Source organism: Brachionichthys hirsutus, chromosome 12 (assembly GCF_040956055.1).
Source record: "Brachionichthys hirsutus isolate HB-005 chromosome 12, CSIRO-AGI_Bhir_v1, whole genome shotgun sequence".
Taxonomy (NCBI): domain Eukaryota; kingdom Metazoa; phylum Chordata; class Actinopteri; order Lophiiformes; family Brachionichthyidae; genus Brachionichthys; species Brachionichthys hirsutus.
In genome coordinates this window covers 8890548-9002128 of record NC_090908.1, presented here as the reverse complement: position 1 = coordinate 9002128, position 111581 = coordinate 8890548, and the positions used below count along the sequence as shown (strand labels likewise).

The 111581-nt window shown below is 42.5% G+C and overlaps 7 protein-coding genes across 7 annotated transcripts; 2 read left to right on the top strand and 5 right to left on the bottom strand.

The window, feature by feature from the left end:
• Positions 1 to 19801: 19801 nt before the first annotated feature.
• cdk5r2b (cyclin dependent kinase 5, regulatory subunit 2b (p39)) lies at positions 19802 to 20671 on the top strand. The gene has a single exon (XM_068746659.1). It carries the CDS (start codon positions 19802 to 19804, stop codon positions 20669 to 20671), a length of 870 nt encoding a protein of 289 aa, XP_068602760.1.
• Positions 20672 to 27580: 6909 nt separating this feature from the next.
• On the bottom strand, positions 27581 to 29892 carry fev (FEV transcription factor, ETS family member). Its single transcript, XM_068746670.1, has 3 exons — positions 29844 to 29892; positions 29164 to 29235; positions 27581 to 28110 (listed from the first exon to the last, which is right to left on the bottom strand). Exons 1-3 carry the CDS (start codon positions 29890 to 29892, stop codon positions 27581 to 27583), a joined length of 651 nt encoding a protein of 216 aa, XP_068602771.1.
• A 3883-nt stretch (positions 29893 to 33775) lies between these two features.
• Positions 33776 to 35460, bottom strand: cryba2b (crystallin, beta A2b). The gene is made up of 4 exons (XM_068746109.1): positions 35303 to 35460; positions 34330 to 34471; positions 34106 to 34248; positions 33776 to 33923 (listed from the first exon to the last, which is right to left on the bottom strand). Exons 1-4 carry the CDS (start codon positions 35458 to 35460, stop codon positions 33776 to 33778), a joined length of 591 nt encoding a protein of 196 aa, XP_068602210.1.
• A 7794-nt stretch (positions 35461 to 43254) lies between these two features.
• On the bottom strand, positions 43255 to 47719 carry umps (uridine monophosphate synthetase). The gene is made up of 10 exons (XM_068746387.1): positions 47570 to 47719; positions 47046 to 47199; positions 46781 to 46905; positions 46476 to 46663; positions 46286 to 46383; positions 45968 to 46128; positions 45435 to 45552; positions 45160 to 45335; positions 44967 to 45081; positions 43255 to 44468 (listed from the first exon to the last, which is right to left on the bottom strand). The coding sequence occupies exons 1-10, from the start codon at positions 47717 to 47719 to the stop codon at positions 44290 to 44292; spliced, it is 1464 nt and encodes a 487-aa protein (XP_068602488.1). The 3' UTR covers positions 43255 to 44289.
• Positions 47720 to 49727: 2008 nt separating this feature from the next.
• fn1a (fibronectin 1a) lies at positions 49728 to 75148 on the bottom strand. The gene is made up of 49 exons (XM_068746550.1): positions 75019 to 75148; positions 74039 to 74164; positions 73780 to 73917; positions 73363 to 73494; positions 73041 to 73178; positions 72329 to 72487; positions 71740 to 71937; positions 71442 to 71624; positions 71031 to 71207; positions 68245 to 68400; positions 67829 to 67957; positions 67512 to 67655; positions 64289 to 64410; positions 63954 to 64122; positions 63312 to 63497; positions 63087 to 63215; positions 62872 to 62961; positions 62590 to 62784; positions 60480 to 60758; positions 60090 to 60353; positions 59726 to 59820; positions 59140 to 59308; positions 58940 to 59026; positions 58574 to 58765; positions 58205 to 58477; positions 57520 to 57634; positions 57357 to 57433; positions 57179 to 57268; positions 56803 to 57069; positions 56610 to 56726; positions 56345 to 56509; positions 56100 to 56255; positions 55845 to 55958; positions 55468 to 55737; positions 55122 to 55333; positions 54243 to 54330; positions 53739 to 53924; positions 53468 to 53557; positions 53200 to 53391; positions 53012 to 53101; positions 52650 to 52758; positions 52320 to 52539; positions 52030 to 52200; positions 51790 to 51928; positions 51427 to 51594; positions 50782 to 50907; positions 50565 to 50671; positions 49982 to 50101; positions 49728 to 49799 (listed from the first exon to the last, which is right to left on the bottom strand). Exons 1-49 carry the CDS (start codon positions 75146 to 75148, stop codon positions 49728 to 49730), a joined length of 7521 nt encoding a protein of 2506 aa, XP_068602651.1.
• Positions 75149 to 93548: 18400 nt separating this feature from the next.
• Positions 93549 to 96188, bottom strand: LOC137902461 (melanoregulin-like). Its single transcript, XM_068746549.1, is given in 5 exon segments — positions 93549 to 93629; positions 93702 to 93868; positions 93949 to 94039; positions 95205 to 95401; positions 96095 to 96188. Coding segments are annotated over 5 exon segments (630 nt in total).
• Positions 96189 to 97148: 960 nt separating this feature from the next.
• Positions 97149 to 99579, top strand: LOC137902460 (carboxypeptidase O-like). The gene is made up of 10 exons (XM_068746548.1): positions 97149 to 97235; positions 97402 to 97503; positions 97725 to 97835; positions 97914 to 98030; positions 98132 to 98225; positions 98621 to 98713; positions 98835 to 98944; positions 99058 to 99142; positions 99225 to 99305; positions 99389 to 99579. The coding sequence occupies exons 1-10, from the start codon at positions 97149 to 97151 to the stop codon at positions 99577 to 99579; spliced, it is 1071 nt and encodes a 356-aa protein (XP_068602649.1).
• The last annotated feature ends 12002 nt before the right edge of the window (positions 99580 to 111581 follow it).

Below are 111581 nucleotides of genomic sequence, written 5' to 3'. Positions count from 1 at the left end.
CTTATATAGTTAATTCAGTTGTATTCAGTTTAAAAACAGAAGTACCTCAAAGTTGTGCCCAAGTGCAGTACCAGAGTACTTGCTTACATTCAACACTGTCACACGCAAGATCTTACAGTATCTTACAGTTACACATTTGCTGAACTTGTGTAATTGTTTTCAAAAGTCAAACGTCCAATTTCCCATGTTGCTTAATGTGAATTAAAGTTTGAATAATAAAAGCAGGGAATGGCGAATGTGGAGACTTGACCAGAAATGTTTGCAGCTCTACAAAATCACAATGGATTGGATTTCTTGTGACTCAAGTTGCTGTTTTCTTCAGAGATTTCAGCTGCACCTTAACTATCCCTAACCTTGACCAAATTGAGTAAGTGGTAGAGGGTTCCTAACGGTAATCATATCTTTAAACAAAGTTGTTTTGATTGCTTGAATTGCGTCTTTATACATAATAGAGTGGGAAATGACTGGTCCAATTCAAAAAGTACACATACAGCCTGATCTCATCCTGGAGGGGGAATATAAACATGATATTTTCTGTTTCAGATTGGTGCTTATTTCACAACATTATTTCACAATGTGAGACATAGAATCATGACCTCCCATTTAGTTCTTGCATTGAAAAACACATTTAATACTAACTTGGAATGAGACATCCCAGAAATGAATCAGCAATCCAGTTTGATTTCCATCCTTTTCTTTTTTTTTTTTTTTTTTTACTTTAAATCACTGCACTGGAATAAAAAGGACTGTCCCTGAAATACAGCCTCTGGTTATCAAGATCTTTTTTTTTTTTTTCTTGGGTCTCTGTGAGGGTTGCTATGGATGAAATCAGGGGCATTCATTGCCATAGCAACCATACAAGACAGCGATGCTTATGAAAATGTCTCTGTATGTATGTGTCTACACGTGGTAACATGGGGAGGTTTTATCGAGCGAACTGGCGGTCCAGACTGAGGAGGGAGATGTTGAAAACGTTGTCAGTGTTTCCATTAAGTTAAACGCTGACTTCACTCCACACTAGTCTGACATTTAGCTACCATCAGTCTAGTGTGGCTTTGTTCCTAGAGTGCTGCCAGCTAACACAGACATGTACCTCAATGTATTTCGTAACATATACTGTATATTACAACTTAATGTTTAAATGTATACACAAATATACATACTTGATACTTCATATATAAATGTAGAACATAAAGATTGCTTTCACATGCATGTCAAAAAAAAGTATTCTGCAATTCAAGCTCTGCATTTAGTGCATAACTCCTCATAGCATTCATCTTTTTAAGGCAATAAACCAGCATGTTGTTTCAGGACACTGTCAGAGTCATTTATCTAATATGTGTTTTTGATGGTGAAGCGGGCACCACGATGGATCTCAGACCAATATGGGGTCAACATATTTTCGTGTTGCGAGGCGCTGACCACAACACATAAATAAAATACTCCTGTTTGAATTAAGAGTGTGTCTGCATACATATTCGAAGGTCAAGAGATCCATAGTTGATGCTTTAATCATTCACCATCAAATGACTGGACCATCATTTTTTTGCCATTTAAATAGTCCTTTGACTATATTGTCTTATTGTGTCATAGCACTCTGTTGTAATTCAGTTCATATCTTTTAGATCATTTCTGGAATAAGCAAATATTTTCTTAGAATATATAATCAATGTCATTAATTACATTAAAGTTATTAAAACCGGAGTCAGTGGGATTTGGTAGATTTTAAGTGCCATTCTGAACATGATCCCTCCCCTTCCATTCAGACGACGCCTCCAAAAACAGATGAAGGCACACAACCCTGACTTCTGGAGTGCCTCATAGCTCCACCTGCTCAGCTGTGAGATAATTTTTTAGTTCCCTGTTTTCAGGTGAGATCCATTCATTATCACCATCAATTTCAGCAGAGTAATCTGCCGCTGCCACCACCACTAGTGTCAGGGATTTATCAGGGGACTATTAGTGAGCAATTAACATGTAAAGCCATCTTAGTGTTAATTTAACACAGACGATTTTGCTGTGTAGGCGGATGAAAAAAAATCATGGAAGTTCTCAGATGAGTTATAGTTTGTCTTTTGGCTACATAACTGCAGTATACATAAAGGGTTCCACTTTCTGACATATCGCACCTTTGCGTAGTACTATCAGAAAAATATGATTATCTCTTTAAGAGATCAGTTAACTAACAAAATATCCATTCATACTCTTAATTCAATGTTGGCTTGACACATGACTCCAAAAAAAAAAACTAATTTAATTTTACATATGGTGCTAAATGACAACAAATGGCATGGGACCTTTTATACAGGGGAGGTCTGGAGCACACCAAATGGATATTTAAGAATGAACTATACCTAAAAGTATTTATTATAATTGAACATGTGGTTGAAATCCTTTGTCCACATGACATGCATCTGCTCATTGACAGCACCTGCATGTCATTTGCCCCATCAAGCTACCATTAACACCAAGCTCCCATCAGTAGGTAATTTATTGCTTTAATTACAGACAGAAAGAATCCCAGAAAGATTTTATAACCACTCTAATAGGTATGACCCTTACAGCCCCCCACTCCCCCCTCCTCCTCCTCAGGGTCAAGGAAGGTCACCATCACTCTTCACCAAACGAGTTCAGGGCCTGGGAATCCAAAATGAAGGTAAGTTGGGTACTGAGTAATTATACTCATTTGGTTGATGAGAGTGACTATGACTGGGACATAGAATAAGTTGTGGATAGCTGGATGTTAATTAGAGAATAAATAAAAAATAGAAGTTGTTTAAAATAAATACTTTTTCAGTTGTTTTCATTGTGATGCAGTTCCAATAGGGTTTAGCTGATTAACAAATAAAAGTAAGTTAATAAAAAGAGAATGTAAGAGCAAAAGTTCAAGAATGCTTGTTCAATTTCTTAATTGGTGGCATGTGATAGTTAGTCCAACCCTGGGAGGTTTATGGGTGAAAATAACACTTTGTGGGTCTGTAATAAAAACTGTTAATTACAAGCAGATATGAAAATTAAAAGGGTGGATGGTCACGCGAAGGTCTTAAGGAAGATGCTCAAGCAGGAGGTCTGGACAATCATGCATTTCTTCAACTTCAGCAAAATGCCCTATACCCTAGCATGAGAGGTTGCAGCTAGACAGCATTCATTTACATTACAAAAATGGTACTTAATGTTTGTCTTTGAAGAAAATTCAGAATTTAGCTGCATTGCATTCTCACAGCATTTTTTTTTTAGATGTCCAAAAATTTCTAAGACCCAACCAACCAAAACCACAGGAACATCAAACAGACTCAACCAGCGAAAAATTGTCACTCCAAAAAAAAAAAAAAAAACACATTATCGGTTTGAACCCCTGCATAGTTCCATATGTCTACAGTCAGCCTTCCGCTTGTGTGTCTCTTGATGTGGTTTGTGAATGTACTTCCATTCACAATTGCCTGTAAACGGTGTGTATCCGCGTGTGTGTTTGTGTGCAGTCGATTTGTGAAGGGCCAACGTGGTCATACTGATCGTTGTGCATTTGTGTGTCATGACAGTGGCTGGGAATATTTGCTGCAGACACTAGAAGCAGCTGCCCTGCTAGCCCCCCGATGGTGCACCGCCATCACTATCAATAATTCTGGGAATGTCTCTCTCTTTCACTGCAGGGAAATGAGGTTTATGGGATTTTTTACTGCGCAAAATTTCTCTTTTCATACGGTTTTGTCTTGGCTCTCCAGACAACACAAAAAAGATCAGGGCTGCATGTAATTCAACAGAATAAAAAAGTACAGGCTGGACAAGTGTGGTTCCTTTTCTCCCACACTTGTCCGGCCTGGTAGATTTTGTTTGGTAGTATTTTTCTAATAAATTCATTTTTTTTTACTTTTTGTTTTGCTGTGTTTACTCAAATGTAGCAACAGCGTGACTCCAGTTACAGCTTGTGTTCATTAGGGCAGAGGGTTTAGTGTGACATCCCATGTTATGCTCCCCGGATGACTGCTTTTTATGCCTTCGACCAAACACAGTGTCATTAAATTGACTGGTTTCCATGTTCTTTTAAGTTTGAGCGCTTTAAGCTCTGCGAGCTATTATGCCAACAGTCGCACGCTCAAACATTTTGGTGAGCCTTTTGTAACGCAAATGTGATGTGAATTCTCGCACATTTATGAGTGCAACACACATACGGTCATGTAATTGTAGCCAATAAATACACAGAAAACACTCAGGAGCCACAGAAACAGAAAATACACAGTTGAATATATAACTGTTTCATTGTTGGGAGCAAATGATTAGGATACCAGATGTCAAATCTGTGTTTTGTTAACATGGTATATATTAATATATAATACCAGTGGGACTGATTGATTCTGGGGCATATTATCTTCATGGAGGGAAAACAATAAACACTCACATTTAAAATGGAAGTAAGAAAACATGGCCTACAGTAAAACATTTGATTAACCCAGATGGACAGCATGATACATTACAAATTGGTGGACGAGTGGTGAGGAGTCTAGTGCATATATATATATATTCATTATATGGTAAGAACCTAAGGTGTGAATGTGTGTTATGCAAAAACTGCCTGTGAATGAGAGCTGAGCGCCTACGCTTTAAAGAAAAACTCCACATTGTTCCAGCCATGCTTGTCGTCAGTAGGACAGATATACCGTTTCCAAAATACATTTGTTAAGTGACTCAGTATCATATATCTGTTTCATAACACACAACTCTGTAAACTGTGGCTGAGACACATGTCGAGGTTCTCCACGCGGGTCTATGGCGGTTCCTCGAGCGGTTCCTCCCGTGGTTCTCGTGGCGTTCGCTCTGCAAGCAGCTGCTCAGAATCGGGGGCCAATCCGCTGCTGACCTGACTGTTCTGCTTCCAGCATTCAACCGACCCAGGGAAATGCTTTTCAAGGGATCTCCAGTTCTGAGGATCAAACATTGGTGCTTACAGGCAGCCCCGGCAGGCAGGCAGGCAGGCAGGCAGGCAGCAGTCACCACAGCACCGGCCCCTGGGCCAGAGGGAAACACCCTCCCTGTGGCTTCCCTCTCCTGACAAATATTAAAGACCTGGCCTTCTCCTTTGGCCGTTTTTTCTATCCTTTATTTGTGTGCCATGCTGTGGTGGTGTAAATGAAACTAAATTAAAATAAATTATATTTTGCATCGAAGAATTAGCTAAAATCAAAATGTGTTACCAAAAAAAGAATCACATTCAAACATCTATCAAAAAAAGATTTCTGAGACTTGCTTTTATTTCTTTTGTCCTGCAATGTCTCTCAACTGAGAATTCGTTATTCCAAATCATCAGCTGCAGAAGCTGAGGTCTCTCTTTCCTTTTCCACATTGGGCTTTCTCTTCCCTCTCCTCCCCTCCCTTTTTTTTCTGACAGAGTTACAGGATTAGTAGCTGTGTCTTCAAAGGCCGGCCCATGTGCGTGCGGATTTTCTGCAAATACAAAGGGTAGATAATTGCACCAAGGCCAAAGGATTTACACTCCAACAAGCTGGAATAAGTGATTGCTTCACTAACTTGTTAAATTTGTAGTGTTACAGTTAGCCTTACGGCTGTTGACAGAAACATACAATACTACATCAAATCCATATATGAAGTAATCAAAAGAAATCCTCTGAATTATTCTTCCTCACAAAACGTTTGTTGTGAGATTGATCCGTTCAATTACACATTGCAGCAACAGTGCATTTACCTGCTGAAGGGTATAAAGGAAGCCTTGAAAACAGACTTTCATCATTTTTGTTCATAATGGAGGATTATGAGGATGATCCCTTGTGTCTCTTGCATTTTGACACCAGGTGATGTAAGCAGTTCCATCCCTTCGCCCTTCGCCCCCATAGATCGGGTACAATAAAGGCCAGTGTAAACAATTACTGAATGGATAGAGAGAAAGCGAGAGGTGAGGGAGGAGAGGCGGGGAAAGTTCAGGAAGAAGGTTGCCTTTGTGTGAGCAAGTTTGTGAGGATAGTAAGTGAGGGAGAAAGAGTGAGAAAAAGAGAGGGATGACTGAAAAGAGTGCCACAAAGTTTGAGAGTCAAGCTCATTTTCTCCTCTGGAGAGAGAAGACATGTGGAGGGCAGGTGTTGGAGAAAGCTGCGGGAGCAAGAGGCGATGGCACTGGAGCGTAGGGGACTGCGCTCTCTACAGGTCATTCGGGGACATTACTGTTCAGCGTTGAGGACGGTGGAAAGACGTGCCCAGGCGAGGGCCGTTCAGCGCTGAATGCATGACAGGTGTTTAAATGATCAAACTCTGAATGGAGATGAAAGATCAGGAAGCTGAATACGAACGACAAGGAGCACATTTGGCATTTCTGCAGAGACAGAGCATGACGTACTGCCAGACGGGTCCCAGCTCATTATAGGGAGCCCCCCCCCCCCCCCTCCGTGGTGATAACAAAAGGCCTGCTTCATGTACGCCTTGTTCTTCTAAGCGCTGTAGCACCAATGATCTTCAAAACTGCGGGTTTTTATGTCTTAGGAAAAATAGCTGGGCATGTGGTCTTTCGTTCATGCACATTTAATGCCATTGGAAAATAGAATGAAGCATATTGGGCGTGAAATTAAGTCCTTTTTTCTCATTGTTCGCCAAATTCTGTTTCCTTTATCTCCAAAGTTTCTGGTTGCCGTGGCATCAGTGCTGCGACACAAACAATTCACATTAAAGTCAAAGTAAAAAGCTATATTTGCTGAGTAAAATGCAAGTGGCTGGTGATTTATTCTCTCTTGTAAAGGTTTTCTATCAGTGAGATGGGGGGGTTGTGTAATGTTCCTCTTAGAGAACTCCAGTCATTTTGAAACACTGCAAAAAGGGACATTGCACAGATATATTTTCCATTGTTTTGAGTCCCTGAAACAGAATTCAGAATTATTGGGACAGACAAACCCGGACCCTGAGTGACCCCGCCGAACTGTGGATGTTTTTGGAATGTCGGACCCCCTACTGTCAGCAAACGCCCAACCTCAAATGTCATACATTATGCTAATGCATAATATATTCTTCTCCTGCCAAACGAATTTCATTGAATAGTTTTAAGGAGCTTGTCTTTTTTTTATGGTGGCTGGTTCTCTTTGTCACCGCAGAAAGTCAGTTGAACAGAAGAATAATGAATTGAAGATTTTGACCTTTAATTGAAAGAAGGATACTCACACACAGCAAAAGGGGATGTGATTACCTTCCATGTGTTATTAGTATATCAAATACAAGCTATGAATCCTAACTGAGGTCTGAGCTACACTTTGTCACTGTGCATCACACAGATAATGTCCAGATGAAGATGTCTTTAGTCATTATATTTAATCCCCTTTGCAATAATAAACCTGTGTGTGTGTGTAAATTGGTATCTTTGCACATTCCTAGCCCTCCTTAACCATGAATAATAAGCTTTACTTTGACGTGCCCTAAAGATGAACTCGAGAATCAGCGTCGTTTGACTTCTTAGCTTTTGACATGGCTGCCAGTCATCGTCAGTGGTCGGATGAAACCAGAGCTGCTACCCTCAGAGGATCTTCTCTCACTCATTCTCTGCCTTCCCACCCTCCTTCCCGCCCCCCTCCCCTCGCTACTACCGTTCGGTCTATTTTGCTCTTTCCGTTCGACACCATGCGATTGTCCACTTCCTGCCCAAGCCAGGTAAATCTATTTCATATGGCTTTGCAAGAGAGGCCTTCTTCAAAGGTTTACAACAAACGCGGAACACCGTGCTCTAAGAAAACCGTATCTATACCGTTTGCAAATGCTCCATTCATATCTGATCCAAGATCGAATCTAGAGCAGCACAGTTAAGATAATGCCGCACAAGCACGAAACTGAAACAGAGCTATATCTATATCAGGAGGCATTCAAATCCTTTACTGTCTGGATTTTGCAAATAATTCAAACTGAATTTGGAATTTCTGAAATGATTAATATTTACAATTTAGATGCTTCTTTTATTTTCTGTTTGTAATTATTTTCCTGTGAGCTATATGAACATTATAATATTTTGTCTATATGAAGCTACAGCCATCTCCAGTTGGGTTAGGTTAGTAGAAATGTCTTTGCCCAAAGGGTAAAGGCACTTGTTTTATCAAACAGAACGCGGCATAGCCTGTTAGCCAGAGAGCTTCAAAGGTGCTGGTGGATGTGTTTGTTTAGCGGTGTACAGACACAGGCTAACTGTTTCCCTCTGTCTCCAATATCTGCATCAAGCTGAGCCGACTGCCTGCTGGCTGCAGCTTCCTGTCGTAATGTTCAGGCACGAGGGCGGTATCAATCTCCTCATCTGACTCTCGGCAAGAAAGCAATTTGTGTCTTCCCCTAAACGTCAAATCAGCTATTTCACAAGCAAAAAACTGGAATATCCCACTCTGCATTGGCCAACTTAAAAAAAAAAAAAAAGCTTCATAATCCATCACACAACAAACAGGTTAGTTTTGGAGTTATCTGTTTCCAGAGCTTTGATATATTCCCCAGCTACAAAATGACAAAATGGGAATGTTTCCGAGTTACAAAAGGTGAAAGGTGCTTCATATTTGTAACGTGCTTGTCGTGGCGAGGAATCACACAGCTCTGTCTGTTTTTGCTTTTTTGGATTTTATTGAGGTGCTCTCTAATCTGCCAGTGCTTCTTCATTTCAGGTTGTTCCCCATATCTCCATCTAGCTTTATCTCTGTCTTCACTTTCTCCTCGTAACCTCTTCTCATGTCACTAGTTCAGTTTCTTTAGTGTGCTCAAAGAGATGTCCTGTCCAAAATAGTTTTCTACCATGAGAGAGCCAACAAAACTTTACTTGTCCAAGCGTGCACATGCAGACACGGGTACAGCCACACCAGCCCACAGTGAGGTCAGTAATGAAAACATGATCAGAGAGGTTAATGTGATTTTATTAGGTCTGATGTTCTCAGCGGAGGACAAGGACAAGCTGAGCATGATAAAAAAAAAGCATCAATCTGTCAACCAAGCCAATAATATCCAAGGTCCCTGAGCCAAAAATGATCTTTGGCAGCTTTTTCCTAAGCAGAAAATGACATTTAGTCCCTACTCGGTGTCAGGTATCATCCCGTGATCCCAAAGCTCATCGCTACACCTCACATACAACTTCTTTATGCTACCGGTACTCTTTTTTTATATATCCATTTATCCCATGTGCACACTCTCACAGAGATCCAAGGTTATTATGGCGAGCCATTGAGCCAAAGATGATCAGAGGACACAGGCCAACGTAACCCCAAAACCTCAGAGCGCATGGTAAGCAGCCTTTAACATGATCATATTCATAATGGACAAACAGATCAAAAACCTTGAGTTGTTCCAAAAGGTCATCTTCAGGTTAACAGTGGGTCAACCTAGCCCATGAAAGCGGAGGGTCATGGGAAGTTGCAGTTCTTGGCTCGGCTGCATAGGAACTGCACTGACAGGTTCTCTTGGAGGATGTTTGCAAAATGGCCGACCACTGATACCACAGTAAAGAGCAGAACTCGGCGACTGCGCCGTGCATCCCGGGCCAAGGACATGGCAAGCACATCATGACCAATGATCTGAACCAGGGAGGAGGCACCGTGAAAGGAGTGTGGCCAGGAGAGGATGTGTGTGCATGTGTGCACGTGCACACGCGCATGTGTGCGCCTGTGTTTTAGAGGGTTGAATTGGATTGATTACATTTGGAGATAGCAATCAGCTCCACTCCGCTCGCTTGCTTTATTGTGTTTGATGTCCGATGAGCATCCAGACGAAGCAGCTCCACACGCAAAGCCTGCTCGTGTACACCCAGACATGCACACACACACAGGGTGCTGTTTAACTGGCATGGCCTGATCCAGGTCTTGTGGTTTCTCTCTGCTTCAGCTGCTCTTTGTATTTGACATCAGGATAGGTAAAAATATAATACTTGCCTGACTTAATCTGCCAGCACCTTCTGACGCGATCCCCCCCCCCCCCCCCCTTGCTTTGTGTGTTCCCTGCTGACTTGTCTGCAGCCCTCTCAGGCTTAATAACGCTCATCTTTTGGTGGCAAGTGGTTTCTCTTTGTAAGTAAACACATTTGGAAACGCTCCGTCACTGTTTAGGGTGGGAAAGAAAGAAGAGTCTCTGTGAGTGATTGCGGCGGGGAGGTGCAGCTCACACACACACACATGCAAATGTTTGACTCGATGCCGTGGAAACGGCTGATGTTTGGTCCTGATAGTTTCTCTCTCTCTTTAATTGTGGGGAAATGGGTTTCAGATGTTACTGTGCGACTGATCACTTTGGGCCCCGCTCGGCCCCGTCATGTCCTCCCAAACCACATCAAGGAGCCTGGGTCTGATGTGGGACGATAGCAGACCAGCGAGGGAGGCCCAACTGTGGGGCTGAAACACTCCTCTGGGTGCCCTTTCAGCAGGATCTACATTAGCAGTAGCCATTGGATCTGTCTGCTAAGCGAGGCCATGCACACTGCCTGGTGCCGGCGTGTGACGCTCCCAGGCAAAAGCAAAAAAAAAATACAAATCTGATATAACTGTAGCGCCAGGGAAAAGGACATTTAAACAGGCTAAATAGCAGCAGAGGTTCTGATTAAATATTCACTTTATACAAGTTTATATTTAAAACAATATACACTTAAATAAAAGCAACTATGAAAATACAATAACAGGGTTTTTGAGTATAATTTAAGTAGCAAAAACTGTCCTCCACATGTTGTTAGCACCTGGTGGATCACTGTGGGTGTAACAAACCCACATTCCAGTAATAGAGCCTTTTGGTTGCTTTGGTTTGTTTTCCTTGGATGACTCCTTATCCCTGGGTGAGGACTCTGGTTATTCACATGGGAGAGCATTGGGGCTGATGTCATGTGTTCCAACATGAGAGAAGGAAAAGGAGAGAGACAGGTATGGACACAGAGAGAAATATGGGATGCAATGCTGCGCTCTGCTGTTGGATATGAGAATAGCGTCTTCCTGAGGAAAAGAGAAAGTTGTACCTAATAAATCAGGGTTTGCCAACCTCCAGCGTAAAAAGCACTTTAAACAAATATTGCGAGAAGCCATTAGATTGTCATAGAGAGAAAACGTATACATTTACTCAAGTACTGCACATGAATGAGTAATTTGTTTTGTACATTTGAGGGATGTACTGGACTTTTTTACTGTGCATGTTTTATTATTTATTTCTTTATTTGTTTAATATATTGTGGGAATATTCTGGGAATGAAGCCAGTGGTTCCCAAATATGTTTAACTATATAAAGTAAAGTAGCTATAATAAAATAGCTATAATAAAAGGTCAAAAACATTCAGAAATAAATGACAGTGGCCATGTCACATGACATTTATCAGAAATAATCCACCTCCAACTCTTGGTCTCTCATACTAAATAACACTTAACATAAACATTGATTAATTGTAACTTTCCCACCTTATATAATCTATCTTCACCTCATCCTCAGCATATCAAGCCATTCTTTTTGCTTTGATTGCACACATGTTTGTGTGTGTGTGTGTGTGTGTGTGTGGTAGTGGGATGGAGAGAAACATAGGGGGTTAAGGATGTGGGAGGGAGGGGAAGTTAGATAGCCACCAGTTGATAGAGACGTATCCGCCAGCTGGCCAGCAGCCGCTGGGCTGTGGAGCTCTGCCTGATCTCTGGCTCAGAGAAAATAGCCAGAGGCCACGGGGGCTGAAAGGGGCTGTTTGTATTGAAGCTCACATAATTTTTTTTGCAGTCACAATAGATATTATTATAAGAGATTTGCATTTGCATTTTACAGTGGAGGTGCACGTTTTTCTCAGCTGGACTCACACCTGCAACTTTGCAAGCCTGTTTCTTTAGTGACCCTTTACTGGTTGCTTGATGAACAATAAAATCCAATTGAATGAGAGTTCTTTAAATGTGCTCTATTAGACTTGGACACCTGCCTCTTTTATTCTCCACACTCACAAAGCAAACAAATTGGTTTTCATGTAGAAAAAAAAGGAACGCTCAGTTCATTCCAACATATGGATCGACGTGTCTCTAGCCAGTTTTAGCATTATTAGCTTGCAGCCCAGCAGAAATTTTAAGGATCAGATTTCCCCCTATGTGTTTCTTTATCATAAAAAGCTGGAGGCTATTTAAAATTCTTGCTGGGACCAGCCACCCAGACGGCTGAGGCAACAGATGGTTTGCATAACCAAAGAATCTCAGCACAAACTGTCAGAAACCGTCCCAGAGAGGCTCACCTGCACGCCCGTTGTCTTCAGTGGGGCCATAACCTGACTGCAGTTTATCATTACAACTACCTTCAGAGGGGAAACGCTCATATGGCACCTCGGAGGAGAGTCCGCTTCACAACTAAATCCAAGGGATAAAAAAAATATATATATGTATTTGTGTCTATTCTAGTCAGGACAGTGACATTGTATTCAAAATGTGTCTTCTATTGAGTAGCCGGAAGCAATAATATTTCCATCATAATAAGACAGCCACACCTTTAAAATAAATGAAGAGCATCATCAACATGACCCCCTTTACGGCATTCAGAATTCACCTTCCCAACGGACATTCCTGTTGATCTTTCCCTTCAATCACGGCTCAAAAAGAAGAACAGCAGCAGCTCGGGGAGCAGGGGGGGGGGGGGGGGGGTGGGCTCATCCCACCCAAACTTTTGTCCTGATTTTAACAAACAAAAAGAGTGTTTCTGTTTTATTTGACTCATAAATTCACAGAAACAGAAACAGATCACAGTGTCTGCGCCCGACGGGCACAATAAGCCCAAAGACAAAAACAGAAAACATCTGTTAGCCATATTTTGTAAACCTTCGTAGAGGAGCAATCCAAGGTTACTCCTGGAAGGTCATCATCACTTCAATCTCTGTCTCTCTACTACTGAGCTCTCTCTCTCTCTCTCTCTCTCTCTCTCTTTCAGTAGCTCCTATTGAGCTTCAAAGCCTCGACGCTCTGGTCCGACAGAGCAGGAATCTCCCGACTGCACAAACAGACCTCCAGTCCTTCCCGACTGTGAAGCAGATCTCAACCTGTGTGTGAACCTTAACGTGTATCCTGCTCCACTAAGCAAAGGGAAATTAAGGTTTTGGGCCGAGGTTTATCGTGTTTTGGATCGAATTTGCCGAAGGCACCAAGTAAGCCTGGATGGCGACTGATCACGGTTTTCAGGAGATATTTGAGTCAATCTGAAAATCTCAGCGTAAACGCATGGCTCTGGTACAAATAATTCATCATGCAGATTGAATGGATCATGCAGAGAAAATAATCTTACTTAAATTATATTTGGGTTTTGTTTTAATTAATAATGAGAAAATCCAGATTTATTTTTGTATCCAGACGGGTATCTGGATAGCTCTCAAGTTTGATCAAGACCCATCTTCAGATTTTTTTTTCATCAAGATCCATCCAGCAGCTTCTCCGTAATCCTGCTAACAGACAGACAGAGCGATAAACGCCAGTAAAAACATAACCTCCTGGGCGTAGGTAACAAATCTTGCCATCAAATTCAGTGAGAACAACGACTTTGATTTGGTGAAGTAGCTGCTGTGAAGCTTGTGCATTTTTCTGCAAGGTTGCTGTTGCCCTACAGTAAAGGTTGACGTATCACTGCAACACAGGAAGCTATTATTACTCTGCCGTCCATTTGAATACTTTAATATTATGAGTTTCTGTCCCATGGGGGCGTAACGTCTGATCTTTTCCATTAAACAGGAAGCTGGGGGGAACCTCAGATCAAAGGTGCAGTCCTTCCGACCTCACGTGGGTTAGAGCATCGGTTGAAGCAAATTGGCTCCACCGGCCGCCACACAACCTGGATTATTTAAGGAGAAGAGGAAACCCAGGCCATGCTTTTAGATTATAAAAAGCACATTTGGTGCACATGTGTATCATATCAAGATCTACACGCAAAAAACCTCTCCTGATCCAAACAATCTTCAAATGTATCTAAATGTACATTTGTGAGGACAATCCTGGCTTTATGAAGAATTCAACAGCAATGTCTCTTTTGAAAGATCCTGAACATGCTACATAAGATAACGGTGACACACACTTCACAGAGCATTATAGTGTTTGGGAATGAGGCTAAATCACTAAAGATTAAAGAGCCAGCTAACGTCCCACACAGCCGAGGAGGATGCCATTAATGTTTCAGTCCACACAAGCGTCCACATCTGAACTCTGTGTGTTCGTGTGAGCAGCTTGGCAGAGCTGTGAAGGCCAGAAGAAGAGGATGTGACATGCAGCATCAACTGTGTCATTCAGTGATGTTAACAATCCTGCTTTGTCATGGATGGGAAAGTATTTGAATATCTGGTGTGTGTGTGTGTGTGAGTGCGCATGATTTATCAGCAACTCCATGGCCATGCAGCTGCAGACAAGAGGAAATGCAGCTCATTTACAGACCCACCTGCATCGGCCTGTGTGTGTGTGTGTGTGTGTGTGTGTGTGTGTGTGACACTGAGCGTGTTTGTATGATCCCACCTGCCTTCTCTCGCTCTGTCTTCTCTAGATCTTCTCCACCTGTGTGGTGAGTCATGCTAATCCCTCCCACCAGCTCTGACTGACACATCAGTGATAAGACACGACACCCAATCCCCTTTCCTGCTGTTTGATCTGCACACACACACACACATTGGATTTTGGATAAAGTGGTCAGGAAAAAGAATGAATGAACATTTCCCACATTGCTCTACCCTGAATGAATGTACCTATTTTCCATTTGTGTATAGTTTACTGTAACCCTGTGTACAACTGTAAATACCAGGGGCTTATATAACTACTTTTCCCATCAGCATAGTTCAGTGTTTCTTTCCCCCTGCTCCCACTTTCCTGCTGGCAGACCCCAACTTAGTGGACAGGCAAATTCTGTCACTACAACTAATATTAGTCAGAGGTCTCAGAAAGCTTCACTCCTCTCTCTTCAGTCAATCTGCCTGATATGAAGTTTCACTGGAACTAATTAAATGTTAGGATGAGGCATTGAAGACGTTTGCTGACAGGAAGCATCACCACCAAAGCCTTCATGACAAATATGTCCACTCCCAGCCTGGGTTCCTTGTTGCAGACGGTTGGATGTGACTGCCCTCCAATGGACAACTTGAACCGTGCCCTCAAAATATACAGGCGGATACTTTTTTAGGATATTTATTTTATTATTGTTATTTATTTGCTGTTTGAAAAAGGTATTTGGCCAAAAATGATTCAATAAAAATGACATTCCAAACAATTTAATTTTTAGGCTCTTATTTGAGCGCAAGCGTTTGTTCTGCTTCAAAATAAAATAGATTTTTTTTTTTTTTCTTTTTTTTTTTTTTATGTTTTTAACTTGAAGATTTCTTCTTGACAGAAACAAGTTCAAAACTCTTCTATGGACAAACAAGCTATCTTTTTATTACAAATGTAACACCTGCTTTTTTTTTTAGATGAAGATTATTACATTTGATCCATGCAATGTTGTTGTTTTTTTTGTCCTGTCTGGGGAGCCAAGATGGAATCTTGTCATGAAAATGTTTAAGCCTCTCAAATAAATATGTATTTAACAGGCTCTAATACAAACAAACAAATAGAAATATAACTTTACATATATTGTTAAATATGTATAATTTATAACCAATATAGCAAAAAGGTTTTTGCTATACAGTACAGTGGATTATAGCACTTCTTAGAGATCATACAATGTAATCGGCATTGAGTGGACTGCATCTAAATGTAGCTGCATCCATCCTTAATTCTAATAATGCTTTCCAAGTTAGTGCAAAATCACAATGAACTGTTGCGTCACAATGTTTTTGCTGGATAAGGTTTCATTTCATCTTCCAACTGCTGAAGCTGTAGTTGGATAAAGTACCAGCAGGAGGCAGACTTCCCTTAGGAAAATTGAGGGCTGACTCCTCCAAGTGTTCGATATTGTACCGCAGCATCTGAAATGACTAATGATGCTTCATGTTTTCTACATTTCAGTCAGCAGCATGCTGATAACAGGGTATTGGACCCAAGATCAAACACATGTATAATTTGAAGAAGCACAAATATTGTGCAACATAACAAAAATCAAGGTTCTGCAAAATATGTATTCAAAAGTAACAGCTCTTATTCCCACACCGGATGATAAACTGTCATTTTAATGTATACAAAATGAAATTTTACTTTTGTTATTTTCAGCAGTGAAAATGGCCACTCATTGGCTAAATTGAAAGATTTAAAAATGTCATGGCTACAGGGCGTTAATGTCTGTGGGATTGATTTACACATCAGGGCAATGTGGTGATTCTTTATTTTTCATGCTCTCCATTGAGGATTTTTTTTATATATACATATCCTTTTTTTTTAGTACCTTTTTCATTTGGGACATTGATGCTAAAAGTTATTCCAAATGTGTGCAGTGTGCAAATTCTTCCTTTGTAAGTGGGTTCTCTCCAGGTTCTCTGGGTTCTTTAACAACCAAAATCATACAATACAAGTGAATTGGGGATTCTAACTTCCCCATAGGCAGAACTATGAGTGTGATTGTTTGTCATTTGCGTGGCCCCTGTGATGAACTGATGACTTGACTTAGAATGGGTTCCAGAAGACAATAGCTCGGTTGATTGGAGTGATATTCAGATCACATTTGCACAGAGTTCTGTATATATTAGCTCCTAGCAAATGATTGCGGACAGGTCAGTCAAGAAGGGGCTTCTTTGATACCAAAGTCAAAGTTATTCCGGTACTCTGGTTCTCTGCAAGTGATTGCAGATTTGAGTTTTGTAATGGCTGTATAAATGCTATCCGTGCAGGAAGCTTTACATGCATCGGGCTGTACGGTAAGAATCAGTTTCACTGTCCCCCTTTAAGCACCTTTCATTTCATCCATTTCATCTAATTTTTATTTGTTGATGTTTTAGAATGAGGTAAAAGAGAAAATGAATATTTCATTCTCATTATTATAAATAATATTTCTTTTGTGAGTATTGTTACTAGTTAAAAAAAACAGATGATGTCTGAGGAACCAATACACATAAAACTGAGCTGAGAGTGCATTGCAATCATGATTGCTGTTGGATGACGCAATCATTGTTTAATCATTCATGATTACTATCTGAAATAATCACAGCATTTACTCTGATTTCATTCTAGAATGTGGTTATTTTGCCTCATGTACACGTATATCTTTATCAGGCGGCCTGCAGTCAGTATTAGAATGACGCATTTCCTCACAGGCCCGTTTAGAACGGATTGTCTGTATTTCAATATATTTATGATTAACTCAAGGTGAAGATCTACCTGATTTGTTTAGTTTGGGAGCTGAAGAGACAAATGCCCATTGAGATTGATTGGAAACTAAAGATAGTGGAATGGATGAATTAATAATTAATGAGGGCCATTCAAATAATCAAAATCACTCAGTCTAATGACATTTGCTTTAACACATTTTGAACTTCATGCCCTTTTAATGTTACATTCTGAAATACATATTCTCAAAACACATCGGACATTTAATTACATTCTTACAAAATTGTGACACATGAGGAAATGTGTGCCAAGAAACTCACAAAAATCATATTTTAAAAGAAAAAAAACAAGCAGTAAAACAAATGTTTCCTTAATATCTAAATAGTTATAAATATTTAAAAGAGGAAAAGAATCTTCATGTCTAATGCACTTAAATTATTTCTCTGCTGCATCCTGTTGCATTCTGTTTGATTTACATGAAAGAGTTTCTTGTGATCACCATCTGATTCATGATGCATTGATCAAAGGCTGGAGTGATCAAAGGAGTTTGGGTGAAACGGGTCCCACGTTGCAGTTTGGGGACATTATTGTGTTTCAATCAGAGAGTCTGGTTGAACTGACTTGAACGCTACTTTGAACACGTTGGTTTGACGGCTGTTCCATGCAGAGAGTTTGTGACCAATCCTGTCAGGTTTGATGAGATTGACAATGACGGCTGAGTATAGGGATATGCAAATTATTTGGTTGTTATTTTACGTCAGACCATTGGTTTTCACTTGTGCATTTCATTAAGACAGGACATGTTAATCAATTCTTTTGTGAAATTAGAATAACGTACTCCACACTGATTTGCTGCTCTGACATCACAGTTTCTTTCTAACTGCTATACAAACTGAAAAGAGATTAATTACAGCTAGAGGTTTACAGGATTTCACAAAGGATGATGGGGTCTGAAATTGTAAAAAAAAAAATACATCCCACACAAAACACTGAGGTTGAGTTTATTGAATAAATAGAAAACACAGTGACGGTTTCTGTGAAGTACTTTACATTTCAACAAATTACAACACAGTACATGTAAGTCATTTATTAAGTGACCTGGTACCATTCGGTTGAATGGTAAAGCCCATTTGTACGACTCAGACAGTCAGGGCTATTTGTATCTGGTTCCATTCCGGTCATGTAACTTGGTGGAGGGACGCCAGCTCTCCTGTGGTAATCGGATCACTCATGCAGTTTTCGGAGGCATTCCCTCACTGATATAGTACCTGGGAGTAGGATTAAAGTGGTGACCTACAACATAGTAGATTAAGTCCTGGTCAAATGGGTTATTTTGGTGTCAACATGTGGAGCTTTGTTAAAGCTGTTCTGATTTTACCTGTTTTTCTTCATCATGAGAACTTTTTTTATAGTGACCATACAAGAAATGGATTAAAAAAAAAGTCCTTGGATCTTAAGCATGATGTGGCAGGCGTTGATTTTTCAAAGCCAGGAAGTGGAGTGATTATGTTGGTTGAGGGCTTTCATGTAGGCCAAGTGATGCATAAATACTCTGAATAAGACTGAATACAGTGTGGAAATCCCCATATTGTCTTTGTCTAGTTGATATTTGCTCATGATGCTTATGCTTCACTGACCTCCGCCAAAGGAGCTAATATTTTCACTGACGTGACATCTATTTGTTTTGTTTGTTTATTTGTGAGATGAGACAAAAGCAGAAATGCACAAAACAGGGTACAACGTGTGAGAGTTTGGAGCAGATTCAGATCAAGAGGAGACATTATTTATGGCGCTTCCTTTAACTTTGCGGGAGTTTTTTTTTTTCTTTGCTTCTGGTGGAAGGGTGGGACATATGGAAAAGATGGAGCAGGTACATTTGAAAATATAATCTATTTTTTCATTACTGAACCTTGGGATCAGGTATTTTGGTGATGCATATACCTTAATTCTGGGTCTGAATTCACTAAATAGACTTTTTGGCCTGAGTGCATGGTATCCACTTAATTTAAAGTTTTTTCATCAAGTAAACTTAAAACCATGATGCTTGAATTCCATCCAAGTACTTTATTATTATTATGAGCACACGTATATCAATCACTGGTCAAATAAAGTCCCCGCTACTAAATCAAGAGACTTTTAGGAAATTGTGTTATATTATTATTGATCTGAAATTGTACATTTTGAAAAAGAAATCCCTTCATGCAAAGCCCAGAATGAACTCCTAAATCAACAGCTCCCACTGAGTTAAAAATAGAATACCGGCGATTGGATCGCTTATTGCCTTTCTCATTGGCTGGCTCGTTTGTCAGTCAAGGGTGGCCCGTACCGGTTCGTTTATTCTGCTGATTGGCGCAGGGCGACTTATCGCAGTCTGGGCTGCAGCCATAGGATTGTGTCGCAGCGTCTCCCCGCCGAGGCGCTGACAGCATCTGAACGAGCCCCCGGCTGCTTGATTTGGAATCCAAAGCAGCTCCATCTCCTCCAGTAGCGCCCCAGGAGCAGCCGCGCGGAGTACCTGCACGCGTAAATGGAGCTCCAGTCGTCGTCGTGACTGTTTGTCCGCCTCCTCTCGTTCTGCAGGAGACTGCGCTAAAGCTGCAGCAGCATCCACGACTCACCGCGGCTCTCTCTCCTCCGCAGCCATGGGAACCGTCCTGTCTATATCTCCGGCCACGAAGAAGGCGTCCATCATGGACGCAGAGGCCGCCGCGGGCGATGGCGTCAAAAACGACAAGCGGCTCAAACGGCACTCCATGTTCGTCTCTCTCTCGTGGAAGAAGCTGGTGGCCAATTCGGCCAAAAAGAGTGCGAAGAAAGTGAGCCCGAATCCCGCCCCGTCCGGCCTGCAGGTGGCTCAGCTCAACCACGAGAACATCAGGAAGACGCACCAAACCGACGAGAAGAAACCCAAAGTGCCGATCCCTGTCCCGGTGCCGACCGTCCCCGCGTCTGCGATCCAGAACGGGAGGCTCTCCTCGGTCCAGAAGCAACCCAGCAGCCACTCTCTGGCGTCGCCCCGCAGGATCGTCATCCAGGCGTCAACGGGGGAGCTGCTGCGCTGTTTGGGGGACTTCATGTGCCGCAGGTGTTCTAAGCTGAAAGAGTTAAACAGCGGAGAGGTGATCCTCTGGTTCCGCAACATCGACCGGACTCTTTTGCTCCAGGGCTGGCAGGACCAAGGCTTCATCACACCGGCCAACGTGGTGTTCGTGTACCTGCTGTGCAAAGACGCGCTGGCGGCGGACGGCACCGACAGCCTGGCCGCGCTGCAGGGCACCTTCCAGACGTGCCTCTACCTCGCCTACTCCTACATGGGCAACGAGATCTCCTACCCGCTCAAGCCGTTCATGATCGAGTCGAACAAGGACGTCTTTTGGGAGACGTCGCTGCGGATCATCAACAGGATGAGTGCCAAAATGCTGCAGCTGAACGCAGACCCGCACTTTTTCACCCAGGTCTTCCAGGACCTCAAAAACCAGCGGGAGAGCAGCGAGACAAACCTGGACCGCTGAAGCAAACGAGACATTGTTTTTTTTTTTTTTTTTTTTTTTAATGACGTGAATGTTCAAATTTAATTTGACTGATAATTGGCGACTGTTGTTAAGGCAGGAGATTGTATAAAATGCATGCCAATGGTGTTCTGTCCTTTCATCTTGTGTCTCGGGTGACGCAGGGATTATACTGAGTGACTGCAGTAATCCTCATCTCTGTTTATTTTAGTCTATAAGGGGGGGGGGGGGGTGAACACAACAAAAAAATATTACCACAGGGAAAAAGATTTCTGTTGCGCATTTTCTTTTCAGTCGCGTTAGCCGCCTCCTTGCTGCGTGCGTAAATGTCGCAGTGAGGTGAGTTCACAGACGCGTGTGCAGGAGGCGCTGTCCGAGGTGCTGACCTGTGCGGCCATTTTATTTTTTTCTTCTCCCCCCGCTGCTATTTTGAGTCACTATATCACAACAGAGCCACGCGTGGACCCGTCAGCCCACAGCACCTTTTGGCTAAGCCTTAAGGTGCGCTGCATATATATGCGCTTTTCCCAGATCCAATGCGAGCTGATAGCCAAGCTGCTAAGACGTTCCACAGGGGAGCATGCTTCTTTTGATAGGGCATATTACTGTAGATCTTCATCTTGCAGGCCTAAACGCATCTTGCTGCGTATCTTAGCACCTCAGATTGAATCAAAAATAACGCTTCTGTACTCGCAGTTGGTCCGTGCTGAGGGTAAGGGGCAGAAAAGTAAAAAAAAAAAGGGTGTACATTTTCCCCTTGAATGTATCTGATAAGCTGCACTAAACGGACCCCGAAATATCATTACATCAAGAGCAGCAGTATCTGCATCCAATCAGAAGTCAACATAATGTTGTTGTTTTTTTATCGAATATGTGCCAACTGCTAGAAGCTATAGGCCTGAGGTGATATTGTTTACATGTAAATATCCCACATTTTATTTTTGCTCTTGCACGACATTTGTCTCTTCTTGTTTTTGAAGGCCATACACGACGAACGAATAATCAAACGGAGCTCAATAAATCAAACAATGTGTAAATAAGCTAACATCCAGGAAGGACGAGTGTCCCTGATGTGAATACTGAATATCAAGGTCTCATTATAAAGTGAAGACTTTTATTTGCAAATGGCGTCGCAGTTTCTACGAGCTATGAGTGATGTGGGGATAGCTGACGGTAATTATCCTTCTGAGTCGTACAGTTTTGTCGTGAACTCATCGCTCGGAAGGTGGGCTGTAATGCTGCTATTTTGCACAGCGGAGAACAAACCCTTGGGTGTTTTGCAACGTGGTAACAGTCATGTTTACCTCCTAGTCACTGCGGAAGTGTTTGACATTTCAGTTTGCAGTTCAAGACTCGCTCTAGGATGGCCATCTCACAAATAAATCTTTTGTACAGTTCATTTTTTCCGCATATGTCAGCGATGGAAAGCGATATTTAAAGTGTTTCCAGCAGTGATGTACCACAGTTGCATTCACTTTCTACATGTCAATAAAAAAGTCAATGCAGTACTTAGTTAATGGTGACCATGATGAAATAAATCCAAACTATCTACCAGTCGCTGGTTTTGCTCATTTAACGCGTGCATGATTTTGCTATCACATGCAGCCCCTGTCTTGTGACCGTAGATGATTGCACCAACCTTGCAGCTTCCAGTGGAGTTAATTCATTTGGACAGCTTCTTATCTGCTCACCAGCACCAGCTAACCTTGGAAGACGGTTATGTAATATAAATACATCCATGACAAATATGCTTACTGGGATGATACCATAGGTTGCCATGAGAATAATGCTCATGATATTTCATTGGTTGCCATGAGTTAAAAGAGTTTAGAGAGCCAAAATATAAGAGAAACTAGCCATCCATATATATATATATATATTATGTTGCAGCGCATATACCTGTGCTGTGAAGGGAAGCCAGTAAAGTGAGATGACACACATATAGGATATTTTTGGCATCTTATCCGTACATCCTGGGTATTTTAATTGAGGACGCATGCTGAAATGAGAACACAGAACCTAAACAATAATTAAGTAAATTGTTAAAAGGGCTATATAAAAAGTTTGGCAGGATTTTAAAATACCGGTATGTCCCTCGAGTCTCATTTCACATTATTAAATCGTGCAGATTGTGAGGTTTCAGAGCTTTCCCTAAATTTAGACTGGAATGGATTGTTCTGCTGTATAACAGAATGAATTGATAGGAATTTCCTCCTATTTTTTTTATGAATAAACCACGTGGGCTGCAGGGTCGCTCGTGTGATTGGTTAGAATCTGCTGCAGTCTCGGAACTGTCTGTGACTGTGTGTGTGTGCGTGCGTGTGTGTGTGTGTGTGTGTGTGTGTGTGTGTGTGTGTGTGTCTTACAGGGACATTCACTACCTATTTACAGAGCAAGAATGAAAAAAAAGGTAGACCCAAAAATCTTTGACAGAAAGGGAAAAGCCTGAAATAATTTGTGGGATCAGAGCAGGGGAACAGAGAAATAAAAAAACAAAAACAAATGAATCACATGATGAAGCAGAGATGAAACAGGCAGAAAGGTTCATTCACTCCCTGCCTGGTGATAATAAATAGACTCATTCTTAGAAATGGTATTTTGAAAAGACCACTGCAGACCAAAATCTCTCGCAGCTGTTGTTGCTTTGACATTGTTAGGTATCATATACGTACAGTGTCCAGGTCGTATTGTGTAACAATGTCAGAGTCACCTCTGAAACGTCTTCTTTTCTCTCTAGCCTGCTGGCTTATTGATCATCAGCCCAATTTATAACACAAGTATTGGATCTGTAAAGCATGACATCATCGCTTAATTGATCCATTTCTATTGTTTAAAGCAGAATATGATCAGAACAGGTCGTTTTATCTTCTCTTTTTGTTGTTTTAGCCATTTCCATATGCATTTCTGTATGTTGATTCTGCATCATAGTGACACGTTCAGGGACATTAGGAGGAAACAACGCAGCATGAAGGAGCTTGCATACAGGTTGGCTCCGTGGCAGCATCCTGCAGCAGCGTTATGTAACATCCTTCCAGCGCAGTGCTGCGAGTCTCCTCTCCATTATTAGGATTCAGCCAGGGTCGTCGGCACATCTGTCTCTCCAGCCTGTTTTTCAGCGTTCTTCTCTGCCGTGTCTCTATAGTAACGGGTAGGTAAGTGAATGGCAACTGGACAAAGTGAGCTGTGTGGGGCTGAGCGTGGGCTGAACCACTGCACAACACGCACATGCACACCGCTGTGAGCAACAGAAGACACTCGCTCGAGTGCTGGCGCAAGCATATCTCTGGTTCCTTCGCATCCAGCCGCTTTGTCGTTTTTCAGTTCCTTCCTTGGCATTGCTGAGTTTCCTCTTTCTCTATTTGTCTCTTCTTCATCCCTCCGTCATGTCACAGTTATTCCTCCTTGTCTGCAATGTCACACTGAGTCACAGAGGTCGTTTGCCAATTCATTTTTGTTAAACCTGGATAAGGTGTTTATACAGCACAGAATCAAAACCGCATGAGGATGCTTCATATTTAGGTTTCATCCATTTAGAAGGAGGGTTTTTTTCTGTATTTCTGACCAACAAAACCCCCCAAAAAACATGGTCATCACAAGGATGCTGGTCTCCATGCCAACACGTCCAGTATAAACAACCTGCATTCATATTTTACATTTAATTGTATATTATATGATAAGCCTCCTCACTCTTGTGTTTTGTAAATGACATTCAATCCATGCAAAATATATTATTTATCAGCGGTTTGCAATAAAGAAGTCACACGAGTATGGTTTTAATGGCTCCTTCACCCACGTGGAATGGGACAAGATTCCTTGGGATGCGCTAGCAGGACGTTACAGCAGGTAAAGGCTCTCGATGAAATACAAGAGACACTCAATATTTGGGGAGTGAGCTCATTTCCTTGACTTCACATTCACCAGCTTCAGCTGTGTGGAAGAAGGCCAGAGGAAACTCCCGTCAGGGGATTAAGTCTATTTCGCTGTCGTCTCACTACATAACCGCCCTGCTAATCTCTTTAACTAGATTACTTCAGAGTAGAGTTGCAGGAGGTGGCAGCTGGTGGTCACAGTGTCATTAGTAAAAAATACAAAATACAAAATACAAACTAAATAATTTACCACACCTACTCAGTGATCAATGTTCACTGTTTGCCAGTGAATCGCTTCACACCACATGAATCTGCATGATTATGCATCCATTTACTTTTATGTAACAGCCTAAATCCATCCCTGGATTTTAAAGCGCTGCAGGTACTCCAATCCGAGACCGTTGTCTAAATTATGGAAACATGTCAGAAGTAGAGGATGACCCTTTTTTCCTGTCCTCCGGCTTTAATGTTCACCTTATTTGAGTCTCTTTATCGCTCATTAAATCAAACTAATGCTTTCATAGAATGATGTAACTCGTAAATGGAAACAGCAGCAAATACAGTGTTGGAACACTGATGTGCAAAATCTGCTCCTTTTAAACACTCTGGCTGCAAATAACCCACAAAGTCACGGGGTCATTATAGTTATTGAATGGTCATAACTGTCGAGGTCAAATCTGACTCCAACCAAAATCCCCAATCATTGTTTTTAATTAACTCCCAGGGACATTTCAGTTTGTAACACAATTGCCCCAAACTGCTAAGATATCCTCCTCTTCTTTCTCGCCTCCTCTTTCCCATCCTCCGCATGTTTTTCTCCGTCTTCATTCACAGAGCTAATCTTGCCGCTTGCATGGAAAACACCCACCTATTTTGTTACGCAAGCAGAAGGGAGGATGAGCGCTTCTTGGAATTAACAATAGACACAGCAGATTAGCAGAGAAGATGGCGATAGTTAGGGCAACGCGAAAGTGGCTTAATCCCTGAGGAGTTTCCAGTTATTAGAGGCACAATGTAAACACAGTCCAGAAGGGCTGAGGAACATATTAGGGAGACGAACCTCTCCCAGACATCTCACACAGACAGAGAGGAGGTTCAGTTGTCAATAGAGTGTTTCACATTGATATGCAGAACACGCACAAGCGCTGTGGTGAAGGAATGGCCCACTCTGAGTGCACACAATGCCTCTGCTCCATCTGACGTTTTTCTCTGTAACAATAAGCATTCATGTCCATTACATTGTTTGATCATTCTCAGAGCAGACGTACTTAATCTCTGCAGATTTATGAAATGAGGTTTGGTCTTAATCTCCTAGCTGCAAATGCTTCTGTGTTGCACATTCAAACAAAATGTGCTGTTATTTTTGAAGTGTTATGGCGCCCCCGCGTGGCAGAGTGGCGCATTAACATTATGCTGTGGTTTTATTTACACTTCGCAGTGCAGATTTTGCCGTACGATTAGTTTTTAATCCCCATTTCTAACGATGGCAAAAACAAAACTTTTTTTTAATCTAATTTAAAATGAATTTCCTCCCCTTTTATAACAACAAATCCAGTTCATCTGAGGGCAAAGAAACACAAACAAAGCAGAAGATGCATGAGGCTTGTGCTGCTTTTATGCAGGAATAACCAAATTCCTGTCAAACGGTAAAAATTATTTTTGCAGAGAATCAACTTTATCAAGATAATCAAGGTAGTGACATCAAAGAGTGAAATAAAGGAGATGAACGACGATTTAATCTTGTAGCATCAAGCAGAATTAAAGATGAACACAGTGTCAACACCTGAACTGTACAATGACACCCACACCGAGTACAACTCTGTGTAACTGCCTTGGGACTACACACATACTAAATGTTAATGATCTGGGTCTTGATAAATGTTAATTTAGAATTAGAAGATAATCACTATCGGTTGTCATGGCAATGTGGGATGTGCTTTGTTTTAAAGAGTTTAACCATGAAGCTGTGCACATCGTTGACTTTAAAGGTGTCTCACTGATTACTGGTTTAAAGTAGATCAGATTAGATCAATTACAATATTTTGTTCCTCCATTTCCGTCACTATATATTTTCCCAGAGAAATACTGTGAGGGCCATATAAATTCAAAAACCCTGCAAGATAATTCTGGCATCACCTGCTGCACATTTTGTGCAATGATTTCTCATTTGGACCAGAGCAAAGGAAGCCTTCTTGAACACCTGGATTAAATCCATTATCCAATATTGGTGTTTAATGACAGACCGATGTTCGGTCTGCATAAAGACTGCACCGTTTTCACAGCATTCAAACACACCACAAATAGATTCACTCATATCAGTCTACGTTGATTTATTCTTTTATTTCATTATTACATTTATTTATTTTTAGCTTTGAGCATCATGGGTTTGTGTGAAAGAAGGAAAACTAGTTCCCTTAAAAACTCTGGCATCTTGAGCGCATCTCTACAATCAAGTATTTACATGCAGTTGGCTTCAAAGTAGTCACGTGACCCAAATCACATCCCTGTCCCTCTGGACCGGTTTCACGTTCAATGCAAGTGGGTTTAAGATTCCACGGAGATGATGAAATTAAAGTAAAGAAGCAGTTCATGCCCACAAGGTGGCGCCAGTGATCCAAAGATGAAAGGAAAGGAACGGAAACCGGAAAAAGACGGACCCGAAAAGAGAGACAGCCGAACGGGATTATTGGAGATGTATTGTATGTTGTATTGATTACGGAAACTAATCGTGGATTTGATCTAAAATAACAAATCATATTTATACGAATATTAAAATTGCGTGCGTCAAAGTTCTGAGTGCGTCATTTGACTGAATTAATATGGATTTACTGAATTAATTAAATTTATTTTTTATTATTATCTGATTATATTCTATCACCCCATAGGCCATTATTATATTTCAACATGTCTATCGAAACCTCGTGCGTGTGTGTTTAAAACGGTCCATTCTAATTAACCCGGATCAATCTTTTATTTTTCATATGACCAGATCCGACCTCCGGTGCCGCCGCCGGTCGCCCCTCATCATTGGCGCGTCGGAAAGTCAGTTGTAATGGCTGTTGATGTTAATGTTGTTGACGCAGCTGATGTGGGACGGCGACACGGTGCCAAAGGGCCCCGGCGGCTGGAGGCTGTGGCTGTGATACAGAGCTGCCGGGGGGGATCCGGGCCAGTAGGAGAACCCCGCCGGCCCCACGCCGGGAGCCACGAGGTTCAGTTTGGAAATCCCGGAGAAGGGGATCGGCGAGAAGTTCCCCTGGAACTTGTAGATGGCCTGCTCCGTGGTGGACGGCTGGCACACCTGCGCCAGGCCGTGGAAGTCGAACTTGTAGGCGTACCGCTTGCCGTGGACTTTCGTCATGATGTTTTTGTCATAGTAATAGCGCAGCGCGCGGCTCAGCTTGTCGTAGTTCATGTTGGGTTTGCTTTTGCGCTCCCCCCAGCGCCGCGCCACCTCGTCCGGGTCGATGAGCTTGAACTCGCCGTTGGCGCCCTCCCAGGCGATGCACGACATGTTGGCGCTGTCGGAGAGGAGCTCCAGCAGGAACTGCCACAGCTGGATTTGCCCGCTGCCTGCATGCATGCGTGGAGGAGACGGAAGGGAGGCATGTCCGTGTTACGCGTTAAAGGAAATGTGAAAGGTGAATCTGTGGGAGCGCAAAACGTCTCCTGCAGGCTGGTGGGGAAACACTTTACTGTTAAAATAAATAGATCAACAGGCAGGCTGATTAAAATGTTGTCTGTTCGTCACATTCAACCAGATGTTTCAGGGCAAATATCAACGGGAAACGGAGAAACATCTGGAAGCATTTCACCTGCAGATTTAAGCATTTAGTATGAAAACATGAAGCAGCTCACATCGTTCAATTCAGATTTTCTACTTTATTTTTTTTATAAAAATCATATTCAATTTATAGTAGAACTGTAATATAGAGTTTATTCAAATATATCAGAAATGCCATTAGTCTGTTGTCTTTATCCGTTTTTTATATTTTTATTAATATTATTATAACTGATGTCCTTCCTATTGAGATATTTAGCACAAAATCACAGACAAATTAAGTTAGTGATGACGGACGGCAAATTGATCGTCATTATTATTATTATTATTATTACGCATTCTCCTTTTGGAAACCTTTTGAATGAGATACATTTCGAGACAAAATATATTAGAGAAGCCCAAAATATATAATAATAATTTGGAAATGCAAAAACATAAAACTGTATCCTCACTCCTTGAAATAAAGCTGTAACCAGTAAATATAGTGCAGGTGCAAACCGTGTTTTACAACAACAGGAAGAACACAATGAATTAATAGATCTTTAATCTTTCACCAAGTCGTCAATATTTGAATGTTTAACTTCATAGTTATACATTTTGAAGACAAATGCGTTACTTTAGTCCCAAAAAAAATAATATTTCTCCTTCAAAACCTTTTGTCCAACAGCATCCTATTTTTATTGTTTGCATTTTATTATAATGTCACGGTGGAAATAAAATAAAATAATAAATAAAAATAACTATCAAATCAAACAATGTCTCAATATTGTAAGACTTCTCACAATAAACTCATCAATGAGAAATAACTTCCGGCTGCATCAGCTAAAGACTACTATAACACTTACCTTTTTGCACTCCTGTGTTTATTGGAGCCCAGGTTGTACCTTTGCTTTCTTTCAACAGATTTTCTGTTGGATCTGAAATCAAAACAGAAACATTGTCATCATCCCCATTCTGTTACTGCATGCGCGGACATGCGATCCAGTTCCCATCGAATAAAAATAGATTTATAGGAAGCTTATTATCGGAGGGCAACTCGTATTCTTTTAATTTTTATTTCTGGTATAGCCAGAATTTTCCAGAAAATAACTGTCAAGGAGGAATCAGAAAATATACAACTTGACAGCGGCAAAGGAATATAGGAATTTCATGGACTTTCAATTTGTCATAAAATAGCCTAAATTTATCAGATCAAATAAATAACTTAAATGCAATAAAAATATAAAATAAAATAAAAGAACAAAATCTTAAACATATATATTTTTTGTAATCCTAATTGTGGTTCTCGTCCAGTCGCAGTTTCCTGGAAGATGCGTGTCGTCTCTGCGCGTTCTCCTCCCCGGGAAGCCAGGAAATGCGTCCAGGAAAAAGGATTTCCGATTTCCGACAAAAGAGCAAAGACGGGCGCTTTCAGATTAAAAAAGGCCGAACAAAGCTCTGCCCTGGAAGGCGCAGCGCCAACACCCGGAGCAGAACGTAAAGACGCACAGCAGGTTATTTGTATATAAATCTGCACGGAACCAACCTGAGAGATACATGCTGAACATGAGGTTTCCTCCGCAGTCCCGTCTCATTGTGTTCACTTGTTCAGAAAAGGGTTGGATTTCATTTCGTTGGTGGCGGAGGAAAAGATTTTTTATTAAACTTTATCTCATAACTGTGATCTGGAATAAACGCGGGTGGACAGATTGAAGTTTCCAGGCAACTGTCACTGGCCTCCATCTCTGAGACAATATTCAGACAGCAATTTCCCCTGGTGCATTGCTTTAATTAAAAGAGCAATTTACCTCTGTCAAGCCCGCCTGGTGCCCACAATAAAAAAAAAGAGGCCCGATAGAAATTCGGGCCCTTATCAATCCCCCATCACAGTTTAATAAAGTTTCCGCGTTAAGATCTGAGTTTCTATGGTGAATTGAAGTGTTTGACATGGAAACCAGTTCAGATCCTCCTCACTTTTCCGCCTTTTTACCTCTCGGCAAACAACAGAGACCTATTTCAGGTTGGGGAAAGAATATTTACCTTGAAATACACGGTTCAGTGCGCATGAGAAAACAAGAACATTTTATCCCCTGGACCTCCTGTTTGTAGATTTAAGGTTATATAGCCTCAATCTGAGCCTAATGAGGTTGTAATTTATAAACCATGTGGCTTCTGACGCCCTTTTATCGTGCATGGTTTCTCATTCTTGTGTTTTCTGGAGGCGGTGGCCCCTGCCGCCATCTGGTTGGACCGCGGAGCCGGTTTCTGCGCATTTGTGGCTTTCTCTGATGTGAAATAGGATATATTCTAAATGAGCTGCGTTTATCTTGTGTTAAATCATGAGCATTGGCAACGACATTGACTGTCCATCCAGATAGAATCAACTCTCCGTTCGGTGTATAGACACCGATGATGTCATACGGACACAATATAACACAAGAGGTGGTGGTGGTGGGGGGGGGGGGGGGTAATTATTATATTAATATCAGCTACGTGATGTTAATATAATAATAATAATAATAATCAACGTTGTGGTTTTTGACCTCTCTTAGATGATTATTGGTGTAAAAGCAATTAATATATATTTTTAAAGAGACATTTGTTAATAGTTTTTTATAGGTCTGTCAAAAACTCTATAATTATCTTTAAGAAGGAGACAATAATATCCACATATGTGATGGGCTTGATCAGTAGTTCGGTAGCAAAACAATGTTTCCCTAATCTGGATGTGGCTCAGTAACCTTGAAAGATTAATTTTGACACCAAATCTGCACTGTTTTATCCACAATTTGATATTATTATTATTGTTATTATTATTATTATTATTAATCTCAGCATTGTGAGTGTCAAACTGTCTTGATCCTACATCTTTAAAATATTAAAATGTTTCGACATTATTCTTCACCGCCACTAGATGTCGCTCTACAGAATTCAGCCCGTCAGAGTCCACATTCGCATCCGGACCCGCCTCCAAAAAGTGTCTAGGGTCAATCCTGCTAACATTCAATTCATTTTAAAGTGGAAATTAAAACAATAAAAATGACCTGCAGAGGAACCATCATTTTGCATTAAAAAAAAATCACCAAACACACATTTTTTTAAACTTATAAATGCAACTAGAAACAGATTTAGTACAATGCATTCACAAATACATTTCACGTTACCTTTACCTTATTATTATAATAATTATAATTATAATTTATTCTAGGCATCTGTATTAGCTGCTGCAGTAGTAGACCTGCTCCAATGCATCGCCTGTTCAAACATGCAATGTAAACACAATGTAAAATAACTATAATAGCGTTCTGCATTTAGTTAGTTCATCTTGTGTTGATTTTGGTTATGTGACTACACAGTAGCTTGCAGGAGTGTACATAAAAAAAAAGTTACTTTTACTTTTTTCTCTAAAACTTAAACATAATATCATATAAATTGATCATTTCAGAATCAGTTCCTGATGTATTTCCCCCTGGATTAAAACATCAACAACAAAACAAAAGGATTTTCCGTTTTCCACAACGATTCCTCAGGACGTGGGTCGTAGGTGTGTCTCTGGCGTCCCAGACTTGCTTTAGCTGCCTGTGTCCAATACAAGTCGCAGGCAACTTAAAACAAGCCTCGAAAGCCAGGCTGTATATGCACAGATGGATGCAGAGGTAGAAAAACCAGTGGGTCACGTCGAGTCAGTGAGAAGCACGAGATACCGAATCCACTGACAGGAGATAAAAAAATAATTAAAAAAATGAGATAAAACATACAATTCTATTACCACATCAAGTTGCTTTCACTAGTTGACCTTACAGTTCGGAATCGTACCCAGCAAAGGTGAAGCCAGCATCTGATGGGAGCCTGGAATATGAAACTGAAGCATGTTAACATTTAAAGCATGCAGTTTATGAAATGAATGCCCTACGATGGCTTCTGTTGTCTTTTCTTGACAATATTGACAGAAACATTCAGGCTAAATAGCATAAATGTACTCTAAAAGCCAAATGTAGTTCATCATGTAAATTAAAGCGCCCTCGTTACATGACAGCTGTCGACAAAAGCTGCTGCAAAGTTCCTCTGTGAAACTTGTACTCACCTCGATGTTCCGAACTGTGTCGCCTGAGTTAGCAGCTTACCAACCCACTCCTCTGTGTGCCACTGAGCAGCCGCTTTAACCAGTCTGCAGAGGAATGTATATTTGAGAAAGGTGTGTGTGCATGGTTACACATTTATTAAAAGATCCTGTTTTTTTTGGGCGTGGGGACTGTGAGCCGGCGAAGGCTTGTGGGTGTGTAACACGGAATCCCACGTCCTGGACCAACGGGAGGAGTGTGTGGAGGCAAACACGCACCAGGATCCCAGCATGTGACTGCAAGGTAAACACGGTGGTGTCACATTGATGAACTAACAAATGTCATGACGCTACCTGAAGATTAGGCGTGTGCAAGTTTCTACGGGGAAGTAAAAACCATTTAACTCCGCATTTAATCAGATAATAATATAAATACACTTCCTGCTTTTATTCACTGACATTCTGGGGCTTGTGTCACCATCACAGGTTGGCGACTGACCATCCATAACTGTCCAGTGTGACTAAATGCATTAGAACAGGAAGAGAGCTCAGAACTGTCCAATAGAGCATCCGAGCAGCTCAAGAAGATTCATGGGCATGAACTGAAACCGTTGCTTTTTAGCAGAACGCTATCAGGCTGGGCCGTGGGTGCATGCTACTCCGTAATGCCGTGTCTTTACAGTAGTTTGCCTCGCCGCGCCCGGCTGAGCTTTGTCTAAGCAAGAGCAGGAGAACTTGAATTTGGATTAAAGCCATTATCCAATCTTGATTTGTATCTAATTGGCTTTCGTCTTGCAGCTCCTCACTTCACAGGCCCATTGTGATGGAATAAATAATAGAAAGGAATGCATTCATGTGCTTTTGTTTATTGGAAATGAGATTACAGTCTGACAAGAAAAAAATGACACATCCGAAAGCTTAAAAAACGAGATTTTTGAGTCAAATATTTCCTTTAAGCCTATGTGCTCAATGTGTTCTATAAATGATCACAACGCTAAATCTCCTATAACATCCTGATCTATGAAGCTCAAAGAGAATAAGAGGCATAATGCTCAACCTGCTCAAATGCTATAGATGAGCGGAATGATCGACAGCTCAGTGTAGCCAATGCTTTTCTGAGGTTTTATTTTTTTTTATATATATATATATTCTCATCAAGGCAATAAATGTAAAAAATCAAAACAACAAAAAATAAAACAAGGGATCTCTAGTTTTCAAGAAAAGCCTTTATTCCCTATCAAGAACATGCTAGAAGACGCTTCGATGTCCGTGCATGCAAAGCAGTGAGTGATAGAAAGAGTTTGTCGACTGTCGTGTGACGGCGCCGGTTCGGTGGGTCGGGTTGAGAAAGGGATTCGAGGGGAGTGGGCGTGTTCCAGGTTGGGCCAGGCAGGCGGGGGCGGGGGGGGGGGGGAGGCCTAGTGCTGGATCCTACGGATGGACTGCACCTGGTTGGTGTGAGCCTGGGTGCTGAACTCATTGTAGTGTCTGTACTCGCCTTGGTGTCTGTCTCTCTCCAGGATGTACTGGTAGCCACGGTAACCAGGGAACTGGTAGGCCACCCAGCTGCAAACAGAGAGAGGGGGGGGGGGGGGGGTAAAGTATAGATCATTTCAGCAGATATGAGTGTGAGAGATTTAAAATGCATCTACTGATTATTTTTGTTGACACCAGTGCATTGTGGGGGGCGCCGACTGTTGCCGACAACAGAATGCCTCACTAAAGGGAGAAGAAGATGGAAAACTTACGCTCCTGAGTTCACTTTGATGGAGGGCACCTCCTTGCTGCACCAGCCCATGGCCTGTAGGGAGGGGTAGTCGTCGCACATCTCAAACTTACGGCCCTGGAAGTCCTCACACTCGTACAGGGTCACCTTGCTGTCGCTGTGGTTCTGCAGAGAGACGAGGAAGAAGGTGATTGGCTCAGGACGTTAAGGAGAGAGAGGGAGGAGCGGAAGGCCGTGGGGACGTACGGCGCACTTGATGGGTCTGAAGGAAAGCATGTGCTCGGTTCTGTAGCTGCTGTTTCCGCTCCAGGCCTCGTAGCGAGGGTAGTCTCCCTTTTCCAGGATGAACTGCTGTCCCTGGAACTCTGGGTACTCGTACCCCACCCAGCTGGGAGAGAAGGAAAATGCATTCAACAGGGAATAAATACAATGACAAAAACGCTTTCAACGCGAAGCCTTGACTAACAAAAGACACCAACGCCTGCAGTGCTGCCTCGAGCCACAACAGCACCAAGCCTCTTTTGTTCCCGGGAGCACAAAGCAAACATTAAACTCTGCTGCTCCTGCCTCCACTGATGCCGCCGCCATCACCGCAGTGACTGTGGCTGCACCCAGGACCTTTTTTTTTATTTTTTTTATCTGATTTCCAGTCAGTCAGGCAGCCTTTCTGGCTCGCAGCCGGCAGCTGCACACAGCCAACTCCTATCGCAAGCAGGGTTACACATGGATGCACGAGCACCCACACACACGCACACACACGCGCACACGAGAAAGATACCTGCCAACCAGAAATGCAATAAGCTGTACTGTGAGATGTAATTTTGGTTTTTTTTTCTACTCATTGATTCGAGCTTTGTGGGCTTTTCAAGCATATAAAATTGCAAAAAAAAAACAAAACAAAAAAAACAATATGATTTTATTAGATAATGCTATGCTGTTTTTCACTCACATTCAATATTGGTAATTCACTATTTATGCCATTCAGTATTTTAAAAAGAAATCTGGATATATTTTTTTTACAAGTTGTTGTTTATCAGACATCCCAGATTAGAATTTTAAGTAGATTTCTAAGTCAGAACAAAAAAGTCTCTGAGACTTGAAGTGGGCTCTGTGATATGTGGCGAATGTAAACCTTCTACATAGATGCAGGGGCTACATGGGGGGGGGGGGGGTCAGAGGAAGGAAGAGATCCAAAAGAACACATACAATGTGGACTTACGGTCCATTTTCAACCTTGAAGGAACGGATCTTGTTGAAGCCCCTCTCCATGATGTTCTGGCACTCTAGCATGAACTCACAGCGCTTTCCCTGGAAGTTCTCCTCCTCCCAGACCGTGATCTTGAACTGGCCCATCTGCTCCATCTGTTGAGTGTTCATGGCTGCTGCTTCTCCCTTTGGAGGTTTACTCTCTGACCGAGGCAAAGGCGTGGAAAGAAATGTGCTTTGTTAGCTTCCAGAGTAAGTGTGATAAGGAAAGGGATACTGAGAAACAAAGACAAAAATCCCATGAAATGATTAAACCCAAACGTAAGAAACGTTTATCCTTATGATCAGACGCTGGAATTTAACTCAATCATCAATTGAAAAATGCTCTCTTTTGGTTTTAACTTGATGAAAAAGCGTTTTTACACATGGTATATTACTACTCCAAGAATCTGGCATGAAATGCCCAGATCTCTGTCTGCCGGCACCACACAGAGACGGTAAGCTAAGACGATAACGTTCTGCTCATTCATCATTTTTCCTTCTCCGCTCGGTCTAGATTTGTCTCTGTGCACGCTGGGTAGATTCAATCATGAAACGCAGACACGCCTCCAGCCCATAGATTGTGCTGCGAACGATAACTGTTACAATAAGCTCATGTCACAACAGCACATTTTTTTTCTGTGCGCCTAATAGTGCCTGCTGCCTCCAGCAGACTCTGAGGTTTCCTACAGAAACAATAAAGATCCACAATTTATGTCATTTAAACGAAAAAAAAAAAAAAGAATCTATAATAATTATCAAATACACAACATGGGCAGCATCTTGACGGAAGTCTGATTCCACTCGGCACTCAAAGCTGCCCCCCTGAGTCTGAGGCAATGGGTTCATATACTTACAGACAATACCGAGGTGGGGACAGATCCAGTATAATCAATGTCGGGGGAGCGATCCCCGCTTGTGATTTTATAGGGCCGGGCCCCCTGGACTCACTCCATGTACCCAACAGCCTTGCACACTCAGCAGCTGAGCAGGTCTGCTGAAAGGGGGAGCATTAGCTCTGTGCTTTGTGGAAGCTCCACGGCACCATTGTCCTCAGAGCCCCAAACTAACTTAGTCATCAATATGGCAGCCATGGTCCAAGGGAACCTGACCCAGGACCACACAATAGTAACGCACTGACACAACAGTTTGATTGGTGAGGAAGGATAATAGACACATTCTGGAGCTGATCCCTGCGCTCTCTCTCTCTCTCTCTCTCTCTCTCGCTTTCTGGAGCCAGAAATAAAAGTTGAAGGTATGATATGTGGCGCAAGTTAATCTTTGGTGTAAATCATTTTGATCGATTTGATTGTACTAACTGTTACAGTACGATGTCCAACGGCTCTTTGACAGGATTGAAATCTGAACTTTAGCCCTCTTCATGTTCATATTTATGGATTTCATTTATGCTTTTGAGTGTAAACAAGATGAAAATCATCCCCCTGGTCCACCACGCGGCGTGAGGCTCCGGTCCATGGATGGGAGCATTACACAACACAGTCCCTGTGGTGGACACATTTACGCCACAGCGACAACAGTATTTATAGGTCATTGTTGTGAAAACAATACAACACAGGTTGTGTGTGAATTGTTGTCCTAATGATAAAAATAAATGCTGTACAGTGTGAATATATAGGAGCCTGTGGTTTAAAATACTGATGCTACAGGGTTTACTTGTGTTATTGTTACACCTGCTGTAAATTAATGATGGTGATCTGAAACATATATATGACACTCTGATTTTTATATTATGATTAGTGTTGCTTTGTCCTCTTGAATGCAGATTCTAATGTTTGTTGTGCAGGTAACACAGAAAAACAAACCGTTGATCCGAACGGCACTGGTCTGAAATCAGACACTGAGTTGTTGTTTTGTGATAGCTTTATTTTATTTTGCACCTTTAGTAGTAATTTAACGCGTCAGTGTTACAACGTTATGTGGAAGCCGGTGTCCCTTGGAGGCCTTTTTCTTCAACATTGGTGACATCTAGTGGCGGAGAGATGTATTACATCCAGACGCATCAGGATCTGTTCAGTTAAAGGGCTCATTTTGATGCTAATCATAATTAAAAATATATGCATATTATTGAATATGCAACAAAAAATGGATGTGTGTGTGTCTCTGAATGTGTGTGTGTGTGTGTGTGTGTGTGTGTTCGCCCTCTGGCCATGTGTGGGTTCTTTACTTGTATGAACAGCTTTCTCATTGTCTTATTTTTAACCCTTTCATTGTTCTTCTCTTCTCTGTATCACTGCTATCATGTGACAGGCAGGTGATGGAACAATTAGACACAGATGTTGTGTGTGTGTGTGTGTGTGTGTGTGTGTGTGTGTGTGTGTGTGCATGTGTGTGTGTGATGCGTGATGAAGGTCTGATAAGATGGACCAGCTGTACCTTACCCCACCACCACCACCACCACCACCCACCCACACACACACACTCAAGCGCACGCGCACGCACATATCCCAATTTCCCTGTTAAATACAGATGGGTGATTTGCATGTGTCAGGAAAAGTGCATGTCCACTAGATCTAGATCGAGTCCAGTTCTACTTTGAATATCTTGCAAGAGACATGTGACATTTCTACTGGTCACCAGTGGAAGCAAATATACGTCATCTATTATTCTGGACCAAATGAAAACGCACACCTTGAGCCAAATATAATAAGAATGCAGGTAATTAAAAAACAAACATTATTATCATTATTCGAGCCTGTATAAACGCAAATGCCCGGATGCCACGTGCACGGACACGTTGTGACATTCGGGGTATTTGTTTGTCCTAACGCTGCTGCTGTTGTTTTCTGGGTCAGTGAGAATCGGACCTATTTGAATCGTCAGTGAACGCACCTGGGCAGACACACAAACGTGTTTGCATGCGAGCGCGCGTGTGCGCAAACACTCGTGGCTGTTGGCGTATCCGCGCACCGGCACGCGCAAACACACACACACACACACACACAGTGGCACACAGGTTGCACTGAATAAAAGCCCTCCTTCAGGTGGAAGGTTACTATGGAGACTAATCCAGGTAAGGATGACGGGAGCGGGACATCTGCTCGCGCAGACTCCACTTGACTCCGCTGATCTCTGCAGCGGAAAACAAGCAGCTGTATTTACCAGTTGCGCCCCCCCCCTAGATTAGGACCATTTATTTAATTGCCTCCGAAAATGATCACTGCTGAGTCAGAGAGACCAACAGAAAGACAACAAGTGTTGAACAGTGATGAGAAACACGTTTTTCAGAGTTAGTAAGGGAGGTCTAAAATAATAATAATAATAATAATAATAATAATAACAATAAAACAGATTGCCTTCATTGTTATTATCATCAGACTCTTATTTGTGTTTATAATGTACAGGACATGATTCAAAAAGCACAATTCCTCATCACTTTAATGGCATAAAGTTGACTTTCATCAGAAAAGGGGAGGGAACCAGCCTCGGGCATTTGCATGACTCTTCATCAGCAATAACTGTCACATGAGAGAGGACACACATCCCACAGTCAGCACACACACACACACACACAGAGAGAGAGAGAGAGAGAGAGAGAGAGTCTTTGGGAAGCACTTGCTGCACCATTCACAGATAGCAGCAGCAAACACTTTGTCAGGGTCCACAAATGTAATCATGCTCCACTGAGTTGTTCTAATGGGACTGATAAAGCGCGGCCTGCAGAGCCGTGGGGTTGTCGGGTCGCAGCGAGGGCAGCAGGAGGGGAGCAGGTCCATGCGTGTTTGTATCCCCCAATGGAAGATATGTTTTAGAGGGTTTTTTAAAATGGGAGGAACGTCCTGCAGGTCAGACAATTCTGAACCAGCAGCAGAGGAAGAGGATGATGAGATTAAATTTACGATGTAACGTCCAAGCCCTCCTGAACCGTATTGGTGTATGCATGTGCTAAATATGTCTTGTTTTGAGTTGTGCCTCCATGAATGCTAACCAGTTGTGTGCATGATGATGATGATGATGATGATGATGATGATGCTCGACTGAGATTTCACATTACCAAACTTCTTAGCCTTAGCATTCAACTTAAAAGCTTCATGTTGAGCCCTGTAAAAAGGAGCTGCAAGCTAACACAGCCCACAGGGTGCAGCAGCAGCAGCAGTAGGACCAGTCGGGACAGTCATTTAAATTGTACTCCGGTAACCAGGATACTGAGGAGTGTGAGAGTTCCCTTCATCTGGCTTCGAACAAATATTGACAAGAGCTCCAAGCAGATGCAAGGAGGCGCTGAGAGAACAACACCCTGGACTGGCTTTCATACAATGTAATGGTTCAGACATGAGATGACTTCTCAGACCCCCCCCCCCCCAAACAAATGACTAGCGGGCATTTACAAGGGGAAAGATAAGGGAATTATATAAATCAACTTTGGTCGTTTTATTGCAGGAAGTAGATGCTGTGTTGTTTATCTGTATTTCCAGCCCAGTTGTAAAACCATGTGTTTGAGTATTGCTGATTTATCATTTTTAAAAGAAAAACACACGGGCATTTTGTTTTTACTTACGTCGTTCTTGGCTTACATGTACCTCGATAAAACTTTTAATGTTTAATGCTTTTCCGTTTAATACTTGGAAGGTTGTATCATTTCTAACAATGTGGTGCATTTATGCAAATGCCACTTAATATTTCTCTACTAGGTGAAATGTGAATGCAAAAAGGTTTATTTACTCCTGAGGTGGAAAATTTTAGTTGCAAAACTGGCTTCATCATTTTACTGTTTTGCTTGGCTTTTTCTTCACAGCTGTTTTTTTTAAATTTTATTTAAAAAGTCTACATTATATTACACACTAAATCACTGACAGGCACATATGAGGAACAATAAACAAAACAAATGATCGAAATACGACCGCGAATGCTGCAGCCAAATGACAGATGTGCCCATAACAGATGTCTGCTAGCAGTTAATGTTTAGTTAATGATTAACATAAGCTCTCATTAGGCCCTTCTCCCTGTTCCCTGCAGCCTCAGTTCGTGACGCAGGAGATGGATGGTAATGAATGGGCCCCTGGCGGAAAATACAGGCTGTCATCATGAATGTGCCAATGGGAGAATGATTATATCAAAAAAAAAAAAAACACCCAAGGAAGAGATGGAGATTATCATCTCTGTCGTTGTAAATGTCAGCCTTTACAGTTCATATAATATGATACTATCCAGAGACAACCCGACGCTAGAGACAAAAAAATAAACAGAGAGTTTCCATTACGTGGACTTTTTCCACAATGCCGGGGAGTAGCCTGAGACAACAGGTGTGTCTCCTCGAAGCAGGTTTTACGTGAGCATACGGACGTGCCGCGCTTCAAAATGAAGAGCAGAACATATGCAGGGTCTAAAATGTCATTTTTGGTATCAGTGACAACCAGAAATGCTCAAACAGGCAACCGAGTTCTCAGCTTTGCATTACTCGACACAGACAAACTTGCAAAAAGGACCTTTAATTGTGTCAAATGGGCCAACAATACAGCTCGACAGTTTCTTCAGTTCACCTGTAGATAAGTGAGTGTGGCTTCGGTTGTGGTCGTCCAACGCTGGCAGCTGTATGCAAATAAGGTCGTCTAGCCAAATAGTCAGGGACTCGGTACACCTGGCGCTTCACTTCCTGACACTCTGTTCTGAAACTCAATGGCCCTGACAGGATGGTGGTTTATTTTCTGACAGGCATACATCTTTTGAAGGTTTTCACGATATCAGATTGTCTCTCTCTCTTGTGTTGCCAGTTCAACTGTGTTAACAGAGGCGATTGCAACAGTGATGCTCCCGGGGATCAGAAGGGGAACTTTTGTGCCTTTCCCAGTTGCACACCTGTACCTGCCTAACGCGAGCCGAACGAACAAAACTTCACCTTCAGGTATTGTGCGTGAGGCTCAACGTAAAGCAAGTACAGACATGGACGTGTCAATCGAGCTGATCCGACGATCCAGAGATGGAAAGGTGGCACATGCCTAACAGCTGGCCGCCTCGCTGTGCTGTTGGGTAACCTTCGGAGGAACGTTCATAAAAGTTAGAACACCAGGAACAATTGTATGAATGGTAAACTCTGAAGGAAATGTGAGCGGGACAAAAAAACTATCCCAGCTTACCTTGAGATGAAGCGAAGCGACAAAAAAAAAGGTCACAGTGCACAAGCTCGGACAGGTCGGGCTCACTTTAGCGTTCACTCAGTGTGCTGCTTGTAACAGGTATACACCTTTTATACCTCTACGTGCTCCCTTCCTAGCTCTCTCTCTCTCTCTCTCTCTCACTCTCCACCCCTCATGGGTCACTCCACCCATCGTGGATGAAAAACGACAGCGAGGATCCTCAGGGCGAGCGAAGACACCTGTCATACGTTGATTTGCTCCGATACAATATTGACATAAAGGGGGGAGGGTTGCATGTGTGCTGGACACGCATGCACACACACACACACACACACACACAGAGGGAATTATATTACCAGCCTTTCACCCTCCCCACACAGAGTCTGACCTTTGTGTCTGCGTTGATCTGCAGAAAGGCACATGGAAGCGAAGCCACGGCCCAACGGACTCGTCCCACTCGGAGCCGGCATGAGCATCATTTCCATATCTTATGCCTTGCAAATGATTTCCTGCTGATGGGGGGGGGTGTGGCTCACCTTGTCTGACAACTTTTGGAAAAAGCGCGTTGTGGAATTCTCCCGTTGTTGTGGAAAGAAAATGTTTGACTTTCAAACAAGATCCATCACTTAAGGGAAAATACACGTCCAGACCGAAGGAAACATTGATGTTGTTAACTCCTCCCCCGAGAGGAAATAAGAAAAGCAACAATGGAGTAACTAAAGTAACTAGTAATAAGTAATATATTACTACGGTAATCTTGAGTAACTTACCCAACACTGGTGCTGAGTAGAGAAAAGGGTTTGTCATTTAAAACAACAGAAGCTGATCTGTTCGACATGGACAATGGCAGCAGGCTAATCACGTTTACCGTTGCTGCTCTTTGGGTTTGGGCATCTTCAGTTGTTGCTTTACTGTTTGTATTTCAATTACCGGGACACCCCTCCAATTTGAATCAGAAGTAACCGAAGGCGGTAGCTGTCACAAACTGCAGGCACAGTGTTCAGAATATTATTTTAAAATATCAAAAAGGAAAAAAAGATCACATTCAAGGATGCTGAATTTGTTTGGAGTGGACGAGGAAGACGGAGCAACTGGAGGCAGGACGATTCCTATGGAGATCATACGGACCACATTCCGGTCAGTCGCCGGAAAACCAGCCATTCCAGAAAAAAAAGAAAAACATGAAACATGAATAAATAATGAAGACTTAATCAGTATAAGCTTCCATTTCTCTGGAGAGTAGTGATTATTGATTTGGATAGACGCTAGGGAGACAACCAACTTTCAGTCCTCATAAATTCATCTTTACAAAGTGAACCTCAAAATTCAGATTTGTAGGAGGAACATTTTAAGAGGCACAACTGCTTATCATAGTGAATACATGACTAGTTCAAACCCGTTTCTATAGAAACTCCACAAAATAGGATTAAAAGCATAAAAAGGCCCAAGTATGTTGGCATTTGTGTAATTTAGCAATTACGTTCCAGACATGACCACCTATTTAGACGTACAATGTTTCCATGGAAACAAATACAAATTTGTAAGCAATTCTAAATAATAGGTAACTCATCACGGTTAATATATAGAGAAACTTACGTTAAACAAAGAATACAGTTTAGACAGACATACGGATGGCTTTTATAGCCCCATCATGGCACTATAGTTAGAGTAACACCATCAGCGGACCCGATTCAAAATAGAAAACTCAATGATTTTCAAAATAAAGGACATATACATGGTCTCTTTAGTAAAAATAAAATAATCACTTTAGTTGTTAAAAAAAACCAGAGATGGAACATTTCGTCTCCTCATTAAATCAAGAAAGAGTCTGGGGTCATTTCAATGCCTTTACTTCAAGTAGAAACAGCACAACAGTCATTGCTTCAGGACACAGAATTCAACTGCAGTCTACTTTCAGAGGGAGTTGCCACAAACTGAACTATTATTTCCTATTTAAACAAAAGTTATTTGTCGAGCCGGTTTCTGGATTGAAAGTTGATAAGAGGGAGAACTTGTGTAGCGAGATCAAGGCTCACATTTGAACAGAATTCCTTTTCCTGTCAAAATTATTTCCATTGGCGTTAGTACTCTGTCATTTTAAATGGACGGCAGACATTGGACACCACGGAGACAAACCTGGACAAGCATCCAAAAAAATAAATAAAACGTGTGCAGCTCGAACTAAAATTAGGGCAGATTAGCGGCTCCAATTTTCTCATGTTATCCTCAGTCAGTAGCCGCCATTATGTTAAAGACGTGAACTTCACACATCAGAAAAAAAATAATCATTTCCCTTTTAAAAATTCAACCAAGCTTGGATCGCAGTCAAAGTATCACCATCCATTACTGAATTGTAGCAGCTGAAACTCATCCGTTATATTGAGCATTTGTCCGAACTGGCAGAATTTGTGATTCCTTTATGTACAGATCTGACTGGACTTACGATGGTTCAAAGGAAAAAAACAAAAGGCGATTTGTTTCTTTGTTTCTGATCGCCAAGAGACAAACATCAATGACCACAATCATCCGTATCTGATTCTGACGCTCAAGATCTAGAGTGGACGAAGCGAAGTACGAAAGTCGAGCCAACTCGTGGGACAGAAGCACGAGTTGCAGTAACGCCCCTGAAATGCAGCACGGTTTGATCTGGACAGGATCAGACCGAATCATAAACACAAACTGAAACTTTGCCCCAACTCGTCGGTGGGACCTCAACGGAAGGAGCTCTGGAAGAGAATCCTCTTCCAGATGGCAGAGTTGTGTGTCCGTAAATGACGACCCCCCCCCACAGGTGTTCCTCGCAAGCCAAATGTAAAAAGCAGATCCTGAAATGTGACACTGTGACGCAATGAAGCCCCTTCTTGAGCTCCTATTGGCCAGTCCGGTCCAGTCTTCTCATGTAAGCCTCCCAGCCTGAAGTTCTGTAGGCCTCTGCAGCTTTCAGCCTATCGGGCGCCTCCAGGATCCCCCGACCGACGATGATGACGTCAGAGCCTTTGGTGAGCAGGACTTCCTCTGGGCTGCTGTACTGCTGGCCCAAATTATCAGCTGCAAGAGAAGGATGGGAGGAGTGAGTGAGTGAGACAGGAAGAAGAGGAGGCTGTGGAAGCCCACGCTTCATTTGGTGTACTCCAGCCCCTCCGTGTGGTGAAGATGAGTCAGAGCCACTATTTTTAAATAAAGTTTATAGCTCCTGCTTCATATGAGGCCTGGTTTTAAAATGAAACAGTGCCATCGTCGTCAGCAGCCGCCTGTCTTCAAAGGTTCCTTTTTTATTGACAACATATATTGGAAATACAAATTCAAACTAGAATAGAACAGAGTGGGGACCGGTCCCCCCGTCCCCCCCCGCCCCCCCCCGTCCCCCCAGAGAAGATTAACAGAAATCAGTCCAGTCCTTTTAGCATAATTTGAATTTGAAGATAAACATCTACTGGACTCTATAACAAGGTTTTGTCATAAGTCATCCAGTGGATTTTGCACAGTCGTGGAAACCAACGCCAGGATGAAGGCGTAACCTCCTTGGAGACGCCAAGTCCGACTTACCACCAGCCTGCATCTGCACCCCCGGTGTCATGTGAATGAACTCTGGCCTTTTGCTGATCTTAGAGCCACAGATGAAGCCAATCACAAAGTCTGACTGTTCCGCCGCCATCTGCAGCTGTCAAGACAGGAGAGCGATAGACGCCCGTGAAACGGCTACCGGCAACATTGGCTCGCAGACGAGTAAAACGCTTACCACAGCGTTCGTGTATTCTCCAGTGGCCAGGGACCCCTGGGAGCTCATCTGCGCAATGAGCAAACAGCCTCGACCCAGAGGCTTCCCCACAGCGCTCAGACCTTTGACGACCCCTGGCCCCGGCACGGCGTGGGCGTTCACTATGTGGGACCAAGAGGAGATCTGGTACAAGCCACCTTGGACAAAAGGAGGGACGGAAACACAGTCATTATGGTCACTTGGAATGCAACGGAACGGGTTCCACGAGCTAAGTCAACATTCCGCAGAGTTCTCACCTTCGTACTGACGCTTCACCGTGTTCCCGATGTCAGCAAACTTGCGATCTTCAAAGACGAGAAAGTTGTGCTTCTCAGCCAAAGCCTGCAGTTCCTTGTTGAAGGCCGCGGTGTAGTCCTGATCGCAGATAAATGGCACACGAGATTATCCGTTAGGACAATCCGAGCTGTGAGATACGAGCAAAATCTGCCGACACGGCAGAAATAAAATGCAAACACATCAGTTTCTGCAAATATAATAGCAAGGCTTATGTCTTGTTATGAATTATATACACTATGAAAGTAAGGCATTTCGAGGATTTGATTACTTTTCTAATTGTATCTTTGCGCAATAAAGAAAAACATAATTCCAAACCCTTCTCAAAAGAGTGTCGGGAGGTCGTGCGATTGCCCGTGTTTGTCTGTTTTTAAGACATCTTGAAATATTGTAAACATATATAAATTTTTATATCGTTAAACAATAGATGTCATCAAATCCCACAGCTATATGGGCTATATTCCCTGGGAAAAATGTAGGCCGGCGTCATGACAACCTTTAGGATGTCGACGTGGGTCTTCAGCAGGCAGATGCTCGGACCCAGAGAGCCTGCCAACGCAAGAAGCTCCTCGCTGCTCGTCACGTCGGCGGCCACGCACAGGTTCGACTGCTTTTCCTCCATGATGTTCAGCAGCCTCGATGCCAGAGGGTGAACGTCTGCGAAGACGAGGGAGGAGAGACTGCGTGAGCTTCAATCACGAAAACCGTGCCGCAAGTGGGAAATGTCTGGGTGAAGAGCGCCACACGATGAGATCAGCAATAAACCAGGAAAGGCCACAATGCTATTCATCCATCTCGTGTGAAAACCACGTACTTGGTAGTTTGGCTCTGTCTGCGTAGCTCAGCTCCGCCTTCTGCTCCACGCACAGCTTCTTGGTCGCAGGAACGTCACCGCCATCGCCTCCTTTTGGGCTGAAGAGAGATCAAGCCGTGAAGCGTGCGCTCAAACCCCGCGGGACACCTCTCTAGAGTCCGACGACGCTCTGCTCTGCGCCGTCTCCTACTTGAAGGTGTTGTTATCCTGGATGAATTTGCGGATGCCCTCGGCGGTCGCCTCGTCGATGCGTCCGGCTGCCAGCAGCACGTCGAGCAGACGGAACATGGAGATGATGGGGTGGAGCTTGATTCCTTGCGACGCCAACATCTCGATGCCGCCCTGCTCCCTGTCCATTAGGACGACGGCATCCGTCACCTTGAACAAATAAAGAAGTCGGAAGACTAATGTAAACCCAGAGGAGGCCATTTCCATCCAAATGCTCTCAGTCCATTCCTGCGAGAGTTCTCAATCTAATGCTTCTGGCGGCTGCACCTTCAGTCCTCCTTCGTAGAGGACTTCGGCCGTCTCCAGGATGCTCGTCCCACTGGTCACCGTGTCCTCAATGATCAGGCACGTATCCCCCTCACGAAACGTGCCCTCCACCATGCGTTTAGTTCCTAGCAGGGTCGCATAAAAGGAGCCGAATCAGTCTTTAGGTCAAGTCACATTCCAGAGGAGCAAATGTATCTCGGACCGCTTCTGTCATCAAATAAAACAGCAACCCCCCCCCCCCCCCCCCCATAAAGCTCCCCCCCACCATAGTCCTTGGCCTCCTTCCTCCTGATCAGCATCGGCAGTTCATGTCTGGAGCAGATGATCGTAGCCAATGGCAGGGCCGTGTAGGGCACGCCGCACACGGAGTCAAACTGCAGCCCTCCTTCCTGCATCCGCTGGTAGATCAGGCCGGACACCTGGGGGGCGTAAAAACAACGGAATCAGATTCCCCCCCATCTCCAAGGGTCTGCGTTTTATTTTCCCGAATATGTCTGACACCTTATCCCTCATACCCTTGATTCTTAAAATGACCCCCCCCCCCCCCCCCCACACACACACACACACACACAGCTGTTTGTACTGAAATCCATACGGGTGACGGTGTTCATTAATAATAATAATAATGTTCACCACTTGGACTAAAGGACCTTTCCCTGCTGACAGAAGGAACCACGTGGGCCACCATCTTACTTTCAGCACGTGGCAGCAGGATCGATTTCAGGTAACTCGCTCTAACAGACTATCGGTAAAGCTCGCCCTGCATCGCGGCACGTGTTCTGCCGGTACCTCGTTCATGAGCACCGGGTGAGAGACGAGGACCCTCAGGTCGATGTAAATGGGGGCCACCAAGCCGCTCTTCAGCGTGTACGAGCCGAACTTCACCGCGTCCACGTCGTGGAGCTTCAGGACTAAACCGTCCACCGAGTCGTCCTTCATCTTGCCTGAGTGTTAAACTCGGAGACGAACTTCACTTGTTTTCTCCTCCCCTCTGCTTGCCCGGAAGCGGATAGGACACATGTACAATGCTGCTTCCGCTGTGATTGTTTTTCACAATAAAAGGCATCGTATCTACGGACAGGTCGCCTGAATCGTTGCGCTTTATCGCATATATTTGTGTAGATGTGCTAACCTCCAGAAATTGGAGTAGCAACATCGGAGAAAAGGTGACGTCAATCTTGACAACCAATAACACTTTATAACATGAATGATCGCAAAAGCAAAATTAGCAACAATACAGCATGACGTTGATAAGACGACACGCCATCTTTCTGGACAATTATCAACCTATAAATTAATCTAACCTTTAAACTTGTAAAAAACAAATATATAAATTAATTTGAACAGTTTTTGCTAATTTAATTGTGGACGGAAACACAAATATGACGTCTTTCCTGTGCTGACGACAGGGTTGCAGTATTAGCCAATCACAGCACAGTATGGTGGTCTGCAGCTCAGATGTATTGCTTTTAAAACTAAAAGAAATAGAAGAATCCTTTTATTTACCCTGGAAAGGGGAGATTATTTTTACACTTAAACATAAATGCTGCTTTTCATTGGACCATTGTGTCTGTAATAAAGATTTGATTGATTGATAAAAGCAAAAGCGCAGATTTGCCAACCTTTTCTCTTCCCTCAAACTTGGAAGATATAAATCATCAATTCAAACAAAACGAACGAACTAACAAACACATACTGGCATCAAAGGGCTTGAAATATATACTTTTGTTTATTAAAAAGATTCAGTCCACAGTAGTTCAGATTTTGACACCAACAATATTTAAAACAAGTTAATCAAAAATAAAGTGTACACCCCAAAAAGCATTAAACAAAATGCATGGATAAAAAAGGGATAAATAAAAGAAAAAATACAAACATTTTGAAATCAATGTTTCTTGTATGCAAGTATTTCACTTGGATACAAGTGTGTGTTCTTTTTCCAATACATTTTTGAAGTAGTTTAACTGTTGGTAAATCAGCTTTTGATCTATGGATTTTATTGGCTTTATCTCCTGTGAACTCCTAAAAATATCCACATAACAGATCACATAATCTTATCCAGTTGATGACCTGAAGGACCTATGTCATAATAACTAGGCAACCGCTTTAACAGAAACCTGTAAGTAACTGCTTAACTTTTTCATGAGATTTGCTTTGAATTGCATGTAGCTAATAATAATAATAATAATAAAATTCTTATCAAATCAGTGCTCATCAAAATAGAGGGACACTGACCATGGACAGACAGACATGACTCTTACAGTTATGTATGGCTTATACAACATCAATCATCTCCTTTTCAAATCTGAGTTCCACAATTATGTCTGAAGCCGCAACAGAAATACTGCACGGCTTTGAAATGACTTTGCAATAAACCCACATTCTCCTGATTTAGAAATGGCATGGAAGGATGCTGTCATTGACTAAAGGTTTCCTAAATATATTCGTCACAGTCAGCCTCAGAATCATGACAAATGAAACAAGTGACTAAAGTTATTAGCAGGGAACATAGAGTAAATATATAAAAAGTGGTCTGTTTTAAATCAAAGACAGATGGAATGATTCAAAAATATTCCAATGCTAAAGCAAAAAATACACAACAGTATTGCATCTGGCGTGTCTGTGTGTGTGTGTGTGTGTGTGTCCACAGTAGGTCTGGGTGAAAAAGCAGCAGGATTTGGGCTCTGACAAGTTGATGTCAAAATAGAAATCCTTGTTCCGACTGAAGAAAAAAGGATCACAACAGACAGGGAAAGCTGGATCGTGATTGGTAACAGTGAGGTTGGTGTAGCAAATAGTCTTCTTAAGGTGTGGAAAAAAACCTTTAAGGCATAGATCAGATGGAATTGTCATCTTTTACAGAAAGCAGCAGGAAGCTTCTTTCTTGAAGTGGTAGCGACACTGTAAGAGGGCTTCTCGTCTTCATCCTTTGTTCACACTCCCCTCTTCACGACTCTGAGGGGCTGATGGCGTCTGCAAGCAGCTCTGGCCTCAAGCATTCAATAGGACACTGGATGTTCTGGAGAGAAAGAAAAAAAGAGCGAGCACAGCGAGAAAATCAGATTTGATTGTATTTACGGAAGTATATAGCATTTGCTATTATGTAATAATTAGGAATAAATGGATGAGTGGTGATGAATGAAACATTAAAAAACAACAACTTGAAGTTAAAAGTAGATAAAGTCATAGTGACACACTGACCAGTTTACGTAGAGCGTTGTCTCTGTACCGGTTGAAGTCATCTGAATGTACGGGATGGACGAGATCAGCATCTACATAAGTCTGTCCTCCGGGCCTCTTGCACATCTCACAGCGCCAGCCCTAATGTGAAGGAGGGAGGAGTTATGTTACGCAAAAGCACAGTCTCACAATCTGGTCACTTGACTTTACAACGTTGCTCTGAGATTAAAATGTGTCTGGATAGAGCCAAGATATCTCCATCTTCATTTTCCCCATAGCTAATGTTTTTTCTGATTATGCTTTTTATTACCGTATAATGTCTTAGCAGGACACAATGTATCTTAAAAATTACAAACTAACAACACAATGTAATGAAAATTCTAAATATAAAAAGACACAACTTCGTTGTTGGGTCATGAAAAACTATTGAGGAGTTTCTGATTTCATTTAAATTCTCAAGATAACAAAAGGAACATTTTCAGGACATGGCTGATGTTTTTGCAAGATTACAAGACATAATATTGATTTTTTTAAAATATATTAAATATCCATCCATCAATCCATTTCCTCTTTGATGAGACACTTGCAATCCACGGTTACACACCTGTTGGCCTCCATAGCATGTACAGGTACAGAGAGCTCCCAGATATTCCTTCTGCCACTGGTTTCCAACCTGGTACATTTTCCCATGGTCATAACATGTCGACTCGTCTGGAGAATGACAAGTAAAATACAAAAGACAAACATTTGTTCATATCGTCATTCATCTAAAATGAATCCCATAACAGACATGAATGGGTTAATAACTATTCTATACTTACGAGGTTCACACTTGAATTCTCCTTTACCATTGCCCAGACAGGTGCAGCTCATCATGTGACCATTCTCGGCATGGCGATCCCACTTCTCGCCAATGCGGTAGTTATTACCGTTGTCATGGCACCATTCTGATCAAGGGAGGAGAGGTAGAAAAAAAGAGCATGTGAGGCAGAGGAGAAATGCATGAGACTCATATACTCAGAAATGGTAAGGGAAGGATGATCTCAGTTTCTGGTATTGCTGGATGGACAATACAAATAACTGAGACTGAGTTAGCTTAGGTTAGAAAACATCAAAGGCAGCCAACAGGCAGATATGATCATTCTTTAAGTCAACTTATGTATGCAAATAGCATGTAGCTATGATATATTTGAGAAAGGTCTTCGGTTATTGATGTTGTTATAGATTTTATAGCATTTTCTGACAGATAATTTTATGCAAGTTGCTGCACACAGAATATTAACTTTACAATGCAATTGTTTTTGAACTGTCGATGAGGAATTTATAAAGTGTACAATTGTACATTGCAATATTAAAAAAAAATCTTCTGATAAAGTCCTCTTGAGTAAATCACATAGAATTATTTGATTTTTAATTCCATGGTGTCTTTGCAAAGCATGCTGGGAGGGGATTAATAAGCCACTCACTGGATGAATCACACCTAAAGTGACCGCTGCCCAGCCCCAGGCAGCTGCACCACAGCTTGAAGCCCGTCTCTGACATTCGCTCCCACTCAGAGCCCACCTCGTGGTACGTTTGTGTGAACGTGTCATAACAAACGTCCTGATTGGTTGTAATGGGCATGTCACTTCGAACTAAAGGAAGGAAATAAAAAATGCAGTCAGAGTATGCAGTGTAATAATAAGGATTAAAAAAAGATCAGTTATTGCTACTCAAATTCAATCATGTTACATTTTCTATGAGCTACATAGAATCAGCTATTTATGTTAAAGAGTGTCAAATAATATTATTGTAGTACGAGCATGCTTTTCCGGTGTGGTCTACTGTACCAGTGTTGCCAACGGTTACAACTTCCTCCAAAACCTTTTCTTTAGCCCCGCCCCTCATGGCCTCTACCACAACATTATAGGAAGCTCCGGATGTCAATCCAATCAGTGTGGCACTGTTGGAGGTGCCGGGAAGACGCATCTATATGGAGAGACAGAAGAGATCCTTAAATATCAAGCGGCGATGTGAGCAGTAACTATGTATGTGATCCCTGTTCTGAGACACAGATCATGTTTGCATACCTGGAAGCCCCTCTCCTCCAGGTGCGTGATGGGGTTACAGGACACCTCATACTCTGAGGTCTGAGGAATGGGCTGCCAGGAGATGGTTGTGATTGTCTGTGCTTCTTGGGGTAACTCTGTTTCATTGTCAGGGAAACCAAATGCAAGGCCTGGAAGAGGACCGTCGCTCACCTGCAGGATCAAGCACATATGACTTGTGGTCAAAAAAAGCAAACATAAATGATGTTGGAAATACATTATTATAGCAATAACAAAGCAGTTTTAAAACAGAGCATTTAAACTTCACCAACCTTGACCAGGGGTACTCTATTTCCATCAGGGCCCGCTACAGGAATATAGACCAATGGCTCTCTGAGAGTCGGTCTCTGGCCTTCTTTTGGTCCAGCAAATGGACCATGAAGTCCATTATTAGGGCCCAGGTTTTGGTACTCTGTGTAAATATGCTGACCCTGCTGGCCTGGTTGGCTTTGGCCACTAGTACTAGCCAAGTGAACATTATTGGAGTCAAAACTGGACACAGAGAGAGAAAGCATGAAGAATTCCTACACATGGAGAAAAGCATGGACAATATAATATAAAACATAATATGATGTTTGTAGTATGAAAATGAAGATTTTTACATCTTGTAATTGAAGGACTCTGGAACATCCAGGATATCAGTGCTGGGTCTGTGATGAACAGGAAGCTGTGGAAGCTCAGGGATCAATAGCTGATGATCTGTATCTGGTTCTGATTGGACACGAGACACAACAGGAACCTATTCATTTGCATGTCTAACCAATACTAATACCAATACAAAGGACACTGGTCGAAGGAAAATCCACTTTAACAGCAGTTACAGTAAGAAGCCATCAGAGGGCAGCAGAGCCTACCTCTCATGCACAGAATTTCAAGTATTTAGTCGTATCTATTTATATATTACTCTTAAAAAGAAATAACTTGTAGCACCATGGTTTTAATTTGTCTTAATGCGTATACTTACGGGTTCTAGCTTTGCCCACTAGAGATGTACTTCTCAAAGCGTTCTGCAGGGCGACAATCTTTATGACATACTCAGTTCCCGGTTTCAGGCCTGTAACCAAAGAAGGAAAGAAAAAAAGGAAAGAAAACTTGTCATTTATTAGCAAATTAGCATGGATTTCCCACACGTCTTCACAACTCCACACCCACCATTGATAATAGCGAAGCTTTGACTTGCATGGGGTCTCGGGGTAAGTTCCCGCGGCAAACCTCCAGCCTCCTCATAAGTGACATAATACCCAGTCACCCCGGGGCTGCGTGACGGCTCCCACGTAAAAGAGATGCTTTTCGGGTTCAGGGAGGTGAAACGGATACTGGTGGGGGGGATGACCACTGGTTTGGCTGAAAGAGACAGAAGCAAGTTGACTAAAAGTTTCTTCTCGCCATACGCGTCCGTGCGATGAAGATTAATGGCCACCTGTGGTTGCAGTGAGAGTGAGCGGTAAGCTGCGACCATTCCCCTTCAGAGTGTAAATGTTGATCTTGTAATTGGTGCCGGGCTCCAGGCCTGAAGTGGAGACACAATGATAGGTGAGTGACGGACTGTTTGTGGCTCTGAGCAGAAACATTAACAAACGGATGTAAGGAATATTGATTATTTTAGATGACTTTTTATTACTTTACTTGTTATTACGGGGGTTTCCGCGTCTCTTATGTTTTTATAAGGCACATTGCAATTATCTATGTACCTGTAATAGCGTACGAACGTGACTCGGGTGGGATGGTCTTTTGAATGGGTATGTATCCTGAAGAGGAGGAAGTGGGTGTGGCCTCAACCAGGAAGCCTGAGATGGCATCACTCTTGGAGCGCCAGGTGAGAGCGATGGAGGAGTCGTTCACGTCAGAGATTCGAACACGACGAGGAGGGCTGATGTCTTCAGGTGGGGGGAGGAGAAAAAAAGAAAAAGAAAGCGCAAAGTGTGAGAGGACTTTAACAATTAATCATTCAAAGTGCTTTACGAGCAACTGATGAGATAAAGAATAAAATACTAAATACAATGCATAATCCAAAAATACTATAAACAAATGATAAAATACTACAGAAAAACCAGACTGAATAATTGTATTAATAAAAATATCAATATTTTCAGTTACTGTGAGTTATATTTTAATTCCATCTAAAATATTGCTGTAGTATCCCATTTATGAGCTTTATTGGTCTGACTTTTTACATGTGAGAGTTCGAGACTCACTTTCCTGAGTGGTGATCTCTCCTTGGAGGGGTTTGCTGGTCAGCGAGTTTTTCAAGGCGTATACATGGACTTCATAGGCAGTTGCAATCTAAGATGAAGAAAAACCTCAATTTATTGCGATTCCTCCACATGAACGGAAAACAATTGGAATATTTATACTATATCAATAGGTATGTGTTCATATGAGTGGTTTGTGTGCGTTGTGACATAGACCAAAGAGGAGTCAATGAGAGAGTGGCGTATCAGCAAGTTCATTCTCGTACTCATAAAAATGTTCCTGCACTCATTTGAAACCTCTTTTCCAAAGATAAAAACTAGAAAAGCACTTAGAGCGCAAACCTTTGCCAAGCAGCTCATTCCCCTCCTAATTGGATTTATACCGTCCACATGGTGATCTGGATCATCACCGAAAGGTTATAAATTGTTCTTGGTATCTTTATACACCAACCATGAAAAGTAAAAGTGAATCAGAGTTGATGCGTATTTTTAATAGATTTTTTAATCCGTAAATGGGGTTTTCAATGTTAAAATGTAATAGTTTTTCCTGACCTCATTCTGGATCAGATCCAGAAGACATTTTGCATGACAGCGCATATCAGACTCCTTTATGATGGTGATTTGTTTTGAAAAAGCCTACATTATAAGTAAATAGGAAAATCGAGATTTATTTTTGTATCCAGACGGGTATCCGGATTGCTCTCAATATTTAATGAGATCTAAATTAGACGCAGCTTCAGATTAATTTTTTTCCATCAAGATCCATCCAGCAGTTTTTCCATAATCCTGCTAAAAAACAGGCAAACAGCATCAAAAACATAGCCTCCTTAGCAGAGGTAACAAATGACAGTCCTTTGTGTTCATTTACAGACTTGAACTCACCATGAGTCCAGAGATGTGTGCTTGTGTGGCATCTGGAGCCAAGTTCATCTCCTTGGTGGGACCGCTCTTGCTCTTTGGGTTCACCACCACACGGTAACCTGTGAGGCCTTTGAGGCCGGTCAGTCGGTTATCCTGACCCGGCACTGCCCAGCGCATAATGAAAGACGTGGGGCCAACTTGGGAGAATTGGAGTTTAGTGGGAGGTGAAATGGCTGGGGGGGTGGAGAGTAGAGCAAAAAAAAAAAAAAAACATTAGAGGGCGACAGCATTGACAGAAAGAGGAGCTTATTGATAAAAAAAAAAAAAGGACATAAACCTTCACCCCCAAAATATATTTCGTCCTTACCTGTAGCTTGTGTCCCGACTAGAGGTGTGCTGGCAGTGTCGTCATGCACAGCAATCACCTTCACCGTGTATTCAGTGCCGGGTTGCAGCCCGTAGATGACGGTAGACTCCGCATCATGACGTGGAGCAGGGCGCAGCTCTCGATCCCCTTCCTCCGAACTGGAATACAACACCCGGTAAGATGTAACAATCCCTTCGGGACTGTCCCAGGAGATTCGCAGAGAGGTGGAGTCAATGTCAGAGAAGGTCAGGTCCTTGGGATGGTCGACATCTAGAAGTCGAAGGACCGAATGGGGGAAAAAACAAGGTGGTTGATGGTTCGAGTTGGGAAATGTTGGAAGAGAATATGTGACAAACATCTCTAAAAAGTGTCCTCACTTGTTAAAGCATTCGTTACCACTGGAGAGCTCTCGCCATCTTGGCCAAGAGCGTACACACTCAGAACATACTCCGCTGTGGGCATCAGTCCTGAGAATGTGATCTCTGTCTGGTCTGGACAACGGGACAAAAAGAAACATGGACAACATAGCTTAAGAGTTTATAACCTTGAGAAGTCAGAAAGAAGACTAAACGCTAAACATGCCTGAAGCTATTGACAAAACCATACATTTCAAGTTCAGTCCAATGCCATACCTGGAGCCACAACCTCAGTAAAAGACGGTCCCTGTCCATTTCTGGGGACCCCAGTCACCCTGTATCCCTTGATTGGGCCCTGAGCAGGACTCCACCTCACTGTGACACTGTTGTCCTTCACGTCCATCACCTCCATTTCACCAGGAGAGTCAACGCCTACAAGAGGAGGATGGAAACATGGAAAGATGGAGGAGAAAGTTGTGTTTGGAAACCTGGTGTGTGTGTGTGTGTGTGTGTGCGTGTACCTGTCCTGTGTGTGACATAGATTGGAATGCTGGACGCAGGGCTGTCTCCTCTGCCAGTCACAGCATAGACGGTGATGACGTAGTCGGTGCCAGGCTTCAGGCTGCTGATCGTGGCAGTGGACCGAGAACCAGGGACTGTGAACTCTTTAGGATTACTGTGACCGCCTGGATTTAAAAAAAATCATTGAAATGTGACAAATGTTAGAAGAAAACGTGTAAATGTGGAAGATAAAAATCATTCCTTAAGCCGTTACTTCATGTTTACCCGTCTCTCCGTGTGTGATCCTGTAATATCGCACAGTTACAGGCGGGGCGTCCCAGCGGATGGTGATGCTGGTGGGGGTGGAGTCTAGCACTTCCAAGTCTGTTGGAGCGTCCGAGACTGGAGGGAGAGAGACGCCAGAGATGAAATGAAACAACCCGATGATTAGTGAAATGAAGAAGTCCGGAGTTCGTACTCGTCTTCTGTTTCCCGCCGAGTGGCAGACTCTCTTCCGTCCGGCTCACTGCGAAGACGTTGACCAAGTAGTCCGTATCCGGAGTGAGTCCAGTCAGGGTGAAGTGGTTCCTGGAGGGGGGCAGTCGCTCGTCCTTGGACCTCCCGCCGCTGACCATCTGATAGCGGATGCGGTAGCCAGAGATTTTGCTCTGGGGAGCGAGCCAGTGGATGGTAAAAGAGTTGGTGAAGATCTCGGAGAAACGCAGGGCAACCGGTGAATCCAGAGCTGGAGATGGTTCAAATAAAAGAAGGGGTTCAGATTCACGCCAAGAGCATCTTTTCCCTTCCGGGATGGATACGTTCCGTCCGTTTGCGTCACATCAGTTAAGACTTACCAGTCTTCTGAGTGCCGACGAGGGGTGAGCTCTCCCTCTGCTCATAAACACAAACCACGCTCACCAGGTACTCGGTGTTGGGCAGCAGGTCTGCAGACAGTGGGAAAGACAAACGCGTAATTCAGCCATTTTTGTGTCTGTGTTTTCCTGGAATGACTTTGTTTTGGCCGAGACTCACTCCTTAGCAGCACTCGGTTGCTCCCGTCCTCTACGCTGGTTTCTGTGATGTCATCGTCATCATCAATGGGATGATATCTGAAAGAAGAGGCGATATGTGGCTCTATTCAAGTCAAAGAAGATCTGCTGCGCAAAAAACAAAACAAAAAACTGAGCTTTCAGACCTGATAAGGAAGCTGTTGATGTCAGCAGCATTGGGGACAAGAGGAGACGCCCAGGTCACCTCCAAACTGTCTTGTCCAACCTTTCCAAAGCCCAAATCAGTGGGGGCCGGTACAGCTATCACAACAAGAGAGCAGCTGGATTCAGAGCGTGCTCAAGTCAGAGTAGAATTATTATTTTTATTTATTGCCCAAATAAAACGGTGGACCGTCAAGACAAATGAGGGCTGAAAATAGACATGAAGAAAGAGAAACAATCTGATGACTCCACTAAAAACAAGAAGAGGTCTGTCGTCCTTTTAAAAGCACGAGTCTGTGTTTTATACGCGTCGGTGTAAATATGTCTGAAGTTTTACGACATCTTTAAACTGAGAGAAGGAGCTGTGTTTGCATTGGGGGGCAAAATGACCCTCGGTATGATTAAAAAAAAAACCTAAACTGAAACCAGATGGTCCACACACACACACACACACAGGATTATTAAAGGGAGCATGCAGCGTAATAACTTCAACAACTTAAACGGTTGTGCTTTGAAGAGCCATAAATTACAGTAAATAACAAGCTTATTTTGTTACGTAACTCCGATCACATTTATCCACAGAATAGACATCGTGATAGGTCGTTGTTTTTTTACTTCCTGTTAATTATATCAAAAAGTAACGCATGTTGGCGGAAGCCTGGATCTTACAGGTCTGCTGCGTGACCTTGGTGGGTTCACTCTCGCCATTCTCCGTCACCGTGATCACGCTGATGTCATAGCCGATGCCCGGCTCCAGTCCGTAGACGGTGTAATGCCCCGTCGACGGCACAACTGTGTCTTCGAAGATGGGTACACTCTCTCCGGCAGCCACAACCGTGATCCTGTAACCAGTGATGGCCGTGGTGTTGAGCGGTGACCAGCGGAGGCTGATGGTGGTGTCGGTAACGTCCTGGAAGGTGAGGTCTGTCAACTGCGGGACATCTGGGTCGCCGGGGGAGACGGTTGAAGGGAAGTTTGTTCATACTTGTCCACTCCCAGAATGTTGAGCATCAGCATTCTTCGGTTGACTTCACTCACCGGGCGTAACGGTAGTCGATACAGGGGCGCTCTCCATGTCGTCTTTAACAGTGACAACACTGATGTTGTACTCCACTCCTGGGCTGAGGCCATCCAGCGTGCAGGAGGTCTCCCCTGCCTCCACAAACTCCTCCACACTGTTTCCTTGCTGCCCATTGGTGGGGGTGCACGTCACTCTGTAGCCTGTGATGTCTTGGAGCGGAGCAAAGTTCAATCAACAAAATCAGATCGTCAACGTCAGCGAGGAAAAAAAGCCTCAATAATGAAACGCAACAGAGGCGTAATATTATGATGTTAGAGTATTTTTGACATTATTGGTGCGTATTAATACTTTCATGCTCATTTTGGGTGTGCATGTGTGCCTACCTGGTGTACTGGCTCCGTTCCATTGGACTACGAGCTCTCCAGTGCCAGGCTTGGACTCCAGGTTGAGATCAGTGGGAGGAGGCAAAGCTGGAGATGAAAAAGCAAAAGAGGAATCAGAAGAGGACAGAAATTAGAGCACATCAGATCATGAATTGAAAAGGCAAGAACCAAAAAGTCATTATTTAGTGGGGCAATCTTACGGGTGACCACACGACGTGTGACCGGGGTTCCCTGCTCATGGCCATTTATGACTGGCTGGACGCTGTAGGTGTACTCCACTCCCGGAGTAAGACCGGAAATGTAAATACTCCCAGAGTCAGAGGTCACATCTCTGGGGGCCTCTCCTCCCTGACTGGGATGCACTGTCAACTGAGAGATAAACGCACACAGTCAGGGAAACAGCAGGGAGAGAGAGAGAGACATGGACTGGAGTAGGAGGTAAAGGTCAGGGGTCACTGTTTTCTCAAGAGGGTGGCAGCCAGTGGAACATTCTGATCCCTGGTGGGATATATTCTGACCAATCAGATGGACACTCTGAGTTCTAAGCTCTATGGTGGCTGTGTTATCTAACTGGGGCCAACATGAGGCCAAAAATAGACGTGCTTTCCACAGCAAACTGAAGGAAAAAATTTGCATTCACGGAAAACTACACATCCCTGCTCAGAGTGTTGCCTCCATGATACGCCCTGGATAAGCGTTAGAATGTGAATGGATGGAAAAGTTCACGATCCAATTGTTGATTTAAACAACAACATTTATCATGATGTGGATTTCTAGCCAGTGTACCTTGTATCCGATGCGAGAAACAGGAGTCCAGGAGATTATAATGGAAGTTTCAGTCACATCAGTGCTGAAATAAGGAGCGTTTCCCATTGGTGAGTCTAAAAAAATAAAACACACAAATGTAAATTACGACGTGTACTGATCAGTTTTTATGAGCCGACACCACAAAGAATTAAGCAAACCCAATTTGTAAATATTGCACCTCTCCTTGCCCATAATGTCCTCTACTCATTTTTAAGTGACCGATCTTGGTACAAGACACTAAAAGTCATTCAATCATCATAAATGTTTTAATTCGTTCCAAACTAACACACGTTGAGCGCGTGCACGACAGCCCACCATGCGGCCTGAGCCGCAAAACACTCACTAGTTGTAAATACAGCAGTCTCTCCTTCGCTCAGTGTATTATCTTGCTCCGCATGGAGCGTAGCCGAGTACTCTGTATCCGGCTTCAGGTTGAGCAGGGTGTATTCGGAAAGGCGGGCAGGCAGGCGCAGCTGCTTGGGGTTGGAATTCTCGTAGGTGAGGAAGAGCCGGTAGCCGGTAATTTTGGCACGGGGGGCAAACCACATCATCACAGCGCTGTCCTCAGTCACGTTGGTGAAATGGATGTCTGTGGGAGCATCGGGCTCTAAAAAGAGGGAGATGTTTAAGCCAAAAATTAGCAAGGTTGGAGACATACTTTACAATATGCATAACCATTTCTTTCATATAATATACGAAGAGTCATACTCCTGACGCCGTGTTTCCAACTCACTTGTAGTTTGCTCCCCACTGAGCGGTAAACTTTCCTCTCCATTATGAATAGTGTAGATGTTGAAGCGGTACTGAATCCCAGGCTCCAGATGTGACACTTCAATGTAAGAGTTTTGACTGAGAGGCAGAGTCAACTCCCTCTGGGGAGATCCGGACTCGTCAACCGGGACGGCCGTAACTCTGTAGCCAGAGACGTCCCCAGCCGGTCCGGTCCAGGTTAGAACAATTTTTTTATCGGACACCTCAAAGAACTGCAGGTCCGTAGGAGAGGACACTTCATCTGCGTGCAGACAAAAATAAATATATATTATAGTTCTACATTATTCATTCATTCTTTAATTGCTGAATGTTTGACCACATTGGTGCTCTCATTCAGCTGCTGCAAATACATTTTAATACATTGTGAAGTTCCTTTATGCAGGGAGAAATCCCATAAATCGTAAACTTTCACAGAGCCCGTTGTTTAAATGTCGAACATAAATATAACTCACAACCTTCACCATGCAAGAAAAAACGTGGTGCCCCTTTTCTAATTTAAAAGCATGCATCACAATCTAAAACTCATCCGATCAATTTTCAAATGTGACCTGCACAACTATAAACTAAATAAAGACCATGTTAAAGTATTCCATTACTTCATGGAAGGGTTTTGATTTTTATGTTATTTCATCTTGCAGCCAATGAAGAACATAATTTAACTCGAAAAGCACTCAGAGAGCATAAACCTCCACCAGAAGTTCATTCTGGATCAGATCCAAAACACATTTTATGTTCATATTGGACCCCTTTATGACTGTGATTTCCGGTGAGTGAATTGAATGCATATTTTACATCATATTTTTTTTTGAAAAGCCTAAAGTAAATAGGAAAATCCAGATCACGACAGTATCCGCAATCTGGATCTGAACCAGATTAAATTCGGCGGCAAGATAGAGATTCTGATTGTGTCAAATTCCTTCAACATCAGTCAATAATCAATCGAGGTATTGAGGAAACAATTTTGAAGCTCCATTGACTGCAATGTTACCGAAAAACTCAAAGTGATCCAGAATCCAGGATCTCTTCTGGATCGTCACCACAATTTAATCGCCTGTTTCATTAAGATCCATCCAGACATTTTTGAGTTATCTTGCCAACGGTCAGACAGACAAACAAACCAACGCCGGCGAAAACATAACCTCCTTGGCGGAGGTAAAAATAAATCACGTTTGCTCCTGAGAGATGAGATGAGACAACAATGAATTAGGGAGGAAGATAGAAAAAGATGATCCTTTTATTACATGATGAAGCATTTCATGAAGAGGGGAAGCACTTCGTGACCAGTCTCGTGGCGTGTGCAACATCGATTCCTTATTATGTGTCATCTTAGGCCACTTGTAGCAGAGTGCATCTGCCACAGAGGAGGGGGCTTTTAGGAGCACACTCTCTCAACTAGGTCATGGATCTTCATTCCATTACTGTCCAAACAAGCACACACTTCCAGCATTTGGTCGACTGGCCTAGCAGTATGTTGGCGCTGGCGGCCTTGGACATTTTAAACAACTCCAGTCCAGCAGAATTAAAGCACAACAGCTGTGAACCCAATGACTTAACGTTCCACTGGAGAACTCCTCACTGCGAGGGAATCTTCCACATAAATCAAGCAATAAGTCACAGAGTGACTTACGGGAACGTGATGGATGTCGGCATTAGAAGAACAAGGGGGGGATTTTATGGACATATAGCAGAGTGAGGGCTAAAGTCAGAGGTCTTAAAGGATCAAATTATGATATTTAAGATTTGAAATCAGCAAATAAGCAGATTTGGTCACTGGTGCCATAAAATAATGAACAGAAAATCTGTATTTCTATTATTTCTAGAGCAAAACAATTGCAAATATTAACTTATTTCCTATAACAATTCAACATAAAGTGGTTCTCCAGACTAGCTGCAGGAGGACACGAGCAAATGTTTGGGCAGAGACTGACGAGGCCAAAGCAAAGTGTTTTTAAAGAAGAGCAAATCTAAATGTCCTCCTCATCCAGAAATCCATCGACACGGATTAACTGCGCCGGCTGAACACCCACGAGCCCCATTCTCTCCCTTTGGCTTTGTGTTCTGCAGTCTTTTACCTGGAAGTGGATCTCCAGCAGTGTTAACTTGCAGAAAGATCGGCTCGCTCTCCAAACTGTCCTCTACAGCGTAGATACTGATGTTGTACAACTTCCCGGGACGCAGGTCACCCAGAGTCACGGAGGTTGCCGTGTCGGGGAGGTTCAGCTCGGTGCTTTCGCCTTCGACTGATGGCGTGTAGACGACACGATAGCCTGAAAAGAAAAAGAGATGGCGGAGCTTCTAGTTAATAGACGACTGAAAGATTCCAGATGCAACGCACGAGCATTTCCGTCGCGCACCAGTGATGGGAGCCAGAGGTTTATCCCAGCTGATGACAATGGAAGTTTCCTCCACTTCCTCCACTTCATGATCGACAGGAGCATCAGGTGCTATGGAAAAAAACGGGGGCAAGGAAAACACTATTTAGCTCGCAAAGCTTTACCTTATTGGAAGTTCTATAAGTGGGAGACGAGAGATGGGACTTTGAAGTGAGAGAAAGTGTTTGCCGACTCACTGGTGGTCTGTGAAGTAGTAAGAATCAGGTTGTCTTCTCCAGCATCTGTAACCTCATAGACGTTAACAGTGTATTTCCTCCCTGGGAGAAGCTCATTAATGTTCACTGAGGTAGTCGTACGGGGCAGGTCTGATGGGAAATAAATAAAATAAAAGCCTGTGATCAGCCTAGATTACAAAGTAGCACTCCAATACCAAACTTACTTCCATGCATTTCTCCACTTACCCAGCACCATGGGTTGCCCAGTGCTCTGTCCCTGCTCACTGAGCTCGTACTCCACCCTGAAACCCGAAACCGTGTCGGAGGCAGAAACCCAGGAGATGACGAAGCTGCTGGAGGTGATTTCGGTCACCGACTCGGAGATGTCAAGCACAGGCGGCGGCTGGGTGGTCTCGCCCTGTGATGTAGCCACTACAGGAGAAGCACGAGAGAGGTGGACACTCAGGGCTTTGAGCACAGAAAAGAGGCTTTTAAAGCAACTGCGATTGTGATTTCATGACATTGCAAAGCACCTTTTCAGAGGCCTGTGTCCAATTTTGTAGGATTAAAAATTAAAATGTAGGAAAGACGACAAGGAAATTAAAAAATGTAACTGATTGTTTGCAAATATTGCCAGTTCAAATCCCATGTAGCATATTTAAGGTTGATTGCATGCTTCATGCTGACAAAGTTTTATGCCGTTCCTGCTGCAACCCTCTGCACACATGCGAGTGTCCGGTGTTGAGGAGGAGGATGCAAAGGACAGGGTGAAGTGGAGAAGGTTGCTTTGCTCTGGTGACCCCTGAAGGGACAAGCCGAAAGAAAAAGAAGAAACGCCATGCAGCATCTCAGCAAGACCCAACAGCACATTTACTAAGAACTACTCACATGAGCCATAAGTGGTGGTGAAGTCGAAGCGTGTGACCTCTCGACGCCCTAATCGCAGCACGCTGATCAGCTGACCCTCGTACGTGATGCCAGGCTTCAGAGCAGAGATGGTGTACGAGTTAAGATGACCGGGGATCATCACCTCCCTCCACGGACTTTGGGTGTTTTTCTATGAAATGTGATGAAGAACATTATTTGGTTTACAACTTGGTGTGCAAAACGGCGTTAGATAAAAGTCAAGCAGAGGGTGCCCCTGTCGTCACGCCTAGTTCAGAGACAGGCGAAACAAGGTAACCATTTGTTTGTTCATTCAGAGGCTCGATAAGAAAACTCACCACTTTCCATTTAAGGATGTACTGGGTGATGTGGGCAGACGGCGGGGCATTCCACTGAATAGGGTGCGAGTTGGGTTGGTTTCCAGATTCCGTTATGATCACCTGGACGGGGCGGTGACCACCTGAAAGAAAGCCGGAAAAGACTTAGAAAAAAAACGTTCATGTTCTATTTGAAGAATAAAGATGCAATCATAGATTTAAGAGATCAGCGTGACCCATGGGAACAGCTGAACTTTGACATAACATCTGCTGTTCTACTATAAGATCTATCGCTCATCAAACTAGCTCCTCTACAGCTGGAGACCTTTCAAAAAGCAGCTTCTCGCTACCCGACACGACAGCGAGTGGGCAGTAGTGTGGACAGAACACAAAGAGAGTGAGGAAAAAGTAGCAAAGCCCCGTGAGATTCCAGATTTGAACATTTGGAGGAGAGTTTCTCTAATTGTTCCTCTTCCCTTGGGGAAGGAGAAAAGAAAGATCTCCCGGAAAGAGCTGTGGGGCATGGAAGTATTCATAGCTCCATCATCAGGATGTATAACTCTGTCCTTTCAAAGAACGACAGTCAATGGTTAAAAGAAGATCTCACAGGTTGAGGATTTGATTTGCATTAACCAATCTCAGGCAGGACTTTGTGCTTTTGTTGAACTCCCAGCATCTTGTTTACATCAATGAGCCAGCAGTGGCTTGGGAGGATGCAATGGAGATAAGCAAAAAAAAAAAAAAAAAAAGTTCAGGTACGCCAAACAGCCACCCAGTGAATGCTAACATGGTTTCAAAGTAAAGGTCTGGTTGAAGCAGAAAGTTTGCAGCATCCACAACTAGGTTAGTCTGGGAGATAGGGATATAGGGCATGTAGTCAGAGTAAAAAAAAAAAATACTAGCAGCATTCAGGAAGCAAAGATGATAACTGAAAATTGCTGAATTTATTTATTTTGCTACACGAGGCACCTCGGTCTTAAAATGGTTCTCACCGCTCAACAAAACTCCCAGAGTTTTATTTAAACACCAGCAAACAACACGAGACACCTTTCCACAGTCTGTGCACATCTGTTAGGCGATTATTTGAAAAGCAATGTTTTTATTGTGCAATTATCACATTTTACAACAGTCCAGACTCAAGTCCACCGATGGACCAAGCAATGTAATTTCACAAAGTTTGAATATTGAAGGCTTGGTAGACACAAAAGGTGGGAAAAAATGACATCAGCAGAAGATCAAAGCTGTAGAATCTTCACCGCTTCCACAAATGAGAAAAGGGTGTCAAGTAATCTTTAATGTAAGCAGAAGTCATGTGGTGAGCAGCTGACATTAGCTGGGCTGATAGAAACTGGTAGCTTCAATAAAGCACTGAGGTTTTCTGACCGCTTTTCCAAACATCAGACCTATAATCAAAGGTTCTAAGCAAGTGGCTCGGTTAACCAGAGGCTGCAAGCACATACACAAACCTCAAAAGCAATCTGGGACCAATTACTGCCTATTACAGACTAAGAGGCTATGGGCGAGGGTCAGGGTTACATAGGATCAGATGTGGGATGCAAATGGGTATGGGTGCGCACTTGCAGTGGATATACTGCATGTCCACTCATGCAGAATCTTCCAGCATTGCATAGATACACACATGTATGTGAAACATGCATGCCCACGTCTGCTCGGCTTTCCAAGCATAGACACAACATTTATTCTCGATGTGGACAGATGCACAAGCAACGGTGGCGATAAGGAAGTAGCGCTCAGAGTCATCCTGAATGCCCCGAAAAGATTAAACTACACCGCAGACAGGAGAGATAAAACACAGACAGCGGAAATGAAAGCATGTCTTTTGAAGATCTTATCAATGCAGGGCTAAATCTGATACTTTTTAAAATCTTTGGGGGAAAAAAAAAATCCTTCCCTTGTGTTTTCCCCATTGTTGCCTTTTATGGTGTTTTAACCAGCAAGCCAAAAGTCTGGATATGCCTCTCTTCCCCCCCCCCCCCCCCTTAATTTAGTATTCTGTATGCCTACACACACACACACACACAGCTGGTTGCTATTACAGCCACTTACGGAGGAATAGTGCCCTACATTTTGTGTCTCCCTTCAACCTGCTTCACACACAGAGCAAAAAAAGCAACAGTTCAATTGCTCTTTCCAAACATTGTCTAATCACTCGGAACTGTGGTGACATATTTATGCATCCTGCAAGATATTTTTAAAATATATTGTTCTTCGAAATATGACAACCAATCATTCTGTTCACGTGCATCGCAAATTTTCATGAGGGGGAATGGAGATAGACTTCCTCAGGGATGCCGTACAAGACACAATGCAAAAAAGAAGGGAAGATAAAAGAGATGAAAAAGTCTAGAAAGAAGAGCGACTGAATATCTAAGATTTCCGTGCTGCGGTCAGCAAAACATTGTCAGCTGTAATACGAAAACGGTCAGACATGGCGAACAACACAGCCTGCGAAGAGACAAACCTCTGCAGGAGATCAAGCTTCAGAAAGTCATCAGAAATGAGGTAATTTAACCATCATGCATATATCATTTATAATTTAAAAATCATTAATGAAGATGACCGAATAATCTCAGTTAACTAAAACACATGCAGTTAAAATTTAAAGATTGCTAAAATCCAAAAGAATCGAAGGTTTTTACGGTGTGCATGTGGAGTGTATTTGTGTGCAACAGGGGTCGCAAACACACACACACACACACACACACACACACACACAGGCAGTGTGGCGTTTCGTACAGCTGTGGCAACAACACAGGGGAGCTAGCAAATGCTACCAAGAACAAAGGCTCAGAGTGAGGGGCGCGTTTGAAACAGAGGAAATAACACCCATTCTGTCTGGTTCACATCAGAGTCAAGGGCCTCATTTCTGAGGTGAGTTAAACAAACATCCTGTGAACAGTTTGTCCATCAGGACACGGAACTACACCGTATTCATATTGTTGTCCACCCGTCTTCACTGGTTCAAGACACAAAAGTTTGTTTTATTTAATTTACAGATAGAAATGTGTATTGTGATAAAGCACGTCATTTCCTGTGGAGGCTTCTATGGAAATAACAAACAGTCAATCCAGCAAATTAATAAAAAGTGTAAACTTGCAAAAATAAAGCTCCCATAACATAACACAAATCCAACACTGCCCACTATATGCTGTTACATAAAAGGTTATCACCTGCACAGTATCCCTCATCGTAAACATGCACATTTATATGTTGAACACCTTACCAGGGTAGGACTGCTGAGGCTCGCAGCTGAGCTCACCAATGCCGTTGCCATAGCAATAGCACTTGTACATGATACCATGGATGACTTTGTCCCAAGACTCGCCGATCTGATAGAAGACTCTAGACTCCGGCTCCTGGCACTGGTCTGAGGACAGCGACAGACGGAGAATGAAAGTTAAGCGCTGAACGTCACAATTCTTTTATGTTTTCGCATCCATTCATTCATCCTTCATACAGCCAGTTCTAAAACTGAAGTGCATTTCATCAATCACAATGGCTCAGCCTGCTAGATGTACACCTGTAACAAGGTAAACGCACCAATGGCATCGCACTTCCAGCGGCCCCGCCCCTGCCCAAAGCAGGTGCAGTTCATCGTGTAGCCTTCCTCGTGCTGCTTGGTGAAGGTCTGGTTCACCTCATAGGTCAGGCCATCCACAATGCACTGGTCTGCAGCGGACGCACAAACACAGGCTCTTTTCAAAGTAGCAGAGTACCACAATGTTTGGAGGGTTTGTGCGTGAAGCAGGTGGGATTGAGAGCTTTATTACGCGCAGGTGTGCAGGCTCACTTTTAAACCTCTTGCAGGTGAGCGATTAGATCAGACGTGACCTTTCGCCTTTCAGAGAACTCTACGATCGCGATCGAATTACTACCACAAACAGAAGGGAGGGGGGGGGGGGGGGGGGGCGACCTCTGCCATTGTTTTTTTGTATTAGTTAAATACGCAAGCATACCTTTCAGCTGGGAGTAAGCGACACAACTCCATTCTCCACGGCCGTTGCCGACGCAGGTACATCGCATCATGTGACCCAGGACATCGTGCCGTTTGTCCCACTGGTCTCCAACGCGGTACATCATCCCTTCACTGGTCGTGCACACTTCTTCATGGGCTAGAAAACACAAGGACAAAATTAGTTAAATGTCAAATGCGGGTTTTATTCCAGAAAATATTTGACTTTGGATAGAAATGTCTGATTGCAAGATTTCATCCAAAATCTTCTGAAAACCCAACAAAGAAAAACCACGCCAAATAACAGGAGGAATAAAGGGACGCATCCAGCACATTGCTCACTGGTAAAACAACCGGTTCGTGATGGCATCAAGAGAAAAATAGACGCTCTCTTAATGACAGATCTCCCTTGGAGAGCAAACGATTCCAACCTACAATTAGGCTTTAGAGGGCTCAAATACCACAGAACACCTGGAGGAAAGAAGATTCCCCTGGATTGAAGGCCTGAAACAGCCGTCCTGTGTCCTTGTGTATGAATGACTGGGTGTGTTCAACACATGTTTTCTACTAATTATTGTGAGGAGCTTTTATCGGGAAGAATAGAAAGTTTGTGAAGGTGGCCGGGGCAGGCTGAGACTTGCACCTGTGTGTGTGTGTGTGTGTGTGTGTTTCATATCACTACTTCTGGTACAAATTCCAGCTCTTTTGACTGCAGCAGTCCTTTTTACCATGGCGGCAACATTTCTTGAATTATGAATGGCAGCCTATGCATCTGCGTGGCTGTCTACAAAGTGAAGAGATGTGGAGATTAAAGGCGGATCTGCCGTTTTGGAACACAGCCTGGACGTTTCTATGTAAAGCAGAATCTGGTCCGAGAGGAAGCCGCCATGCCGGCCTCCTTCGGTGGCTCTGGCAGGGAGTAGAAACACTCGGGCTGGTATGTCAAGTGCCAGAGTGTTGGTTTGAGATATGTTGGCTTGGCCTTAGAACCAAGCTAATTTCGGCACCCATCAGAACAAGTCACGCCCCCTTCGGTTTTAGTCACACAGTTTTACACGTGTTACATTTAGCGGCTTTAAACGTTTATTTTAAAACTAAGCTGGGATTTATTTATTTATTTTAAACTTTGCAGCCATTTTCCTCTAGAAAGAAAACATTAGCAATATGAAAAGGTGCCGTTTGCACGATGAAGGTTTTAACCTTAGATGCCGGCTCATGGTCGGGGCAAGTTGCTTCATCATCACGGCAGACACGGGATTCAGCCTTTACAGGGATAGCGCAGGTGGACGAGAATGGGCTCCAGACTATCACCATTCTTTTCAACATCCCAATTAACATCTCAAGCGCCATGTTTGTTTTGACAACCCTGTGTAGTCATTAGCGCCAACCTCAAAGACCTCTCCCCCCCCCCCCCCCCCCACACACACACACACACACACACACACACACACTGCTTTGGCTGCTGACTGAGTTTAACTCAGCTGGCTCATCCCAATCATCCCAAGCATTAAAAGAAATCCAGAAGCAGATGAAAGCTTTCCATCCCTACCTGCACACGCACATACAAAAGTACATGCTTACACTTCTAAGCGTGGACAAGAGTGCACATCTGCTCTCACAGCTGCTCAGAGCACATGCTTGACCGTGAGAGTCAGACACAAATCAAATTTCAAACATCTCCAAAAAATAAAAACATGTTTTATCATACTGTAAAAATACTAACAATTGCTATTCATCAGTTAAATCGTAACATTTTGAGACTGCAGGTCCTGTAGATGGATGATTTGATCAGTCCGGCTATCAGAGTACGGAAGTCTAGTTTAAGGCAGACCGGAAGGAATATTTTGTATAAAAGTGAAACTAGTCTTCTTTCTTTTGGGGGGAAATTTAAATCAAGTATTCTGAATTCAAGCAACATGTGGGATAAACCTTAGTGTTCCTCTATAATCACATGACGAGAAGACAGTATCTTCTCCAAACATTGCGTTTCCTGACGTAAGTATGTTGTTTTTACGGCCATCAAACACACATTAGCCTCTGATATCTACATAAGTTAGTTTGTGTTCTTTGTTTAATGGAATGTTAGCGTCATCATTCCCATTTCATTACTCCTTTGCACTTTAGTGCCACGTCAATGACCCCCTGCCGTTTCACTGGCTTCAGCCTCCTTTTGTCACCCATGGAGACACCTTCACAACACAACACAACACACTTTGCTTGCAAGGCAACTGTGACTTCAATGTGGCTGTGTTTTAAATAAATGGAAAAAAAAAAGCTTAAGAACCGTAAATCAGATTTTCCCTATCACACCCAACTCCCTTTTAACATAAAATAGCTTTTATGTAAATGAAGGTTTCCCCATCAAATGTTTTCATAACCAAAGAACGCTCCGAATACAAAGGCCATGTTGACTCCCTGAATCAGACTGGGTAGAGACACAAACAGGACACTATGGACTGGGAGGGACATTGCAATTAGCTAATTGAATTAGCAGTCTCCGTGGCTAGTAAGATAAAGGCGTGACCTGCCTGTTTGCAAAAAAACTGCCCACAGAGACGCAGATAAACACGTTTTTCCATCTATTTTGACCAAATAAAAAAATTAAATCTGAAAATTGAACTGAAGTTTAACCGATTTCAACAATGTTGCACAGTGAGTGGCTGAAAAGTGATTTTACATTCAGAAAACATTTGTTGGTTCATTGCTTCTGTCCTCCCCCCCCCCCCCCTCTCTCTCTCTCTCTCTCTCTCTCTCTCTCCCTCTCCCTCCATCACTTTTAAGCAGACGTACCAGCCATGGGACAGAAGCCGAAGCGTTGCTCTGCATCGTAGTCTGTTGTGGTTCCGCACCACTTCATGCCATCTCTTCGCCCTTCTGCTGTGCAATCGGTGTAGTTTCTGCCATTATAGAGGAAGGGGAACTGACATATGGCACCATTAGAATTACCGCCTCGAGTCACCACGAATACTGTGGAAAGAAAAATACAGTACCCATTGAAATCATTTCATGATGAGTTATATACACTGGATATTTATCGTGGTAAGAATGTTTGGGGGGCTTTTCAGGGCTGTGTGAACACAAACACAATCTTCTCTTCTCGTATAAGATCTGAGTGATTTCCGTACGAGTTCATAGATCCAACTTGTGGACATGAAGGCAAACTCCCGTGAAGCTTACAGAGGATTACTCTCAAACACTCACCGTTCTTCTCTGTGCAGAAGGAATATTTCTGCTCCGTCTCAAAGTCGGAGGAGGTGGAACACCACAACTGCCCATCACTGCGTCCATCAGAGATACAAGAGTGGTAAGTCTTCCCCTTGTAGACGAAGGGAAACACACAAGGCTGACCTCCAGAGTTACCACCGTATACAGGGGCTGGTCCATCTATACGAAGACAGACACACACACACACAGAGAATAAGACCAAACACGGCAACCTATAGACTCTGTGATTGTTTTGCATTAGGATAGAAAATAAAGTCATAGAATGGTCTCTTACCCCATTGTTCACAGCTGACTCCACTGCCCAGACAGGTACAGATCATTCTCTTGGTCCCCTGGTTCTTAATCCAGCGCTGGCCAATGAAGTACGACAGTCCCGTATCTGACTGGCAGGGTCCATCCCGGGGGGTCTCGGGAACAACGGCAGGCTGGTAGACCGCAGGCTGGATGTTGGTGATGACGCGGGAGCCCGTTCCTGAAATGATACATTGGAAGTGAAATGACTAAAGGCCATGCAGTTAAAACATCTTTTGAACACAGGAAAACAAATCTTTGAATGCTCAGTTCTTTACATGACTAACAACAAACTAATTATTTGTCCGGCATCATATTCCCATGAGAGTGTCTCCCTATCTCTCCCAGTCTCTGTGAACTGTTTGAACACATTCTTCCCACTAAATTTCTCACGTTTCAAATCTCCCTCTCTTATTCCCAGCCCCCCCCCCCCAGGTCACAATCACGAGTTTTGAGATATGCCTTCCTCACTTCACCACATAGTACACTTAGCGCTTCTTATCTCTCCACACAGCATCTGTCTCTGGTATTCATTCTTCTCTCAACACAGGAGGGATGTTATCATTTCTCACCTAGGCCAGTGGTGTGAAGTGAGGCGTGTCGCTCGCACTTCCATTCGCCTCGACCGTTGCCTGTGCAGAGACACTGGAGGATGTGGCCTTGTGCGTCTGGTTTGCTCCAGGTATCTCCAATACGGTAGGAAGACAATGTGTCCTGGTCATTACAGCGATCTGGTAGAGAAATAAAAGAGAAAAAATGTCTTTACGGTTAGGGTTTAGTCCCTTTGGTGCATGCTTCCCAGAGAGAAAACTTCACGTTTACATGCAGAATACATGTGTTAAAGACTACAGCGATCATGTGGGTGATGGCTCCTCCAGGCCACCAGCTGTTGTTGTGATGCTGTTGACTAAAGATAATCATTCATTGAGGACATCCGATACAAAAGCTGGCCGAGGCCACCCTGAAGTCTCCAACATGGCAATAACAGTAAATAAATAACATTTTTGTTTCAGCTGCCAACAGAATTAAGGATGGGAGTAATGGTTCCAGTCAGAAACTCAAAAACATTTATTCCAGAGCCAATTAAAATCCACAGACAAATGTGTTGAAGTAAAACACAATACATTTGACTTTCTGCTTGTGCAGTTTGAAAATGAACTAGCTTTTCAGATTATAAAATACATACAATTTTTATATTAAGAGTTATAATGTTTTTTTTTAAGTTGTATTAAAGTGAAGTTATTTTGTGTGATGGTACCAAGACAGATTTAAAGGGTGTCTTACTCCTGGAGGTGCATGTGATGCGCCCACTTCCCTCTCCCATACAGGTGCAGTCCACTACCATCCACCCCTGGTACGGCTTCTCCCACGTCTCCCCAACAACATAGGACGTTCCAGCCGAGTTGTCATAACAACGCTCCGCTGGGGTAAAAAAAAAGACACCTTTTTTTTTAAATCCTCTAATTCAAACAAACCCAAATAATAATATTAATGCGACATTCTCTAAACCAAAAATAATGAATGAATAATCATGACAATCAATATTGTTTTTATTGGCCAGTTAAGCAGCAATTCGTCCAAAACTTTGCGGTCTGTGACGACTCACCGACGGGTTTGCAGGTCCACTCCCCTTTGCCATTACCAAGACAGACACACTCCAGCATGTAACCATCTGTTTCATGGGGCCTCCTCCAGGTGTCACCTATCTTATATGAAGCCCCGCCCTCATGACAGCGGTCTAGACAGTTGGGGGGGGAGGTGATTAGATAGAAGCATGTTCATCTCTTCACAGAAAGACAAAGACAATAAATAAAAACACACACACACAGTCATCCTCTTTGTAACTATCCAGCTAACAGCTAACAGCTGCACAGCACCAGTTGCTGACAGGATGTAGCGGATACGAAGACCGACCAGTTTACTGGCATCCGTCTGGAAAACCAGGAATATGCACGAGCTGGGATGTGTGGTCTGAGGTTAGACTAGCTAATAGTAACAGGACAGCTTCAACACACAAACTTACTTGCAATGGTGCAGCTGATCTTCCCCCTCCCAGATCCAATGCAGGTACAGTCCCAGATCATGCCCTCCTTGGGTCTCTCATAGGTTTCACCCACGGTGTAGAATAGCTGGTTGATTTTATCGTAACACCTTTCCACAGCTGCAGCGGAAAACGGAAGAAGAAAAAAAAACGAGCTATAAGGAGGGAACAGGAGATGGACAAATATCTGACTTGTTTTTTTTTCTTTTTTTTTCTATGAGATAAATACATGCAAAGTAACCTTCAGGTTTGCTTTTGCACTTGATTCCAGCAACCCCGTGACAGGTACAGACCAGGATGCTACCCAGATACGGCCGATCCCATTGGTCATTAATGCCATACAAGTGGCCATTCTCTAAACAACCATCTGACAGGAGGGGAAAGAGAAAAAAAAGTTGATGAGACAAAGTAGAATCGGCCAGCAGGAGGTTGAATAAAAACGCACATCCTCTTTTTGGGCCGACACCCAAACACATACACTAGGGAAAATGTGAGTGAAAAAACACACTCCATCTGCACACCGCTAACTCTGTACCTGCTTACCATGTGTTTTTTTAGGGTGGAAAGACAAATGCAGCCACTGGAAAATGGTCGAACCCTGACTGAAACTACAAACACATGCACTGGAATAAAAAAGACAAATAAACAAACCCTAAAATGGGATTCATCCCTACTGAGGGTCAAAGCTTCAGCCACATCTGTGAAGCTGTGCCTGGATGTGTTAACTCCACTTCAAAGGGCCCAGTGGTTGCTAATAAATCAGATGCATGGAGAAGAGAGGAATTCCATCTAGGAGGAAACGTCTTTGTTCACATCTAGTGGATTCAATTCCTCCCCCAACGTTAAAAATAAAGCCATCTTTGTATTGTTACTACTCATCCCTGAAGCTTCGAGCACACAGATGAAGTTGAGGAGATGACAGAAGTCATCGGCATTGAGGTTAATCCAGTTACTCTGTGAGTCAATCCAGATCGAGATTGTTTTATCTTACAAAACATTACCCAGACTACCGAAATCCCAAACGATGAAACTGCTGGGAAACAATCCTGTTGGATGTGACATGTTTTTTTTTTTTTTTTTTCTGTCTCTAGAAAGAACATGTTAAAAAACAAAAACGAGTGAGAATCATGTAACCTCTCAAACTCTTGACCTCTGATAGGGTTCAGTTTACCACAAAGACAAATGATCCAAGTGCCAATGAATTAGAAAATGAAAACTTACCCTGAGAGACTGAAGGGACGTGATACTGCTGTCCCTGTCGCCGGCTCCTGTGCGTCCCTTGGGGCATGCAGTTCACTGCGCTCCCGACGCAGAGGGCAACCAGCACCCTGGCTATGTGGCTGCCGGACATTCTCTTAAATAAACGAGCCACTCTTTCAAAGCAGATCGTGCTCACAGGTGCTCCGTGCGCTATAAACCGGTGACGGAGAGCCGTCAGTTTCCTGCGTAAAGTTCCTTTTGTTGCGGCGCGCTCTCTCTCCAACCTCCCCGGATCGGTCGGCTCCTCTCTGCAGTCTGCAGGTTACCAGTTGCGGGGGGGGGGGGGAGTGATTTATCTGTGCATGGCTCAGCCGGGGGAGGGAGGTCCAACGAAGAGACCCGACAGCCCACGCAATTACCCCGCAGAAGAAGAATGTCTTTACGCAAATTTCGGGTCGTGAACGTAATGTCCTGGCCGTGACTTAAAGGATGTTGGTGATTAAAAACGTGTGTTTGTTCATTCACATTATTTTAGCCATGTTTCCCATAAAAGACACATAAATTAATTCCTTTGATGTAATTATTCAGCCTTTCCACACATTCTCATTCCATCAATAACTCTTGTCCTCGTTGCTCGGTGATAATGTCATCACATTTTTGCCTGTTGCACCGTCTTGCTGCTGGAGGCCGATGTTGTGCACTCAGCACCTTGGCCTGTAGGGTTTTACACACATGTCCTGGTAGCGATCTGCAAGAATTAGGTCAATGGCGTCAGGGCCTGGAAAATCTCCAGTCATCTAATGTTTCAATGTCTGGAAAGTGTTTAGATGTCCAGGGTTTCAAATGATTCATCAAACTGTTTGCTCCACAAGCACAACTCAACAGGTCAAACCTTTCACTGGCTCCCGTCGGCTGCTTTGTGCACGTATTCTTTCCTTTCTGTCTGTCTATTATTGATGGAGGGATGAACGATGGGGTTAAAGCCCTTGTCTTGTTGGCTGCTTGCTTGTAAAAATGTGAACATCATTGGGATTTCAGCTGGTTTGAACTGGTGGTTTTCCATTTAAAGTGAGTCATGGAGAATGGTAACAATGAATCACGCAATCATTTCCTTTATGCAACTTAACAAAACCTTATGTTAGAAAAATACGTTCCTATAGGCAAAAACAAACAAACAACTGTACTGATCCTATCTGCTTTAAATCACACAGTACAAGGCCTCACTATAGCAGGCCGTGTCCCGAAGCAAATTCAGTGTATGGCATTTATTTTTAAAATAATTTCCTTTTGTATAAACTTCTTAACTGATTTTCCAGAACGTTAGCAGATACTGGAAGAGATTACACAAGATTTGGCAACATATCCTGAACTGAAAGGGGGGGAGAGAAGATAGAAGGAGTGCAAGAAGGAAAATCAGGAGAAAAGAGTGCTGGAAAGGTGAAAGGACTAGAACAGAAGTCCCAAGAGAGGGTTTCAGTCTATGTGTAAAGGCTGCAGGATGCATGAATAATCCTCAAACAGTGGGAGAGTAGGGCGGAGGAAAAGAGAAGTGAGATGATGAGAGTGTCCAGGGAGGGTTGATTGAAAAATTTGGCCTATTTATTTTCTGATCTGTCGAAATCATAACTGTAAATTTGTGATTGCGTTACACAAGACGTTCACAAAGATTGTCATCATAAAGAGGGCAAGGGTGAGGACAGGGGTCACAGCTGTTATCTCCTTCCACGCAGCTGTTTTCAACCAATGTTTTACATTATACGAATAATCTCCACTCTCCGGTTTAGCATCTCGAAGTGTCCATTCCTAGCATATTATTGCAACATCAAGGAGATGGCGCCAGCTCTTCTCATTTTACACTATTCCCCTACCGTCAACATTTTGGACATTATTTTCCACATTTAAAATGCATTATTTTCCGTTACCTGCATCTTTAATGTTCTAATCTGTTTTCAATACTTGATTAAATGTTTTCTGGTAAAAAAAAATTCGAGTCAAATCATCCTTTAAGCACAAAAATGAAAAAGGTTTCTCTAAGAAGGCTCTCAAAGTTTTTCTAGAATAAAGGATACAGAAGCTCCTTGAGTCTACATTTCAATTCTCAAATGACCAGAATGTGCAAAGCATGGGGACGTCAGGAGCTTTAGTGTGGGTTCATGTACATTTTTATCTGAAGAGGATTTCGTGTAATCCATGATATGTTTTTTTACTTCATAATCCGATGCCAAACCTGCATGTTTCACATCTGTTTTTCATGTCACTCCCAACATTCCTAAGATTTAACACATCTACTGCAGTGGAAAGGTAATTTCCAGGAAGGAAAACTGGATGAGCATTAATAATAATTCATCCATCCGTCTTCTCCCACACATAGCGAGCTGGAGCCTATCCCAGCTTGCTATGGCAGAGAGGTTGGCAACACCCTGACTGTGTTGCCGGCGCATAGCAGGGCCACACAGAGACAGACAACCATTCACACGCACACTACGGACAATTTGGAGTAGCCAATTCACACAAATTGTATATTTTTGGAGGTGGAAGGAAACCGGAGAACCCGGAAAAACCCCACTTGGACACGTGGAAAATACACAAACTCTGTCTGCACATACAGGATTTGAACCCAGTACCTTCTTGCTGTGAGGTGACAGCACTAACCACCACACCACCATGCCGCCACAATCACAACAATAATCATCATGGGTTGAACAAATATGAGCGGCATCTCTGATTCCCTTTAAAAAATGGCACCAGTTATATGCCCCCCCCCACCTACATTATTTAATTGGGGGGGGGGGGGGGGGGGTTGTGGTCCACAGCGGATGATGATCAAAAGGAAGCATTTGTTGCATCAAAACATCAGAAATGTCTCTTCCCTTAACAGAGAAGCTGTTTGCATTTAGGCAAACCATAAAACAGTTTAACGCTATTAAAGCCGCGGCACGCTGTCAGGATTAAAATGTAATCTAATAACAGCCAGGCGGTCAAACAGCTGATGTACAAGACCAAATTCTTCACAAAACGTTTGAATTAGTTTTTATTCTCTGTCAGCATATCTTCTGTGTCCCTCCCCCTTTGCTTTCTCCTCTTTTCCCACCCCCTTCACCCTGCCCCCCTCCCCATGGGAGATGAGGTAACAGTGTGAGGAAAGATGGAGTGACTCCACTCTTTTCTCCGCCAGGTTGGTTCTGGTTATCTTTAAACTGTTGGACCTGGTTAGAATGGCAGAATAGATCATCCTTCACCTCCCTCTGCTTCTCTCCTCATTTGTCTCACTATCACAGGAGCCAATTTTACTGAATGGCTCTGGAGATGAAAGTGCAGTAGCAGTTTTGATGGTAACAAATGTATTAAACGCAGACGCAAGCTTTATGTGGAAGGCTGTAGGTTTCCCATCCTATGCTGCTCCTGAGATTTGGAGATTCGACTCTCTGTGCGATCCATCTTGTTGCCATTTGTTTAGCAGACGTGAAAGACAATCACAAGAGATCACAATAGAGCGTGAGAACAGCATGGCCCACGGCCACCTCCCACTGCCATTAGCTGCAGAACGCCACGGATACGAGTGAATCGGACGTTCGACCGCCGAGAGGCAGGAAACTTCAAACGCGTCATGTACGGTAACGCATGATGTTATTCATGAATATGAAGGCTGACTTGTTCTGTTTGAAGACACATGACAACATAAAGCTGTGCCATGAGGACAGGAGTCTCATTGGTCTCATCTAAATGAAAACATTGACAATTGATCATAAGAATACTATTTCAAACTTTTTTACATCTCATTTTCAAACACTAAATTCACACCATTACATGGCATTTCAGGTAAATACGTTTATCTTAACTTTGTTTTTTTTTCATGTTTGGACTCCCCCCCCTACATATCGTTTTAAATGTCTCAAATGTTTCAAATCTTTTCTTATACGAGCCCTCATGTAGACATCATGAAGATATTTTATTTTAAGTTCAACTTAGTCAATGTTTTTTCTTTTGCACTTATGTTTCCTTTCTATTTCTTTCTATTTTTAATTTCTGATTTTGCAAATGAAATGAACTGTAATTTGGTGCAGACTGAATTTGTGTGCATGAATCACAGTTGTTTAGCATTTTGTTATGCAATGTCAGTGTAATTTCAAAGCTTTATGTTTAGAGAGATCACTCTGGAAAAAACAACACCAAACTTTAGGACTGCTGTCGTCTGTAAGGTTTGAAGAATAAGACTTCATTGAAAAGCTACTAAACAGCTGCATTAAGCAAACAGCCAATGAGAATAAACTGACTGTTTGATCCTTCACTGAATTCACTTTGGTCCAAACAACCTGAAGTGGAAAGGATGCTCACATTTACTTTGGGTTTTATGAATGCATCCTGTTTCTTTCTGCTCCACATTTAGTTTTAGTCTTTTCTCTCTCTGTGTTTCTCTAAAACTCACTTTCCTCAAACGCTTCCTCTGTCCAATTGTCCCCCCTCCTAAACAAACAGATGATGTCATCACTGCAACATTTGGTTTATCTCCTTGTGACAGACCATAATGCACCAGGCTGTCGACCCCCCCCCCCCCCCCCCCGTGGGGAACTCGAGCTGGATGGGAGGAAGTTAGGAGTCAGAAGGGGGTATGGTGGTGCATGTGTGTGTGTGTTTGTGTCTCAGCCAGCAGATCTTGCAGACAGATGTGAATTGTACTGTATCCCCACAGTACCATAAAAGTATATTCTCCGCCCTAGTTTTCTAGTCCCCCCCCCCTTTCAGCGTCATTAACCCCACCTCTACTGACAATCAAATGGATTTGCTGGCTCACATTACACAAATATCAAAATCCAAAGCCAATGAAATCATTCAGATTACCGACACATGTAACTTAATCTCCTCACTTAAATGTCTCGCAACCCTAAAACTTGCACACGACAAGATTTCGTTAAGAGTAATGAAAGATGTTTTTACGCGTTTGCTCCACCTTCTAACAAGGTGGAGGCTCATGGACACAAACATGAAACAAGCCTCTTGTTTTTTGCTGGCAGCCACCTTAAATAGTTGCACCAGGCTGTCCAGGTGTGCCACATCACTGCTGACGACCATCCAGAGAACAACAGTCAGCAACACAAGGTGCATCCACAGGGTCGTCACAGTGTGCATCCCATAATTGGTTCATTTATTCTTGCGTTTTACTCATTTGGACATGATGTGTCTAGTTTGCAGCCGGATCATTAAATTCTGCAGATCTAGCTCCACCTTTCTTCATCATCCTCTATTTGTCTTTATTCGTGCTTTCTGTCCCATTTATTTCCTTGCTTACTTCACTTGTTTGTCTTTCACACTCATTTCTTCTTCTCCTTATTTACCATCTAGCTTTATTTCCCCTCCTCCGTCATAGTACTCTCCCCCTCCTCATTCATAGTACTCTCCCATTGCTCAAGGCTTTTTGTGGTGGCAGTGTGTGGACCATCATAACTCAACTGCCTGACATATGGGCATCAAGGACGAACTAATTTATGTGTGTGTGTGTGTGTGTGTGCGTGCGTATAACACCCAATGCTTGTTGTTATAGTCAGTCATTGTGCCATTTTCTCTTGAGAAACCTCCTCTTCTTTCTTTTAGAGCTGTATGATATCATTGCGCACACAGCAAATTCATTTCCGGCATTTACTTGGGATGGAAAATGAATCTAACCTTGAACAGAACATTCATAAAAAGTAACTCAGCCTCTGGTAGAGCTCTCTCACCTCATGTGCACATTTTAACACTATATATGGCAGAATTAGCTGTTTTTGAATGTCTGCCTCTATGTCAGAAATGTAGATGCTGCTGGGTTTTCTTTTTTTTTTAGTTGGCTCCCAGATTAGGTTTCCCAGATTAGAATACTATGTGTTTCATGCTTGAAATTACTGTGTTAAATAGAGGAGAAAAGAGGCTTTAAAAGCTTCTTGGCAGACTGAAACATGTTGCCTTTTATTGTTGGTTGAATGGACAGAGAGCTCTTTGGACTGCCTAAGAAAGATGTATGAGCTCAGACAGTGACCTGACTGACCTGGAAATGTTTAACAGGCTCATTTGCATATTTGGAACCATAGTTTTAAGAAAGGCTGATGTAGATATAATAATAACTTATTATATTTTTTATTATTAATTTTTTTTCCAGGGATACTATTGTCTTCTAAGATGAATTACAGGTGGACGCTTTTTAATCCCACTGCAGTAATTTTTCCTAATGTCAAAATTGATCATCTTGTGAGATCTCAGTAAGACAAATGCAAATAGAATCATTTTACAGTTAGCATTGACTATTTTCCATTGATTACAATCTGCAAATTTCACTTCAGCGACCAAGTTAGATTTGGATTGGTGTTTCCGTGGTTACGCCATAACACAGGAAAGGAATTCCTATAAATAAAGCAATGCCACTCTGCATTGTGCTCTAATGTGTTTACATGAGTCATTATAATATCCTAGAAAAAAAACAGTCACTGAGTACAGAGAGCATGGAAAGGTAGCCGAACTGGGAAATGATGACGTTCCTTAAATGTCTGACTCACTTAACATCGTGTACTATTTAAGTGTAGAACTAAAAACATAGAGGTGTATGAGTACGTCTGTCCCTACAAATCAATGGTCTCATGTGTGTCTGATGCTCGGATTCGAGGCAACAGCGCTTACCACTGCGCCACCATGCTGCCCTGTTTCAATACACAATAGGCACAAATTATTATACACTAAAGGTGAAGGTGCTGTTAAAACATAAATATTGCAGTAACTGGAAAGTCTTTACATGAATGCAGCAGCTTGTATTTAGTTGCAGAGACAAAACATTTGTGGGTGGGTACAGGGTTGGGACGCCTGAAATCTGATTGGTGGTGAGAATTTGTCTGCATCAAGAGCTATTGAAATTAAACGTAATGCAACTAATCTCACCAATATTACATAAGATAAACAATAATACAAGATGATGAATGAATGCATAATAATTATAATATTTATAATAATTTTGGTACTATGGGTAATTTTTCAGTGATATTTGATTTACTGATTTGGGTCTATTTACCAGTGTCCTGCAGTTCGGTACTCGGTAACATAATACATGGGTTTTCTGTGTGAAAGATCCCTAAAATGAAATTGCAGATTTCTTTCTTAACTCTCGTTTTGAATGTAAGTGTTACATCATAACCTGCATGAGTCAGTTTGGTCTGGGTGGAAACCAATGACTGGAACGAGACTGGGAAATCTGCAAGGACATGGAAACACACACATTTCCAGATGGCTCTTCTGCACTTTACCAGACTCACTGGTAGCACTGGAAATACATCAACTGGCTGGGGAAGAAAGAGAGGTGGTGTGTGTTTATGGTGATGTAACCTTTATTAACCCATGTGCGTGTGTTCTTCACAGTATATTTACAGCATCATAAACTGACTACTATGTATCACTGCATGTTTACTTCACGTTGGTGCTCGTAATAACTTGTATATTGAGTAATTAATTACTTCTCCAGACATGTGGATATGCCATAAGCAATAATGAAATATATTTGGCGACAGAAAGAAAGGGAAAGAGTGAAGACAGGGAAGGAAAAGTAGAACATGAGCGGAGAGGGAAAAGATAGGAGGGTAAAGGGAAGATGGAAATGTTGAATAAATGGAGTAATAATCGCACAAAGACTTCTTCTTTTTATTTAAATCTTTATCTCGGGGGGGGGTTAAAAAAGAAGACATTTGTGTGAGTTCATGTGGACAGTAAATATTAGAAGTCCAGAGACGGTTTGGCTTCCTCTCATGTCTGCATTAGCCTAAGAAGAAGAGCCTCTATTCCTTTCTCAACCGTCCACTGAACCAGGACAGATAAAGCAGGTCAGCCCTTTTGATGCTGTGCAGCGACCTGCCCGTGAATATCTGCTCTGCTATCAAAACAGAAGAGTGACTGTGTTAAAGACGGCATGCAGACCACTTTCCCAAAGAGTTTTATTAATCCCTCTGGTAATATATGGAGCAGAGTGAGGAGAAAATGAGCAGGGACGAATGCCAGACTCCAGCAAAGGTACAAATAGTTTTCATCTGCTGCAACAGCCCTCCTACTGCAATACACAGTAATCTTATATAAATACATCATCATAAAAGAACAGAGAGGAACTGTACAGCAATCATTCTTATAGTGCAGACCACCGGGACCCTAAAATGAGGACTCAAGTTTGCAACTTGGACTTGAGTCACACTGAAGTCACTAGTGTGGGACTTTAGACTCGTCATCAAAAGACTAAAAAATAATAAATGAACATTTAAATTTGGAATACATTCAATGTGAAATTCAGAATTCAGTACATGAAAAATATTTTCCCAAATAATGAGCAGGAGCATTTAGACTTTTTGTACATTCCAAAAGTCGCCTCTGAATGAAGCAAAGAAAGGCTGATCATTTTCCTGTGGTGTTCTATTTCCTCAAACGTCACCGCAACGCAGCCGAATGGACCTCAGGAAAAACTGATCACATCTGCGATTAATGCTCGAAAAGGATGAGTTCAAGGGCGGGAGCGTTAAATCGATTTCACCCACTATCCCCCCCCCACTGTTTTGATTTTTTCACAGTATAATATGCAGCCATTCATGTTTCCTCACAGTCTAAGAACAAGCTTCTGGAGAACCTGGGGAGCTTCTTCTTTTTATGTGGTAAAGTTTTATTGTTAGAGACGTTTAATAGCTAACATGTAAAAGGATACACCACAATGAAAAAAAAAAGTTTGGATTGTTCAATTGTGTCGAAAGAAATGATTCACCACATTTTTTTGAATCCTCTGAAACACTTTCCCCCACCATAGATGGACATAGTCTGCAGTGTTGTTTGTGAGTGCGTGCATGACGGCATGTGTGCGTGCACTCGGGCATAGCAACTGTATCACTTTGTTTTTTGAAACAACATATGTCTGTTGTAAAATGACACTTATTAAAAACAACGGTCCCGATGACCGGCTTCAAAGCCAGCAGAGTCAGCACACATATCCAGTAGAACCACCTATGCAAGGAAAGTGAAGGCAGGCTATGAAATGATTGGTGGTATTTTACGAATAACATTCCTTCTAATCAGAACCTTTTTGAGTTTAAACAAAAACACACCTTTTTTTTGGTGTGCAAATATCCAAACATATTAATAGTTTCCCTCACTTGCACAAACTGAGACGCTATAAATCAATAAAATATTATTGTAGGTCAATCACATTATTTTTTTTTGTGCTAATGATAATCATTTAAACACAGATCTAGGACTACACTGATTTACAACATGACCAAGTCTAACTCTTGCAGTGTGAGTAAATGCAGCGCGGCACAGTCATGGTTAATTGTCGTAAATGGTGTGAGGTGCATCTCCTGAAAGGACTCGTTTTGTAATTATGATCTTCACTTTTAGTTTTGGATGAGATCTTTCCACAGATCCGTGCACATCTGCAAATGAGGCTTGTTTCGACTTGTCAAACGTTATTTCCCAGCTCAAACTTGTTGGAAACAGTCACCGCTGCCAACCACAACACTGCATACATGTATAATCATCCGTGCAAGTCACACAGGAAGATCTCAGTGAGGCTGTGGTACTGAGGTACTGGAAATGTGTTGAAGTCATCTGGCAGAAGAGTTTGTCATTTCCTTTCCTTCATGCATGTCTCTTGTTTTGCTTTCTCCTTCTCCTCTTCTTTCCGTGTTAAATGTCCTTCACCCTCCAGAACTCTTTCACTTTTTAATCCTCTTTCTTCAGCATCGTTCCATCACAGCTCACGGCCGTTTTTCTGTTTCTATTCTTTCATCCACTGTCTCTTCCTCTTCTTGTTCAATCAGCTTCATCCTCCTCCCCTGCCTGGGTGCCCGAGAGCCGCCATGGAAAATCCGGCCCTCTATCGGCACTACAGTCGCTATTAAAGAAGATGATGCTTGAATAAGGATGGGCGTTTCCATATGGATGCGTGCTTCTGTGGGTTTCCTGTAACCGTGCCACACCCACTTAATCGATCACGATAAGATCTGGCCTTACTAGAGTTACAGAAAGTGTGCCCAACATTTACGTTAGCCAATACAGATAAACATTTAATTGACTGTCTTCGGGGGTTGCTAGGCAGAAAACGCATATCCCCCTTTGAGAATTTCCTCACATCAAAGAGAAGCAGATACAAGCCTGATTTGTCATGTTTTATCTTCTGTCTCCCGTTTAATCTTTGTGCCTCCTCCCCTTTGCTCCCCGTCTCTCCTCGTCGCTTTCCCTCTCCTCCTTTCTCCAGTTGCCTTGAGGGGCTTCATCGTCCCCTCTATCAATAAACAAAGACGAACCAGACCATTATGTCTGTGTATCCCAAGCTGCAAGTGATACTCACTGGATTCAGTCGTGCAAATAAACCCAAGCCATCAAGTAAATTAAATGGATTTAGCTCGCAGCTTCTTCGCTTTTCTAACGTGTTGGAACTGGTGCACATTTTTACAGTCGAGGATGCAATGTGGCACATGATTTGACACGATTCTCACCATTTCAGACTCACTCAATCTGTAAAATATGATGTTGTTGCTCGGTGAAAAGGAGGATTTCGACCCAGAAAGGCGAGCGCAGTGATGAAACTATGCTAATGAGTGTAATTATCCGGACGCAAAAATCATAAAGCGTCCCTCTGGAGACTTACAGGTGGCCCAGAAGCGAGATGATTACCAGGCAGGGAATGAAAAGAAAAGAGCTGCATGATTGTTAGAACATTTTCTGACTGAACAGAGCAAAGAAAAGAGCATGAGAATGTCCTTGATTTACTCTTTTCTCAAGGCAGGAAGTTTACCAGACGCTCCACAATCTGTATATCAGAATCCTTCTCCTCCTCCTACCCATCTTTCATGCCCCTCACCTCCTCCGCCTCTCTTTCTTTTTCAGACATCTATCTCCTCGCTTCCTCCGCTCTCACCTCCTCACCCTCCTCCTCCTCCGTCTCGTCTCTAATGTCATCTCCCTCCAGCCCACAATCTCTGCCTCCTCCTTTCCACCATTTTATAAACAGAGATTATGGAATCAGCTAAGTCCAGTAAGGTCCTGGCAACTTTCCCTGCATTCAAGAACATTTGTATAGCAGCCCAGAAAAGAAAAGAAGAAAATCAATAGCAAGTCATAATTATAGAATGATGAGAATGATTACAGTATTACAGTATTGTAGAAGAGGAAAAAAGAGCTATGGGAGAGAGGCTGAATATGAACAGGAAGCGTCGCCAGCGCCTTGCGGGGCAATCATTGCTTGACCACATAAAGTGTTGAAAACATTTTTGAAAAGGCTTTGTTTAGCGATGGTCTTTGGGACGTAACTCCGCCGTTAAATGAGGATCACCTGCAGGAAATCTGTAATCTTCTCAGGTTTGTGGGGGTTTGTTCCTTGTATTTCATGCTTCCATGCACTCCCTTTACGCGTTGCATGATTCCCTGTGTTCTGTGTCTGACCTCTTTGCCTCTCGTTGTCACACCTGCTCCTCGTTCCCTTCGTCACCCTGCCTCCTTATCCCTCCCTCCTTCCTCTGCCGGTTTGTTGTACCTTACAGTCACGTTCCAGCCTCTTGCTCAAGCCGTAGCCTTGTTTTGGAACCGTTGCCTGTTTTTCGGACCTCGCCTTTTGCCTGCTGGTTTGGATACATTTGCCAGTTTGGACTGCCTTTCCGTGTACCGAGCCGTCTGTGCTTCTGCATCCTGACTCCATACCAATCTTCAGCGTTCCTTTACAATCGCGGTGATTCTCTATGTAAATCTCACTTCCACTTAAACGAAAGGATTAAACTTAATCCCTACTTTGGCTCCGACGTGATGTCATTGAGAACGTTGAGGCAGTCGCGGTTCATTAATGATGCATCACAGCCAGGAATAACAAACCAAAGACTCCATCACTGTGTTGTCTGAAAACACTCTCATCCCACTCTGGGTTAAATGCATAAGCCTTGTATCAACATTAGAGTTCACACAGGGAGGAGAGAGATGCACACACACACACACACACACACACAATTTTTTTTTTTTTAGATGCTTTGGTTAAAAGCAGCATTAGATCCCTTTAGAACCTCTCTCCCATCTGCATGCGTTCATCACCTTGCGGGCTTCTAGGCGTGGATCTTGCATCTCTCCCTCTCTGCCTTCACGTCCAAGCAGCTGACTTTCCTCTCTGCCTTCCACCCCCCCCCCACGCCGCCTGACCGCCGCTGCTTTCCTGCTCTGTCATTTAAATGCTGCGACTTCTTTCTAGAGGAACAAAGTTCTTAGATGCTGAGCTAAATGAAATGCATGCAAATAAACACGCATTTACAAACATGTTTGCATTGATTTCGGGGACACTGTGTCCAAAATGAACCCACCTTTCACCCTCCAGATGATTCATGGTCTGGTGACTTATGTTTAGTCCTCATGGGGAAGGCAGGTCCCCACATTGTTTTATGTCCCACAACATGAGCGGCCACACAAATTCAACATGAAGACTGATCTTTCTGTTACTTGTTAAGTTCTTGTGGCCATTTTCAGCGACACAATGTTTTCATTTTAGTGGGATTTATCTCAGTATAATAGTTTTCACATTCAGACCGAGCTGGTTGCTCAAAGCAAGACGGCATGATCAAGCAAAACCAACTTGTGGGATTTCAGAGACAAAGAAAAAGATAAAAGGCAATGTTTTCATCCTCCACCCCCCCTAAAGTCAAACATGTGCCTGTCATTATATTCCTACACTCTAATGTGTGTTTAAATATGTAGAAGGAGTCTAACACTAGAAAACGTTACTATACATCCATAGAAAGTAGACTTAAGGATGAAGGAGACATCGGATGTCCAACCTGTGAAATGAAAAATAGACAAACTTACCTTTGTCTACCATTCAAGCATGACCAGCTGTGTTGCATGCACAATCAACTTTTCAGATCATTTTACTTTTAAGTTTGGCAATAAAACAAAAACAGCCAGCCACAATACTAATATGCACTCAATCAGAATTTCTCAAAAGTCTAACAGACTGCAGGAAAGCATGAATGAGACAGACAAGGCGTAAATTTATGAAGAGACTCTGATAAGGCCGCTGATTAAAGCTTTCCCCCTCATTTGACCCCTGTGAGCAAATGGCAGCTGTTTCACAATGAGCTCACATTGGTGGAAGCCCAGTATATGTCATGTCTGCTTGTGTGTGTGTGTGTGTGTGTGTGTGTGTGTGTGTGCGTGTGTATGGAAGCACCAGAGTGGATTTCTGTACAGTGAGTCACAGACACACACACACCTATACACACAGATTTCCGATGTTCTGATGTGGCTGCTCCTTTATGCACCATCAAACTCGTATCCTCCAGGAGGATCAAGTTGTACTACTACAGTATTTACAGATGTAGGAAATATTTGGGTTATTACGGCTGATGATGAAACTGCAAGAAAAACACAAACACATTTTGAAATCATTGAAACTATAAAGAGCCACTGAAATCAGCACCCATAGGAGTTATCTAACCTTCTAATTTGAATGCATCATCATCAAAAACGTGTGGAGACAAGCCTTGACTGAACATATCACAGCATCGGAGGTTCATTGTAAAAATAACAGGGGACGTTTGGAGGAAGAAAGATGGAATGTAACCAAGAAAATAATTTTAATTCATTCAATTAAAAGCAAAGCACAGGTAGTCTGCCTAGGAGATAGGTGACTCAGCCACAATATCATTTTTTGTGATATAATACCAGATAAAATGAGCCTTTTCATGCTTTTGTCTCCCGTTATTTTCCTGTAATAAATCCATCAACCTTCTGTAGAGACTTTTTACAGCTTTCAGCTCTTCCATAAAGGTTCGAGTAAACTGGGCTTTATTCACTGACACGTGAAAACGACAACAGTTTGATAAAGAAAAGGTGTCTGAAATTTTTTTTTTTTATTTGAGAATAACATTTCACATAATAGTAGATGGAAGAGCATTAATAATCAGTGAGTAATGTTGATACGGTTCTTTAAATGCTGAAGGCCTCAACAGAAATGGATTATTGAGACAGTGCTGTAAAGCCTGGACAGACAGCTGGCAAGGAGCTTTGGTTTTCAAAATAAGATGCTCAATTTAAAATGAGTAGCATCCCAGATGGAAACCAACATATGAATCAAAGCAGAAGAACTGGAGGAAGATAAAGGGTGCTGTAAACTCATCTAAAAAGACAGACGTGGAATTTGAAGTCACAATTTCCTGGTCTGACTAATCATGTGGTTGATAGAATCATGGAATCAGAATAGGATTTCTATTATTATTCCAGAACTGCTTCCATAGAAGGCATGCTCTTCAGGGAATGACCTCCCAGCTGTGGCACATGTTTTCCCATGTGTTATTAAACACACACACACACACATCCGGTGGTGATGTCTCGACCATATCCTTGTTCTGTGATGTGAGTGCGTTGCTTCCCGTTTATTTGACCTGGTGCACCATCATTACACATGACATCATCCACAGTCAAAACGTCTGTTACAACAGAAGGCGTCTCTCCTTCTTCTTCGCGGATGCAGTCTGCGTGCCGTCGGGAAACAAAACGCTGATTCATGTCAGAGGAGCATGAGTGGGTCTGGATGTGCGGCTGCTTAGCGGTTGTGGCAGGAGGTCAGGTAGTTTGAACATCACCAGTGCTGACGGAAAGCCCAGCCAGGTGAGCATATGTGGGAATGATTCACTGTCTGGTGTTCCCGGGAAAGAAGACAGAAAACGTGAGGCTGACAAAGGGGAATCTTTCTCACCTTGTTTTAGCCAAATGTCCTTGTGAAGAAGACATAAATCCGGCTTCGCTTTTTGCACCCGAGATAATCCACAAATTGGCAGCACATATACAAATTAAACAAATCATCATCGCAGCCTTCCACGACTGTGTTGGAGGTGTTGACCGCGTTGGTTTTTGATACAGTGCCTTCGAGAGATGCTTTGTCGAAAGATTTGAAACAAATATTTACTTCTTTGTTGGGGTTACCAGGAAATCATTGAAATCGCTGTCATCAATACGTCATCATTTACGATTGATGCATCCAAACTGCATGAAGTCATTCTGTAACAGAACAAAGCCTACACTTGGAGTTAAGGGAATTACTGAAACAGATGTTATACATATACTTGTGCATATATTGTACGTATATGGATCATTTATTCTCATGCAAATATCTACGCGTATAAGATATATTACTGTATCTCACTATTAAACATATATCCAGGAATGTTGGGCTTGTAGAAACATTCTATTAGTGCTATTGTCGGATGGCCTGCAGTGATTCTGACCATGGCCTCAGTAACAATATGCATGTATGCATGTGGTTAGCTAATCCCCTCTAATTAGGTTTAATTTAAGGGAAATAAATCAGGATCTTTAAAGAGCTTCCAGCGATCCACCACTGATGACCATAGACATACCAGAGAACACACCCTGACCAAAGCCTGTGTGTGTGTGTGTGTGTGTGTGTGTGTGTGTGTGTGTGTGTTTTCCGGCGCTATGAAGAAAAGAGACATTGTAATAAATTGTGCACTTCATTTTCATTTTACTTTGTATAACATATACAAATACTCTGTATTTTGGATCTGTGATGAACTGGCGACTTGTCCAGGGTGTACTCTTCAGATGGGATAGGCCTCAGCACCCAGGGACCCTGCAAAAGGGCCAACTGTTGTAGATGGAACTGTAAATCTAGTAAATCTAGCTGAAAACAGCTTTGTAGTTGGAAGATTTGATACTGTAAATTGATCATTAGCATTGCAAAGACATTGGTACATTTTGCTTCATTATTTAAACTGCTTTGCGAGTTATATAGACCTCAAATCTACTGGAAAATTAGTTTAGAAAAGTCGTCCTGAAGGTTTGACTTGGAAGCTTCATAATAAAGTTGCCTCTTACTGAGCAGATTCTTAACCTCTGACCTTCTGCAGGAGCTTCACAGGTCAGCAAAGCATTTACATCGTTCTCCAAACATCCGTTACAAATGTGTGTGTGTGTGTGTGTGTGTGTGTGTTAATGTCATGGGTGTAACACCATCTTATCATAAATTACTCTGCCAAATAAACAGTGGAGGCTAAAAGGGAGTCCAGTATAGAAGAAGGTAAGAATTCGTCCTGTAGCCAATGGCTCTATTTTTACCTCCGTCAAGGAGGTTATGTTTTTGACAGTGTTTATTTCTCTGTCTTGATGAAAAAAAAATCTGAAGATGGGTCTTGGTTAATCTTAGATCCCTAGATTACATTTTGAGAAGGATCCAGATTTTCCCATTTACTTATAATGGAGGGGGGGGGGGGGGATCCTGTCTTGTAAAATATGCATTCAATTCACTCACCAAGAATCACAGTCATAAAGGAGTCTGATATGCACTATCATAAAATGTCTGATCCAGAATGAATTCAGGAAAAATATAAAATTTTAACATTGAAAACTCCATTTATGAATTCACATTAAAGAAAATACACAACAAATCTGATTCACTTTTACTTTTCATAGTTTGTGTATGAAGATACTAATAAAAACCTTTTGCTGATGATCCAGATCAGCATCTGGATCAAGGAATTTATTGCGCCTTGGCGGAGGTTTGCGCTCTCCGAGTGCTTTTCTAGTTATGAAATGGGTTCTGTGTTCAATCAAGCCGTTACAAATTGACCTGTACTGTACTGAACAACCCAAATGAATCGTTGTGTATCAAATACCTGATGCTTAACCCTATCTGACTTGTCTGTGAAAGACAACATCACACTATATGCCACTTGACAAATCTTTAAGGTCTCTGAATTCATGATAAGAGAATATTCATCATCATTATAGACTATGTCATCACTGCAGGCTCCGTAGTTCAACCTAAACATGGAGGATCCCGAGTCGTAGATTTGCAGCATAAAGCGCCTCAGAATCAAGATTAAACTGAAGGACAGCATGAAGTCAGGATCAGGTCAGTGTGAAATCGTCTCTGCATACACAAGGGAGAGAATGAGAGTATAAGGGAGACGTAGGCTGTGATGAAAGGCAGCTGAGGAAAGAAATGCTCTCTGTATTGATAAATCCTATATGTTTTGCCAGTAAACCTAATCTACAGTACAATTGCGATCGAATCATTTTGATTTCAACTGAATATATTTGTCATTTTTGCACACAATCATGATTTCTTCATGGAAAACAAACGTCATTTAATGTGTTTGAATCCCCTTCACTAGTCGCCGCTGATGCAGCTGAAATTCAGAAACCCCAGGGCAGCCAAACAATGTGATGTGTCTGCCAAGTGACAATAAAACTACGTTTTAAAAATGTTTCCACATCTGAACCCATCAAAAAAAACCACAATGACACGTCTCTGTCGGACCAGCCTCTGACCGGCGCTATTAACTGGATTCTGTTACCGTTGCCACAGCCAGACAGACATTTACCCCCCCCCCCCCCCCCTCATTTATGTCATTATGCTAATCCAAGATAGCCGTCTTTTGGCTGTCGAGTCATGTTTAACAAACAAATGTCAGAATCCAATCTGGTGTCTCAACTCAAGTCGTCTGGTCCGTTTCCCTGGGTGAGTTCTGGGTTGTCTGGCTGACTGGTGACACACGCTGGTAGGAAGGTTTATCATGGTGATTTCAACCTTTTGACAAAGCTACACATGGACACTTACACTAACCACAAATTGACAATCTAAGGCCCCCCCCCCCCCTCTAATTTTTTGACTCCAACTTCACCCTCTTAATCATCTCCTTCTTACTTCTGTCAAAATCATTCCATGGGGATATTTAAGCAAAACTCTGAAGAATGATGTCAGCTTTATTTCATCTAAAGTGCGCACACACACACACACACACACACACACACACAAAGGGTTGTATAATGAGAAAAAGATGCATGCAGCACAATCCTGACAGAGCTGCCAGATGGTTGGTCATGCAGCTTCCCTCCCCCACCGTTCCACATCTGCTTCCCAAACATGGGAAGGGGCCTTGGAGAGAACAATATCTGGGTCAGAGTAAACTCTCTCTGGATGCATGGCGCAGTGTTCTAACTTTGCACCCAGTCCAGAAGTCCAGTCCAAGGGACATTTGATCCCCCACCAGCGCCATATTTGTATCTTCTTCATTTGAGGTGTCAAAGTTCCACATCAGTGTTTCGTTACACTTCTCAGTAAATTATATTAAATACTCTTTATTATTAAATTTTCCTCCTGGAACAGCCATATGCACTAAATAATACAAACATACCACAAATCTGAAATACAAATATCTTAAACTAGCAAAATGCAGTGCTGCGGTTTATTTTCTTCCAGTTTAACCTATCTATGCTGTCCCCTGTCGGACACATCGATGCACTGCATTAGTGAATGCATTGAAGCTGCTGCTCGATGACCAAAAATTACAAATTAAAAAATACATTTAAATGCATTTAATAAACAAATCTGAGCTTCTAAGGCCCACAGAGTTTGTGCTTGAGATAATCTAGCTGGAAGAGGAGCACAGTGAAGCATTTACATTTAAAAGGATTCAAATTAAAGCACATTGTTTTGAAAGGGGGATTCCATATGGTGTGGTTTAAACAAGTAAGCAGTGGCATAAAAACATCTGAAAGATTTTCAGCTTTTATGTCTCCTCTTGCTTTGGATATTTTTCTTTGGCCAGCCTGACAAAGTCTTCAGCGCTATCTAGAGAAACCAGGCGTTCCTGGGAGTGAGAGAATCGTGATGAGAATGAAACAGATCATAGGACAAATATACCAAGTATATGATAGTATACCATGACATATAGGTATCTGCTCTGGTGTCCCGTGTCTGGAGGAACCAGGGAAGTGTGGACCAGCAGCTGCTCCAACAAGGCCGTAACTTTATTAAGATGCTCCTGATCTGGACTGAACTGGCTCTGTCTGTTCACACAGAGCAAGGCTTCTGTCTCGCTCTGATAACCTGCAGAGCGGAAAGGAAGATGGCGTACAGATTTCGGGACAAAACAATATTAGAGCATTAGTAGCATCCAGGAGTCTCACCGAGCAGCAGCAGGATTTTCTTCCATCGAGTTCTAACTTCTCGGCGGGCATAGCGCAACGTGTGTATGTCGTAATTCAGCTTCTCCCATTCCTAGAAGCAAATAAATGTACACTTATCATCCTTGTTTACCAACCCCCCCCCCCAAAAAAAAAATAGATTCATTAATGACCTTTCTGTTTTTGGGTTTGTGTTTTTAATAACAAAAATGGCCTGACAACATGATTAGGAAAGTTGCGTGAATATTCCATCCAGCCTGCATTTCTATTCAGGAATTCATCAACACAACGTCCCCACTGTGCCCGGAGGCCTCACAAATGCTGTCACATGTTTGCCAAACTCACACAGCCCCTATGCAAAGATTCACTGGAGAAGATGTGTCACTCTCAAAACAGAAAAAGCAGAATAAAATGAATGAATGAAAGCTACAAAATGATAAATGTTATCTAAAATGCAAGCCCAAGCTCTAACCAATATGCCACAATTAAATCCACCCTGCACACTATTAAATTGAAAGATTAATACTGCCTTAAAAATACTGTTAGATATTCTTCTCATGTAACTCAAATGGAAATGGCGCCCCATTGTGGCCAAAAATAAAAACTACATGCAGAGTGGAACACTTGATACAGTTTTCCAGCTACACCAGATGATATATTAACAAAATAATCCATGTGTGTGATTATTATTGTATTTTTTTCTTTATTTATGCAGCAGCTCTAGCAGTCAACTGTCTTGTAGCTCACTTTCCTTTTCTATTCTTGTTGTTTCCAATGTGGTATTGTGGAATCCCTTTTAAGTTTATTTACAGAGTGATGGAGAATGTGGAAAGGAAATGAAGAATCGTGTGCAGACAGGCTGGAACGGGTGGAGGAAAGTACCAGGTGTGCTCTGTGATAGGAGAGTGTCAGCGAGGATGAAGGGAAAGGTCCTTTCATCTCCTTTGGAGTGACCAGGTTGGATAGGATTAGAAATTAGGCAATAAGAGGGACAGTGAAGGTTAGACATTTTGGAGACAAGTTCAGAGAGGACAGACATGTCCAGAGGAGAGAAAGGGACTATATGGGTAGAAGGATGCTGAGGATGGAACTGCCAGGGAACAGGGCTAGCGGTCGACCCAGGAGAAGATACATGGAATTATTGAGGGAGGACATGAGAGTGGCTGGTGTTGGGGAGGACGATGAAAAGGACATGGTGAAGTGGAGAAGGTTGATTTGCTGTGGCGACCATTAGGCAATCCCTACCATGTCTCTCTCACCTCTGTAGCTTCTTCAGTCTGGTCTCTCATGTTGATAAAAGTCTGCAACTCTCTGTCCAGTCCTTGTCTGACGGGGGATTCCAAGGATCTGTTCATGGTGGCTCCTGGGCTGCTCTTGTTGCTCCATTGGCTCATTTTCAGAGAGTGTTGCCCAGAGAGGCTCTCTAGGTCTGGGTCGCTGTTGCTGGAGTGATTGGGCAGCAGCTCCGCTTGTCTGGAAGTGGTGGTTGTGTGCATGTTGGAGACAAAGAAGAACTAGAAAAGCACTTGCAGAGCACAGACCTCCGCCAAGCGCCGAAGTCCCCCTATATTGTGATTTACACCAAAAATGACGGCCCTATATTTATTTTATCTATAATTTTAGACTCCTTAACCATGAAGACAAAGATTTAGAAATTGGCTCTCACATTGATGTCATTATTAGTTTAGACGTTATTCACAAACAGCACATTTTCAGTAATGGAGGTTCCTTCTGGATCTAGATCCGTAGCTTTTGAAGATACAATTAATCTGTTTGTCCACTACTAATTCCACAGCGTCTTAGTGAAGGTCAGCAAAAACAGAACCTCCTTTGTGGACGTAATCAGCGATGCATTAATGTATAGTAGGCCAAAACGCAAGTGTATCTAATACGCAAGTAATATCTGCAATCTGGATCTTACTGCAATGTTAATGAAAATTTCAAAGTGATCCAGAATCCAGGATCTATCCGGGATCATCACCAAAATCAGTAATCATTTGTTCCTGGTAACATTCCCAAAATGTCCTGGAATTTTTTATCAAGATCTGTCGTTAACCTTTTGAGTTATGTTGCTAGCAGACAGACAGATGAACACATATCTGGTCTAAAAGCAGGATATTAACAGGCTATTATAATTGTCATCATGCCCATTGGGTAGTCTTGTCTCACCGCAAAATGGAATTCTTCTGCTCCCTGTTGTGTCTCAGATAGTACAGACAGCAGACGGTAAACTTGGCACCCATTGGCCCTTTGCAAAAGTTCTGAGAAATTAAATACCACTGCCAAAAAAATAATTCCAATTGTCCCCAGGAAATCCAAATATTCCCAAACTGACGTGTCCTCATTCAAGAGACTGAAACTAAACACCCAACCAGTATCATTATGTCCCCCCCCCCCCCCCCCCCTCTTTGGGTTTGTCCTGACCGAGTGAGCGCTGTCTCTCTATCACATTATCCACGTGAGTCCCAGCAGGGACTTGCAGCACGCACGGGACAGTTTAAGAAAGAATGTCACATTGAATCTGAGACTCCTGATGTTGCAGAATGCAGCAGAAGAGGCTCCTGCTCCAAAACACAAGGCTGACGGCACAACCTGTGGCTTTGTAGGAGCTGCCTGCTTTATGGCCGGTCCATTAAATGCCTGTTTTCATGCAGGATACATATTTGGACAAGATAAACCGCCATAAAGCTGAGAACGCCGTTAGATATCAGCTGTTATATCATTTTAGTGACATTTCATAAATGTTAATGTGTTACTGGTTGAGAACATTCACTTGTAATAGCGGGACCATGCCTCTGTCGACATGGAATCATGCAGGACTCCAGGTCATCAGGATGGACAAAAGCTGCCCCCCCCCCCCCCCCCCTGGCTGGGACAGGGTGAAGTGCTGCAGGAGCTGTCAGACGACTGAAGGAGAAGATCTCTGATGGAGAACGGGATGCTCACGTTGTGGATAGTAGGATTGTTGCTGTCTTCTAAAAGGTGAGTTGTGTTGAATTTACAGCATACCTGCAGAAATATGAAAGTATAGTAATAATGATGTAATAAGGCTCCGTTATAACAAAGCATTTGTGTGGTTGAGCTGAGGAGCATCTGCTGTCAGGATTAAAGCAGGAAGTACATCAGCTGTAACGCAAACCTTTGGTCCATTGGCTGTAAAATCAACTGATTACATTATAATTTATTGTAACAAGTAAATAAACATGAGTCTCTTTGAAATTCACAGTTTAGCGGAGGGTTTGGAATCAACACGGAGTTATGAGTACACCAAATATCACCCCATGGATGAGGTGGGTGTTTATTCACCGCAACCTTTCCATAGCGGTCCAGTCTCATTTTGTTCCCTTTGCACTTTGATCTTCAAGCATTTCACATGGACATCGGCCAATAATATTGGTGGAATAATAGAAAAACAACCCAGATATTAATCATTACTCTGATTAATCTATGATGCAGATATACGGATGGATGGAAAATGTGGCGCGAGAGAACCCAGAGATAATCTCTTCTGCTGTTTATGGATACACGTATGAAGGAAGGAACATCACACTGATGAAGGTATGGACACGGCTCCCTTTATCAGAACCTGGCTAAAATGTATGGCGGACCAAGACGCTTGAGCTCCTCCTGGAAGACACGTGGATCTCTGCTGTAGTCGACATCAGAGAGCTCTGTCCGGTCCCGTTGCCATGGAAATCTTGTGGCCCACAGTGAAGACCGCACAGAAGGTCTATAAGGCACTTTGTTCACTCTCGACCCGCATCATCTGCTTCTACCAGCTGGGACTGGAGAACCCAGAGGCCAGAGAAAAGAAGGTCGTGTGGGTGGACTGCGGCGTCCACGCTCGGGAGTGGATCTCTCCGGCCTTCTGCCAGTGGTTTGTCAAAGAGGTTTGCACATTGAACTCACCTCACATCCACCAACGGAAGGTCACTCTCGCATGTGAGCGCATGAAACGTTTGTTTCAGATCGCAGCCTCGTATAAAACCAACAAGAAGCTGCGGAAGATGCTGCAGAACGTCGACGTCTACGTGACTCCCGTCGTCAACGTGGATGGATATATTTTCAGCTGGGCCAACGACAGTGTGAGAGCAAACAACCATTTGAGAGACATATGGTATTAAAGTTTTATGATCAGATAAGCTTGCTGTCCTCTGTGACTGAGCATGGCCTCTTCTCATTGCAGACTCGTCTGTGGAGAAAGTCCCGTTCAACTCCCCCTCCGGGCAGCAGCTGCTACGGCGTTGACCTCAACAGAAATTTTAACGCCAACTGGGGAAGTGAGTTTCTTTCATGCCTTCTTTAATCACAGTGTAAATAATTATCCTGCAGCCTCTCGTTAAAAGGGAAGGACACTCCTATGTGTGCAATTCAAACTGGTGTAACCGGCACAGCTTGAGTAGGTCAGAAACCTTGTTAAGAGGGAAGAGTTGGAGCAGTGAGGTAGATTCTTTTTCTATATATAATTAAGTCCAAAATAGTGATGACGTTTGAACGAACATTAAAAATGCAACACTGAGCCGGAGGAACTGACTTTTAAAAACTCAAATACTGATCTGTATTCTAGTTTAAAAGTAAAAAGATAAAATACAGACACGCATTCACATGCAGTTACATTTTTGACATGAACCTGATATACTATCTTGATATTTTTTTGTTTCCATTCTTCCCTCAGCGGTTGGCGTGTCATTTGACAGCTGCTCAAACACATACGGAGGGAAATCAGCGGGGTCGGAGCCAGAGGCCAGCGCTCTGATGGACTTTGTTGGTAACGATGGAGAAGAAATGGCATTAAAAGAAGATCATTATGAAAAGCTTAGATGTGTCAAATACATTTCTATATATATACATGGAGGATTTTACTTTTTTTTTTTTACGCGTATCAACAGGAAAGCTGGTTAACAGAACCCTGTGTTTCCTCACCATCCACTCTGCTGGTCAACTCATACTGTTACCATACGGACACCCTGAGACGTCTGCCCCCAACCACGATGAGCTGGTGAGTGTGTGCACCTCAACAGAAAAACTGTGAAAAAGAAATCAGCAGCTGGCATGCAACCATTCAGTTAAAGGTGTCTGAACCCAGGTTTGCATTTGGTGTGAACTGTGCAGCTTTCAGTCGGTAAGGCAGCGGCAGAAGAAATGAAGAAGGTGCATGGGATGGACTACGCCGTGGGAACGTCTCCAGAAATCCTCTGTGAGGCTCTCACATTCACCTGACCTCGTCTCGCCTGTTCAACTCAAATGAAGAAACATCTCATTTTCTCTTCAACCCTCAGATCCAAACTCAGGCTCAAGCCGTGACTGGGCTCGCCTCACTGGCATCCCCTTCTCCTTTACCTTTGAGCTGAGAGACAAAGGTGAGGCGTGCCTTTTGATCATCAGTTGACAGCGTATAAAGGCCACTTCACATTCACTTATGTTTGATCGAATGACGCTCCAGGGGAGTTCAGCTACTTGCTGCCAGAGGAGCAGATCCAGCCGGCATGTGAGGAGGCCTACGTAGGAGCGATCTCCATCATCACACATGTGCATGACAAGACCTTCAGCGGCGCCACCGTCTCCTCTGGGGTTGCTATGACAATCTGGAGTGGCGTCATGGCTGCGTTTCTGACATCAGCAGGGTTGGTGTAAGATGGTGATAAATGAAGCAAAAATAACTGTTTCTTTCAAACAGAAACATCTACGTAGATGTTGTCATCCTGAATGTAATTTGATAACATATTTTCTATTAAATTCGATTATTTAAATTAAAGGTTAAAGGAGCATTATTTTCAGTTTCCTTATTATTTGATGCTGTTGTTCTTGTTCTTTGCTGAAGGGGGCAGAATCCCCTCATTTTATACCTCCCTACTGCAGTGGTCTCTCTCTCTCTCTCTCTCTCTCTCTCTCTCTCTCTCTCTCTCTCTCTCTCTCTGAATGGATATATGAGATGCATTGATTTTTTTATTTGCAGATTTTAATTTTGAAAATCAAAAACAGTCTACAGTCAAGTACTAATTTGGATAAATTCTAGAAATCACTGCTGTTGTGCAAATAGCCACTATCACGCTTCTGGTGGAAAACCAGTTGGTGTCGCAGGTGAAAAATATAGAAATATAACATGTGGTTGTGAGATTTTAAGGGCAGCTTCGTATTGTAAATATCCCAAGGACCGGATTTAAAAGTCCTTATTTTTTTTCCCTCTAAAATAACATTCCAGTTCTGTCTGAGGAGCTCGAGTCCTCCGGTGTTGAGAGGATTATGAGCGGTCACACACTTATCAGAAGGTCGGTGGTTCGATCCCTCAGCCCCCCTCAGTCTACACATTGAAGTGCCCTTGAGCTTAAGATGGGGAACCTCGAACGATCCGCGACCGGCTGGTCCATCTGTGAGTGAGCGAGTGATGGTCGCCCCTGATGAACAGGTGACACCTTCCTATGGCGATCTCTGTATTACAGTAATGTGTATGTGAATGGGTGGACTGGACTAAGTCATGATTTTACCATCATGCCCCGCCCCAGAAGCAGCGACGATCAGTCCCAGACTGTTGGGGCAGGTTTATTGTGGAAGCATAGCGGTTGGAAGACGAACGTGTTTCGTGCATCCTGGTTGATTTTCCTTCAGCACTTTTTTCTCTTGAGAATTTCTGATAAAGCTCCTCTCTCTTTCTCTGTCTATAAAAGATTTCCAGTATTCCAGTGACTATAGACCACCTATTACACACACTCACACACACACACACACACACACACACACACAGACCATCACTCATCCTCACATAAGGTATGCAAGTGCACTATATCAATGTCACATTTTGCGTGTGTGTGTTTTGAAGCCGCCCTGGGAACATAATTATATTCCAACTCACATAAAACCTCAACAGAACAGAAAGTCAAGTCAAAAACCAGGGGACCAAAAGAATAATAAGCAGGGACACTCGCACCACACACACACACACACGACCTCTGAAGAACAAGCCATTCTCTGTGCCATCATTTACACTCATGGAAGACACACACACACATGACAGAACACGTGGATATCATTCAGAGACACTGACCGAAGGTGAGGATAATTCACGGTGAAGTCTGGCAGACTGTGTGTTTGTGTGTGTGTATGTGCATGTGTGCTGCAGCACTCTTTAATGTAGCAAGGGGGGGAAACACATCACGTATGTGTGTGGGGGAAGGAATAGAAAAGGTGAATTAGGGATGGGGAGTGAACATAAAGCAGGTCGAACAGGACAATAAAAAAAGAAGGGAAGTGATGTACGGCCGTACCTGTGTGTGATATGTTCAACACAGGAGTTCAGCGTATATGCATGGCTTACAATCAGTTCTCCAGAAGAAGAAGATTTATTTCTAGTAAATAAAAGCTTATTTTATTCATTACACCATTCGTGGGATATGTACATACATATATATATATATATATTTTTTTCTGAATGCTTATAAAGTGCACAAAATAAACAGTTTATGAACCACACAACATCAACATCTTTATCAACCATATAAATATAAAGTAATAAAGCACAAACACCATTTTATTTGGTCTGGTATGACCAGCAGCTTAGCTAACCAGAGCTAATTCTAGGCAGATAATTATTGTGTAAGAAAAAACAACTCACTAACTCAACTATCTTATGTTGATGCTTTTTGGCTGCTAGAGGATGGTAGCATTTTAGTCGAAAGCAAATACAAGTGCAAAAACACTGAAACAATAGTTCTACTTTTGAAATCGACCCAACCACGATGTCAAATTTTAACCACCATGTTGACAGAGCTTTTGCTTTTCCACCACGTAAAGTTTGTCCTCATAGAGACAGTCAAAGCCCATCGAAAGTCTGCATTAAAACGCTTCACACATTATATACACAAATACAGGATGAAGCTTTGTTTGAGTCTGATTTTCCACAGCGTCCTGCGACCTGGCAGTCGTACACCTGCACTGAAAGTTGCTGCACCAATGGGACAAGCATATATTTGGTGGCTTGTGTCTTTCATCTGCAAGAAGACGACAGCTTCTTAATTCAGAATCAAAGCTGCATTGCGGCACCGCCCCGGTTTTGGCCGTTTGACAACAGCTCTTAAAAGTTATGTCCAGTCTTGACATTTGCAGCCAAATGATGTTGTTTTATAAGCTCACTGCCGCCATTTGTTACCCATAGTCAGTAGTTATCTGTGCGCTACGATCTTTGGCAGTTTTAGGAGCTGTAAACTACTCCGGCGTCCAGGCTACAATGCCGAGCGATAGAGGTGATCTTAAATCCAGCATTCATTGAAAATACCATCGAGAGGAGACGAGACCTTTGAAACCTATTTTTAATTCCTCTTTAGAGACAACAAAAAAGCTCATCCAATCACATTGCAGCTACATTGTTCAGACCCTGAAGCAGAAGTTGCACAGAATATTTTAGCCTTGGATCGATACGGAACCGATCACGCCGTGTTTCTGCAGCAATGAAGAAGGAGACTTTTTAATGGCTGAATATTATATATATATATATTTTAATGTCTCCTCTGTATAGCTTAGAGCCGAGGGTTTTGCAGCGCTCTTCATCTCTTTTCAGGCGTGTTTGTTTGCATAATGTGCCACACACATTCAAATGATGAACAGGAGAGTGGGTTAGAGGGCTCCGCCATCCTGGACCCAGGACGCATCTCTGCCACATTCTTTTATTGCTAATCAATGCAGATGACACCATTTTTAACACAGTGTCACCAGCGATCAATGGGAATTATGCCATGCTTTTTAACTGTCACTGGTAATCAATGAAGGCGGCGCCATCATCTGCATCTTCTGATCGTTGCATTTGTGGATCAATAAAACTGTCTTATGAAGACTCATGATGATCACACGATCGCTGCGTGTTGATAGGTAGATATGTGTGCAATGGAAATAAGTGAGATTCAATGTCACAGGAAAGGGAAGAGAAATGTAATACACACACAAAGAATTTGACATAGAGGACAACTCAGGGTGTTGATTTTGTTATATTTGAAATCACCGTCGTGATTCCTTTCTCTTTCTTATGTACTGTCTAGTTTAAAGAAGGAACTTGAAAAACACAACATAAAGCTTTGACCTTATTTTTCAGTGTTTTTTGCCAGTCAGACAACAGCAACAATATTAAAATAGAGCAGGGAATGACTTGCAGGGTCTAGAACAGCACTTTGGGGGACGAGGCAATGAAACACAGGCAAAGAAAACATATTGCCACACATTTTAGGACTGGTGCAATATAAATATACATATTATCTTAAAATACTGTAACCAACGGTGAAATTAAAATATGTTGCAAAAATGTCCAGCATTCACCAGTCAGAGGGTAAATATAAAGTCTGATGCACGGCAACTTGGTTTGCTGAAGTGGTTTTTATTACTGACATCTGTTTCCTCTTTCTAGAAATGACCTTGTGGAGAACAGCAAAATTAAATCACAACAGGAAAGTTGTGTGCTGTATCAATAAATCAGGGAGTTGATCTCCAAATAAAGACACCTACAGTTACGACAGACCACTTTTCACGTTCAACACGTATCTTTGTATTTAAAAAAATATATATATAATATTGGTCAGAGCAGTTTTAACATGTATAATAATATCAAAGATCGAAGTTCGACCAATAATAAATCATGGCTGTTTTCCTGTTTTCATGTCACCGCCTCTCTCTTGTATCACAGATGTTTGGAAATGCTTTGATAATAACTAATCTTGTAATAACTGAGGTTTTCTTTGCAACAACCGGCGACATCCTCGACCTTCTGTTGGACAGAACAGGATATGCTGATCTGCAGACTAGGTGTGGTGCTCCTGTAAAAACATGACAATTATCTGTCTTCTTCTGTCCTCACCGTGTGGACGGCCGTGTGAGCACAACGGTGATTTATGCTATTTACTTAACCAGGATGAACTTTTCCTGCTGCAGTTAGCTTCCTCTTTCTCTCTTTTTTTTTTTATCCGACTGCACTGGTGACAGCCCTGACCCGAGACAGTACTGTATGTCTTTGGGTTGTTTGTGCAAATATATATCATATTCTTGTGCAAAAGTGTGCAAAAGAAAAAGTTTTTCTTCTTTTCCTCATTAGTTCTCTTCCTTAACTCTTTAAATTTGACAACGAGCTTCCTAAAGTCCCTTTAATCTATATACGATAAACAATCCTGTGTCCTTGAACCTTAAAAACAAAGCAGGACGTACTCCCTCAACTTCCTGCTGCTGTGCAGGCTCTGTCTGACCCGCCCTGACATTCTCTGCGCAAGATAACAATGAAAATATTTCATATCTGTTCTTTTCCTGTCCACGCACCAAAAAATGAAGCACCAGAGAGTAAAACAAAAAACAAGATACAGAGGGAGGAGACTGATGGATGGGGAATGGGAAATGTTGGAGTGGAACAGAGACAGAGCTAAAAGGGACCACATAGCAATCAGGTCAGTCGCAGACAATCACCAAGAGGTGGCCGGGGCATCTGTGTCTGTGCAGCTGTAAAATACCCGCCATCCAAACAGGAAATGACCAATATGATAGCAATACATGATGCAACACATACAAGTGTGTCTGATGGGGCATCTCTATTCCTCCACTACGGTGTGTCTGCATGCACGGATGAGTGTGTGTGTGTGTGCACTTTGCTCAGCAGTGCTACTGTTTTTATATCTTTAGATGACTCAATTCCTCACTAAAGTTCAAATGGCTTTACTTTGATCACGTGGAGGAGAATAAACTTAATGGTATTTTATCTTGCATACTCTGATAAAACTGTGTGTGAGTTCAGGTTGTGTATGAGAAAGCAATGCATTCATGATGGATTGAATCTGTCGCTTTATAGATCAACATGCTGATTTATGGTGCCACCGGACGGAATAATGAATGCATGAGCGTGAGTGCCTCTGTGTGTGTGTGTGTGTGTGTGCGTGTGTGTTTAGGTGTGTGTTTAAGTGTGTATGTGCAGTAGCGTCAGAGTTTTTGTGTCATGACCCGACAGTTCATCATGAATCCTGATGGTGATCAATAGCTGCATAGATCCTTGAACACTGCAGAAGGCTGGAGGTTATCGACAAGACGTAGACACACACACGCACACATACACACGCACACCTACACACACACACACGCATACACACACACACATCACAATCTGCTTCCTCCCCTTCTAGAAGCACTTACAAATTCTAATCTTTATCTTTGCTTCACTCAAGAAAGAACAGAATCAGTGTTTGTCGTTTAAACGGAGCCTCCTCCAACATGGGCGCCCTGTTGTTTATCTTGTTTACCTCGGTGGCCCCAGCAAGCACGAGCACAACCAACAACCACAACAACAACAACAACAAAAGACGCTGACAACCATCAAATGACGTGGCTCAATAGCATCAGTTTGTTGGACAGTGTTTCCATCTCTACTGGAATATACATTTTGCAGATGAAGTAGCTAAAAGCGAAGTGTCCGGTGTGTAGCTAATGTCGCTGCATTCACTGTCAGGATTTAACATAGAATAGAAGCTTCATAAGAATCATGCTCACACAGAATAATAAGTAGCATCAAAAGATATATGAATATTGAGATTACTGAGTTACTGAGTAAAGAAAAAAGAAATAACTTTGGTTATGATTGGAGCAGGGATTTCTTTCACTAAAAATAATACGCAAATGTCCATTTAATTAAAATGTAATAAAAACAATAACTGACTAAATGAACACTACCTTTCGGACTGCTTCTCCAAACTGAAACGCGTTCATTTATTCAAATTATAGCCTGATAGAATGCAAACCAAGATATGCACACACAAACACACACACACACACACGCACACACACACACACTCACACACACACAGTGCCTCTGTCAGCTATAAACTCTTGATAAAGCACCTGAGAAGTAAGTAAGACCACTGAACACACACATTAGGCTGAATTCCTGACAGCACACACCCATCTGACGTGATAATATGGTCGAACAGCACGCCATCATGCCGCACACATCAACACGCAGAGGACAACAGAGGCAGCTACATATAAACATTCACATGGGCGTGAGCCTCCATGCATACAGACTACTTGTTTAAACCAATCATTGCGCCGCCGCTGGCTCATACATAACTCTAAGGAGAGGAGGGGATGCAGATGGATGGATGGAAGTAAGCAAGAGATGGTTTGGTCAAGGGAGAGAAGGGGAGAAGAGTGGAAGATGGATCGGCCATAAACAGACTGGCAAAGTCAAACAAGAGCTTATGATGCAGTGTTAGTCTCTATTATGAAATATATGGATATATATATATATATCCAGAGGAAAAAAGGACAGAGGAGAATGAATAATATAACTACTGCCATATTTTTGGTTTTCTGAATGTCATCAATGTAAAGCAGACAAATGATGAATGATGAGAGAATGAAGACAGGTGAAAGGATGAGTGTTTTAGCTGAGGGAGGATAATTGATGAATTGAAAGAATGTGGAACGCAAAGCCAGGGCTGGCAGATGGAGAGAGAGAAAGAGAGATGGAAGGATGAGAGGAAGAGGTTTGAAACATAAGAAATGGGGGGGGGATATCACTGACTGGCTGGTATGAGGAAGAATATGTTGAAGAAGGAGGGGGAAGAGATGGAAAGGAATACTGATTACCCTCACACTTAAATTATGACATTATTACCTTTGTCATGGAGGTCATGTTTTCACCCAAATCCATTTGTCGCTGGATTTGTCAGTAGTATGACAGAAGTTCAGTGAAAGGGTGGCTCCTGGGTCAGAACAGACCCCATTCTGTTTGCTGTGGATTCCAATAAAGGAGCTAATCCACACTTGGAATGTTTTCACTTCTTAAGTAAGATTAGGCCTTTCTTTGTAAACAAAAAAAAGGATCAAGAAATGTGGATACATTTCAAGTAATCAGTGAATTTGAAGATGAAATGGCAAAATACCCGAGAAAATATCTGTCAGGGATAACAATATATATGCAATATACCGTATAATAATAAATATTAACAACTAATTTAAACAAGATACCTAATCTCATGTAGTAAAGTATATTTGCAGCCTCAAGCTAAAAGCAAACAAACATGCTCACAGTCACAGTCATATTTACCATGTTTACCATCTCACTTTAGCATGTTAGCATTGTTATAGTTGAGATATAGTTATTTTTATTAATAAGGCAATGTTTGGTTGTTGATACTGAACACAGTGACGGGAATATAATTAATTTTTGAAATGTTGGGTGAATCAACAATGGGAAATCAAAGTTTCACATTTGAGCCTAACGGGTAAATTTATTACCCGTTACGTGAATATCAGTGCCAGACTACGTATCAATCTCTCCACTAGTTGTTTAGATGTGTCCATCTGGACCAAACTGATGGACAGACCACCATTACTGTCCCTGCTTGTCTGTCTAAAAATGCATTTATGCAAAATGAAAGCGCACTGGTGGAGGAAGGGACCGTGCGAAGAGAAAGAAGGAATGGGATGATAGAGGGAAGATGTTTTAAATGAATACGTGGCGGACGGAGGGAAAGCGGGAGGAAACAATAGATTGATAGATGGTCGAGGCAGAACGCGCCGTCTGACTAATAGTAAACCAAGGTGGCAGGACGGACAGAAAAAAAAGAGCTGGAGGGGGGGCTGCTGAGGCACAGATGGATGGGAAGAGTGTCATGCTGCTTAACTAATGTTTCCCAGGCCTGTAGTTCAATTCGTTTTCAGAATTAAAGCTCCATCTATCACCCCGATGTGCCTCGTTAGCAGTGCAGCCTTAACCAATCCCAACGCGACCATTTGCATTTCATGAAGGAGCGCCAACGGTGCTTTCACCTGTCTGTTTTCCTTAACGTCCATCTGTCTGTAACTGGTTCCTTCCCTCCATCTTTCACCCTTACACAAACACAGAATATCTCTAACACCGTTTGTGCCGTAAAGCCAACCAAATGAAATTGCTGCACAGACTCTTGTGTCTTTCATTGCAAACATGAAACTCGATTCACAGATTGAGAGATAAACCCACAACTGTATAAACTGTATATTGTTTTCCCACTGAATCGTCTCCTTGTCCAGCAGAATGGGGTACAATCAGTTTGATTAGGGTAACAACAGGCATACCATTTATTCGAATTTATTCTTGGCCACGGATATTCGTTATAATCATGATAAACACGATAACGTAGTAGCTCAGGCCGAATGTTCTTTTTTTTTTTTCTTAATTATTTGTAAAAAATTTTTTAATATGTCTGAGCTTCTTGGCAGCAGCAGCCCAGAAGCCGGCTAATAATGGCTGGATTGAATTTCACCCAATTCCATTTCAGTGATGAACTGCAACAGGTCTTAATTGCTTTTGGGTTTTTTTGCTCTCCATAAAGCTGAGTCATTTTCTGCAGTCCATGAAGGAAATGAGAATAGTTTCTCGAGCTTCCATATTTACAACATAATTATCAATATGCCAGAGAATCTTCACTGGATTAACGACAATCTAATTCTCAGTCTAGTAATAAGTCTAACTTTTACACCCCGAGAATGTCGGTGATGTATGCATCGGGATAAAAAATAGAGGAAGTGTGGCGAGAGCTACGGGTTCCTCTGTGCACTTCGGAAACTAACTACGGTAATGGAAGAAATGCAATATTACAGGTGCATCAAAATAGCAAATCATGTAAATGAAAATGTTCAGCCAAGGGGCAGAGGTATGTGTATAAACCAGAAAATAAAACAAACAAGAATCACAAATATAAAAGATGGTTTAAGTTTGAATTCAAAATGATCTCATGTAGAAATTAAGTCAGGACGCAGATATGTCCAGTCTTTACTTTCTCTGTGTCATGTTAGTTTAATTCTCCATTTTAAGAAGACGAAGAAGAAACTTGTTCAATGATAATGTTCTGCAAATTGCTTTATATGTTAGAGTGGATCTGCATGTGGATTTATTGCTCCAGAGGCCTCAATACGGGATTGACAGCAAAAGCTAAAAAAAATGTTGTGGTTTACTTCTATATTCTATTTTAGCGAACGGCTGCCACATTCTGTTATTTGTATCTGTTAGAGTTCACTGCAAATTAGAAAATAATTCATGTGGTTTTGACTAGTAAGAAGCTGCAGATCTGTACTTCTCCCAAAAGATTTTAACCTCTTGATCGGTGAGAATTGCAGTTTCTCCCGTACAGGGAAAAAGTTTTCTTCTTCCACTCCTTCGCTCAAAGCTGCTCCACTCAATATCGCTTTGTGCTGATTCAGATTTCACCCCACTCCACTCAATCGAGCTAAACAGATTAATGTGGCCCCTTCTCAGTGAACATTAATCACACATTTTAATTTTATTTAATTGAAAAACTACATCAAAATCAAGCTTGAGGTTAATGTTTCAGCCTTTTTTTTCTGCAGCAGAATTATTATTTTTTTTAATTTAAAATGAAGTTTAAAGCACTCATTGGTGTTTCTCTTCCTTGTTCTCAGACTAAAACATAATGTCAGTCTGTCTTTCTGTCTATCTGTCTGTCTGTCTGTCTGTTTGGTGCTGTCTGTCTGTCTGTCTGTCTGTCCCTGCTGGTGGTGGTCATTATTAAAGCTATCCTGACAGATGTTATTGATGCCCTCTCATTACTCATTATGCTTGAGTGCCTGCATTAGTGCTGACTGGCCATAAACTGGCTGACCCGTTCACACATGCATATACTGCACAGTGCACACACTGTCGCACACGCGCATACAGTATCCACAGTATGGAGGATTGTATTTGTGTTTCCCTCAACCTCTACTCAAAACATGACTGAAACTCCGACAGGATTTTTGTACTTCAGATCTGCCCATTGCTTAATAATTGCATAAATCACAAAATGTCTGTGATTCTCCAAACACAACTTTGTGTGGCACTATTGAAAATAATCAATGACAGACAACGGAGTGTCGCTCAGATTTGCTCGGCTGATATCCTACTGAGATAATTAATAACTTCTAAACTGATGTTTTAATTTGGACAAACTGGCTTTTAGATCACCGAAAAAAGATTAGGATTTGAACTGATTTGAAAACCCAAATTCACCCATCAGACACCTCAAGGGAAAGGCCTGCTCAGGTGTGTGTTGGTGAGTTGAATATGTTCCACAAGAAATATGTTGAGTTATAGCTCCACATGTCTTAGAGAGTCTTCATGGGTGAAAGATGGGGTCTTGATTTAAATGGTCCCACACACACACCCTCTTCATTCAACCGGTGCTGAGTCTGATTTATAGGTCACGAGGTACCGGTGCTGTTTATACTGCAGATGCTTCCTTTTCTCTGGTATGAGAAAAACATCGACAGTGTCGAAAGATATCCGACCCTTTATGAGCGTTACACGCACTCTCCTTGTTTGCAAATGCACACAGATACATATGGAAGTACTTCACCATGTTTGTCTACTTGACTGTGCGTCTCAGGGTTGTGGTCACATGTCACAGGAAGCCATGCTGGATGTCCGCTCAGCACATCCAGCAAAACTGAATGGATCATTCACTTTGCCAACCAGGAAGTAAATTCGACTCAGGAAGAAAATAAATACAACTTTTAATTAGCAGGCTAGCGGTTAGCACATCTTTTTTGCCTTGCACTCCATATTTCGAACCAAGAGCGACACGAGGAAATAGAAAGGAAGAATCCAAAAACCAGAAATTCAAGACTTAAATGATGCTCCAAAGACCCATAGAGATGAAACCATACATTCACACAACACATATTCATCGACTGACCCTAACCCTAACCCTAACCCTAACCCTGAACTACAATGAACTGAGCCATAAAAAAAAATATTAGTGCAGCACATCCCACATCCCTTTTCATAAGTCACTTGTTCACCGAAATCCAGCACGTCCTCGCCTCTGTTTTAGTGAAACATAAAGTACAGTGGAGTTGAAGTAAGAACGTAAGAATAAGAATAAGACTGTCGGGTAGAAGTCTTGCAAACTAATTACAGCGTGATGAATCTGTCTCGGAACGACGAGCAGCATCTGAACGTTGCCTTGTTTCCTTGACTAATTATACAGAGCAGCTTGCCCCTTCATCCATCATGTATCGTTATGGCTTCTTAGGCAGGTAGTTGGTGAATGTGTACAGTACTAGTATGCTTCTTTATTTGCATCGCAAATGTGCACACACAGACACACACTGTGTTTATATATATGGGATGTTAGGGTGAGTGTGTGCGTGTGTGCGTGTGCGTGTGTGTGTGTCAAAAGGAGAGCGGTCAAGCAATTAACCAGATGTGCTAACGATCATCTCGCTGCGAAATCGCACAGTGTTTTACAGCAGCATGCAGCACTTTACTGCCTTTGTTGTCACGGTGATTTAGTATTCTCCACCATAAAGTGCTGATACTGGTTGATTGTTTTGGCCTCTTCAGGCTGGCTCTTTGACACACACATTCACACACACACACTTTGCAAATTCATTCCCTCAATGTTTTATGCAGACACACACATGCGGACACGCTAGCACACATTTTATAGCTTGTGTATTTTTTTATGGCCTGTGTCTACTGGGCTGCCCTGGGACCGATCTCAAGCCGTAGATCTCCCTTATCATTAAATGAGTGTGGTGGAGAGTGAGAAGGCAGTAGCCATGCTGGTAATCTTCATTGTGCATCTCATTCCAGATAACTCCCACTCCGCACAAACCCTTCATTCATAAATATTGGTTGGAAC

What these genes read in the sequence shown, in the direction of transcription:
- umps (XM_068746387.1), bottom strand. Translation starts at nt 47,719, where the DNA reads ATGAAGGACGACTCGGTGGACGGTTTAGTCCTGAAGCTCCACGACGTG. An exon ending in CAGGATAACAACACCTTCAA is followed by an intron (nt 46,384 to 46,475) that starts GTAGGAGACGGC and finishes ATCTCTCTTCAG; the next exon opens with CCCAAAAGGAGGCGATGGCG. An exon ending in GAGAATACACGAACGCTGTG is followed by an intron (nt 45,082 to 45,159) that starts GTAAGCGTTTTA and finishes CTGTCTTGACAG; the next exon opens with CTGCAGATGGCGGCGGAACA.
- fev (XM_068746670.1), bottom strand. Translation starts at nt 29,892, where the DNA reads ATGAGACGGGACTGCGGAGGAAACCTCATGTTCAGCATGTATCTCTCA. An exon ending in GTTCAGCATGTATCTCTCAG is followed by an intron (nt 29,236 to 29,843) that starts GTTGGTTCCGTG and finishes TTTTGATTTCAG; the next exon opens with ATCCAACAGAAAATCTGTTG. An exon ending in AAACACAGGAGTGCAAAAAG is followed by an intron (nt 28,111 to 29,163) that starts GTAAGTGTTATA and finishes GCATGCATGCAG; the next exon opens with GCAGCGGGCAAATCCAGCTG.
- LOC137902460 (XM_068746548.1), top strand. Translation starts at nt 97,149, where the DNA reads ATGAGTCTCTTTGAAATTCACAGTTTAGCGGAGGGTTTGGAATCAACA. An exon ending in AATATCACCCCATGGATGAG is followed by an intron (nt 97,236 to 97,401) that starts GTGGGTGTTTAT and finishes TCTATGATGCAG; the next exon opens with ATATACGGATGGATGGAAAA. An exon ending in GGAACATCACACTGATGAAG is followed by an intron (nt 97,504 to 97,724) that starts GTATGGACACGG and finishes TGCTTCTACCAG; the next exon opens with CTGGGACTGGAGAACCCAGA.
- cryba2b (XM_068746109.1), bottom strand. Translation starts at nt 35,460, where the DNA reads ATGAACACTCAACAGATGGAGCAGATGGGCCAGTTCAAGATCACGGTC. An exon ending in TTCAAGGTTGAAAATGGACC is followed by an intron (nt 34,472 to 35,302) that starts GTAAGTCCACAT and finishes CTTCTCTCCCAG; the next exon opens with CTGGGTGGGGTACGAGTACC. An exon ending in ATCAAAGTGAACTCAGGAGC is followed by an intron (nt 33,924 to 34,105) that starts GTAAGTTTTCCA and finishes CTCTGTTTGCAG; the next exon opens with CTGGGTGGCCTACCAGTTCC.
- cdk5r2b (XM_068746659.1), top strand. Translation starts at nt 19,802, where the DNA reads ATGGGAACCGTCCTGTCTATATCTCCGGCCACGAAGAAGGCGTCCATC.
- fn1a (XM_068746550.1), bottom strand. Translation starts at nt 75,148, where the DNA reads ATGTCCGGCAGCCACATAGCCAGGGTGCTGGTTGCCCTCTGCGTCGGG. An exon ending in GATCAGCTGCACCATTGCAA is followed by an intron (nt 73,495 to 73,779) that starts GTAAGTTTGTGT and finishes CCAACTGTCTAG; the next exon opens with ACCGCTGTCATGAGGGCGGG. An exon ending in AGAATTCAAGTGTGAACCTC is followed by an intron (nt 50,672 to 50,781) that starts GTAAGTATAGAA and finishes GTCATTCTCCAG; the next exon opens with ACGAGTCGACATGTTATGAC.